Source organism: Pristiophorus japonicus, chromosome 14 (assembly GCF_044704955.1).
Source record: "Pristiophorus japonicus isolate sPriJap1 chromosome 14, sPriJap1.hap1, whole genome shotgun sequence".
Lineage (NCBI taxonomy): Eukaryota > Metazoa > Chordata > Chondrichthyes > Pristiophoridae > Pristiophorus > Pristiophorus japonicus.
The window spans coordinates 34836479-34980657 of record NC_091990.1 but is presented as its reverse complement, the minus strand read 5'-3'; positions in this window follow the sequence as shown (position 1 = coordinate 34980657).

The following is a 144179-nucleotide window of genomic DNA, read 5'->3' as shown; positions in this document are numbered from 1 at the left end:
AGTTACAGCCGGTAGCTTATGCCTCCAGGAGTCTGTCCCAGGCAGAAATGGGTTACGGGATGGTAGAAAAGGAGGCGCTCGCATGTGTATATGCTGTAAAGAAAATGCACCAGTCCCTGTTTGGCAGGAAATTTGAGCTGGAGACAGATCACAAACCCCCAACGTCCCTTTTGGCCGACAACAAGGCCATAAATGCAAACGCATCGGCCCGCATACAGAGGTGGGCACTCACGCTAGCCGTCTATGATTATAAAATTCGGCACAGACCGGGCACCGAAAACTGCGCCGATGCACTCAGCAGGCTCCCACTAGCCACTACTGAGGGGGCTACCGAGCATGCTGCTGAGATGGTCATGGCTGTTGAAGCTTTCGGAAGCGAAGGCTCACCCGTGACAGCCCGTCAGATTAAAGTCTGGACAAATAGAGACCCGCTATTGTCTCTAGTCAAGAAATGTGTCCTGAATGGGGACTGGGCAGCCACGTACAGGGCATGCCCTGAGGAACTTAAACCATTTCACAGGCGCAGGGATGAACTCTCGATTCAGGCTGATTGCCTACTGTGGGGAAACCACGTAGTCATGCCCCAGATGAGCAGAGAGGTGTTCATCAGAGAACTCCACAATGAGCACCCGGGCATTGTCATGATGAAGGCAATTGCCAGGTCACACGTTTGGTGGCCAGGGATAGACGCAGATCTCGAACTTTGTGTTCGCAGGTGCAACGCGTGTGCCCAGCTGGGCAATGCACCCAGGGAAGCCCCCCTTAGCCCCTAGCCATGGCCCGTCAAGCCATGGTCACGCATCCATGTGGACTACGCAGGTCCTTTCATGGGAAAAATGTTTTTGGTTGTAGTAGACGCCTACTCCAAATGAATCGAGTGTGTCATTTTAAATTCAAGCATAGCCTCTGCCATGGTAGAAAGTCTACGGGCAATGTTCACCGCCCACGGTCTTCCGGACATCTTGGTCAGCGACAATGGCCCGTGCTTCACAAGCACTGAATTCCAAGACTTCATGGCAGGCAATGGAATTAACCATGTCAGAACGGCACTGTACAAGCCGGCCTCAAACGGCCAGGCAGAACGAGCAGTGCAGATAATCAAACAGGGGATGCTCAGAATCCAAGGGGGTTTCCTACAAACCCGCTTATCACGCCTCCTATTGGTCTATAGATCCCGACCACACTCGCTCACAGGGGTTCCACCCGCAGAGCTGCTTATGAAAAGGACGCTCAAAACCCGGCTATCCCTTATACACCCGACCATGAAAGAAATTGTCGAGAGCAGGCGCCAGCCACAATATGATTACCATGACAGGAATGCGAGGGCGCGATGTATTGATGTAAATGATCCTGTTTTTGTCCTCAACTACGCTGCAGGGCCCAAATGGCTCGCAGGCACTATGATTGCCAAAGAGGGAAACAGGATTCTGGTAGTTAAGCTTACCAATGGACAAATCTGCCGCAAACACATGGATCAAACGAAAAGGAGGTTCAGCAACCCCATAGAAGAAGCAGAGGGAGAACACGATGTAGAGTTCACTCCACCACAGGTGACCGAACACCGGAACCAAAGGGAGGAGAGCCCAATCACTGTGGGCAGTCTGGATAGGCCTGAGGCACCGCAAACAGCAGACACTCAGGCCAGCGCCCAACAACCGGAGCCCCAACTCAAGCGCTCTACAAGAGAGCATAAACCACCAGAGAGACTCAACCTCTGATTCCAATAAGACTTTGAGGGGGGAGGTGATGTCATGTATTCAACCAGCATTGTAACCCATGTATAATCTGACCTAAGTTGTACACTGTGAGAACAATGACCACTAGGTAGGAGACACTCCTAACGTGGACCTTCAGGTATAAAAGGGGAAGCTCCACCCACCTTCATCACTTGAGTGCTAAGGAATAAAGGACAGGTCACAGACTGACCTTCTCTCAAGTATAGACCTCGTGTGCATTTATACTGTATAGTAAGGACGTATTACAGACTTGAATAGATGTGGCGGAGAACTGGTTTATCCATTCACCATCACATATGGCTCGAACACAAAAAGCATTATCGGATCCTACTCTTGTCTGCCAAAACTGCTCCCTATTCCAGGATTATTGTGGAATGCAAAGATAACCCCTGGCTGCTATTCTCTACTGCTAACTATCTTCTTAAACCCATCTCCCCTATCTCTACCACACTCACCTCCAACAAGTGTGAGGAGCTGATGGATTTCTTTGTCTCAAAGATTGAGACCATCTGATCAGCTGCCTCTGCTATTTCCCTTCCTTCCCCTAACCCACCTGCTCAAACTTCCTTTGAGGTTCCTCCCTACCCTAGCCCTAAACTTGCATCATTCTCTAGTTTCTCTCTGATCTCCCCTCTTGACCTCGCCAGGCTCATCTTGTCCATGGGACCCACTTCCTCCTCTCTTGACTCTATTCCCACTAAACTGCTGACCACCCAACTTCCTTTTCTGTCTCCCATGTTAGTTAACATTGTTAACAGTTCTCTCTCCTCAGGTACTGTCCCACTCTCCTTCAAATCAATGATTATCACCCCCCTGCTCAAAAAAACAATCCTTGACCCTACTGTGCTTGCTTGCTACCGCCCCATCTCCAACCTCCCTTTCCTCTCCAAAGTCCTTGAACGTGTTGTCGCCTCCCAAATCTGTGCCCATCCTTCCCGGAACTCCATGTTTGAATCCCTTCAATCTGGTTTCCGCCCCTGCCACAGTGCCGAAATGGCTCTCATCAACATCACAAATGACATCCTTTGTGACTGTGACAAAGGTAAACTATCCCTCCTTGCCCTGTCTGCAGCCTTTGACACAGTTGACCACTCCTTCCTCCTCCAACACCTCTCCACCATCGTCCAGCTGGATGGGACTGCACTCGCCTGGTTCCATTCTTATCTATCTAATTGTAGCCAGAAAATTTCCTGCAATGGCTTCTCTTCCCACTCCCACATCATTACCTCTGGTGTCCCCCAAGGATCTATCCTTGGCCCCCTCCTATTTCTCATCTATAGGCTGCCCCTTGGCGACATCATCCAAAAACACAGAGTTAGTTTCCACATGTACACTGATGACACCAAGCTCTACCTCTCCGCCACTTCTCTTGACCCCTCCATTGTCTCTAAATTGTCAGACTGTTTGTCCGACATCCAGTACTGGATGAGCAGAAATTTTCTCCAATGCAATATTGGGAAGACCGAAACCATTATCTTTGGCAACCCACGACAAACTGTGTTCCCTAGCATCAATCTGAGACTAAACCAGACTGTTCGCAACCTAGGCATCATATTTGACCCTGAAATGAGCTTCTGGCCACATATTCGCGGCATACCTAAAACCGCCTATTTCCACTTCCATAACAATGCCCACCTCCGCCCCTGCCCCAGATCACCTGCTGCTGAAAATCCTCATCCATTGCTTTGTTACCTCTAGACTTGACTACTGCAATTCACTCCTGGTTGGCCTCCCACATTCTACCCACGTAAACTTGAGATCATCCAAAACTCGGTAACCCGTGCCCTAACTCGCGCCAAGTCCCGCTCACCCATCACTCCTGTGCTCGCTGACCTACAGTGGCTCCCGGTTAAGCAATGCCTCGATTTCAAAATTCTCATCCTTGTTTACAAATCCCTCCATGGCCTCACCCCTCCCTATCTCTGTAATCTCTTTCATCCTCACAACCCCTCGAGATATCTGCCCTCCTCAAATTCTTCCCTCGAACATCCTTGATTATAACTGCTCAACCATTGGTGGTCGTGCCTTCAGCTACCTGGGCCCTAAGCTCTGGAACTCCCTCCCTATACCTCGCCACCTCTCTACTTCTCTTTCCTCCTTTAAGACGCCCCTTAAAACCTACCTTTTTGACCAAGGTTTTGGTCATCTGTCGTAATTTCTTCTTAAGTGGCTCGGTGTCAAATTTATTTGTTTTGTCTTAGAACACTGCTGTGACACACCTAAGGACTTTTTACTATGCTAAAGGCGCTATATAAATAAAAGTTATTGATGTTGTTCTTAAATGGTGTCGAAATAAATCCTTGAGACAACAATATTTGGTATAGAAGTCTGTGTCAAAACAGCCCTAACATTTGGGCTGTCGAAGGGTCTGCACCTGAAATGTTAACTTTTCTTTTCTCGCCACAATTGCTGATTCATCTATTGTGTGTTTTCAGCATTTTGTGATTTTGTTTCAGATTTCTAATATCTGCAGTATTTTTCTTTTTACTTAAAACAGCATCATTGTTCCCTATTGATATTGCTTTGACTCCTCTGTCATTGAGCAGAAAAATGATAGTTGGTGCTTGTCTGATGAAGCAAATGGATCCATCACTAGACATTTCCATCTTATGAATATTTCTTGAATTATTTCTAGGTGGATCCTCCACCCCTGAGACAGTTCAAAGATCCATGTGGCTGATCAGCAATGCCACTGGACAGATACGAGGGGAGACTAGAGAAATTTGAGCTTTTCAGTCTTGAAAGGTAACCTTATAAAGGTATACAAGAAAATAAACAGTATTAAAAAGGTAGGTGCGGAAATTACTTCAAAATAAACTGTGTAAGATAAGGCTACGGAGGTTCAAATCAAGAAAATATAAATTTAGGATTGATGCTGTGATATATGCAAGCACTCTAATAATAACTCCATGAGGTAAGCGTATAGTACTTGAACTGTAGTGACCTTAGTCCTTTATTGCAGCTCCGAGAGTGAGGACACCAAGAGGTGAGCTCCCTTTTATACTTGGTTACTTGCAGTGTACAGGTGACCCTTTGGTCTCCAGCAGCAGCACCCTTTGGTGGTACAGGTATAGTGTATACAGGGTGAAGGTACATTCAGTGGTCTAGTGTTATAGTACATAAATTAACATGTATACATAACAACAAGCCCCCCCCCCATAGCCTTTCTTAAATCCTTATTGCCTTGACATGGGGAGGTGATCAGTAGTGGATGGTGAGGGTTGTGTGGGGTGCTGGGTGTGATCCATGTGTTTGTGGCTGCACACATCCATTTTCCCCCCCATTACATAGACCATGTGGTTGGCACTGTTGGAGGATTCCGCAGTGGTGGAGCAAGTACATGTTGTTATGGGTAAGGTATATACATTGTTGAATGGGTAGGTGGTGGCGTTTAGTGGTGGGCAGGGCCACAGTGTGGTGTGGTCTCCTTGTCCTCCATTGGTGGTAGAAGTCTGGTCATCCCAGGTTCCACCGGGAAAGCTGGAGGGTACTGGCCTCTTGCTCCTGGTGCTGGCCCTGGTGGCCAGGGGGAGTAGAGCCGATTTAAGGCAGGTTGCCAGTGGTGGTGGCTGTGCTGCCCATTGACCGCTGTCCCTACAGTGGGTATGCTCCCACTGGGTGTGTGTGAACCCTTCCTGGGGTATCATATTGGTCCCGGAAGCGCAGGCTACATGATCAGGTAGCCTGCTGGACCTGGGTGTTTCCCACGGGGGGTTCCCTTTGGCATTGTCAGTATACATGTAGAACCCGATATCATTTCTCATTCTATCATTAGCATACATGATACATTGGCTCCGATCGCAACTAGCTACTTCGACATCGTTATACTTCTTTATATTTTCACATTTGTCACTTACAACTTTTTCTTGTGTGCTATCAGTATCTCTGTACAAGGTTACATTTGGATACCTGCCTTTGTTGGTTACATTTGTCATGTTAGCATTACTGGCATCACTGTTCAACAGTAGAAACTTTTTGAAGCATTCATTACATTTCTCCCATTAGCATTACCGGCATCACCATTCAACAGTACATTTATATACCTGCATTCATTATCTTTTATCTTTAATATCACCGGCATGACTGTGCCAAGAGTGGAACTGTCCCTTTAATTGTTCTGGATTGCCGGTCTCCTTTAAGAGGGCCTTGCAATCTTTACTGCAATCCGGTTCGCTGCTCGGTAACACGTGTTGCTCCCTCAACGCTGCCCCTCGTGGTCTGGTCGCGGCCATCTTGATTCCAGGTGCTTTGCCTCGTGGTGCGGGCACCATCTTCTTTCTCTCCAAGAGGTAGGCGGCGGTGATCCTTCTCTCCCCAGGTTCTGCCACGGACGCTAGGAATCTACCTTCTGCGCCGATCTTCTTCCCTCGGAGTCCTACCACTGGAGCCCGGAAGGTGAGGTCTGGTCGTTCAAGTTGGATCATCTCGCCGTTGAGTTGTGTAGTCTGTGTCATCACCGCGCAGTCGAGTCGGACGGTAGGATTTTCAGGTGCTGCGATGGATCCGAGTTTGGGGCCGCATAGGATGTCGATCGCCGGGGCCCGGAGACCTTCATCGCTCCGACAGATTTGGACTTGCTTCATCCATCTTCTTCCCAGCAGCGTTGGACCATCACCAGCAACAATCCACAAGGGAAGCTTGTGCATCGTGCCGCCATGGGATACCTGGACCTCCATGCTGCCAATGACTGGGATGGTGCCTTTTGTGTAGGTGAGCAGCTTTGCCTGGATTGGGGACATTTTGGGTCATTTGGCAGGAATCCCAGAGTTTCTCAAAGGCTGTCTGATTCATCAATGATTGGCTCGCCCCTGTGTCGCTCTCCATCAAGACTGGAACCCCGTTGATTTCTACTTCCATTTTCCACAGGGAACTCTCAGTGGAGCAGGTATATATTCCGTACTCCTCTTCCAGGGGCTGAGCAGCTTTGTCTTCATCAGCGCTGGAGCCTGGGTGATCGGCCAACTCTTCAGCGACTCGGTGAGTAAAACTTCTTCTGCACATTCGCTGAAGGTGACCTTTAGTGTTGCAGCCTTTGTATTGGCACTGGTGGGCCCTGTGGTTTCCTCCACAGCGCCAGCACGGTGCTAGCCGGTTGGCCCCATGTGGCGGACTCAAGGTTGTGGGACTTGGGGCAGCAGTCTTGCCTCTGAAAGTTGGCATTCGGTTCACTGTACTCGTCAGGTTAGAGTCCTGGGTGTGAATCATCATCCGTTTGGAGTCGCAGACCGAAATCATGAATGCCTGGCTCACTATGATTGCCTTCTGCAGGGTGACCGTAGTGTCCGCAGAAAGCAGTTTATGGAGGAGGCCCTCGTGGCCGATTCCAATAACGAAGATGTCCCTTAGTGCTTTGGTGAGGTGGTCGCCAAAATCACACGGTGCAACGAATTTTCTCAGATCTGCAGCATATTTAGCAATTTCTTGGCCTTCGGGCTGCCGGTGGATGTAGAACCCGGTGCCTGGCTGTGAGGATGCTCGCTTTGTGTTTGAGTTGGTCTTGTATTAAAGTTACGAGCTCCGCAATGGTCTTGGTTGTTGTCTTCGCTGGGGCCAGCAGGTCCCTGATGAGGCCGTGGACATTGGGCCCACAACTGCTGAGCAGGATGGCTCTGCTCTTGTTCGCTAGTGAGGCCGGCGAGTCCCCAGCCAGGTCATTTGCGATGAAAAAGTGTTCTAGCCTTTCCATAAAGGCATTCCAATCTTCCCCATCAGCAAATTGTTGGAAGTTGCTTAGGTTAGACATATTGTGCTTGGAAATTCGTAACTCATCACCAGTTGTAGTATGTGCAAGCACTCTAATAACGACTCCACGAGGTAAGGGTATAGTACATGAACTGTGGTGACCTTAGTCCTTTATTGCAGTTCCTAGAGTGAGGACACCAAAAGGTGAGCTCCCTTTTATACTTGGTTACCTGCAGTGTACCCTTAGTTCTCCAGCAGCAGCACCCTCTGGTGGTACAGATATAGTGTATACAGGGTGAAGGTACATTCAGTGGTCTAGTGTTACAGTACATACACTAACATGCATACATAACAGATGCCAAGAAGTTTTTAATCAAAAAAGGTGTGACAGAAGGATTGTGAGCAAGTCCCCAGTTAACTAAATCCATCGAACTTAGTGCAGGTTACAGGAACTAAAGGCTTGAGGGAACAGCTGCAACTTAACCAAGTAAAACTAAGAAGCATTGTCAGTACAGAATACTGGTAAGCTTCCCACTATTGGTCCAACCAGGACCCCCTGACTCATTTAAGCATGGGCTTGCAGTTTATGTATAGCTGAGTGGGTTGAATCAACTCAGTGACGGTTCTGTCTCTTCAGGGTAGTCAGTGAACTAGACTGGTGGCCAATTATTTGAATTGCAGATCTGTCTGTTAGGTATCAGATTACCAAGTCTACCATTGAGGATTGACTCCATTGCAATATCCCACTGCCACTGCTTACCTCTCTATTCCTCAGGAAGATAGTCATGGGCCAACAAGTTCCATAAGTGGGATTTTTGCCACAATTCTGGCAAAGCAGTGGAGTGGAAGCAGTTCTGAGGAAACTTCCAGCTATATATTTTGCAGTTTCCAAACAGAAAGTAAGACTCTGCCCAATAATGGTTCGGAACTCAAAGAGGTCAAGTTCAAGATTGTCACAATGCCTCAAATCATATTGGTGATATGTCTGGATGACTTACTAGGTGCCATAGACCTAATGGACACCTTTGTCCATAGTGTCACATTGGAGTGCCACAGAAAAGAATGTAAGCAAGTTTCCAGTTAACTAGTTGGTTAAACTGCAAGTCATGCCCCTAGATCGTAGCACTTGTCAAACTGCAAAACTTCCTGACATGAATCTTACACTTTCTTTTTACTAATGAGAATAGAGAGGAAACTCGGGTGGGTTCTATAACGGGTGGGTGATCTGCTCTGTCAGTTTACTGCCCAAGCAGTGAAAACGAAGATTACCTCCATTGTCTCCATTCAACAGCAAGAGTTTGGATGTGAGTAGCAGAGAAGATGATCTTTTTTAGTTGAGACATTGGGCTCAATTTTCCCCAAGCCCGTTTTGTGGCATATTGCCAGAGTTTCGCCCATTTTTCTAGGCCAGAAATGCGGCAGAAATATTTTGCCAAAGTTTCCCCGATGTATAATTCGAATTTGGCGCCATGCAGCGTGTCCAGTCACCTCGGGGGTTGGAGCCTGCTGTTTGCGCCGAAAAACGAAGCTGCACCTTCTGCGCCTGTGCGGAAAAAAGTTACGTTTTTGACGTCGTTCCAATGGACGCACATGCTCAGTAAAGCTCGTATTTGGCAATTGGCCATTTTTAAAGAGCCAGTCGTGTGTGTGAGAAGGAGTGCTGTGTGAGAGCATTGGGAAAATCGCAGCTGCAGCAATACAAGATGCAACATAGTGCAAGAACCAAGAATTTCTTCCAGGAAGAAGTGGAGGCACTAGTGACTGTGATTGAGAACAGATGGCAGGAGCTGGACACCAGCAGAGGTCACATAAAAGTTCCACCCAAAGAAATGAAGAAACGCTGGAACCAAGTTGCAGAAGATTACTGCACAGTGGTGACCACCACGAGATCTGAAGGCCAGTGTAAAAAGAAATGGCAGGACCTTGGTCAAGTAGTTATTGTAAGTAATATTTTCATCTATTCAATGGAACTGCAATTGTAAATGTGACCAGCTGTATATGTCCCATCCAGCAGAAAGACACCTTCCCGAAAAAGTTGCATTTTCATCTTTGCAGAGGAAGGTGGCACATAATAAAAGGGAAAGAACCCAAACAGGAGGAGACCTGGCAAAACTGCACCCACTGACACCCTTGGAAGAGAGGGTCGCTGCTTTGCTGGGTCCTGCCTGGAAAAAAGCAATCAGTACTGCACAAGCTGGGCCCACACTCGAGGGACAGGGTAAGTCCTGCAAATTCATTATGGCCCTTCAAATCAACCTGCTGCCTGGCCTGCGATGTGTGAGCCTACTCATGCCACCCATCCTGCTCCCTCCTCTGCTGCTAACCATTTGACTGTTCTGTTATATTTTGCAGAACTTGAGGCCAACCCTGACGATGCAGAGGATGATTCAGATGCAGATGAGCCTGAAGAAGAGAATATCTTCCAATCCATCCTGAGGGTGAGTGGGAGGGGATGGAGTTGGATGAAGCTCCCACTGTTGTACTGACTTTGGAGGAGGTGCCGCTCATGGAGGTGACAGCCCCTTCCGTGACTAGTGGTTTGAGTGTTGGTGGGACATTCCATGGTTTCACACCTTCCGAGGTTGCGGGTCCCAATGCTGTGGTATAGCGAGGCACACTCAGGGCCCCACCTTCTGAGGTTGCGGGTCCCATGGTGTGGTGCAGTGAGGCACACCCAGGGCCCCACCGTCCCAGGCTGTAGGTCCCAGTGTTGGGATGCGAGCCACACCATGGGGAGGAGGGGAAGGAGAGCTTGACCACGCTCTCCTGAGGTGCAGGATCTAACAGATGTGGTTCAGATTATGTCACTGAGTGCGGAGAGCATTGACCTTAACCGATCACTCCTGGACACCATCAGTGGGGTGAGTGATGAGGTAGCAGGACTGTAGGGAGAAGTAACAGCAACATGAGAAATGGGAACTATATCCGGGACCATCAGTGAGGAAATAGTGGCCATGAGGGAGGGAATGTCAGAGGTAGTGCAAACTATGTCACTGACCATGAGGGAGGGAATGTTGCAAGTCGTTGAGACAATATCAGGGCACATGAGGGACGGTATGTTGGAGTTAGCTGCTGCAATAAGGGAATACGCCCAGACCCCGCGTCCATTGACAGAATCAACTGTCACTCCCACTCCAATCCCCACACCAGTCTCTGAAGAGCCCAAAGCTGGTCCCTCCAACTTGCCGCCTGACGCTGACGCCCCCTCACCCTCAAGAGGTGCGCAGTACCCGAGATGTTAGAAAGAATAAGCTTGGTATCAAGCCCAGAAACACTGCGCCACCGCCTGTGGGCAGGGGTGGTGGAGTGTCCAAGACCAAGTGCAGCGAGTGGTCTTAGAATATGGGGGAGAGATGGGTGCAGCCTTCCTTTGCCACTGCTGCTGCTGTTGAGGTTGTTATTATTGTTACTGTTGTAACTGTTCTCAAATTAAAAGTTTTTTGTAAGTTATGTAAATTTACAAGTTTATATGTGATCTTAAAGTTTTTAAGTGATCTTAAAGAGTGATATTAAAGTAAAGCTTGATACAAGAATAATTTTATTAAAGTTAAGCACATTGTAAACTTTTGAATAAAATATATTATACATTAAAACTGAATCATGTTCCATTAACACAACACAACATTACGGAACAGCTCCAAACAGTAAACATGTCCGTGTGGAATAGTTGTCGCTGAGCCCTCAGGCATCGGTAAAGCATTCACAGATGAGCTGCTGGTGCAAGGCTCGAGCAATTGTTAAAGGAGCATGATGGCCCGCCCTCCTCCGCTGTTGTGCTCCGGCCTCAGGCACTTGCATGGCTTCCTCATCCTTGTCGTCCTCCTCCTCCTCCTCCTGTTTGTCACCTGCATCTTCCTCGTCATTATCATCAGCTACTCTAGTGGGTCTTCCACTATCAGATGCTGCTGCCTCATGATGGCTAAGTTATGCAGCATGCAGCACACAACAGTGAACTGACCAACAATCTCAGGGGACTACAGCAAGTAGCCTCCAGAATGGTCCAGGCATCGGAAACGCTGTTTTAATATGCCAATAGTCCTCTCAATGATGCTGCGCGTCGCAATGTGCGACATGTTGTATTCCCGGTCAGCTTCTGTCCGGGTCACGCCTAAGGGCGTCATGAGCCAGGTGGCGAGGCTACCCTTTGTCTCCCAGTAGCCAGCTCTGTTCTTCTGGCTGCTGCTGAAACATGGCAGATATAACGCTGTCGTATAAGATGAACGCATCATGGGTGTTGCCAGGGTATCTTGCATCGACTGATATGATATGGTGCATGTCGTCGCACATTAATGGAGTGAGGGCATTCTCATGGGTCGTGAATTCCCGTTTCTCGTCGCCAATGTAAAGTCCTTACGCTACGGTATGAAACCACACAAGGCACATTCTGGGGACAAAGTCACTCTGTGACCTTAACTCTTTATTCACAGGACTCCAAAAGCCCTGACCCTGCGTGGGACCTCCCTTTTTATACCTGTGTGATCAGCTAAGGAGTGTCTCCCACAAGTTCACCCCTTGTGGTCAAGGTGTGCATCAAGGTTGAGTGTATACAGTAATACAGTGGTGTTACATTGTGGTTACATACATGACAGTACCTGCATGCCAACTTTCAATGACTGATGTACCATGACACTCAAGTCTCGTTGCACTTCCCCTTTTCCTAATCTGCCGCCATTCAGATAATATTCTGCCTTCGTGTTTTTGCCCCCAAAGTGGATATCCTCACATTTATCCACATTATACTGCATCTGCCATGCATTTTCCCACTTACCTAACCTGTCCAAGTCACCCTGCAGCCTCTTAGCATCCTCTTCACAGCTCACACCGCCACCCAGTTTAGTGTCATCTGCAAACTTGGAGATATTACACACAATTCCTCCATCCAACTCATTAATGTATGTTGTAAATAGCTGGGGCCCCAGCACTGAGTCCTGCGGCACCCCACTAGTCACTGCCTGCCATTCTGAAAAGGGCCCGTTTATCCCGACTCTCTGCTTCCTGTCTGCCAACCAGTTCTCTATCTACGTCAATACTATGTGCTTTAATTTTGCACACCAATCTCTTGTGTGGGACCTTGTCAAAAGCCTTTTGAAAGTCCAAATACACCACATCCACTGGTTCTCCCTTGTCCACTCTACTAGTTACATCCTCCAAAAATTCCAGAAGATTTGTCAAGCATGATTTCCCTTTCATAAATCCATGTTGACTTGGACTGATCCTGTCACTGCTTTCTAAATGCGCTGTTATTTCATCTTTAACAATTGATTCCAACATTTTCCTGACGACTGATGTCAGGCTATAATTACCCGTTTTCTCTCTCCCTCCTTTTTAAAAAAATGGTGTTACATTAGCTACCCTCCAGTCCATGGGAACTAATCCAGAGTCAATAGACTGTTGGAAAATGATCACCAATGCTTCCACTATTTCAAGGGCCACTTCCTTAAGTACTCTGGGATGATCACCAATGCCTCTACTATTTCTTGGGCCACTTCCTTAAGTACTCTGGGATGCAGACTATCAGGCCCCGGGGATTTATTGGCGTTCAATCCCATCAATTTCCCTAACACAATTTCCTGCCTAATAAGGATATCCTTCAGTTCCTCCTTCTCACTAGACCCTCGGTCCCCTAGAACTTCTAGAAGGTTATTTGTATCTTCCTTCGTAAAGACAGAACCAAAGTATTCGTTCAACTGGTCTGCCATTTCTTTGTTCCCCATTATAAATTCACTTGAATCTGACTGCAAGAGACCTACGTTAGTCTTCACTAATCTTTTTCTCTTCGCATATTTATAGAAGCTTTTGCAGTCAGTTTTTATGTTCCCTGCAAGCTTCCTCTCATACTCTATTTTCCCCCTCCTAATTAATATAAGAACATAAGAATTAGGAACAGGAGTAGGCCATCTAGCCCCTTGAGCCTGCTCCGCCATTCAATAAGATCATGGCTGATCTGGCCGTGGACTCAGCTCCACTTACCCGCCCTCTCCCCGTAACCCTTAATTCCCTTATTGGTTAAAAATCTATCTATCTGTGACTTGAATACATTAAATGAGCTAGCCTCAATTGCTTCCTTGGGCAGAGAATTCCACAGATTCACAACCCTCTGGGAGAAGAAATTCCTTCTCAACTCGGTTTTAAATTGGCTCCCCCGTATTTTGAGGCTGTGCCCCCTAGTTCTAGTCTCCCCTACCAGTGGAAACAACCTCTCTGCCTCTATCCTGTCTATCCCTTTCATGATTTTAAATGTTTCTATAAGATCACCCCTCATCCTTCTGAACTCCAACGAGTAAAGACCCAGTCTACTCAATCTATCATCATAAGGTAACCCCCTCATCTCCGGAATCAGCCTAGTGAATCGTCTCTGTGCCCCCTCCAAAGCCAGTATATCCTTCCTTAAGTAAGGTGACCAAAACTGCACGCAGTACTCCAGGTGCGGCCTTACCAATACCCTATACAGTTGCAGCAGGATCTCCCTGCTTTTGTACTGCATCCCTCTCGCAATGAAGGCCAACATTCCATTCGCCTTCCTGATTGCCTGCTGCACCTGCAAACTAACTTTTTGGGATTCATGCACAAGGACCCCCAGGTCCCTCTGCACCTCAGCATGTTGTAATTTCTCCCCATTCAAATAATATTTTACTGTTTTTTTTCCCAAGGTGGATGACCTCACACTTTCCGACATTGTATTCCATCTGCCAAACCTTAGCCCATTCGCTTAACCTATCCAAATCTCTTTGCAGCCTCTCTGTGTCCTCTACACAACCCACTTTCCCACTAATCTTAGTGCCATCTGCAAATTTTGTTACACTACACTCTGTCCCCTCTTCCAGGTCATCTATGTATATTGTAAACAGTTGTGGTCCCAGCACCGATCCCTGTGGCACACCACTAACCACTGATTTCCAACCCAAAAAGGACCCATTTATCCCGACTCTCTGCTTTCTGTTAGCCAGCCAGTTCTCTATCCATGCTAATACATTTCCTCTGACTCCGCGTACCTCTATCTTCTGCAGTAACCTTTTGTGTGGCACCTTATCGAATGCCTTTTGGAAATCTAAATACACCACATCCATCGGTACACCTCTATCCACCATGCTCATTATATCCTCAAAGAATTCCAGTAAATTAGTTAAACATGATTTCCCCTTCATGAATCCATGCTGCGTCTGCTTGATTGCACTATTCCTATCTAGATGTCCCGCTATTTCTTCCTTAATGATAGTTCCAAGCATTTCCCCCACTACAGATGTTAAACTAACCGGCCTATAGTTACCTGGTTTTGTCTGCCCCCTTGTTTAAACAGAGGCGTTACATTAGCTGCTTTCCAATCCGCTGGTACCTCCCCAGAGTCCAGAGAATTTTGGTAGATTATAACGAATGCATCTGCTATAACTTCCGCCATCTCTTTTAATACCCTGGGATGCATTTCATTAGGACCAGGGGACTTGTCTACCTTGAGTCCCATTAGCCTGTCCAGCACTACCCCCCTAGTGATAGTGATTGTCTCAAGGTCCTCCCTTCCCACATTCCTGTGACCAGCAATTTTTGGCATGGTTTTTGTGTCTTCCACTATGAAGACCGAAGCAAAATAATTGTTTAAGGTCTCAGCCATTTCCACATTTCCCATTGTTAAATCCCCCTTTTCATCTTCTAAGGGACCAACATTTACTTTAGTCACTCTTTTCCGTTTTATATATCTGTAAAAGCTTTTACTATCTGTTTTTATGTTTTGCGCAAGTTTACCTTCGTAATCTATCTTTCCTTTCTTTATTGCTTTTTTAGTCATTCTTTGCTGTTTAAAATTTTCCCAATCCTCTAGTTTCCCACTAACCTTGGCCACCTTATACGCATTGGTCTTTGATTTGATACTCTCCTTTATTTCCTTGGTTATCCACGGCTGGTTATCCCTTCTCTTACTGCCCTTCTTTTTCACTGGAATATATTTTTGTTGCGCACTATGAAAGAGCTCCTTAAAAGTCCTCCACTGTTCCTCAATTGTGCCACCGTTTAGTCTGTGTTCCCAGTCTACTTTAGCCAACTCTGCCCTCATCCCACTGTAGTCCCCTTTGTTTAAGCATAGTACACTCGTTTCTGACACAACTTCCTCACCCTCAATCTGTATTACAAATTCAACCATACTGTGATCACTCATTCCGAGAGGATCTTTTACTAGGAGATCGTTTATTTTTCCTGTCTCATTTCACAGGACCAGATCTAAGATAGCTTGCTCCCTTGTAGGTTCTGTAACATACTGTTCTAAGAAACAATCCCGTATGCATTCTATGAATTCCTCCTCCAGGCTACCCCGTGCAATTTGAGTTGACCAATCGATATGTAGGTTAAAATCCCCCATGACCACTGCCGTTCCTTTTTCACATGCCTCCATTATTCCCTTGATTATTGCTCACCCCACCATGAAGTTATTATTTGGGGGCCTATAAACTACGCCCACCAGTGACTTTTTCCCCCTTACTATCTCTAATCTCCACCCACAATGATTCAACATTTTGTTCATTAGATCCAATATCGTCTCTCACAACTGCCCTGATAGCATCTTTTATTAACAGAGCTACCCCACCTCCTTTCCCTTCTTGTCTATCTTTCCGAATTGTCAGATACCCCTGTATGTTTAATTCCCAGTCTTGGCCACCCTGCAACCATGTTTCCGTAATGGCCACCAAATCATACCCATTTGTAATGATTTGTGCCATCAACTCATTTACTTTATTTCGAATGCTGCGTGCATTTAGGTAGAGTGTTTTAATACTAGTTTTTAAATCATGATTTTTAGTTTTGACCCCTCCTGCAGCCCCTTTATATTCAGTGGCCCTTTTTGTTTTTTGTCTTGGGTTTCTCTGCCCTCCACTTTTACCCATCTCCTTTCTGTCTTTTGCTTTTGTCTCCTTTTTGTTTCCCTCTGTCTCCCTGCATTGGTTCCCATCCCCCTGCCATATTAGTTTAACTCCCCCCCAACAGCACTAGCAAACACTTCTCCTAGGACGTTGGTTCCGGTCCTGCCCAGGTGCAGACCGTCCGGTCTGTAGTGGTCCCACCTCCCCCAGAACCTGTTCCAATGCCCCAGGAATTTGAATCCCTCCCTGCTGCACCACTGCTCAAGCCACGTATTCATCTGCGCTATCCTGCGATTCCTACCCTGACTAGCACGTGGCACTGGTAGCAATCCCGAGATTACTACTTTTGAGGTCCTACTTTTTAATTTAGCTCCTAGCTCCTTAAATTCGTCTCGTAGGACCTCATCCCTTTTTTTACCTATGTCGTTGGTACCAGTGTGCACCACGACAACTGGCTGTTCTCCCTCCCTTTTTAGAATGTCCTGCACCCGCTCCGAGACATCCTTGACACTTGCACCAGGGAGGCAACATACCATCCTGGAGTCTCGGTTGCGGCCGCAGAAACGCCTATCTATTCCCCTTACAATTGAATCCCCTATCACTATCGCTCTCCCACTCTTTTTCCTGCCCTCCTGTGCAACAGAGCCCACCACGGTGCCATGAACTTGGCTGCTGCTGCCCTCCCCTGATGAGTCATCCCCCTCAACAGTACTCAAAGCAGTGTATCTGTTTTGCAGGGGGATGAGCGCAGGGGACCCCTACACTACCTTCCTTGCACTGCTCTTCCTGCTGGTCTTCCATTCCCTAGCTGGCTGTGGACCCTTCACCTGCGGTAAGACCAACTCGCTACACGTGCTACTCACATCATTCTCAGCATCGTGGATGCTCCAGAGTGAATCCACCCTCAGCTCCAATTCCGCAACGTGGTCCGTCAGGAGCTGAAGGCGGATACACTTCCCGCACACGTAGTCGTCAGGAACACCGGAAGTATCCCTGAGTTCCCAATTAAACCCTTTGTCCTCCTCTGCTGAATTCTAAATTTCTCCCAGTCCTCAGGTTTGCTGCTTTTTTCTGGCCAATTTATATGCCTCTTCCTTAGATTTAACGCTATCCTTAATTTCCCTTGGAAACTTGAAAAACAAAATACGCCAAAAAAACGACGCAAATGACCGGGGAAAATTGAGCCTAAACAAACCAGAAGAATGGTGCAGAAACAGGCCATATGTGGCACCATCTATCTGCAATGTGCAAAGCGCATGGTTTCCCCATTACCAATCAACCAAACTTTACTCTGACAGTGTGCAAAAGATGCTTAGATGAAAATGACTGATATATCAATTCTCTATCCTTGATAAAGATAATTTGTAAACTTTCCTTACCTCATATATGCGTTGTTTATCATTGCAACAAATATACTGAAACACAGGACTGAAGTAAAGCCAATGTGAGTCCCAACGATAACGTAAGTCATAATAGAATCTCGATCTTCTAGATATTCCCTCTGCCATTGATCACCAACACTAACCCGAAACATAAAATAAAGTGATTCATGCCAAGTTCTCAGCTCTGGAGTTCCTAAATGTACACAGAAAAAAATATATATGTAAAAACATAAAGGTTTTATATGGAATCAGCAAAGGTAATAGAAATAGCATTGATAATAAATTATTTGATTTATGTTGACTTCTTTCATTTTGATAAGCACAAAAACAAAGATTACAAAATTTAAAAAAATTAAGAAAGTGCTTAAAGCACATTAGAGATAATTACATTTGACTGAGTCAATACTCACTGATAACCTATCACTCTAGATAAACATGCAAGACTCTCAAGTGATGCAGTGATCCAATCTTCAAGTCCTCTTCTCTGGGCTGCCTGGGGATGTCTATTGGGTATCAACAGCTCGCTGGTTTGATGATAATGAGGCAAAGGCCCATTATGCGCAGCTCAAGCCTATCCATTCAGGCACAGGGTTCTTCCCTGCCTGCCTTTTTTGGGTATGCTCGAATTTCTCGGCTATTATTTGTTTTGTCAAGCTTTTCATTTTCTGTTATTACTTCCACCAGTACTATAGTACTTTTTAACTTTTCCTGTTAAATATCAGATCTAACTTTCTGCGGCAAATTTAATTCAAGTTTAATGTGCAAATCCAGCAAGTTCTTAAAAATAACTCTGCATACCAACATTTACTAGTCCCTCAACTTAAAAAAAAAATTCTGCTCTTATATTCTTTCTACCATTTCACATTTCTCCACAATATACTCCATCTGCCACCTTGCCCACTCACTTAACCTGTCTATATCCCATTGCAGCATGTTGGCATTCTCCTCACAGCTTACTTTTCCACCTAGCTTTGTATTGTCAGTGAACTTGGAAACATTATACTCGGTCCCCTCATTTAAATAACTGATATAGATTATAAATAACTGCGATTGTAAATAGCACTGATCCTTGCGGCACTCCACTAGTTACAACCTACCAACCCAAAAATGACCCGTTTATTCCTACTCTCCATTTTCTGTCCATTAACCATTCCTCAATCTAAGCTAATATATAACCCTCAATCCCATGAGCCCTAATCTTGTGTAACAACCTCTTGAGTTGCACCGTATTGAATGCCTTTTAAAAATCCAAATATCTACCCTGCTAGTTACACCCTCAAAAAACTCATTATCATAGGCAGTCCCTTGTATCGAGGATGACTTGTTCCACGCCAAAAAGGGATGAGTAAGTTCACAGTTGTTTCAAGGAAGGACCTAATATTCCAGGTCCAAAACTACATCCTGAAGGGTGGAAGATGCTTGTGCGTGGATTTTTTTAACGTGTGGTGGCCATTGCACACCAGCCACCACACTTTTTTAAAATTTCAAAATATACTTTATTCATATAAAAATTTGCACAATACATTGGAAAGCAGTTCAGTACATTTGGATGCGGTCAGCAATTCCATACAATACATTTGGATGCTAACGGCAGTTCTGTTCAATACATTTGCTTGCTTTACATTTCGAGGTAAATTTCAGTACAATCCAGGATACATTGTAATACAGTCATCAAATTATTTTACTAGTGGCACTATACGGTAGACGGAATGGGTGAGAGTACAGTTACATTTCTTTGCAACATACATTACTAAACAGAACTTGCATTATACATGGCACTATATAGGTTTTTTCAGATCATGATGCTCTATGTATACAAAAAGTTTACAAGTACAGCCCGAGGGGAGTTTTATACTGATTCCAGCCCCCGGGTTTACTGTGGCGGAAGGGCTTTAAACTGTGGCTCTTCCCCACCGTGCCTTTGCGGCAACTGCACCAATTTTTAGTGCGTCCCTCAGCACGTACTCCTGGATCTTGGATTGCGCCAGTCTGCAACATTCAGACGTGGACATCTTCTTGGTCTGGAAGACCAGCAAGTTTCGGCAAGACCAAGGTGCGTCTTTCACCGAGTTGATGGCCCTCCAGCAGCAGGTGATGTCTGTCTCGGCATGTGTCCCTGGGAACAGTCCGTAGTGCAGAGTCCTGTGTTACAGAGCTGCTTGGGATGAACCTCGACAGCAACCACTGCTTCTCCTTCCAGACCTGCCTTGCAAAGGGGCAGTCCCAAAGGAGATGGATGACAGTCTCAACCGCACCAAAGCCAACTCGGGGGCAGCGTGCCGTGTCTCTGAAACCCTGGCTGTGCATGAAGGATCTGACGGGTAGAGTCCTTCTCACTGCCAACCAAGCTACGTCTTGGTGCTTGTGTGAAAGTTCTGCCGATGAGACATTCTGCCAAACGAGTTCAATAGTCTGCTCGGGGAACCGTCCGACAGGATCCATCATCGCCTTCTTTTGTAGGGCGTCCAGGACCTTGCATGTCGACCACTGCTTTATGGCCTTGTAGTCAAAAATGTTCACACCACACGAGCTTGACAGAGCTAGGTCGTGGCAAGGATTAACCAAGATGACTGGAGACCAGCTCTGCTGCACGGACCTAGTGTGCACACACATCGCAGTGTGGGTGGCTCGTGCTGCCCATAGGCCCACGCCTCTTCTGGGCCCCGAAAATTTGGCAGATGGAGTATAATGTGGGAAAATATGAGGTTATCCACTTTGGCAGTAAAAATAGAAAAGCAAATTATAATTTAAATGGAGAAAAATTTCAAAGTGCTGTACAGAGGGGCCTGGGGATCCTTGTGCATTAAACACAAAAAATTTGTATGCAGGTACAGCAAGTAATCAGAATGGCAAATAGAATGTTGGCCTTTATTGCAAGGGGTTGTAGTATAAAAGCAGAGAAGTCCTGCTACAACTGTACAGAGTATTGGTGAGGCCACACCTAGAGTACTGCATACAGTTTTGGTCTCCGTATTTAAGGAAGGATATACTTGCATTGGAGGCTGTTCAGAGAAGGTTCACTAGGTTGATTCCGGAGATGAGGGGGTTGACTTATGAAGATAGGTTGAGTAGGTTGGGCGTACACTCATTGGAGTTCAAAAGAATGGGAGGTGATCTTATCGAAACATATAAGGTAATGAGGGGGCTCGACAAGGTGGATGCAGGAAGGATAGTTCCACTCACAGGGGAAACTAAAACTAGGGGACATAGTCTCAGAATAAGGGGCTGCCCATTTAAAACTGAGATGAGAAGGAATTTCTTCTCTCTCAGATTTTGTAAATCTATGGAATTCTCTGCCCTAGAGAGCTGTGGAGAGACTTGGGCTAGAGTTTCCTCGTTTTTTGCATGCTTAACGGCCACTTAAGGTCAATTTTACCGCTGAAATGACATATAATGCACATATAGCCACAAAATGGAAACTGACGGGCATTTTTTGGAAACTTATCGCCGAGTGTTACTTCCCCCATGTGCATAACACCGGGAAAAAATAATACCGCCCGCCCACTTTTTTGGGGCAGAATCATCAGAATGGGCGAAATCAACGCCCATATCGGCCAGTATTAGTTTCCACATGGAATTAACACCGAGATTCAATAATACCGCCCGCCCACTTTTTTTGTCGTAAAGATCACATTTGCCGAAACTAGCGGCCATGAGATCGCCCAGTGTCACTTTCACCACCTCGCACACATATTGCCCACAATAACGCTCGCCCAAAAAAACGCCCAGAAAAAGTGGAACTAACTGGAACTAATCACAGCTTTATGAATACCATTTTCTACATCACACGTCGCATCATTTAAAAGGCTGCTGTGCTTCAACCTCGGGGAGTTCGGATGTACTCTGGAGGTCGTTGGAGGTGATGTGAACATCTATACAAACATCTAGACTATACTGTGACTGATTGGAATTTAATAGGTGTCTTTGTCGGGACATTCATTGTTTGTGACCAATCGGTGGAAAACTGAGAGCTATTGCTATGGGGCCTGTTCTTTCTCACCCTCTCTTGATGACCAATTGCATGCTGCAGACTCGAGATGGCCGAAGGTATGCTCCACAGTATTCTTCTTAGGCGGTTCCTTGAATTGAGGATGACTTGCTTCCACGCCAAAAAGGGATGAGTTCAATGAGTTCACAGGTGTTTCAATGAAGGACCTAATATTCCAAGTCCTGAACTGCATATTGAAGGGTGGAAGATGCCTGTGCGTGGATTTTTTTAACGTGTGGTGGCCGTTGCACACCAGCCAACACATGGGCTTGACAGAGCTTGGTCTTGATCCAGTGGCAAGGGTTAACCAGGACAACTGGAGACCAGCTCTGCTGCACGGACCTAGTACGCACACATATCGCAGTGTGGGCTGGCCCGTGCTGCCCCTGGGTCCACGCCTCTTCTGGGCCCTTTCTTCACCCTCCTTTCTTCACTCTACCACTGGTGGGAATTGTCTCGCTATCTGGAATTACCTCTCTAAACCCCTCTGTCTGCCTCCCCACCTTCCTCCTCTCCTTTAAGACACTTCTCAAAAGTGTCTTTGACTAACCTTTTGGTCACCCATCCTAATATCTTCTTTTTTGGCTTGGTGCCCATTTCCTTATGCCTCTGAAGCACCTTGAGATGTTTTTCTACTTTAAAAAGGTACAATATAAATGCAAAATAATGTTGCCACTCCTTTTATTTATTCTTGATATTGCACTTAATAGTATGTTCTAAAATTCTTTTGTGCTTCATATTTCTATTCAATTATAAATAAATGTTCTAATTGCTGACAAAACTCTAGTTTGTGTACTAATATCCACTATGTGAACATTGTGTGCAATGTACTATTATACCAAGTTTTATCAGTAAGCAGATTACTGGATGTAGCATAGAATCATAGAAATTTACAGCACAGAAGAAGACCATTCGGTCGATCGTGTCCATGCCGGCTGACAAAGATCTATCCAGCCTAATCCCACTTTCCAGCTCTTGGTCCGTAGCCTTGTAGGTTACAGCACTTCAAGTGGTGGGATATGGCACCACATATCTGGATGGACTTTTTATTGTACTCACACCACTTTTCACTGCAGTGTGTAAAGAGCCTAGTCACTCCTCAGTCTAGTCCTACTGTTCTACAACATTGGTTTCAAAGCTGATTAAATTGAGGAGTGCCATCAGCTGAACACTCATTAAGCAATACCTTTTCATCACCAGTGCACAGTGCCTCACTATGCTTCCACAGCCACAACATTATCTAATTCTCGTGCATTAAACACTGGCACAAATACAATTCAACAGTGGGTGATGATGGTTAATGCCTTGGTGAATGTTTTTGAGGTTATGGTGCAGCTGATTGCGATATTTTACACTCAATTGAGTATTTAGTACTTTATGTGCAAATAGGTACACTATTGTCATTACATGTTTTATTGTGTTTACGTACACTATCAATATGGTGGACATATAACATCATAAAATATCTGTATAATATGGTAAATACTATAAGTTCAGAATTCTCTTCCAACTTCCAAACACTCCATGCCATCCAAACACTCAAGATCTGTGATCACCTCTCAGTGTATAAGAACTTTCTGGTATGGGAGCACTCCTATTATTTACCTTAAACAGTGCAGGTCCGTGCAAGGTAATTTGGACCATGAAAATTATTTTCTGCAGTATCATCTCTCTCCTGTTATGACATATATAACCTAATTTGTGTAACTGAAAAAAAAATGTTTAGCTTACTTGGTCCATTTTTCTTTCCACAGCATTATGTGCCCAATGTAAGACGTGCCAGACTGATGAAGACCTGACGTTACACCCCCCGCAAGTACAGGGAGAAGCAGTCTCACCTCGACTTGCCCGACACCACCTGCCTTCGGAGACTGCGCTTACACAAAGAGGTTATCACTGAGGTATGCCAGCTCATAAGGGGAGATCTGCAGCCTGCCAGCACCATCAGTACCTCACTGTCCGACGAGGTCAAAATCACCGCGGCACTGTCGTTCAACACGTTGGGTTCTTTTCAGGCCTCAGCTGGCGACATTTGCGGTCTGTCTCAGCATGCCACACATTGCTGCATTAGACTGGTCACGGAAGCCCTGTACGCACGTAGGGGCGACTTGATCAGCTTCCCTATGACCAGCGAGGCTTAGACTGAGAGGGCTCTAGGATTCTCAAGAATTGCAAACTTCCCCAAGGTGCAGGGAGCAATACACTGTATGCACATCGCGATGCAGATGTTTTCAGGAACCGCAAGGGATTCCACTTCCTGAATGTCCAACTCGTTGACCACCAGCAAATTATAATGGCAGTGAATGCTAAATTTCCGGGCAGCATCCATGATGCTCACATCCTGCGTGAGAGCACTGTATCTGACTTGTTTAACAATCAGCCACAAGGTCAATGCTGGATGCTTGGTGACAAAGAATATGGCCTCGCCACCTGGCTTATGACCCCCCTGCGTGACACCCACACCGAAGCCGAGAGGCGATACAACGAGAGCCACAGAGCCACTTGCAATATTGTGGAGAAAACCATTGGAGTGCTTAAGCAGCACTTTTGATGCCAGGACCACTCAGGGGGTGAGCTCTAATGCCACCCTGAGCAGGTAGCTCAATTTGTGGTGGTGTGCTCCATGCTGCACAACTTGGCTATCAGGAGAGGACAAGAATTACCTGATGAGTCTGACAGTCCACCTCACCAGAGAGAGGAAGAGGAGGACGAGGAGGCGGGCGCTGACATCGGCCCACACAATCAGGCTGACATTGAAGCCATGCCCCCGCCCCCCTGTAGACCGCATGAAAGGGCCCATGGTGGTATGATAGCTACAAGAGCCTTATGTCAGGAGCTCATCAATGAGCGCTTTGCCTGAAAGAACGTTCGTGTTATTTACAAGGCTGACAACTGCTGGGTGTGCAGCTCATACATCAATGGTGGGCATCACTTTGGTGACAGTTAAAGTTTAAGTTGATTGAAGTTAAGTGTGATTATACTCTTTGAAGTTAAGGAATCACCAGCGTGTAACGGTGCAGCTATCTGAGCCAATGCGCAACAAGGTTTTGTCAAATAAAAAACATTTAAACCGAACAGTTGTCTCTGAAATCATCAGTATTTCTGTAAACACCAACCCCCCCCTGCTTCTCCTCCCCACCTCTACCCCTTCCCCTCCTGATTCCAAGCCGCCTGGCCAAGGGGCTCCTCAGGCGATGCTTCATTGGGGGAGGGGGGCGGATGACGGCCGAACCGCTGCTTGGACGGATACAGGAGAGGACGGTCCCGAGGTGGGTATGTGCTCCAAGCCAGAAGCAAGATGCTGCTTCTGGCTCTCATGTGTGGTTGGCAATGGGGGTGCGGCACCTTGGGGTGCAGTGCCACGCTCCGGGACCACTGGGAGCCCTCTGCCACCAGTGTTCCTGGATACCAGCTCCAGGGCCTCCATCATCTTTTCCATGTTATATATTATTTGTTGGACAAAAACCCGGTGCCAACTATGTTCTTGGTGTTTAGTAGGATTTTTGCTGCTGGTGAATCTCCCTCGTGCCTCCCAGAACAGCCAAACAAGCACACACCACAGCCACTCTCAGCTCCCTCTCTCTCTCTGTCTCCTTTTCTGACCATGTCATGATGACCCTTGAGCTTCTGAGTTGTGGGAATCGAGTGTTGCCATGCCATTGTTAAGGCCGGCGACATTTTATGGCAGAAGGTCAGCGAGATTTAACGCTACCGCCCATTTCATATCGCTCGCGGTAATGCCCAATTTCAAAAATGGAGACTAGGTGCTTTGAGAATGGGTGCGAAGCTGGCGATTTGAAAACCCCTTTTTACCACGCCCACGCTGGAAATAACGCCCATTTTTGGGCGATAAGCACAAAAGTGTAAAATCTAGCCCTGGGTCATTGAATATATTTAAGGCGGAGATAGGACAGATTTTTGAGAGATAAGGAAATAAAGGATTATGGGGAGCGGGCAGGGAAGTGGAGCTGAGTCCATGATGAGATCAGCCATGATCTTATTAAATGGCGGAGTAGGCTCGCGGAACCTAAAGGCCTACTGCTGCTCCTACTCCTTATGTTCTTATGAACTCACGCTTCTCCTGGGCCCAGATCACGTCGCTCCACGTTCACTCGCCGCTCCTGCTATTCCTGCCCACGCTCCAATCACCAACTTGGACCTTGATGACGTCCAATCCAGTAGCCCCCTTCACTGTCATTGCCCTCCTGCACCAGCTCGCACTGTACCTGTATGCTGTCACACTGCTCCAGGCTGCCACTCGCCACTCCTTTTAAGGCCCCAACCTGCTGCTGATGTTCCCACGCAGGTCGGGGCAGCCACACCGCTCCAGGCCGCCGGCTGCTCCAGGCCGCCGTTCCTTTTAAGGCCCCGATCTGCCACTGGTGTTCTCACTCAGAGGGTAGACATGTTGGAAGGTACCATGGTTTGGCGAATCAGAGCAGCAATGGACCCCAACTCCTTTCCAGCATGACTTCCTCACTGGGAGTTCAGGATTAGTGCATTTACAGTAATATTTACTATTAGCTGAATTAAATATGCAGTGCCACACAGACAATTGGGCAATATCCAATTGAAAGGCTTCAGTCAATTTCTATTTTCACTGCATTTAGTTGATAAGCTGTGATGTCCACCAAATGGCACCAATAGCATTTAGAGTCAATTGCCACTTGGGAATACAATAAATTGAGCTGCAAAACTTTCACGGGGCCACAAAAACCTTTGAGCTGTGTGATACACCCACCTTCATTCAAATTAGTTTGTTGATTCTTCAGAAAAGATAGATTTGCCATGGAGCGGGTGCAGCACAGATTCACCAGAATGATAACAGTGCTTAAAGGGTTAAATAATGAGGAATGGTTGTATAAATTTGTCTTGAATGATAGAGATGTTTAAAATGATAAAGGGATTTGATAGAGTTGATGCAGAGAAACGATTTTCTCTGGTGGGTGTGATGGGTGGGGGTGAGGGGGAAGATTTCAGAACAAGTGGGCATAACCTTAAAACTAGAGCTAGGCTGTGAGGAAGCAATTCTTCACATGAGGGCTATTGGAAATCTGAAACTCTCCCCCAAAACAAAATTAAAAGCTCTTCAATTGAATCCACGCAGCATTCGTAACTAGATGAGTTGACGGCACAAATAGATATAAATGAGTATGATCTGATAGCCATTAAAGAGACGTGATTGGTAACTGAATATTCAGAGGTATTTGACAATTCGGGATAAACAGAAAGAAAGATGTGGAGTAGCTCAGTTAAGAATGAGATCAGTGCATGAGATCGCTGCGACTGATGAAAAGAGGGAACCACCAACACCAGGCGAGGACATATCGGACTTTCTGACAACACTGCACCAGTCCCCTGGTCAAAACACTCCCACGGCAGAGGACGACCAGTATGCCAGCCCAGGTGAAGTAGACTTTTACATTGAAAATCTATGTATGCAGGAACCGGCCACTGGGCAGGTCTCCAACGAAAAGGACAGTTTATTTGAAATGTAAATGTTTTGAACTGTAACCTGTAACTTAAACATGGATTTAAAAATTGCATCTATTAACGTGCTTAGCGTAAAATCCACTACGCGATGTGTTCCACCTTGGGATACCTCGCCAAGGTCAAAGCAGACCTGCTGTTCTTGCAGTTGCAGGAGTGCGGGCTACCGCACTTCAGCAGTTACCGGCAGTGGTCATGACGGTGGGCCCATGGACCATCCATATGGTCAGGAGGCAACGACTGCCGGTCTTCCGGCCTAGGCATTCTGCTGCGGGGAGGCCATTTCACCATCACCGAAGTTAAGGAGGTGGTGGGTGGCCGCCTCCTCGTAGCAGATGTAATGTACAAAAATCCCCCTCTGAGGCTAATTAACGTGTATGCCTTGCTGGCCCTCTTCCAGCAGCTCCCACTGCTGCTGGCGACGTCCAGGCCGGTCATTCTGGGCGGTGACTTCAACTGCATCATCGATGCGGCTGGACGATCCAGCAGAGCTGACAGCAAGCTGGACACCACGTCCAGACTCCTGATGGACACGGTAAAAGACGCCAAGCTGTGCGACGTCTTCAGCAACCCTGCAGACGGAGCACCGCGCAGATACACCTCGTCGAGACCAGACGGTTCCGTCCGTTCCAGAATAGACTTCCTGTTTGTGTCCCACACGCTCATGGTCAGATCCACCGAGGTCATGCCGGTGTTCTTCTCTGACCATTGCCGCCTACTGGCCAACTGTCGCCCACAGGAAAACCAGAAAGTTGGCAGAGGGATATGGAAGCTGAACGTGTAACTGTTGACTCCGGAAAACGTGGAGAAACTCAAGAGGGATTACAAAGGTTGGAGAACCGTAAAATCCCTCTGCGATTCCCCGATGCACTGGTGGGAAACAATCAAGACAAACATCAAGAGGTTCTTCATCCTCAAAGGTGTTCAGGAGGCGAGAGGGAGACAGAGGGAATTGTCCCAACTCCAGAAGAGTATGCAAAACCTGCTCCTGTTGCAGCTGATGGGGGTCGATGTCTCGGAGGAACTCGAAGAGGTGAAGGGCCAGCAAGCCTCGCTCTTCACCTCAGAGTCCTCCAAAATCATTTTCCGCTCCAGAGTCCGCTCCGTCGAGCAGGATGAGACGTGTTTGCACTTCTTCTTCCAAAAGGTACACAAGGGGAGCTCTGTGATCACCAGCCTAAAGGAAGAAGACGGTTCTGTGATGTTTTCGCAGCCTGACATGCTGAGGATCAGCAAATCCTTCTATGCCAGGCTGTATGACGTCAAGCCCACAGACCGCGCGGCCTCCCAGTTGTTCCTGTCGTCTATCACGGAGGTCCTAGACGACAGCGAGCAGGAGAGTCTGGACCACCCGTTAACTCTGGATGAGATGACAAAGGCCGTCTGGTCCCTTGCGACGAGTAAAACTCCTGGAAGCAACGGCTTACCGGTCGAGTTGTATTCGGCTCTGTGGAACTGGATGGGCCCAGACCTGCTGGAAGTGTACGAGGGTATGCTTCTGGCTGGCAGTATGTCAGAATCAATGAGGAAAGGCATCATCACCCTCATCTACAAGCAGAAGGGGGGAGAGGGAGGAAATCAAAAACTGGCGGCTCATTTCGCTGCTCAATGTGGACTACAAGATCCTGTCAAAGGTCATCGCCAACAGGGTCAAGTCTGCTCTTGAGCTGGTGATTCACCCGGACCAGACTTGCGCTGTCCCCGACAGGAAGATCTCTGATAGCCTGGCGCTACTCAGGGATACGATTGCCTACGTGTGGGACAGGGGGGTGGACACCTGCTTAATCAGCTTAGACCAGGAGAAGGCCTTTGGCAGGATATCGCACACGTACCTGATGGACGTGCTCTCCAAAATGGGGTTTGGGGAGGGTATCTGCAATTGGATCCAACTGCTCTACAGAGACATCAGTAGCGCAGTTCTAATCAACGGGTGGGAAACTGAAAGCTTTCCGATCAGATCTGGAGTCAGGCAAGGCTGTCCTCTCTCGTCTGTCTTGTTTGTGTGTCGTATCGAGCCCTTTGCTGGGTCCATCAGGAAGAATGCGGGCATTAGAGGGGTGACAATCCCAGGCAGCGGAGGCGCTCAGGTCAAGGCCTCCCTGTACATGGACGACGTAGCCATCTTTTGCTCGGATCCGCAGTCGGTCCGCAGATTGCTTACAATCTGCAACCAGTTTGAACTGGCCTCGAGAGCGAAGGTCAATTGCAGCAAAAGCGAGGCCATGTTCTTTGGCAACTGGGCCGACCGATCCTTTATTTCCTTCACCGTTAAACCAGATTACCTGAAGGTGTTGGGAATATGGTTTGGAGCGGACGGGGCCGTGCGCCAAAAACTGGGAAGAGCGTATCGCCAAAGTGAAACAAAAACTGGGATGGTGGAAGCTGTGCTTCCTCTCCATGGCAGGAAAGATCCTGGTCATCAGGAGTGAGGTGCTCTCGGGGTTGCTGCACATGGCACAGGTCTGGCCCATCTCTCGCTCCTGTGCCGCGGCAGTCACCTGAGCCGTCTTCCACTTTGTCTGGAGGTCCAAAATGGACCGTGTTCGCAGAGACACAATGTATAAATCTCTGGACCGTGGAGGAAAGGATGTTCCGAACGTCCTTTGTGCGGCTGCATCAAGCTGTGCATAGCCCTGCGGTATGCAAACACCAAGTGTCACTACGTGCTGAGGTTCTACCTGTCCCCGGTGTTGCGAAGGATGGGCCTGGCCATGCTGCCGCGAAACGGCCCCACCAGCTGGACCATGCCTGTCCACCTGTCCTTCGTGGAAAAGTTTTTCACAAAAAACCTGTTTGACCACAAAGCCATAAAACAGTGGTCAGCACATAAGGTCCTGGACACCCTACGAAAGGAGAGAGTGGACCCTGTCGGGTGGTTCCCTGAGCAGACTGTCGAACTCGTTTGGCAGAACGTCTCATCGCCAGAGCTTTCACACAAGCACCAAGAAGCACCTTGGTTGGCAGTGAGGAGGGCCCTATGCATCAGAGCGTTCATGCACAGCCGGCGTCTCAGCAGCATGGCACGGTGCCCCCGAGTCGGCTGCGGGGCGGACGAGACTGTCACCCACCTCCTTCAAGATTGCGCTTTTGCAAGGCAGGTCTGGAAAGAGATGCAGTGGTTGCTGTCGAGGTTCATCCCGAGCAGCTCCGTAACACAGTATTCTGTGCTCTACGGGCTGTTCCCAGGGACACACACCAAGACAGACATCACCTGCTGCTGGAGGGCCATCAACTCGGTGAAAGACGCATTCTGGTCTTGCCGAAACTTGCTGGTCTTCCAGAGCAAGGAGATGTCCACGTCTGCGTGTTGCAGACTGGCGCAATCCAAGATCCAGGACTACGTGCTGAGGGACACACTAAAAATTGGTGCAGCCGCCGCAAAGGCACGGTGGGGAAGAGCCACAGTTTAAAGCCCTTCCACCACGGTAAACCCAGGGGATGGAATCAGTATAAAACTCCCCTCGGGCTGCAATGGTAAACCTCTTGTATACATAGAGCACCATGATCTGCAAACACCTATGTAGTGCCATGTATAATGCAAGTTCTGTTGCGTAATGCATGTTGGAAACAAATGTAACTGTACCCTCACTATGTACCGTATGGTGACACATGTAATGTAACTTGAAGAACGTACCACAATGTATCCTGGATTGTATGAATCGTACCTTGAAATGTAAAGAAATGTATTGAACGGAACTGCGGTCAGCATCCAAATGTAATGTATGGAATTGCTGACCGCATCCAAATGAACTGAACTGCTTTCGAATGTATTGTGCAAATTTTTATATGAATAAAGTATATTTTGAAAATAAAAAAAGAGATCAGTGCACGAGTGAGAAATGATATTGGCTCAGAAGATCAAGATGCAAAAAACTATAATGAATTTGTCAAACATGATTTCCCTTCCATAAAATCGTGTTGGTTTTGCCTAAACATATTATGACTTTCTCAGTGCCCTGTTACTATGTCCCTAGTAAGAGATTCAGCAATTTCCCTACTTTTGGTGTCAGGCTAACTAGCCCAGATTCCCTGTTTTCTCTCTCCCTCCTTTCTTGAATAGCGGGGTTATATTTGCTACCTTCCAATCCACGGGGCCATTCTAGAATCTAGGAAATTTTGGAAGATCAAAACCAATGCACCCACAATCTCTGCAGCCACCTCTGTTAAAACCCTAGGGTGCAGGTAATCAGATCCTGGAGATTTGTCAGCTTTTAGTCCTATTACTTTCTCCAGGATTTTTCTTCACTAATATTAATTACTTTAAGTTCCTCACTCTCATGAGGCCCTTTGTTCCCCACTATTTCTGGTATGTTTTTTGTGTCTTCTACTGTGATAGACAAAATATTTGCTTAATGTCTCTGCCATTTCCTTATTCTCTATTATAATTTCCCCCGTCTCTGCCTCTAAGGGACCCACAAATTCATATTCAAGTCTTTGAACTGAATTATTAGAGTAGCAAAACAACAGAGGAATGGCTGAAGATAATTAACCTTACCTCCAAATATTAACCAATAGGAGTAGACGTAAGCAATATAAAATTCGATGTACAGAAATAAGAACTTTGCAATTTCAGTCATCTTGCCAATCGTCACAATAAATGGGCCTATAACACTGGGGAAAAGGAGAACTGATAAATACAATTACAATACAACTAAAATTTTTAAAATACACTAAACATATCTATATCCCCACCAGCTGAATAATTTATGGTTAAAGAAAGAAAAAAGACTTGCATTTATATAGCACCTTTCACGACCACCGGATGTCTCAAAGCGCTTTACAGCTAATGACATACTTTTGGAGTGTAGTCACTGTTGTAAGGTGGGAAACCCAGCAGCCAATTTGCGCACAGCAAGCTCCCACAAACAGCAATGTGATAATGACCACATAATCTGTTTTAGTGATGTTGGTTAAGGGATAAATATTGGCCAGGACACTGGGATACCTCCCCTGCTCTTCTTTGAAATAGTGTCATGGGATCTTTTATGTCCACCTGAGAGAGCAGACGGGGCCTCAGTTTAATGTCTCATCCGAAAGACGGCAACTCCGACAGTGCAGCAGTCCCTCAATACTGCACTAGAGTGTCAACCTAGATTTTTGTCCTCAAGTTCCTGGAGTGGGACTTGAACCCACAACCTTCAGGTTCAGAGTTGAGTGTGCTACCCTCTGAGCCACAGCTGACAAAAATCTCCATAGAGTAAAAATTGAACAATAGACAGTTCATTTTATGAATTTACATTTCCTGCTGCAGAGTTTTGCTTGCCTGAAACTCATATTGGCAATTTGGGAGTGGAGGTCAACAGCAGGATTTTCTGTGCATCCATTTTAATGGACTGCTGATCTATGTGCCTGAGGTCCTAATATGTGCTCCTATCTGGCAAAGCGCTCTACCAGATTTGCAAATTTGTTCAATTTATCCTTATCAGCATTCCCTAACTTTTAAAAAAACAAGTGAAGGATGTTACTTTCAGGATGTTATTCTTTAAATGTTTCAACTTTCTAAGCCAAAGGGTTGAACTATTAATATAAAATGGTAAAAGAAATACTGCTACAACCAAAAAAGGTTGCCAGGTTTTGTCAAGTCAGAAACAGAATTGAAATGGGCAGGGAGGGGTATCATGGCTGGAATACTGATGATGATGATGATGACTGATATCTTTATGCTGCTGATAAAAATGCATAGTAAAGAAAAACAGCATAAGACGCAGAAGTGGTGGATTAAATTATTATCCCTGTATTTGTAGTGGATCTTGCTGCTGTCCCCATGTTACAGAAGACTCTTTTAAAAGGCACTATCAGATCTCCTGTGGCTGTGCTTCTGGCAAGTCAGAGGGCACTTCCATTGCACTGCGTCTGTTGAATGTTGGCATGGGGAAGAACAAAAAAAACCTGCCCGACAGTTTCTTCATGTCTTTCACAAGTCCAACTGAGCTGGTTCATGAGAGCTTGCCGATTGTTTTCCTTACTACAATGATGAGAAAGTTGATTGTTTTAACAGCAGATACCTGGTTATTGCATTTCCACAGGGTTATCCTGATCGTCCGCCATTCCTCCACGGTTTCTGTGGATCTCTGCTGAGTTACGGCAGATGATTGGGAGAACCTCGATGGAAATCCAATTCTTGGTACAGGTTCGACCTCCCGAATCCGGCAACCTCAGGACCGAGGCCAAGTCGGTTTTCGTGTTTTTCTGGGCTTCGGAACATCTTTCTGACGTCACGAATCCGGAAACACCCGAGCTCAGGCTCGGGTATTTCCGGATTTCAGAACGTCAGAAAAGGGTTGGGGGGGGGGGGGGTGGGGGGGGCGGGAGTGTTGGGGGTTGCTCGCCGAGGAGCTGTTCAGGTCGATGAGGTTGTTGGGCGGAACCAAGTCGCCGAGGAAGTGTTTGGGTGGGCCCGGCCGCCGAGAACCTGATCGTGTGGGGCCCGCCGACGAGGATGTGTTTGGGCGGGCCCCGCTGCTGAGGAAATGTTTGGGCAGGGCCCGCCACTGAGGACCTGATAGAAACATAGAAAATAGGTGCAGGAGTAGGCCATTTGGCCCTTCAAGCATGCATCACCATTCAATAAGATCATGGCTGATCATTCACCTCAGTACCCCTTTCCTGCTTTCTCTCCATACCCCTTGATCCCTTTAGCTGTCAGGGCCCTATCTAACTCCCCCTTGAATATATCTAACGAACTGGCATCAACAAATCTTTGTGGTAGAGAAGTCCACAGGTTAACAACTCTCTGAGTGAAGAAGTTTCTCCTCATCTCAGTCCTAAATGGCTTACCCCTTATCCGTAGACTGTAATCCCTGGTTCTGGACTTCCCCAACATCGGGAACATTCTTCCTGCATCTAACCTGTCCAGTCCCGTCAGAATTTTATATGTTTCTATGAGAACCCCTCTCATCCTTCTAAACTCCAGTGAAGGCAGGGCCAGTCGATCCAGTCTCTCCTCATTTGTCAGTTCAGCCATCCGGGAGTCAGTCTGGTGAACCTTTGCTGCACTTCCTCAATAGCAAGAACGTCCTTCCTCAGATTAGGAGACCAAAACTGAACACAATATTCCAGGTGAGGCCTCACCAAGGCCCTGTACAACTGCATTAAGACCTCCCTGCTCCTATACTCAAATGCCCTAGCTATGAAGGCCAACATGCCATTTACCTTCTTCACCGCCTGCTGTACCTGCATGCCAACTTTCAATGACTGATGTACCATGACACCCAGGTCTCGTTGAATCTCCCCTTTTCTTAATCTGCCGCCATTCAGATAATATTCTGCCTTCATGTTTTTGCCCCCAAAGTGGATAACCTCACATTTATCCACATTATACTGCATCTGCCATGCATTTGCCCACTCACCTAACCTGTCCAAGTCTCCCTGCAGACTCTTAGCATCCTCCTCACAGCTTACACCGCCACCGAGCTTAGTGTCATCTGCAACTTGGAGATATTACATTCAATTCCTTCATCTAAATCATTGATGTATATTGTAAATAGCTGGGGTCCCAGCACTGAGCCCTGTGGCACTCCACTAATCACTGCCTGCCATTCTGAGAAGGACCTGTTTATCCCTACTCTCTGCTTCCTGTTTGCCAACCAGTTCTCTATCCACGTCAATACCCTCAATACCATGTGCTTTAATTTTGCACACTAATCTCTTGTGTGGGGCCTTGTCAAAAGCCTTTTGAAAGTCCAAATACACCACATCCACTGGTTCTCCCTTGTCCATTCTACTAGTTACATCCTCAAAAAATTCCAGAAGATTTGTGAAGCATGATTTCCCTGTCATAAATCCAAGCTGAATTGGACCGATCCTGTCACTGCTTTCCAAATGCGCTGCTATTTCATCTTTAAAAATTGATTCCAACATTTTCCCCCCTACTGATGTCAGGCTAACCAGTCTATAATTACCCGTTTTCTTTCTCCCTCCTTTTTTAAAAAGTAGTGTTACATTAGCTACCCTCCAGTCCATAGGAACTGATCCAGAGTCGATAGACTGTTGGAAAATGATCACCATTGCATCCACTATTTCTCGGGCCACTTCATTAAGTACTCTGGGATGCAGACTATCAGGCCCTGGGGATTTATCGGCCTTCAATCCCATCAATTTCCCTAACACAATTTCCTGACTAATAAGGATTTCCTTTAGTTCCTCCTTCTCGCTAGACCCTCGGTCCCCTAGTATTTCCGGAAGGTTATTTGTGTCTTCCTTCGTGAAGACAGAACCAAAGTATTTGTTCAATTGGTCTGCCATTTCTTTGTTCCCCATTATAAATTCACCTGATTCTGACTGCAAGAGACCTACGTTTGTCTTCACTAATCTTTTTCTCTTCACATATCTATAGAAGCTTTTGCAGTCAGTTTTTATGTTCCCGGCAAGCTTCCTCTCATACTCTATTTTCCCCCTCCTAATTAAAACCTTTGTCTTCTTCTGCTGAATTCTAAATTTCTCCCAGTCCTCAGGTTTGCTGCTTTTTCTGGCCAATTTACATGCCTCTTCCTTGGATTTAACACTATCCCTAATTTCCCTTGTTAACCACGGTTGAGCCACCATCCCCGTTTTATTTTTACTCCAGACAGGGATGTACAATTGTTGAAGTTCATCCATGTGATCTTTAAATGTTTGCCATTGCCTATCCACCGTCAACCCTTTGAGTATCATTCGTCAGTCTATTCTAGCCAATTCACGTCTCATACCATCGAAGTTACCTTTCCTTAAGTTCAGGACTTTAGTCTCTGAATTAACTGTGTCACTCTCCATCTTAATAAAGAATTCTACCATATTATGGTCACTCTTTCCTAAGGGGCCTCACACAAGATTGCTAATTAGTCTTTTCTCATTACACAACACCCAGTCTAGGATGGCCAGCCATCTAGTTGGTTCCTTGACATATTGGTCTAGAAAACCATCCCTAATACACTCCAGGAAATCCTCCTCCACCGTATTGCTACTAGTTTGGTTAGCCGAATCTATATGTAGATTAAAGTCGCCCATGATAACTGCTGTACCTTTATTGCACGCATCCCTAATTTCTTGTTTGACGCTGTCCCCAACCTCACTACTACTGTTTGGTGGTCTGTACCCAACTCCCACTAGCGTTTTCTGCCCTTTGGTATTCCGCAGCTCTACCCATACAGATTCCACATCATCCAAGCTAATGTCCTTCCTTACTATTGCATTAATTTCCCCTTTAACCAGCAATTCTACCCCACCTCCTTTTCCTTTCTGTCTAACCTTCCTGAATGTTAAATGTTGATCAGGCGAGGCCTGCTGCCAAGGACCTGATCGGGCGGGGCCCCGCTGCCGAGGAAATGTTTGGGTGGGGTCCCGCCGCCGAGGATCTGATCGGGCTGGCCCCGCCACCGAGGAAATGTTCGGGTGGGGCCCCACCGCCGCGGAGGAGTTCCTTGTCTGTCCCGAGGTAGGTGGGGCCGGGCAGCTGAGGTAAAGGGGAGGGAGGGGGGCCAGGGCGGAGTCAGGTCAGGGCACGGTCGGGCTGCGCGATGCCGGGACGGGCGAAGTTGTGCTGGGGCGAAGTCACTTCGCCGAGCCGGGGGTGGTGGGGGATGCAGGAGGGAGTCTGGATATCGGAACATTTTCCGGATTCCGGGCAACCCCGCCACGGATCGACCCGGTGTCCGGATTCCGGAACTCCAGATTTTGGAGGTCGAACCTGTACACCAAAGAAATGCGAGAAAAAAATTAACAGACTCCTGTTCTTGGCACTTCAGTATATCAGGTTGATATTGTTCACCAAAAATGTAGAGTGTATTCAAGCACATGACTTCTGTTTTGTCCTAAAGTCCAATTTTCCATTGTAATAATTTAAAAAAATATATATTTACTGTCATACATGTAAGCAAGAGTGAAAGTGAGTAAGAGAGAGAGAGAAAGAAAATGATAAGACGGAAAGCTTGAGAGAGATTTATATATACATGTACACAGAACATAAAAATCAGGAACATAGAGACAATACAATAATTTGCATTTATATAACAACTTGTAATTATATAGCACCTTGAACGTAGTGAAACCTCCCAAGGCAGGGAGTTTCAGTGCTTGGGGTCTAGATAACAGAAGGCACGGCCACCGATGGTTGAGTGATTATAATCAGGGATGCTCAAGAGGACCGAATTAGAGGAGCGCAGACATCTCGGGGTGTTGTGGGGTTGGAGGAGATTACAGAGATAGAGAGGGGCGTGGTCATGGAGGGATTTGAAAATAAGGATGAGAATTTTGAAATCGAGGTGTTGCTTGACCGGAAGCCAATGTAGGTCAGCGAGCACAGGGGTGATAGGTGAGCGGGACTTGGTGTGAGTGAGGACATGGGCAGCCGAGTTTTGGATCAACTCTCGTTTATGTAGGACCTCAGGATGTCCAAAAGCGCTTTACAGCCAATTAAGTACTTTTGGACTGTAGTCGCTGTTGTAATGCAGGAAATGCTGGGAGCCAATTTGCGCATTATGCCTTTATGGTGCCTTTACTATAACAAAAAATCCCAAGGTGCTTCACAGAGGTGTAAGAAAGACTTGGATTTATATAGCGCTTTTCATGACCACCAGACATCTCAAAGCGCTTTACAGCCAATGAGGTACTTTTGGACTGTAGTCACTGTTGTAATGTGAGAAACGCAGCTGCCAATTTGTGCACAAGCAAACTCCCACAAACAGCAATGTGATAATGACCAGATAATCTGTATTTTTTTGATATGTTGATTGAGGGATAAATATTGGCCAGGACACCAGGGATAACTCCCCTGCTCTTTTTCGAAAAAGTGCCATGGGATCTTTTATGTCCACTTGATAGAGCAGACGGGGTATCCATTTAAAGTCTCATCTGAAAGACGGCACCTCTGACAGTAAGGAAAAAATGGATGCCGAACCAAAGGAGAGATCAAGAGATATTGTTCAAAGGGATGGATTTTAAAGAGGATCTTAAAGGAAGAAAGGGAGGTGCAGTGTTTTAGCGCGGGAATTCTAGACAAGGAGCCCTAGATGGCTAATGGCATGGCTGTTGATGTCAGATGAGCCAGAACAATGGAGGGGCAGAAACTGGTATATAGACTAGCAGCGGGATCACATTAACCAGCTGGGATGGGCTTAATTTCATCTCCTGTTGCTTTGAAATGCCAGGCAGGAAACAACAGGTTAAATTGATTAGTAGTCAAACAAGCAGGATGACCATTATCTGTTGAACAGAGCTATTAACTGCAGTTACCATGATTCAGGAGTCGGAACAGCTTCCTTGTTCTCTGGGTTTAAAAGCAGTGCCAGGTTTGCAGGAAAAGTTGCATTCAACACAAGGAGTCACACTGGAGGAGTGTGGAGTCAAGGCAAGGGAGGAAGACACAACTTGACAGGGTGATTAGCGAACAGGACACTGGGTTCTACCCAGAATAAGAGCGGGTAATATCAATTCTTGCTCTGTTCTGTTAACTATTGCTTAAATAGTTGCAAGCATTAATCATTTATTTGTTGAGAATAAAATAGGCACTATAAATCATATTGGTGTCAGTCTCAAACCATTCGGTTTTCCTCCGCAAATTACAAAACTACAAACTGGCGAGGCAGTTAGGAGACTGATGAATAATGTTCCCTCTTACTTTTTTTTGGGTGCGTGGCTCCTTAAATGGGCTACGCGGCCCAAAATTTTGGGCATGCATAAAATTTTACATTTGAAAAAGCCGGTTCTGGGCTACTTGGTACCGGCACAGTGAGGGAACATTGTGACGAATAGTGGTCTTGTTGTTCTCAAGTTAAGTTCCATGATTGACCTATTAAGCCAGTCAGTTTAGAAAGGGAACCAATCGGGGAGTATATGAGACTCGTGTCACGTATCAGTAATCTGAGTGTCTTGAGAGGACTTTGTGACCAAGAGGGTCTGTGTGATCAAGAAATGGAGAAGGTCTGTGTGGCCAACTCAAATGAGGTCAAGAAAGCTTTGCTTAAAAAATTGGAGAAGGTGACCGACATGATCTCTGTCATTATGAGTGACGATGGGAAAAACTTACAGAAAGGCCGTGTGCTTCATAGAATAGAATCATAGGGCTAGATTTTCCACTTTTTTTGCATCCTTAACACCCACTTAATGTCCATTTTTCCGCTGAAATGACGTATGACGTCCATATATCACACATTTAGCCACAAAATGGAAACTGACAGGCATTTTTCGGAAAATTATCGCCGAGCGTTACTTTCCCCATGTGTGTAACACCGGGAAAAATAATATCCCCGCCCACTTTTTTGGGGCGGAATCATCAGAATGGACGAAATCAACGCCCATAATATCGCCCAGCGTTAGTTTCCACACGGAATTAATGCCGAAATTCAATAATACCGACCGCCCACTTTTTTTTGTTGTAAAGATCACATTTGCCGAAACTAACAGTCATGAGATCGCCTAGTGTCACTTTCACCACCTTACACACATATCGCCCACAATATCGCTCGCCCAAAAAACTGCCCGGAAAAAGTGGAACTAACCGGAACTAATCATAGCATTATGGACACCATGTTCTACATCACATGTTGCATTCTTTAAAAGGCTGCTCTGCTTCAACCTCGGGGGAGTTCGGATGTACTCTGGAGGTCTTTGGAGATGATGTGAACATCTGTACAAACATCTTGACCATACTGTGACCAATTGGAATTTAATAGGTGTCGTCATCGGGACATTCATTGTTTGTGACCTATCAGTGAAAAACAGAGAGCTAGTGCAATAGGGCCTGTCCTTTCTCACCCTCTTTTGATGACCAATTACATGCTGCAGACTCGAGATGGCCGAAGGTACACTCCACAGCATTATGTGCCCAATGTAAGACGTGCCAGACTGATGGAGGACCAGACGTTACATCCCCCGCAAGTACAGGGACAAGTGGTCTTAACTTGACTTGCCCGACAACACCTGCCTTCAGAGTCTGCGCTTCCACAAAGAGGTTATCACTGAGGTATGCCAGCTCATAAGGGGAGATCTGCAGTCTGCCAGCACCATCAGTACTGCACTGTCCGTCGAGGTCAAAATCACCACGGCACTGTCGTTCTACGCATTGGGTTCTTTTCAGGCCTCAGCTGGCGACATTTGCAGTCTGTCTCAGCATGCCACACATTGCTGCATTAGATAGGTCACTGAAGCCCTGTACGCACGCAGGAGGGACTTGATCAGCTTCCCTATGACCAGGAAGGCACAGACTGAGAGGGCTCTAGGATTCTCCAGAATTGCAAACTTCCCCAAGGTGCAGGGAGCAATAGACTGTATGCACATCGCCATGAGGGCAGCTTTTTAGGATGCAGAGGTTTTCAGGAACCGCAAGGGATTCCACTCCCTGAATGTCCAACTCATTGTCAACCACCAGCAAATTGTAATGGCAGTGAATGCTAAATTTTCGGGCAGCATTCATGATGCTCACATCCTGCGTGAGAGCACTGTATCTGACTTGTTTAACAATCAGCCACACGGTCAATGCTGGATGCTTGGTGACAAAGGATATGGCCTCGCCACTTGACTGATGACCCCCCCTGCGTGACACCCACACCGAAGCCGAGAAGCGATACAATGAGAGCTACAGAGCCACTCACAATATTGTGGAGAAAACCATTGGAGTGCTGAAGCAGCGCTTTAGATGCCTGGACCATTCAGGTGACCTCCAATACTACCCTGAGCAGGTAGCTCAATTCGTGGTGGTGTGCTCCATGCTGCACTACTTGGCTATCAGGAGGGGACAAGAATTGCCTGAAGAGTCTGACAGTCCACCTCATCACAGAGAGGAAGAGGAGAATGAGGAGGCGGATGCTGACATTGGCCCAGACAATCAGGCTGCCGCTGAAGCCATGCCCCCGTCCCCTCTGTAGAGCATGTGAAAGGGCCCGTGGTGGCATAATAGCTGCAAGAGCCCTGCATCAGGAGCTCATCAATGAGTGCTTTGCCTGAAAGAACGTTGGTGTTATTTACAAGGCTGACACACTGCTGGGTGTGGAGGTCATACATCAATTTGGGCATCACCTTGCTGACAGTTAAAGTTTAAGTTGATTGAAGTTAAGTGTAATTATACTTCGATGTTAAGGAATCACCAGTGTGTAACGATGCAGCTAACTGAGCCAATGCGCAACAGGGTTTTGTTAAATAAAAAACATTTAAACCGAACATTTATCTGAAATCATCAGTATTTCTGTAAAATCCAACCCTCTCCCCCCGCCCCCCCGCTTCTTAATTCCCACTTCTACCCCTTCCCCACCCTGACTCCAAGTTCGCCTGGCCAAGGAGCTCCTCAGGCGATGCTTCATTGCCAGGTGGGGGCGGGGAGGCAGGATGAGGGCCGAACTGCTGCTTGGATGAATAGGGGAGGACGGTCCCGAGGTGGACCCGAGATGTTGCTCCTGGCTCTCATGTGTGGTTGGCAATGGGAGTGCGGCACTTTGGGGTGCATTGCCACGCTCCGGGACCACTGGGAGCTCTCTGCCACCAGTGTTCCTGGCTATCAGCTCCAGGGCCTCCACCATCCCATTCATGTTATATCTTATTTGTTGGACAAAAACTCGGTGCCAACTATGTTCTTAGCAGGCTTTTTGCTGCTGGTGAATCTCCCTCATGCCTCCCACACTGCCAAACAATTACGCACCACAGCCACTCTCAGCTTCTCTCTCTCTCTGTCTCCTCTTCTACGCATGTCATGATGACCCTTGACCTCCTGAATCGTGGGAATCAAGCATTGCCATGCCGTTGCTAAGGACAGTGACACTTTACGGCAGAAGGTCAGAGAGATTTAACGCTACCGCCCATTTCATATCGCTCGCGGTAACACCCAATTTCAAAAATGGAGACTAGGTGCTTTGAGAATGGGCGCGAAGCCGGCGATCTGAAAACCCATTTTTACCGTCCACACCGGAAATAACACCCATTTTTGGGCGATATGCACAAAAGTGTAAAATCTAGCCCATAGAATGGTTACAACGTGGAAGGCGGTCATTCGGCCCGTCGAGCCCGTTCCGCGCTTAGCTAATCCCACTCCCCTGCCCTTTCCCCGTAGACCTGCAATTTTTTTTCCCTTCAAAGATCATGAGATAGTGTGGAACCACGAAAAATCCTGTTGGAACGAGGTGGAGCAGATGCAGTCAATGATTGCTATTGCCTCTGAGGATTAAAAAAAATAGATTGTTGCAGGAGGGCCGAGTTAATTTCAGTAATTTTAATATCAGACCTTTTACAGAGTACAATGTTGTAAGAGAGCTATTTAAAAAACCCTGGTTTGGACACTTGAGGTGCAAAAGAGTTAGGAAAAAGAGAAAGAAATTAAAAGCCCACCACAAAAGTTAAAATTGCTGCGAGAGGCTATTGGATTTTGTGTTCAGTCTTTGAAAATGTGTGTGAATGTCTGAAAGTTAGTTAACGGTGATGTTATCAACTGATAACCTGTTCAGCAGGAAGTGCTGCTGATTTCTGTTTTGAACTGATTTGGAGCAATTGGCTAAAGTGTTTGATCAAATTATGTGAATAGTCCCTAGGTGTGAAATTTGGGATTATCAGGAAAAAAATGGCATTTTCAGCATTCGTAACCCATTACAGCAAACAACATTTTTAAGGTGCATAAAAGTGTGAATAATCATTGAATGTTAATTTCAATTATAGATTGTACCCTCAAGAATGGGATAGTTAAGGAGTTAAGGGGAAAAGTGTTTGAAAAATGGCTTTATACATTTTAAGTTAAAGACGCAGTATGGATTTATTTTGACTGAAATGCCACTGTTAAATACACAAGAGTTTTTTTTTAAAAGGAAAAAAAAAAAACACCTTCTGGAAACTGTTATTGTGGGATTGACTCCACCCCATCCCCTATGAGTTTCACAAGCAAGAAGTAATTAATAAGAACATAAGAAATAAGAGCAGTAGGAGGCCATACGGCCCTTCGAGCCTGCTCCGCTATTTAATACGATCATACCTGATCCGATCATGGACTCAGGTCCACTTCCCTGCCCACTCTCCATAACCCTTTATTCCCTTATCGTTATTGTTTAGGGAACGGAATCCTTACTTCTAGTTGCCAAATTGCATTGCTGGAGATAATTTGGGCCTGAAATTGGTGGACTCACCGTCTGCTGCCAACTCGGTGGTCTCCCTGGATTCTGGGCACATTCCCCTCCGAGCGAGTTTGGTGACATCCTCCCGCCGGCGGGGTGAGAAGACCGCTGGGTACCATCAGCTGGCGTGTGCGGCGAGCAACGCCCACCAGAGTCCTCCCGCCTACTGCGTTGCCAGTTTGGTCCGGGCGGTCCTCCACTCCAGCAGGGGAAAGGACCGCTGCGTGGAGTCAGGTCTTACCTCAACGCTAAGTATGAAGCCCTGCAAAAAAAATGTTAGTCCACTTCTTTTCTTTATTTCTTTTGCTGGGATTTAGGTGGATGGGGTCCCTGAACGATTTCTGGTGGGTTTTTTTTGTTTTGTAAATGTTTTATTTGATCAGTTCCTTCTCTCCCTGGGCCCGACTCTATCCTCAGCGGTACTGTGCCGAGGATTGCATTTGTCACCCAGAATGGGAGCTACTGCCCGCTGCTGCCCAGAATCGGCGTGCAAGGCCATTTTTGCCGCCAGGCGATCTTTCCCACATTTCTCCATGAAACTTCCGCCCAAGGTACCGTCAGGATCTTAGAGATGCTTTGGACGGTTCTTGGGCAGAACTTAGCTTTCACCAAATTCGGGCCCAATTATTTTGCTGTATCAGTTTTTTTAACAGGGTGACTATTTGCATTAGCTATTTGTGTGTCCTTCTGTTGCTGATACATTTTCTGCCGCTGGAGCCTGGATCTGGATTTGCTTCCAGCTTTTGCATCTTTTGGAATATTTTTGTGTCCTTCTGTGTGAGAGAAAACATCGGAGGTAGTGGAAGAAAGGTTGGGGGGTGGGGGGGAGAGAGAAAGCGACGACATGGGGGGGGAGGCGGGGGGAAAGGAGAGAGAAAGACAAGGGGGGGCGGGGGAAAGGAGAGAGAGAGACATGGAGGGGGGAGAGAGACACGGGTGGGGGAAAGAGAGACACGGGGGTGGGGGAAAGAGAGGCATGGGGGGTGGGAGAAGAGAGAGAGAGAGACACGAGGGGGGGGGGAGAGACACGGGGGGGGGGGGGGGTGGCGAGAGAGAGAGAGACCTGGGGGGGGAGGGGAGACATGGCGGGGGGGGTAAAGAGAGAGACACGGCGGGGGGGGGGGGGGGTGGAGGGATTCACAGGGGGGGGCGCAAGAGACACGGGGGGGGTGAAAGAGAGACATGGGGGGTGAGGGTGGAGGGAGATACGGGTGGTGGGTAAGAGACACACGGGGAGGGTTAGAGAGAGACACAGCGAGGGTGAGAGACACGGTGGTAGGGAGAGAGGGGGAGGCATAAACTTGGGCTGGGATGAGGTCAGGAACTTGGGCTGGAATGGGATCAGGAACTTGGGCTGGGATGGGGTCAGGAATTTGGGCTGGGATGGGGTCAGGAATTTGGGCTGGGATGGGGTCAGGAACTTGGGCTGGGTTGGGGTCAGGAACTTGGGCTGGGTTGGGGTCAGGAATTTGGGCTGGGATGGGGTCAGGAACTCGGGCTGGGATGGGGTCAGGAACTTGGGCTGGGATGGGGTCAGGAACTTTTGCTGGTTTGGAGAGGTCTATCCTCTCGGAGGTCTGAAGACAGGATGGCTCGAATTGCACTTTGCAAAGTCACTCAGAACTTGGGCTGGCCGGTTCCAATTACACATTCCAGAGAAACTTCTGGGTGTGGCTTATCCTCCAAGGGAATAATAAATCAACAATCAGGTCATGTGATTATGGAGAGCCAATCAGAGCATTGTTCTAGTGCAAATAACTGTATTTTTTAAAATAAGTTGGTCTCACGCCTTATGCGCTTCCAGCACTTCAATCTACTTTTGAGTATAAAGAGCAGTCAAAGAAAATCCTCCGAATCTGGAGGCTACTAACCAATCACTGGTATGACAGGATAAAAACAGAAAATGTTGGAAATACTCAGCAGGTCAGGTAGCATTGTGGAGAGAGGAACAGAGTTAACGTTTCAGGTCAATGACCCTTCGTCAGAACTGGAAAAAGTTAGAGATGTAACAGATTTTTAGTGCAGGGACAGGGAAAAGCGGGGGGGGGGGAGGAGGGAGGAAAGAACAAAAGGGAAGGTCTGTGATAGGATGTATGGCAGGAGAGATTAAAAGACAAAATGGATGATGATGCAAGGCAAAAGGAGATGGTAATGGGACAAGTTAAGAAACAAAAGATGACTATAGATGAGGTGTAAATGGGAATGGCAAAATCATCAACCGCTGCCTCATGTGAGAGAAAAAAATGGACGTAGTTATTTGCACTAGAAAAATGCTCTGATTGGATCTCTGTGATCACATGACCTGATTGTTGACTGGTCCCCTTGGAGGATAAGACATGCAGAAGGACGCTCAGAAAACTAGTGCAAACAATCACTCTGAAAAAAAATAGGGGCAGAGGTTATGATCTGAAATTGTTGAACTCGATGTTGAGACCAGATGGCTGTAAAGTGCCTTATCGAAAGATGAGGTACTGTTCTTCAAGCTTTGTTGGAACAGTGTAAGAGGCCAAGGATGGAGAGATTAGAGTGGGAGTGCGGCGGAGAATTAAAGCCACTTATTTTCCCTGGTACCAACTGGTTACAAGTATTTCTCCACCCTGGATATTGCTAATGGATTTTGGAATATTCCGGTTGAAAAAGATCAGTATAAATTTTCTTTTACTTTTTGAGGACCGAAGTTATACATGGACTTATCTGCCTCAGGCTTTCATAATGCTCCAACTGTTCTTCACAAGCAAATGGCAATGGTTATTAAGGTTTTTCTAAACCAGAATGCCTGCTGCAGTATGCAGATGATTTGCTGCTAGCTACAAAAACAAAGGAGGACCATCTCCAGTTGTTGGGTGCTTGAAATGTTAAAAGGGGCAGGACTAAAACTTAACCCTTGAAAGGCTCAACTGCCGCAGGAACAATTAATATTTCTTGACGTATCCAGCTCTACTGCTGGACAAATCCCAGATAAGTATAAAGTAGAAATTATTCAATGGCTATCCCATCTGTGTCTAAAACAGCCCTCCAAACATTTCTGGGCTTGGTGGGGTATCAAAGGGTTTTTATACCACATTTTGCTGATCTCACTAAACCATTGCATGAGTTGCTTAAATGGAAGGACGATGTGTAATTCACAATGGACGGAAGAGCACACTGAGGCTGTGCAACAGCTAAAGGAAGCTGTGATGCAAGCGACTTGCCTGATCACCCAGGACCAGAGTAAGCCCTTCCATTTGGAGGTAGGAGCAACTGATCAGAGCTTAGCGGTTGTCCTGTGCCAAGATGTGCAAGGTAAACTCTAACCCATTGCTTATGAGTCCTGAATATTGACTGAAGTGGAAAAAACTTACAACCCATGAGAAAGACACTTGTTTTTACGTACATTACTGGTCTGCAAGCATTGATACTCTGCTCTCAGCAGACTCTGCTGAATTTGCTCATGAAACACGGAGATACCGTTGTCTCCTCGGCTCATTAAGGAAAACCAATTACAGTGTTTGCAGTATTTCTCTCAGATCAAGTTATCCAGCACAAGTGTGTGCCACACTCAGCGTAACATGCTGTAAATCAGACCAGGGATCAATCAGGTCTGAGTGCCTATGCTAACAACACAATGTTGTCACTTCCTTTGTGTTGTAAAAATGATTCTGCCGGAAAATTGTTGGTACATGGCAATTTGTTTAGATCATTGTGGGAAGCATTGAGAGATAGGAAGCAACCAAGCTTCATTTGTAAAAGAAAAAGCCCACACCAAAGCAACCGATCCATCATCATCATCATAGGCAGTCCCTCGAATCGAGGATGAACTGCTTCCACGCCAAAAAGGGATGAGTTCACAGGTGTTTCAATGAAGGACTTAATATTCCAGATCCCGAACTACATGCTGAAAAGTGAAAGATGCCTGTGCGCGGATTTTTTAACGTGTGGTGGCCATTGCACACTACTACTACATGGGCTTGACAGAGCTAGGTCTTGGTCCAGTGGCAAGGGTTAACCAAGATAACTGGAGACCAGCTCTGCTGCACGGACCTAGTGCGCACACATATTGCAGTGTAGGCTGGCCTGTGCTGCCCCGAGGCCCTCGCCTCGTCTGGGCCCCGAACTCACGCCTTTCCTGGGCCCCAATCACGTCGTTCTGCCATCTCTTGCCGTTCCTGCGCCCCAACCTCTCTGCTCCTGCTGTACTTGCCCATGCTCCAATCAGCAACCTGGACCTTGGTGACATCCAGTCCAGTTGCCCTCTTCACAGCCGTTGCTCTCCAGCACATGCTGTACTTTGAAGCGGTATGCTCCTGTGAAGGCCCTGACCTGCTGATGGTCCTTGCAGGTCGGGGCTGCCGCAAAACCGATCCATAGCAATTGGTAACTCCCAAGCTGACAAACAACCATCAGGCTTCTGACATCGCCGGGTAATTGTTGACAAATTTACAAAATGGATGAAAGCATTCCCATGCAGAAATAATACAGCTATCACTGCAGTTAGCATTGTATTGAGTGAAGTGATCTGCAGGTGGGGAGTATCTATGCAGGTAGATAGTGATCAAGGATCATACTTTGAGAAAAATTTTCACTGAACTCTAAAAACTCATGGGCATTAAGCAGAAGTTGCATAATTCACATCACCCACAGTCCTCGGGTGTAGTAGAAAAGGGAAATCGGACCCTGAAAACTGTGTTAAAGAAATTTTGTGCAGATCATCCAACTCAATGGGCAAATATGTTGCCTATGGGGGAGAAATTCGGGTGTTTGCGCTAACTGGGCGCAAACTTGGTTCAGGTGGGCACCGCTACCGACTCTTGCAAAATTCCATGGGAGTTTAACGGCGGCAATAACCGGAAGAGCCCCGCTCCAACCGGTAACCCCCCGCTCCACTGCGCCGTGTGCAATGATCTGCTTTAGCCCCAAAGCAGAAATTTGCTAGTGCCCCCTAAAGCTGCCATAGGCTGTAGGCCGCTCGCCGGGCGATAATTAAAGGGGAGGTAGGAAATGTAAAAATAAATGGCCAATTTACCAGTTGAGGCCTTGTTCCTCCTCTATCGTGGAGTCCGTGCCGCGATCTTGCAGCCCGACACTACGCTTGTGTGCCAGGGGGTGCTACCATGACACCCCGTTCCCTGGTGGTCCAGGGATGACCCAGTTACCCGCCCGCAGGTCGGCAGCTTGGCCCTCCCCTTTAATGAAGGAGAGGGCTTTGTTTATGCGGAAGAGCTATGCGTCCCACAGCGTGGCACTGCACCCCTCGCAGAGTCCTTTCATCCTGTTCTCGCCCCCACAGAGCAAGTGGCGTGTGATATTTTGTGCTGCACTTGCTCTCGGGGTCGGTAAGCCGAATATATGTCGTGGGGCGGGACTTGTAAAATGTAAAAGGCAGACTAAGCATTATTTTGACAAAAAAGGCAAGCCATCGGAATATGAGGTTGGTGGCGTAGTGATGGTACTAAATGACAGTAAGAACACATTTGAACGAAAATGGAAAGGACCTTTACCTATTGTGGACAGCACAAGTCCAGCTATTTACCTAATCCAGTATATAGGTAAAGGTATCAAAAAGGTAACTAAATGGCACCATATCAATCAGCTTATGTGATCAATCAGAAGTAAAACTGGTAATTGTAACATGCTTGACTCTTTCAGCTGAGTAACCAGGATTATTCAGTTATTCAACCTTTGTGTGACATTGGTGGCCACCACCCTTCAAGTGTACAGTCACGATAAAATGGACTAAGCCAATGAAGCAAATGGGACACACCCACCAACTAGTTGGGTGGTTGGTAAACAGGTCACCAGCATGTGTGGCCTCACTGGATACCAGGCATTGGCATGCCACATCCAGCCTTTGCGTGAAGAATGGTACCGGACTGAAGAAGGAAATGGACTGTGCACATACTGTGTCTGCTCTAATGGTACTGATGCAGTGAAGTTCATCTACCATAATGGAATAAAATGGGGAGCGATCTGCGAAACAGGATCCCCACGGAATAATAACGGGTCAGCAGTGTTGGCTAAGTGTATCATAATAAAGGATGGCATGGTTGTGTGAATCAGGGAGCTGTACAAAATATGAAGCTAACACGTGGTGTTGTCAGAGTCACATGATACAGAGTGTACTAATATAAACATCTCGACCATTAACATCGATACCATACAAAAAACTTGCACACCTTTAGAAAATAAGACCAGAGGATCAGGATAATGAGTGCCCTGTATTTGAAAATGAATCATTTAATGGACCATTAAACCAGATGAGGTCTGACCAGGGCTCTGTACAACTGAATTATCATTTGCTCACTTTTGAATTCCAATCCTTTTGAGTAAAAGGCCAGCATTCCATTAGCCTTTTTGATCATTTTTTTGTACCTATGCACAAGGACAGCAGAGTTTTGGATGAGCTAAAGTTTATGGAGGATATTGTTCGGGAAGCCAGTCAGGGAGATAATTAGACTAAGCAAATCCGGAAATAACAATGGCGTGCCAGGGAATTTCAGCAGCAGATGGGCTGAGATAGAGGCAGAGGTGGGTAATGTTGGCTACAAGTGGTTAGTTAAGAGTAGAACCAAGTGAGGGCAGTCTGAGCTGGGCAATGCAGGAGAGGCATTGGAGAAGGATGGTGTGGTTAACAATATCAAAGTTTGCAGAAAAGAGGAAAAGGGATAATGTTCCATGGCTACAATCACAAATGTAATTCATGACTTTGGTTAGGTTTGTTTCAGTACTATGGAAGGTATGGAAAGCTAAGAGGAGGGGTTTGTGAGAAAGATGGTAACGGATCTGGGAGGCACCAATAAATTCAAGTCATTTGGAGAAGAATGGAAGGTTGGAGATGGGGCGGTAATTTGAAAGGACACAGAGATTAAGGGTGGGTTTTCTGAGGGAAGGGTTGATGATGGCAGTTTTAAAAGGAAAGGGGAAACAACACTTGGAGAGGGACCAATTACAACAGGCATGCAGGCCAAGAGGGGAAGCCGAGTAGTCAGGAGTTCAATGGGAACAGATTTAAGGGGGTAGGTGTCATTGGGCCTGAAATTCCGGCCTCACTGGGTCCGTATGGAGTGTGTATGGACCCGGGGAGACATTGCAAAAGCTGGTTTTAGGCACGGGATGCGCATGCGCCAAAATCCAGTTTTTCCGACTGTCTAGTTCTGGCTTGACAGATCCAACGCAACGGAGAAGGACATTTGCATGAACGAGATTGCGTTATTTGCACATCTCTTGCCCAGCAAATGTTTTTAAAACTCTTGCGCCTAGTAAAAGCAGGCTACCAGTGTAAAGAGTTTTAAAACATATAAAAATAAAATTTAAAAACTCATTTTTATGTTAAAAACTCTGCCCACTAAGGTAAGTTTATTTTAAAACCTAATTACAAAACTTTAAAAAAAAATCAAAAAAATATGGGGCAGAAATTCCGGCCTCGTGGGTTCGTACAGAATGTTTACGGACCCGGGAAGGCATCGCTGGAGCTTGACAGATCTTCCCTATCTCGGGAGCGAGGACATTTGCAAGGGCAAGATTGCAGGATTTACTCATATCTTGCCCAGCAAATGTCCTCAAAACTCTTGTGCCTGATAAAAGCAGATGCATAGCCTACTTTTATAGGCGTAAGAGTTTTAAAATACACAAAAATATTTTAAAATAAAATTATAAAAAAAACATGTTATTGTTTAAAAAAAACCCTCCTCACTACAGTAAGTTTATTTTAAACCATAATTAAAAAAACTTTTTTTTTTAAATTGGAAAAATATATATTTTTTTAAATTAATGTTAAATATGTGATGTGTTTCTTTTATTTTTTTTATTTGTGTTTGGGTGTTTTGGGGGGAGGGGTGTTTCTCATTCATAATAATAACTCCTACTTATGGAGTTCCCATTATTATGAATGAGAATACTTTACCTTGATTGGCTGTCCAGTGCTACGTGACTCCAGCTTCTCCCTGCGCATCTCCAAGAGGAGGCCTTAGACCGGGATCGCTGTAAGGCGCAGCAGCAAAAGGTAGATGTGGATTTTTTAAACTATTTTCAGGCGAGCGCCTGTGGGAAGCCCAGCACCGGGATTTCAGGATCATAATGACATTAGAGACAGACAGAATGACATCAGGCAGATGAAACATACACAATGTAAGCACGTTACACAAGATGCGAGCGAGATACACACAATAAACACCAGTTCTAAACATAATGATGGCGAGAAACACACACAAATACATGAATAATGAGACCAACAGACATATACGCTCATATTGAAAGGATGCAAGAGACAGGCAGAGAGAGGAGTGCATGTGAGAGACAGGCAGAAACAATGGTCAGAGAAAACACGGCATTATTTTACCTGAAAGCACGAAGATGCTTCAAATTCTTCAGCCATAATGGGATCAAGGAAATTGCAATAAGACGACGATGAAAGAGGACAATATTTTTTGTCAGACCAAGGGCAACAAAATAGGTGCAAACCACAATGAGCAAAAGAGACAAGACGATACAGTCATGTATGTTCCTATGAAAAGGATAAATTGAAGGTTATAGAAGTTAAAGTCATAATTATTAATTACAAGAGGTATACCTTATTTGTTATGTTGCAAAAGTCAGAAGATTTTATATTGTCCTATGTGAATATATTAATAGTTTTTAGAAACGATCAATACAGACTCTAATGGGTATCATAGTGCAGTGGTCATGGTACTGGATTAGTAACCCAGAGATGAGATCAAATCCCACCGTGGCAAATTGTGAAACTAAATGTAATACATCTGTGTGCAAGGATTGTAATTAAAAATGCAACTGGTTCACTAATCTCCTTCAGAAAACAGAGCCAGCAACCCCTATATATCTAGTCTCTACGCAACTCCATTCCCACATCATGTGGTTGACTTTTAATGACCGCTGAAGTGGCCGAGCAAGTCACCCAGTTATATAAAGTTCGAAAATAAAGAAATATATATGAACCAGAGAGCTGAATTCCAGAGGTGAGGTAAGAATGACTGCCCTTGACATCAAGGAGCCCAAGTAAAACTGAGGGCAATGGAGATCAGGGGAAAAACTCTCCAGTGGCTGGAGTCATACCATGTATGTATACCATACTACTCCAGGGAGCAGCGTGAGCTGGTGCAGGAGGACCACGGCAGCGAAAAGTGACGTCATCAAGGTCCAAGTCAGTGATTAGAGCATGGGCAGATACAGCAGGAGCGGCGAGAGACTGTGGGAGGATGTCATCAGGGCCCAGGGGAGGCGTGTTTTCGGGGCCAGGGGCCCAGGGGCAGCATGGGCCAGCCCACACTGCGATATGTGTGCGCACTAGGTCCATGCTGCAGAGCTGGTCTCCAGTCGTCTTGGGTAATCTTTGCCACTGGACCAAGACCTAGCTCTGTCAAGCGCATGTGGTGGCTGGTGTGCAACGGCCACCACAAGTTAAAACAATCCACGCACAGGCATCTTCTACTACACCCTTGAGGATGTAGTTCAGGTTCTTCATTGAAACACCTGTGAACTCATCCTTTTTTGGCGTAGAAGCAAGTCATCCTCGTTTCGAGGGACCGCCTATGACTGACTGACTGTATACCATGTAGAACTCCGTATGTTTTTCTGCTATTCCTAGTATAGATTGTGAGACAGGGTTGAGGGTGCAATGGGAATGGCTGTGATGGGGTATATACACGTTACAGTCTGTAACATTATAGTCGGGACAGGGCAGTCTGTCCCTTTCCTGTGAGATGGATCCTGGGATCTGAGGGTGTTAGATGTAAATGTGTGTGTCTGGAGCCAGTTCTGTGATCAGAGAGCACTTGGAACACAGTCTAAGGTTTGTGAGCACTGAGAGAGCATTCTGTAATCAAACAGAAATGGGAAGGGGTTTTGGAACATTTAGGGAGCCAGAGTCTGGCAGAATTGGAGGTTTCTACAACCTGTTAAATTGCAGGGAGCAAGGTCTAATAGCCTTATTGGGGGCAGGGGAGGTTACTGGGGCACAAATTGCTGTTGGTCCCTGTCATGTATCTCACACCACTGTATATGTAACTAGATATGACCTGTAACCACAAGCATACTTTACCACCAGGGGTGCACTTGCAGTAAACACTGCACACCTGTCCCATACAGCTATATAAAGGCAGGTCTCAGGCAAGTGCAGCATTCCAGAGCTGTGAAATAAAGGTGCAGGTCCTGAGTGACCTAGACTTCAGCATGTGCCTCGTGTGTGTCTGTACTGCGGGGTCAGGACTTTACAGTGGCGACGAGTTACGGGATCACAGAATCCACAGAATGGCTACCAACGGCTCAGATGAGAAATACAATGCTGGAGATAATTGGGAGGACTTTATAGAAAGGCTCCAGCAAAGCTTTGTAACCAAAGACTGGTTTGGCGACGATAAGGCAGACAAGAGAAGAGCCCATCTCTTGACCAGCTGTGGCTCGAAAACATACGCCTTAATGAAGGACCTGCTGGCACCCGAGAAACCAGCAAGCAAGCCGTTTGAAGAGTTGAGCACACTGGTAAGAGACCACCTGAAGCCAGCGAGCAGCCTACACATGGCCAGACACAGGTTCTACAACTACAGACGCTGTGTGGGCCAGAGCATACCCGACTTTGTGGCGGAACTTCGGAGGCTGGCTAGTTTATGTGAGTTCTCCGATGAACTAAGGAGAGAAGTACTGAGAGACTTTTTTATTGAAGGAATAGGCCATGCAGGCATATTCCGAAAGCTCATAGAGACCAAGAACTTGACCCTAGAGGCAGCAGCACTGGTCGCACAGACATTCTTGGCAGGAGAAGAAGAAACGAGGTTGATCTATTCTGCGGGTACAACAACTAATGAAACATCGGAACAAGGGTTCACAGCGTGAAATAAGCCGCTAGCCCCTCAAACAGACAAAGGCAGGAGAGCAGGCCTTCAACAGCAGGCAGTGGTGCCAGAAGCCATCAAGGGCCACAAGAATGGCCGCTCACACCTCATCAACCCACAATGCGAGCAATCAACTGCAAACTGAGAGAAGTTCAAGAGAGATCAGCCAGACGCAGCTCATCCTTCGGAAACAATGGAAGTGGTGGGGGAAGGCACTCATCAAGGGGGTGTCGATTTCAGCATGCCGTTTGCAGAAACTGCAACTATCCAGGGCATCTGGCCCGCATGTGCAGAAAAACAGCAGCTCAGCTGGTATACGAATCGGAAGGGTCAGAAAGCGGATCAGAAGACGGTGGGGACAGTGCCCGGTACACCGAGGTACAGCAGGTCAACATGATCAATGTCCAAGACGCTTCCAATAATGATGAGGGTCCTACTCAACAGGATACCCGTCAACATGGAACTGGACACGCTAGTCAATCTCTCATGAGCGTCCAACAATTTGAACAGCTGTGGCCACACAAAAACAACAGACCAAAACTCACAAGGATCGACACCAAACTAAGGACCTATACCAAAGAAATCGTCCCAGTCCTTGGCAGCGCCATGCTCTCAGTCACACACAAAGGGATGGTGAACCGACTTCCCCTGTGGATTGTCCCTGGAGATCTCCCAGCACTGTTGGGGAGAAGCTGGCTGACAAAACTAAATTGGAAATGGGATGATGTTCATGCCATGTCGTCAGAGGAACGGACCTCCTGCTCAACAGTTCTAAGTCGATTTGAACATCTCTTTCAGCCAGGTGTGGGCACCTTCAAAGGGGCTAAAGTTAAAATCTACATCACACAGGATGCTAGACTGGTCCATCACAAGGCTAGAGCTGTGCCTTGATGAGGGAAAAGACTGAACATGAACTGGACCGGCTTCTGTGGGAAGGCATTATCTCACCCGTGGAATTTAGCGACTGGGCAAGTCCCATCGTCCCAGTCATGAAGCCTGATGGATCTGTACAAATCTGTGGGGAGTACAAGTCTACCATAAACAGAGTCTCCCTACAGGACCAATACCCGCTGCCCAGAGCAGAGGACCTATTTGCCACATTGGCTGGAGGAAAACTTTTCTCAAAACTAGATCTCACATCTGCATATATGACGCAAGAACTGACCGAAGAGTCTAAGCTACTCACCACCATCAACACATAGCAAGGCCTTTTCATGTACAATAGATGCCCATTCGGCATCAGGTCGGCAGCTGCTGTATTCCAGCGCAACATGGAGAGTCTGCTCAAGTCCATCCCGGGGTTGGTTGTGTTTCAAGACGACATACTCATCACAGGCAGGGACACCGACTCCCATCTCTGCAATTTGGAGGAAGTACTAAATCGATTGGATCGAGTAGGCCGAAGAGTTAAGAAATCCAAATATCTGTTTCTCGCGCCCGAGGTTGAATTTTTGGGCAGAAGGATTGCCGCTGATGGAATCCGCCCAACAGAATCCAAAACCGAAGCAATTCGTCTGGCACCCAGGCCCTGGAATGTCTCGGAACTGCGCGCCTTTCTTGGGCTACTCAATTACTTTGGGAACTTTATGCAGAACTTGAGCACGCTGCTGGAGCCTCTCCACGTGCTACTCAGAAAGGGCTCCGATTGGTTTTGGGGGGACGCCCAAGAACGCGCCTTCAATAAGGCACGCAACCTTCTACGTTCCAACTGTGTTCTGACTTTTTTTGACCCAGGTAAAAAGCAAGATCTTACATGTGATGCATCAGCGTACAGGGTCGGGTGCGTTTTACAGCATGTCAATGGTGCGGGTAAATTACAATCCATTGCTTATGCCTCCAGGTCACTTTCGCAGGCGGAGCGCGGGTACGGTATGGTGGAGAAGGAGGCATTCGTGTGCGTGTACGGTGTCAAAAAGATGCACCAATACCTTTTCGGGGCCAAGTTCACGTTAGAAACCGACCACAAACCCCTCACGTCCCTGCTATCCGAGAGCAAGGCAATAAATGCCAACGCCTCGGCGCGCATTCAACGGTGGCACTCATGCTGGCGTCTTACGACTACACAATAAGGCACAGACAACTGTGCCGGTGCGCTTAGCAGGCTACCCCTGGCGACCATGGAAGGGTACGACGAACAGGACTGTGAGATGGTCATGGCAATCAATGCCTTTGAATCCACAGGTTCGCCCATGACGGCTCGCCAAATCAGAGCCTGGACGACCAGCAACCCCACGTTAGCCCTAGTAAAAAGATGTGTTTTAACTGGTGACTGAGCAGAGGCTCGCGATGCCTGCCCCGAGGAGATCGAACCTTTCCATAGGCGCATGCATGAACTATCACTACAGGCAGACTGCCTGATGTGGGGCAGCCGAGTAGTCATGCCTTTGCGAGGCAGAGAGGTGTTTGTCCGGGAGATCCACCGCGAGCACCCGGGGATCGTTCTCATGAAGGCCATAGCCAGATCCCACGTCTGGTGGGCTGGCATTGACGCGGACTTGGAGCTCTGCGTCAGACGGTGCACCATTTGTGCTCAGCTCAGCAATGCCCCCAGGGAGGCCCCCCTGAGCCCCTGGCCCTAGCCCACCAAACCATGGTCGCGGGTGCACGTAGACTGTGCGGGCCCATTCATGGGCAAAATGTTCCTCGTAGTCGTTGATGCATTTTCAAAGTGGATCGAATGCACCATTTTAAACTCGAGCACCACCTCCACCACTGTGGAGAGCCTTAAAACCATGTTTGCAACGCACAGAATTCCTGACATATTGGTCAGTGATAATGGGCTGTGCTTCATCAGCACAGAATTCCAAAATTTTATAGTTGACCATGGCATAAATCACGTTAAGACGGCACCGTTCAAACCGGCCTCCAATGGCTAGATGGAGTGAGCAGTGCAAATCATTAAACAAGGCATGCATAAAATCCAAGGTCCCACGCTGCAGAGCCGCCTGTCGCGACTGCTGCTGGCATACAGATCTCGTCCGCATTCGTTGACTGGGATTTCCCCCGCGCAACTATTGATGAAACGGACCTTAAAGACTAGGGTCTCGTTAATCCTCCCAGACATGCATGAAATTGTTGAGGCAACGCGCTGGAAGCTAACCGAGTACCATGACCAAAATTCAAGGGGGAGGTGGAATGAGATAGGGGACAAAGTGTTTGTGCTAAACTATGGCAGGGGTCCCAAATGGCTTGCAGGGACAGTAATAGGCAAGGAAGGAAACAGGTTACTGGTTGTACAAATGGACAATGGCAAAACCTGCCGGAGGCATGTAGACCAAGTAAAAAGTAGATTCACCAACAACACTGCAGAACCAGAGGCAGAAAACAATGTGGAACTCACACCACACCTGGTGGACAGACAGAGGGAACAACCTGAGGAAAGGACAGTCTCAACAGACAGCCCAGGTGAGATACCAGCAATCATACTGAATGAAACAGACAGCCGAAGCGAGATACCAGCAATCACACTGGAAGAAAAACAGGCACCAAGGCAAACAACTGAACCACAACTAAGACGCTCCACGCGAGAGCGTAGACCACCTGAGAGACTGAATCTATAAAGACAATAAGACCTTGGGGGAGGATGATGTCATGTATCTCACACCACTGTATATAACTGTATCTTACCATGCTATACATGACTGTAACTAGATATGACCTGTAACCACAAGCATACTTTACCATCAGGGGTGCACTTGCAGGAGACACTGCACACCTGTCCCACACAGGTATATAAAGGCAGGTCTCAGGCAAGTGAGGCATTCCAGAGCTGTGAAATAAAGGTGCAGGTCCTGAGTAACCTTGACTTCAGCATGTGCCTCGTGTGAGTCTATACTGCGGGGTCAGGACTTTACAGTCCCTTTTGAATCATGACCTCAAAACTCTCTGTGCCCTGAGGTGGAAAGTGTCATCAACTTTGCTTCCAATTTCCACCCCTCCGTTGCCTTTGCATGATCCATCTCCGACTCTTCCCTTCTTTTCCTTGACTTCTCTATATCCATTTTTGGGCTAGACTGTCAATCATTTATCTACTCTAAGTCCACTGACTCCCACAGCCACCTTCATTACACTTACAACTGTCCCACTTTCTGTAAGGACTCTATTCCATTCTCCCAGTTTCTCCGTCTCCATCAGAACTGTTGTGACGATGCTACCTTCCACACCAGTGATGCCAATATGTCTTCCTTTATCCTCAACTGAGGATTCCCCTCCACCGCGGCTGATTGGGCCCTCGACAGTGTCCGTCCCATTTCTCACTCCTTATCCTCCGTCCTAGAACTAAGAGAGGTTTCCCCTTGTCCTCCAGCCTCCACATTCAACGGATTATTCTCTGCCATTTCTGCCACCTCCAGCGTGATGTCACCACCAAATACATTGGGGGAGAAATTGGGCTGTGTAGCGCTAGATATTTTAGGTGCTATTTTCCTTATTTTCGAACTTTGTATAACTGATTGACTTGCCCGGCCAGTTCAGCGGACATTAGAAACATATAAATCTACAGCGCAGAAGAAGGCCATTTCAGCCCATCGTGTCCACGCCGGCCAACAAAGTGCCACACGTCCCTCGGTCAGCAACCCTGAAGGTTACATATAAACCTAATGGCTGAAAGGTAAAGAGCATCCAGCCCAACCAAGTCCACCCCTTGCACCGCAACATTCTACACTCCATCATCATCATCATAGGCAGTCCCTCGAAACGAGGATGAACTGCTTCCATGCCAAAAAGGGATGAGTTCACAGGTGTTTCAATGAAGGACCTAATATTCAAGGTCTCGAACTAAATCTTGAAGGGTGGAAGATGCCTGTGCACACCAGCCAGCACATGGGCTTGACAGAGCTAGGTCTTGGTCCAGTGACAAGGATTAACCAAGGCGACTGGAGACCAGCTCTGCTGCACAGACCTAGTGCGCACACATATCGCAGTGTGGGCTGGCCCGTGCTGCCCCTGGGCCCTCGCCTCTTCTGGGCGCTGAACTCACGCCTCTCCTGGACCCCGATCACATCCCTCTATAAACTCTTGCTGCTCCTTCACCCCGACCTCGCCGCTCCTCCTGTACCTGCCTGCACTGCAATCAGCCGTCGCCCTCCTGCAGCAGCACGCGCTGTTCCCTGCAGTAGCATGCCACCGCATGTGTCTCCCTCTAATGGCCCCGGCCTGCTGATGGTCTTGCAGGCCGGGACCACGCTGATTTCAGGGCCGGGCCGTCACACGTTGCTCCCTCTAATGGCCCCGGCCTGCTGATGGCCTTGCAGGCTGGAACCGTGCCGATTTCCGGGCCGGGTCGCTGCGCGCTGCTCCCTGTAACTGGCGCCATGCAATCTCCTGATGAAAACCCAGGCCAATTAGGGAAAAAAAATCTGCCGAAATTCCTCTCCGACCCATCCAGGCATTCGAAACTAGTCCAGATCATCCTGGCCGTATTCGATTCCCTGCAGTACTTACCATCGTATCTGCGCCAGCCAACAAGAGGTTATCCAGTCTAATCCCACTTACCAGCTCCAGGTCCATAACACTTATTGTATTCCTAACACAGATGAGACTGCACACAGGGAGGTTAATGTAACAGTGACCTCAGTCTTTATTAAGGCACTCCAGAGTGAGGAACAGGCCTTAGGGGCCGGTTTATATACAGTGCTCCCAAGGGATGCTGGGATCCTTTGGGACTTCAGGGGATGAGCTCCCTGGTGGCAGAACATGGGAGTGCATGCTTTACAGATACACATCACTCCCCCCCCCAAAGTCAAAGTGAAAACTATTTACAAGGTGAGGCGGTCAGGAGCCTTTCTTTCACTGGTGGACCACCTCGGTACAAATATCTGTTCTGGTGTGTTGTCTGTGCGCTCGCTGGGCTGGCGTGTTGTTGGCCCTGCAGGGCTGCTGGGTGAGCCTGGCCTTGCTGGTCTGTTGGGCATGATGGGTTCGATTTCCTGGTCCGGCGTGGTGTCGTTGATCCCTTGGGTGTGTGTCTGTGGGTTCGAAAAAGGTGGTGTCTGCTGTGGGTTGCTCAGGGCAGTCTGTGAACCGCAGCCTCGTTGGGTCCAGGTGCTTTCTGCAAATTTGTCCAATGTCTAGTTTGACTACAAACACCCTACTACTCCCTTCTTTAGCTATCACCGTGCCCACTTGGGACCATGTCCATAGTTTAGCACATACACAGCGTCATTCAGATCAATATCCCGTGACACAGTGGCACGACCATCGTTTACATTTTGCTGCTGCCGCCTGCTCTCTACCTGATCATGGAGGTTGGGGTGAACCAGCGAGAGTCTGGTTTTAAGTGTCCTTTTCATGAGTAGCTCAGCCGGGGGCACACCTGTGAGTGAGTGGGGTCTCATGCGGTAGCTAGGCAGTACTCGGGACAGGCGGGTTTGGAGTGAGCCTTCTGTGACTCGTTTAAGGCTCTGTTTGATTGTTTGTACTGCCCGCTCTGCCTGCCCATTGGAGGCTGGGTCAAACGGGGCTGAGGTGACATGTTTGATCCCATTGTGGGTCATGAATTCTTTAAATTCGGCACTGGTGAAACATGGCCCGTTGTCAATGACCAGTATGTCAGGCAGGCCGTGGGTGGCAAACATGGCCCTCAGGCTTTCAATGGTGGCGGTGGCGGTGCTTCCCGACATTATTTCACGTTCAATCCATTTTGAAAAAGCATCCACCACCACCAGCAACATTTTACCGAGAAACGGGTCCGCATAGTCGACATGGATCCTCGACCATGGTTTGGAGGGCCAGGACCACAAACTTAGTGGTGGCTCTCTGGGCGCGTTGCGCAACTGAGCACACACGCTGCATTGTCGTACACAGGACTCTAAGTCAGAGTCGATACCGGGCCTCCACACGTAGGATCTGGCTATCGCTTTCATCATTACTATACCCGGGTCTGTGCTGTGGAGATCCGAGATGAACGTCTCCCTGACCTTTTTGGGTAGCACTACACGGTTACCCCACAACAGGCAGTCTGCCTGAATGGACAGCTCGTCCTTTCGCCGCTGGAATGGCTTGATTGACTCTTGCATTTCAATGGGGATGCTGGCCCAGCTCCCATGCAGTACACAGTTTTTTTTACTAGGGACTTAGCTGGTCCAAGTTCTAAGCTGGCAGGCCGTGACAGGTGATTTATCATTTTCAAACGCTTCCATGACCATCAACAAGTCTGCGGGCTGCGCCACCATCAACAAGTTTGCAGGCTGCGCCATTTCCACGCCCGTGGTGGGCAATGTTAGCCGACTGAGAGCATCCGCACAGTTCTCGGTGCCTGGCCTGTGGCGGATGGTATAGTTATACGCTGATAGCCCACATACAAAGGTGGGCACACGCGCTGAGGCATTAGTATTTATCCCTTTGTTTTCAGCGAACAGGGATATGAGGGGCTTGTGATCGGTTTCCAGCTCAAATTTGAAGCCAAACAGGTACTGATGCATTTTCTTTAACCCGAACACACACGCTAATGCCTCTTTCTCAATCATGCTGTAGGCCCTCACGGCCTTAGACAAGCTCCTGGATGCATAGGCGACCAGTTGCAACATCCCCGCAATGTTGGCTTGTTGTAATACGCACCCGACCCCGTATGACGACGCATCACATGCTAGCATGAGTCTTTTACACGGGTTATACAATACAAGCAGCTTGTTGGAGCATAAAATGTTTCTGGCTTTCTCAAAAGCAGTTACTTGGTTTTTTCCCCATACCCAGTTCTCACCTTTACGCAATAACACATGTAGGGGCTCTAAGAGGGTGCTTAACCCCGGTAGGAAGTTACCAAAATAGTTGAGGAGTCCCAGGAATGATCTCGGCTCCGTGATGTTCTGTGGTCTGGGCACATTCCTGATAGCCTCTGTCTTGGCGTCTCTGGGCCGAATGCCATCCGCCGCGATCTTTCTCCCCAAAAACTCCACTTCTGTTGCCATGAAGATGCATTTCGACCTCTTCAACCGCAGCCCTACACGATCCAGTCGCTGGAGGACCTCCTCCAGGTTTTGTAGGTGCTCGACGGTGTCCCGACCTGTGACCAGTATGTCGTCCTGAAAAACCACTGTGCATGGTACCGACTTGAGTAGGCTCTCCATGTTTCACTGGAAGATCGCTGCAGCCGACCGAATTCCTAACGGGCATCTGTTGTAGATGAACAGTCCCTTGCGCGTGTTGATGCAGGTGAGGCCCTTCGAAGGCTCTTCTAGCTCCTGCATGTAGGCCAAAGTCAAGTCGAGCTTGGTGAACGTCTTGCCTCCTGACAGCGTCGCAAATAGGTCATCTGCCTTAGGTAGCGGGTATTGGTCCTGTAGCGAGAAACGATTCATAGTTACTTTATAATCGCCGCAAATCCTGACCGTGCCATCACTTTTGAGTACTGGAACAATCGGGCTGGGCCACTCGCTGAATTCCACTGGGGAGATGATGCCCTCACGTTGCAGCCTGTCCAGCTCGATTTCCACTCTCTCCCTCTTCATGTGAGGTACGCCTTGTGATGAATGGTTTGTGCCTCTGGGACCAAGTGGATCCGCACCTTCGCCCCGGAAAAGTTTCCAATGCCTGGCTCAAAAAGGGAAGGAAATTTGTTAAGAACCTGGGTACATGAGGCCTCATCAACATGTGATAGCACTCGGATGTCATCCCAGTTCCAGCGGATTTTGTCCAGCCACCTCCTTCCAAGCAGTGTGGGGCCATCGCCCGGGACAATCAGAGTGGCAGTTTGTGCACCCTGCCCTCATAGGTGACCTTGACCATGGCGCTGCCCAGGACAGTGATAAGCTCTTTGGTGTACGTTCTCAGTTTTGTATGGATGGGGCTCAGGGCTGGTCTGAGTGCCTTGTTGCACCACAGTCTCTCAAACATCTTTTTACTCATGATGGATTGGCTAGTGCCAGTGTCCAGTTCCATGGCTACGGGTAAGACATTCAATTTTACGCTTAGCATTATAGATGGACATTTCGTCGAAAATGTGTGCACCCCGTGTGTACTTCAGCATCTGCCTCCTCTCTCTGAGGCTCAAAATTGCTTTGATCCACCATGGACCGGTCTTCCTCTGCGACATGGTAGTTTGAGGTTTTGCAGAGTTTGCAGCTCGTCTGCAAGCTCGTTGGAGGTGCCCCATTGTTCCACAGCTCTTGCAAACCTACCCTTTGAAACAGAATGAATAGGCTGAATGGAAGCCTGCACAACGCCAACAAGGTGTGAATTGCCTTGCATTCATCCTTTGTTGGGGACTCTGAGACATCTGGGTCACCTGAGGCCTGCTGCAGTAGCAGACTCGTGGTTTCTGCCCTGTACATTTCTGCTCGCAAACACAGTTCCAATTAATTTATGAACATTGCTAGCACTTGTGTGCTGAGAGATTTGTTTGGTGTTTTCACTGGTGGACATAAACACCTGTGCTATCGCAATGGCCTTACTGAGGGCCGGTGTCTCTACAGTCAAAAGTTTTCGTAGGATGGTCTCGTGGCCAATGCCCAGTACAAAAAAGTCTCTGAGCATCTACTCCAGGTAGCCATCAAACTCACATTGTCCTGCAAGTCGCCTTAGCTCGGCGACATAGCTCGCCACTTCCTGACCTTCAGATCGCTGGTACGTATAGAACCGATATCTCGCCATCAGCACGCTCTCCCTCAGGTTAAGATGCTCCCGAACCAGTGTACGCAGCTCCTCATATGACTTATCTGTGGGTTTCACCGGAGCCTGAAGATTCTTCATGAGGCTGTAGGTCGGTGCCCCGCAGGCCGTGAGGAGGACCGCACTCCTTTTTGCAGCGCTTTTTTTCTCCGTCCAGCTCGTTGGCTACAAAGTACTGGTCTAGCCGTTCGACATAGGCTTCCCAGTCCTCACCCTCTGAGAACTTCTCCAGGATGCCCACAGTTTGCTGCATCTTTGCGTTTGATTCGTATTCTCGTCGCTAGTTATTGTGTTCCTATCACACAGGGAGGTTAAAGTAACAGTGACCTCAGTCTTTATTAAGACACTCCAGAGTGAGGAACAGGTCTTAGGGGCTCGGCTTATATACAATGCTCGCAAGGGATGCTGGGATCCTTTGGGACTTCAGGGGATACGCTCCCTGGTGGTGGAACATGGGAGTGCATGCTTTACAGATGCAAACAACCCTGCAAGTTACGGCACTTCAAGTGCCCATCCAAGCACCTTTTAATTGTGGTGAGGGTTTCTGTCTCTACCACCTTTCCAGGCAGTGAGTTCCAGACCCCCACAACCCTCTGCGTGAAGAAGCTTCACCTCAAATTTTCTCTGAACCTTCCATCAACCACCTTAAAACTATGCTCTCTCATAATTGACCCCTCCACCAAGGGAAATAGGCCTTTGCTATCCACTATATCCAGGTCCCTCAAAATTTTATATACCTCAATGAGGTCTCCTCTCAGCCTCCTCTGTTCCAATGAGAAAAAACCCAGCCTATTCAATCTGTCCTCACAGCTAAGATTCTCCATTCCAGGCAGCATTCTAGTAAATCTCCTCTGCACCCTCTCTAGTGCAATCGTATAATACCATGACCAGAATTGCATGCATTATTGCAGCTGTGGTGTAACCAGAGTATTATCCAATTTAAGCATAACCCCCCTGCTCTTGTATTCTATGCCTCGGCCAATAAAGGAAAGCATTCTGTATGCCATCTTAACCACCTCATCCACCTGGCCTGCTACTTTCAGGGATCTGTGGACAAGCACTCCAAGGTCCCTTTGTTCATTTACACTATTAAGTGGCCTACCGCTTAATGTGTATACCCTTTCCTTATTAGCCCTCCCCAAGTGCATTACCTCACACTTCTCCGAATTAAATTCCATTTGCCACTGTTTTGCCTACCTGACCAGTAGGTTGATATCCTCCTGCCGTCCATGACTTTCCTCTTCATTATCAACGACACAGCCAATTTTAGTGTCATCTGCAAACTTCTTAATCATACCCGCTATATTCAAATCTAGATCATTAAGAGTCAACCACATGGTAAAGGGGTGTGTGTGCATGCACTTAATGACCGCCGGCAGCATGCAGAGCAGGCAATTATCAAATTCCATTCTGCAGCCTATACCCTGTCTTAACCTCGCACAGATGAACATGTGTAAAACAAAATGAAGGATCACTCCCACGAGCACTATTTAAAGGGATCATGAACTACTTACAGGTTAATTGCTGGATTATTTATTCTGGCTGCTGGTGCAATTGTACAGCTTTTTGTAGCTTTCCTATACTTGACTAAAGTTTGAATCGTCTACAGGGAGTGGTCTGGCTGGTGCAGAAGTAATTTCTATTCATTTAATAAGTTGTGCTGAAACATGTTGCTTCCAGACATGGGTGGCCTTGTGGTGTTTCCTCTGGGAATTGAGCATGAATGGGAAATTGAAGAGAGGCGACGGAGAGCAGCGCAAGCTGCTATAAGAGGGAGGAGGAGGAGGGGCAAAAGGGCTCTCAGCAGGAGACCATATGTGTAGGGTATTCAGGGAGCAATTATCTTACCTCAACTTCAGCAAGGAGCAATGCATGAGACATCTTCACTTCACAAGAGGTTGTGACTGAAATCTGCCAACTGCTGCAGCCACAACTGCAACCTCAAAGCAGGGCAAGGACAGCATTGCCTGTGGCTGTCAAGGTCACCATGGCTCTTAACTTTTATGCACCTTGCTCCTTCCAGGCTGCTGCTCGAGTTATAAGTAAAATCTCGCAGTTTGCAGTACACTGAGGCTCTCTACACGCAGAGAGACAATTTCATCTCATTTCCTCTTGCCAGAGACAAGCAGGCGAAGAGAGCATAATGGTTTGCATGGATTGCAGGCTTCCCCATGGTGCAGGGTGCCATTGACTGCACGCACATTGCCTTGCATGTGTCTCATGTGAACTCTGCCATTTTCATGAACCAAAAGGGATTCCACTCCTTCAATATGCAGCTGGTGTGTGACCACAGATAGCTCATCATGCAGATGAATGCCCATTATTCTGGAAGTAGTCACAATTGTTTCATTCTGTGACAGTCCTCTATGCCACCTGTATTTGATCCAGTAAGGCAATTCAAAGGCTGGCTACTGGGCGACAAGGGTTATCCACTCATGACATGGCTCATGACTCTGGTCCGAGCCTATAATGAGAGCCATGCTGCTACAAGGAACATTATAAAGTGTATCATCGGCATCCTCAAGCAACACTTCCGCTGCCTGGACCATTGTGGAGGAGCCCTGCAATACTTAGCTGAGCAGGTATCAACATTTTTGGTAGTATGCTGCATGCTGCACAACCTCACCATTATGATGGAACAGCTGTTGCCACCACCTATCAGCTGAAAAGCCGTGGAGCACAAAGGAGGAGGAGGAGGAGAAAGTGCATCAGGAAGAAGTGGAAATACAACAGTAAGTTGAGAAACATCAAAAGGAATGGAGGTTACAATGTAGACAGTCCCTTTCTGTCCGGGCTCTACGTGATCAAATAATTCATGAGCGATACCAGTGACCTCAACCACACCTCCCCTTTCACCAACAGCCTCACGCTCATTACCTTTCCTCTATCAATAACCATCACATCGTCCTCTTTCTGACAACAGAAAAATAAAAACCACCAGAAAATGCATATTCAAATCCAATTTTATAAATTCAATCTTGACATAATGCAAAAATCAATTCAATCTTCTTGTGCATTCCCTTAGTGCCCATCTTCTGTGTGCCTTTGCCTCTCGTAGTGTTCTTATGAGGTGCTTCCCCAGTGATTGCAGCATGGGTGGTGGAAGGCTGCTCACCTTCAATTGAGAAGACTGCAGATAGCCTTGGAGAGTGACCTTGAGCAGTTTTGGGCCTAGGAGGCCTGGCTTCATACACTTCACCTTCATTGTCTTCTTCCTCTTTCTCCGCTGAATGGGAAGGTTCCAGTTCTTGGGTACCTAAAATGAAAGAAGGACAAGGGTTGAGTTGTGGAGAGCAGAGAGGAGAATGTAAGAAGTGGATGTTCAAGCCATCTGCAGCTTGTGAGTCAAAAAAGATTGTGTAATGAGGTAGAAGTGGAATGAGAAAAGGAGGATTAGATATGCAGATACCCTCATCACCGATCCCTTCAGCCTAGCCAGTGGCCACGGCCTCAGCGATGCCCCCTCCCCATGATGGCCAGCACTATCTCTCAGTGGGGGTTAAAACACACATGTGTGCTTGTCCTCCTCCAGTTCCTTCCTGGTGCCTGCCACCTTCTCCTGTAATAAAGAGGGAAGTGTGTCAGCGAGTGTCCTGCAATATCTTTGGGTGATGTGGCTGTCATGGTTGAATAGCTGCCAATGTGTGTGAGCTGTGAGTTGCGGGTGCGAGACTTCCAACAGTGTTAAGTGTTTGACAGTGAGGTAAAGCATATGAATTTTAGGGTTGAGTATTGATTTACAGAGATTGTTGGTAGGTGGATGATGGTGGTGTAGTGAATTGAGCAGTGGATGAGGCTAGTCGTGCAGTTGGTAGGATATCCATTTGAAGATGAACTCACTCGCCTTGATAATTCGTGTCAGATCATTACACTTCTTCCTGCACAACATCCATGTTCTTGGAACAACACTCTTGGCATTGAAGCCTAATTGTTCCCACTGTCTCCTGAGTATATGTCTGGAAGGTCTCCTGCCCCCCTGCGGATACAAGACATTTCCTCCCACTTTCCACCTCTTCCATCAAGACCTGCAGTACATTGTCTGAAAATCTTGGTGCTAGCTCTCTCGCATGTTCAGCCATTGCTCATAGTATCGCAGCTCAGATTGACTTTTGAAAAAACTCCCACCACTTCTTGCAGCCACAACGCACCTTCCCTTTAAGAGGTGCAGGCTGCCTTGAAGTAGAGCTAGCCACTCGCGGTACCAGGACTTCTGCTGATGCGTGCAGTCAATAAACAGCACGGGGAGTGCTGGCGGCACGCAGCAATCATTTAGAAAAGAGTAGGCAGCACCAATTTTATGTGCTGCCTGCCAAAGCAATGAACGAGCGTGGGTTAATCGCGCACTGCAATCTCCACATCCGTTTTCGGCATTAGCAAATTTCTCTCACGTCTTCTGCTCCCCTACCCTTTCAGTATTCCGTGCTTGATTTCTGCCATGACCCACTCTTTAATCACTCCAACACCCGCTCCCCTTCCCATGGCACCTTCCTGTGCAAGCAGAGGAAATGCAGCACTTACCCTTTCATCTCATCCCTTCCCACTGTCCAAGGCCCCAAACAATCCTTCCAGGGGAATCAGTGAAAACCAGGTCCTCAAAACTACCACCAAGCTCATGGTCTACAGGTCTGTAGTAATACACGCCCTCCTGTATGGCTCAGAGACATGGATCATATACAGTAGACACCTCAAGTCACTGGAGAAATATCACCAACGATGTCTCCGCAAAATCCTACAAATCCCCTGGAAGGACAGGTGCACCAACATCAGCGTCCTCATCCAGGCTAACATCCCCAGCATTGAAGCACTGACTTCACTCGATCAGCTCCGCTGGGCAGCACATAGTTCGCATGCCAGACACGAGACTCCCAAAGCAAGTGCTCTACGTGGAGCTCCTTCATGGCAAATGAGCCAAAGGTAGGCAGCGGAAACGTTACAAGGACACCCTTAAAGCCTCCTTGATAAAGTGCGACATCCCCACTGACACCTGGGAGTCCCTGACCAAAGACTGCCCTAAGTGGAGAAAGTACATCCGGGAGGGCGCTGAGCACCTCAAGTCTCAACACCGAGAGCGTGCAGAAATCAAGCGCATGCAACGGAAAGAGCGTGCGGCAAACCAATCCCACCCACCCCTTACCTCAACGACTATCTGTCCCACCTGTGACAGAGTCTGTGGCTCTCGTATTGAACTGTTCAGCCACCAAAGAACTCACTTCACGAGTGGAAGCAAGTCTTCCTCGATTCCGAGGGGCTCCCTATGATGATAATGTACTTCTTTCAATTTAGTATGCTGTATTCGCTGCTCATGATGCAGTCCCCTCTACATTGGGGACACCAAACGCAGATTGGCTTTGCTGAACACCTCCGTTCAGTCCACAAGCATAACCCTTAGCTTCAGTTTGCTTGCCGTTTTAATTCTCTGTCTAACTCCCACATTGTCATCTCTGTCCTCGGCCTCCTACAGAAGCTCGAGGGACAGCACCTCATCTTTCGATTAGACACTTTACAACCTTCCGGATTGAACACTGAAACATAGTATTGTGTTCCTAACACAGATGAGACTGCGCACAGGGAGGTTAAAGTAACAGTGACCTCAGTCTTTATTAAGACACTCCAGAGTGAGGAACAGGCCTTAGGGGCCGGCTTATATACAGTGCTCCCAAGGGATGCTGGGATCCCTTGGGACTACAGGGGATGCTCTCCCTGGTGGCAGCACATGGGAGTGCATGCTTTACAGATACAAAACATCACTCCCCTTCAAAGTCAAAGTGAAAATTATTTACAAGGTGAGGCGGTCAGGAGCCTTTCTTTCCCTGGTGGACCGCCTCGGTAGAAATGTCTGTTCTGGTGTGTTGGCTGTGCCCTCGCTGGGCTGGCATGTTGTTGGCCCTGCAGGGTTGCTGGGTGAGCCTGGCCTTGCTGGGCTGTTGGGCGTGATGGGTTCAATTTCCTGGTCCAGGGTGGTGTTGTTGATCCTTTCGGTGTGTGTTGTGGGCTCGAAAAAAGTGGTGTCTGCTGTGGGTTGCTCAGGGCAGTCTGTGAACCGCAGCCTCGTTTGGTCCAGGTGCTTTCTGCAAATTTGTCCATTGTCTAGTTTGACTACAAACACTCTACTCCCTTCTTTAGCTATCACCGTGCCCGCGATCCACTTGGGACCATGTCCATAGTTTAGCACATACACAGGGTCATTCAGATCAATTTCCCATGACACAGTGGCACGACCATCGTTTACATTTTGTTGCTGCCGCCTGCTCTCTACCTGAGATTGGGGTGAACCAGCGAGAGTCTGGTTTTACGTGTCCTTTTCATGAGTAGCTCAGCCGGGGGCACCCCTGTGAGCGAGTGGGGTCTCGTGTGGTAGCTGATCAGTACTTGGGACAGGCGGGTTTGGAGTGAGCCTTCTGTGACTCGTTTAAGGCTCTGTTTGATTGTTTGTACTGCCCGCTCCGCCTGCCTATTGGAGGCTGGTTTAAACGGGGCCGAACTGACATGTTTGATCCCATTGCGGGTCATGAATTCTTTAAATTCGGCACTGGTGAAACATGGCCCGTTGTTACTGACCCGTGTGTCACGCAGGCTGTGAGTGGCAAACATGGCCCTCAGCCTTTCAATGGTGGCGGTGGCAGTACTTCCCGACATTATTTCATATTCAATCCATTTTGAAAAAGTATCCACCACCACCAGGAACATTTTACTGAGAAACAGGCCCGCATAGTCGACATGGATCCTCGACCATGGTCTGGAAGGCCAGGACTGTCATGTATTCAACCAGCAATATAACCCATGTATAATCTGACCTCAGTTGTACACTGTGAGAACAATAACCATGAGATGGTGAACTTGTGGGAGACACTCCTAACCTGGACCTTCAGATATAAATGGGGAAGCTCCACCCACTTCCTGCACTTGAGTGCTAAGGAATAAAGGACAGGTCACAGACTGACCTTCTCTCAAGCATGGGCCTCGTGTGCATTTAAACTGTATAGTAAGGACGTATCAAGGACCACAAACTTAGTGGTGCCTCTCTGAGTGCGTTGCTCAACTGAGCACACACGCTGCATTGCCGTACACAGGACTCAAAGTCAAAGTCGATACTGGGCCACCACATGTGGGATCTGGCTATCGCTTTCATCATTACTATACCCGGGTCTGTGCTGTGGAGATCCGAGATGAACATCTCCCTGCCCTTTTTGGGTAGCACTACGCAGTTACTCCACAACAGGCAGTCTGCCTGAATGGACAGCTCGTCCTATCGCCACTGGAACGGCTTGATTAGCTCTTGCATTTCAACGGGGATGCTGGCCCAGCTCCCATGCAGTACACAGTTTTTTACTAGGGACAGCAGAGGATCTTGGCTGGTCCAAGTCCTAATCTGGCGGGCCGTGACAGGTTATTTATCATTTTTAAACGCTTCCATGACCATCAACAAGTCTGCGGGTTGCGCCACCATCAATGAGTTGGCAGGCTGCGCCATTTACACCCCCGTGATGGACAATGGTAGCCGACTGAGAGCATCCGCACAGTTCTTGGTGTCTGGCCTGTGGCGGATGGTACAGTTATACGCTGATAACGCAAGTGCCCACCTTTGTATGCGGGCTGAGGCATTAGTATTTATGCCCTTGTTTTCAGCGAACAGGGATATGAGGGGCTTGTGATCGGTTTCCAGCTCAAATTGGAGGCCAAACAGGTACTGATGCATTTTCTTTACCACGAACACACACGCTAATGCATCTTTCTCAATCATGCTGTAGGCCCTCTCGGCCTTAGACAAGCTCCTGGAGGCATAGGCGACAGATTGCAACTTCCCCGCAACGTTATCTTGTTGTAATACACACCCGACTCCGTACGACGACGCATCACATGCTAGCACAAGCATTTTACACGGGTTATACAATACAAGCAGCTTGTTGGAGCATAAAATGTTTATGGCTTTCTCAAAAGCAATTACTTGTTTTTTTCCTCATACCCAGTTCTCACCTTTACGCAATAACACATGTAGGGGCTCTAAGAGGGTGCTTAACCTCGGTAGGAGGTTACCAAAATAGTTGAGGAGACCCTGGAGCGACCGCAGCTCCGTGACGTTCTATGGCCTGGGCGCATTCCTGATAGCCTCTGTCTTGGCGTCTATGGGGCGAATGCCGTCCGCCACGATCTTTCTCCCCAAAAACTCCACTTCTGTTGCCATGAAGACGCATTTCGACCTCTTCAGCCATCCACTACACGATCCAATCGCTGGAGGACCTCCTCCAGGTTTTGTAGGTGCTCGACGGTGTCCTGACCCGTGACCAATATGTCGTTCTGAAAAACCACCGTGCGTGGTACCGACTTGAGTAGGCTCTCCATGTTTCTCTGGAAGAATTCCAAACGGGCATCTGTTGTAGATGAACAGTCTCTTGTGCGTGTTGATGCAGGTGAGGCCCTTCGAAGACTCCTCCAGCTCCTGCGTCATGTAGGCTGAAGTCAGGTCGAGCTTGGTGAATGTCTTGCCTCCTGCCAGCGTCGCAAATAGGTCGTCTGCCTTAGGTAGTGGGTATTGGTCCTGTAGCGAGAAACGATTAATAGTTACTTTGTAATCGCCGCAAATCCTGACCGTGCCATCACTTTTGAGTACTGGAACAATCGGGCTGGCCCACTCGCTGAATTCCATTGGGGAGATGGTGCCCTCACGTTGCAGCCTGTCCAGCTCGATTTCCACTCTCTCCCTCATCATGTGAGTTACCGCTCGCGCCTTGTGGTGAATGGGTCGTGCCTCTGGGACCAAGTGGATCCGCATCTTCGCCCCGGAAAAGTTTCCAATGCCTGGCTCAAAAAGGGAAGGAAATTTGTTCAGAACCTGGGTACATGAGGCATCATGGACATGTGATAGCGCTTGGATGTCATCCCAGTTCCAGCGGATTTTGTCCAGCCAACTCCTTCCAAGCAGTGTGGGGCCATCGTCCCGGACAATCCAGAGTGGCAGTTCGTGCACCGTGCCCTCGTAGGTGACCTTGACCATGGCGCTGCCCAGGACAGTGATGAGCTCTTTGGTGTACGTTCTCAGTTTCGTGTGGATGGGGCCCAGGGCTGGTCTGAGTGCCTTGTTGCACCACAGTCTCTCAAACATCTTTTTACTCATGATGGATTGGCTAGCGCCAGTGTCCAGTTCCATGGCTACGGGTAAGCCATTCAATTTTACATTTAGCATTATAGGTGGACATTTCGTCGAAAATGTGTGCACCCCGTGTACTTCAGCATCTGCCTCCTCTCTCTGAGGCTCGAAATTGCTTTGATCCACCAAGGACCAATCTTCCTCTGCCACGTGGTGGTTAGCAGGTTTTGCAGAGCTTGCAGCTCGTCGGAGATGCCCCCTTGTTCCACAGCTCTTGCAAAGATATCCTTTGAAGCGGCATGAGTAGGCTGAATGGAAGCCTCCACAACGCCAACAAGGTGTGAATTGTCTTGCATTCATCCTTTGTTGCGGACTCTGAGTCACCTGGGTCACCTGAGGCCTGCTGGCAGTTGCAGACTCGTGGTTTCTGCCCTGTACATTTCTGCTCGCAAACACAGTTCCAGTTAATTTATGAACATTGCTAGCACTTGTGTGCTGAGAGATTTGTTTGGTGTTATCACTGGTGGACATAAACGCCTGTGCTATCGCAATGGCCTTACTGAGGGTTGGTGTCTCTACAGGCAAAAGTTTTTGTAGGATGGTCTCGTGGCCAATGCCCAAAAGTCTCAGCATCTGCTCCAGGTAGCCATCAAACTCACATTGTCCTGCAAGTTGCCTTAGTTCAGCGACGTAGGTCGCCACTTCCTGACTTCAGATCGCTGGCACGTGTAGAACCGATACCTCGCCATCAGCACGCTCTCCCTCGGGTTAAGTTGCTCCTGAACCAGTGTACACAGCTCCGCATACGACTTATTTGTGGGTTTCACCGGAGCCAGAAGATTCTTCATGAGGCTGTAGGTGCCCCGCAGACCGTGTGGAGGACCGCTCTCCTTTTTGCAGAGCTTCCTTCTCCGTCCAGCTTGTTGGCTACAAAGTATTGGTCTAGCCGTCCGACATAGGCTTCCCAGTCCTCACCCTCCGGGATGAGGACTTCTCCAGGATGTCCACAGTTTGCTGCATCTTTGCGTTGGATTCGTATACTCGCGCCAGTTATTGTGTTCCTAACACAGATGAGACTATGCACAGGGAGGTTAAAGTAACAGTGACCTCAGTCTTTGTTAAGACATTCCAGAGTGAGGAACAGGTCTTAGCTTTTTACAGTGCTCCCAAGGGATGCTGGGATCCCTTAGGACTACAAGGGATGCTCTCCCTGGTGGCGGAACATGGGGGTGCATGCTTTACAGATACACAACACATAGAAACTAGGTGCAGGAGTAGGCCATTCGGCCCTTCGAGCCTGCACCACCATTCAATAAGATCATGGCTGATCATTCATCTCAGTACCCCTCTCCTGCTTTCTCTCCATACCCCTGGATCCCTTTAGCCGTGAGGGCTATATCTAACTCCCTCTTGAATATATCCAACGAACTGGCATCAACAACTCTCTGCCCAGGTGCAGACCGTCCGGTTTGTACTGGTCCCACCTCCCCCAGAACCGGTTCCAATGTCCCAGGAATTTGAATCCCTCCCTTCTGCACCACTCCTCAAACCACATATTCATCTTAGTTATCCTGCAATTCCTACTCTGACTAGCACGTGGCACTGGTAGCAATCCTGAGATGACTACCTTTGAGGTCCTATTTTTTAATTTAACTCCTAGCTCCCTAAATTCAGCTTGTAAGACCTCATCCCGTTTTTTACCTATATCGTTGGTACCTATACGCACCACGACAACTGGCTGTTCGCTTACATGACGCAGGAGCTGGCTGAACCGTCAAAGAAGTTGACGTGCAACAACACGCACAAAGGACTGTTCGTGTATCACAGATGCCCCTTTGGGATTTGCTCGCCGGTGGCCATCTTCCAGAGGAACATGGAGAGACTGCTGAAATCGGTTCCATGTGTGTTCCAGGATGACATCTTGATCACTTGCACAACCTGGAAGAGGTTCTAAAGCGACTGGACAGAGTGGGACTCAGGCTGAAACGCTCCAAGTGTGTTTTCCTAGCGCTAAAGGTCGAATTTCTGGGGAGAAAGATTGCGGTGGACAGCATCAGACCCACGGTCTCCAAGACGGAGGCCATCAAGAATGCACCCAGACCACAAAACTTGACGGAGCTGCGTTCGTTCCTGGGACACCTCAACTAACTTTGGTAACTTTCTACCGGGGTTGAGCACTTTGCTGGAACCTTTGCATTTGCTGCTAGGCAAGGGTGACGACTGGGTTTGGGGTAAATCTCAAGAAACAGTCTTTAACAAGGCCAGAACCTGCTATGCTCCAACAAATTACTTGTATTGAATGACCAATGTAAATGTTTGGTACCAGCATGTGATGTGTCGTCGTACAGGATTGGGTGTGTGTTACAGCAAACAAATGTGTCAGGCAAACTGCAACCAGTTACATACGGGTCCAGAGGTTTGTCCAAGGCTGAAAGAGCCTATAGTATGGTTGAGAAAGAAGCGCTGGCTTGTGTATACGGGGTTAAAAAAATGCACCAATATCTATTTGGTCTCTGGTTCGAGCTCAAAACCGACCACAAACCGCTCACACCAATGCTTCGTCCCGCATCCAAAGATGGATGCTAACGTTGTCTGCATATGACTATGTAATCCACCACAGACCAGGCACGGAGAACTGCGCTGACACCCTGTCGGTTGCCATTGCCCACTACCGGATGTGGAAATGGCGCAACCTGCAGACTTGCTTCTGGTAATGGACGCCTTTGAGAGCGAGGGGTCGCCCATCATGGCTCGCCAGATCAGTTCTGGACCAGCCAAGACCCCCTGTTATCACTAGTAAAAAGATTCATCCTCAATGGAAGCTGGTCGGGGGTTCCCAGGGAAATGCAAGAGGAAATTAAGCCTTTTCACCGACGCAAGGACGAACTGTCAGTCCAGTCGGATTGCCTCCTATGGGGGAATCGCGTGATTTTGCCCAAAAAGGGCAGGGAAATGTTTATACGCGACCTATACAGTCATAATGAAACATAGAAATTAGGTGCAGGAGCAGGCCATTCGGCTCTTCGAGCCTGCACCGTCATTCAATGAGACCATGGCTGATCATTCAACCTCAGTATCCCTTTCCTGCTTTCTCTCCATACCTCTTGATCCCTTTGGCTGTAAGGGCCATATCTAACTCCCTTTTGAATATATTTAACGAACTGGCCTCAACAACTTTCTGCGGTAGAGAATTCCACAGGGTAACCACTCTCTGAGTGAAGAAGTTTCTCCTCATCTCGGTCCTAAATGGCTTACCCCTTATTCTTAGACTGTGACCCCTGGTTCTGGAACTCCCCAGCAACAGGAACATTCTTCCTGCCTCTAACCTATCCAATCCCATCAGAATTTTATATGTTTCTATGAGATCCCCTCTCATTCTTCTAAACTCCAGTGGATACAAGCCCAGTTGATCCAGTCTCTCCTCATATGTCAGTCCTGCCATCCCAGGAATCAATCTGGCTATTGCCAGGTCGCACATCTGGTGGCCCGGCATCGACTCTGAATTAGAGTCATGCGTACACCAATGCGACACTTGCTCACAACCGAGCACACAGGGAGGCCCCACTGAGTCTGTGGTCATGGCCCTCCAAACCATGGTCCAGGGTCCACGTATACTTCGCTGGCCCCTTTCTAGGGAAGCTGTTTCTAGTAGCAGTGGACGCTTACTCAAAATGGATTGAATGTATAATATTATCATGTACGTCCACTGCCACCATTGAAAGCCTCAGGGCCATGTTCGCTCCCGTGGGTTACCCGACGTCCTTGTCAGTGACAATGGACCATGTTTCACCAGCTCGGAATTCAACGAATTCACGACCTGTAATGGCGTCAAGCATGTCAGGTCTGCCCCATTTAAACCCGCATCCAATGGTCAAGCAGAACGGGCAGTCCAAATCATCAAGCAAAGCTTGAGATGCGCAACGGACGGCTCCTTGCAGACCCGGTTATCCAGGGTCCTGCTCAATTACTGGATGCGCCCCCACTCGTTCACTGGGGTTCCCCCTGCAGAATTGTTAATGAAAAGAGCACTCAAAACCAGGCTCTCCTTAGTCTACCCGGACCTAATGATCACGTAGAAACTCGGCGGCACAGGCATAATGTGTACCATGATCGTGCAGCGGCCTCGCATATCATTGAAGTCAATGACCCGGTATTTGTTCTAAATTATGGTCATGGTCCCAAGTGGATTGCTGGCACTGTCTTAGCCAAGGAGGGGAATAGAGTGTTTGTTGTGAAATTGTTGAATGGGCAAACGTGCAGAAAGCACCTGGATCAGACCAAATTGCGATTCACAGACTACCAAGAACAGTTTGAGGAAGACCCTACCATCTATGATCCACCAACACACACCCAACCAGCAAGTGACCTCGCTTTCAACCACGAGAATGAACCCACCTTGCCCGGCTGTCCAACCAGACCAGCCGAGCTGCTGTGCTGTGATGACCCAACCAACTCACACATGCCAGGATGTCAATTCAGGGGGGAAGTGATGTTATGTATGTGAACCTCACCTGTGTATAAGACTTGCCACCAGAGGGCACACCTATTGGAGACTGATGGGTCACCTGTGTGTACCCTGGTGCAAGCAGGTATAAAAGGCAGGCCACCATGTTGCTGCCTCGCTTTGGAGTTGTATTAAACAGACCAAGGTCACAATGGTTTAAGTTTACAACACAGCCTCATGGAGTTATTCTAAACATAACACTCATGGTCCACAGAGCAGTAGTGATACCCGCCCTCCTATATGTACAACCTCAAAGCACTGGAGAACCACCACCAACACTGCCTCCGCAACATCTTGCAAATCCATTGGCAGGATAGGCGCACCAACGTCAGTGTTCTTGCTCAGGCCAACATCCCCAGCATCGAAGCATTGACCATGCTCGATCAGCTCCGTTGGATGGGCCACATTGACTGCATGCCCAATACGAGACTCCCAAAACAAGCACTTGACTCAGAGTTCCGACACAGCAAGTGGGCCCCAGGTGGGCAGAAGAAATGCTTCCAGGACACCCTCAAAGCCTCCTTGAAAAAGTGCAACATCCCTACCGACACCTGGGAATCCTTGGCTCAAGACCGCTCAAAGTGGAGGAGAAGCATCCGGGAAGGCGCCGGACACCTCAAGTCTCTTTGCCGGGAGCAAGCTGAAGCCAAGCGTAAACATCGGAAGAAGCGCCCGACAACCCAAGCACCCCACCCATCTGTGCCTTTCACCACCGTCTGCCCCACCTGTGACAGAGACTGTAGGTCCCACATTGGACTCATCAGTCACCTGAGAACTCATTTTTAGTGTGAAAGCAAGTCATCCTCGACTCCTAGGGACTGCCTAAGAAGAGAAGAGTAACAGGAGCTGGAATCTTACCAGCCCTGCGAGTGCGAGTTTGGAGGCGGGCCTGCTGTCAAAATGGCCGTGATTGACAGCGGGTTGGAAGTCTGTTTTGAACCCATCTCCACGTGAATTTCAAAGTGCCAGCCGTGTGTGCGGATTGCAGACCTGGCACTAAGCAAAGTAGCAGGCAATTGTGCTAGCTAACAAGCTATTTTACCAAATCCAAAGGATTTCCCCAAATTTTTTACGAGGTTCACATCCCTCGGGTATCACACCAGGTAAGTGTGTCGGGTTCTCAACAACTCTGTATTGGTTTGATTAGTGGACAGCTGCAGAATTGGTATAAAAGCTACCATTTCACAGCTGTTCCATTTCCAAAGAAGCTGGAGCCTTCAGGATTTGGAATACACTTTTCAGCTTTATGGAGGTTTGAAGTGTTTGGACTATACTCTCTATCCAGTGTCACCTACTTGGAGCAACCTGTCTCACCATTGACAGATTGCTTCTGTCATCACAATTTTAGCTGCCAGCTATTCCGTCAGCATCGGTGCCCTTGAAAAAAATCTCACTTTGGTCCTCAGAATCCCACCACGATCAGCCCCAACACCAACAGCACTAGGCACACCAGCATCGCCAACAACACCAACCTTCTCCGCAATGACCTGATGTTGCACAGGGTATCAGACATTGCTGCCCGGGACACTATGGGTGGTCTCAGCATGACAGATTAACTTCACTTGACGTTGCACACCCTGGCTGCCACATGATGCGCCAGGTTGGCACCACCCCACACCAACAACATAAAGCATCCCTACAATGCCCAAGCCATTCCTTTCACACTCATCACCATTGCAGGGAGTACCGTTATGTCTCACCATTCACTGAAACTCACAAATCTGTCCAAGACCCGAAAGTGTTGAAAATAAAGATTTTTTATGTTTGACACCATATTAACAGAAACTTTACATAAACATTGGATAAAACACCCATGTGGCTACTCTTGTGTTGTTTGTTGATATGATTGCACTAGGATGAGGGTGATTGTGAGAGGTGGCTTGTGAAATGTAGATTTGTAATGTAGATAGCGAGAGGGATGGATGGAGGAGCAAACTAAGTTGGTGTAAGGATATGCAGGAGTAGGGTAGGGAAGGCAGAGTGATGGGGATGTGATGAGTGGCACAGCAGGATGAGATTGAGTGTAGCTTTGCAGTAATGTTCCACTGAGATCACTGAAAGGTTTGCACCACTGCAGCCAGGTCCTCCTGATGACATCCCTGCTTGTGCCCTCCTTTACAACATGCAACCAGGCCTTTTTGGTGCCCTGGGGAGGTCTCTTCCGCCTAATGGAAGGGTAGAGAACCTCCCTGCGTGCTGTGACTCCCTCCATAAGCATCTGGAGGGACTCATGGGTGAGCCTGGGTGCAGCCATAAACCTTTGTGCAATGCTTTTCAGTGTTTGCTGCACCTCAATGCTGCAGAACACTCACAGCACAATTACCAAAATGTATGTAGGCATGGTCCCTTTAAGGAAACCGGCTGATGACGAGTCATCAGATGACGCCATCAGATCCATTTCCTATTAATTGGCCGGGAACCTCGCAGGGCGGGCTTAACAAGCCCCATCAATGTAAAATTACTTGAACAGAGGTATATAAAGAAATGAACGGGGTTCCAGTGCGCACCTGGAGTCGCCTGCCTCGCTCCCGACCCGGTAGGAAGAATCGTGGCCCTTATGTGTGGGTCTTATGTCAGTACATGGGGGTACATCTTACTGGCATTCATAAAAATCAATCTCACTGCTTTTCTGCTCACACATGTTAGCATAATAGTAGCAATCCTCTTTGAATATAACCAAGATTATCAAAAACAAGAGAAATGTAATTTTACATTATTATAACCTACCACCAATCCAGGAAATAGTAGTCCTTTATCTTGTCCACTGCAATAATTTCTTTCTTTAGATTGATCTCCTCCTGGAGTAAAATTGTATAAAACACATATGCTTAAAACAATCATAAATCGTGTTGTGCCTTCAAAGGAAACCTCTAACGTACCTGAAGATGTATAACAGAACAGTGACTGCAATGTAAAAGTATCTCATTAGGTGTAAAACATTTTGGGATGAACTGAGTACATGAAAGGTGCGATATAAATGCAAGTTTTGCCTTTCTTAGTTCTCAGCGGAGTTGGTAGTGGAAGTGCTATCATTTGCCTAAGCATCTGAAGTAAGGAGTAAGGAGCGAACACACAAGCAAAATCAGCCAGGGTCTTGATTACTATGAAGAAATCTTTGTTGGAATTGCATATGTGAGCATCAGACAAGGACAAGATCAGGCTTAGCTGTGATGACTCCAATTGTTGAATAGTCTGCTAAAACGTACCACGCAAAAAGCATCCAAAGTGCTGTAGGGCCACAGCTGCCAGTGGCACTATACCCCAGCAGAGTTACAATATTCAGGAAAATAGCCAGGGAAAAAAGTGATGGGTTGAAATTAGTAACTGTATATAATGAAGTGTTAATGCTGTTTCCTGGATATGCCAGCTCATTTATTACCCATCTCAACAGACTGGGTTCACCGTAAATATATCATGGACATCAGTGTAGCCTTTGCCCTTTCATAATGTACCATACTATTTTATTGTTCTTCAATATTAGCTATGGGGTTGGGCTTATATTAAAGAATAGTTAAATAGTGCAATATCTGATGAAATAGATAAGATAGCGTGTTTGCACATAATCCTTTTTACCTGCGCTCAAATGTAAATCAGACAGATGGGTTGAAATCTCTCATCGATGGGAGTAAAGATCTTATTTAAAAGTCTCAACCTGTCTTCTGCTGCAGCAAAGCAGCAACAGCAACTGGCATTTATGTAGCACCTTTAATGTAGAAAATCCTCTCAAGACGCTTTGCAGAGGTGTAAGGAAAAACAGATGCTGAGTCTAAGAAGACAAGTTTAGGAAGGTAGAGGTGGGTTTCAAGGAGGGTCTTAAAGGAGGAGAGTGAGCTAAAAATGCAAGGCTCTAAAAATGGGACCTTCAATGATTCACATAGTAAATACACCACCTGGTTTGGTATGTCATACATACCATACCATGAATATCAAAGATTCTATCCTTGATCCATGGCAAATTAACAGAACTCAACTGGAGCAGTGATATGGGTGTAATAATTGCCTTCACTGTTCCTGCGCTAAGGAAAGAACAAAAATAGCCAGGATCCCACCTCGTGATCACTACTCAGAGACTTGTACTAAAAAGTGCACATATGGACATCAGGGTCAGCTGTTATCCAACCCCTCCCTTGTGTATCAGTCTGCCAACGCTCACCGTCTCGGCTCACATGAAGAATGGCACTAGGATGAATTCCGACACCCCTGTAACCATATCCCAGCATGAGTTATGGGGAGGGGCGATGGGAAGACTAGGAAGATGCTAGTGTGGGACACTGTAAAACAAAAATCACTCTGGTATAATACAGGCGACATTAGTCCAAGACTTGAGTGGTTCAACTCTGAAATATTACATTCAAAGCATTATCATTTATAGGTAGAGACCCTAAACCATGGATCTCAAGGAAGGAGAAATGTTATCTCCAAATAATAATTTTAAAATGCTTTGGTTGTGGGGATGGAAATATACAGCTTTTCATTCTTGAGTAATTTTATTTTCATTTTAAAATTACTTGGCATATAACATTTGGAAGCATGGAGTTAAGTGCAGCTCAGCCTCTGCAATACAAGATAATTTGATAAATTTAACAGATCTAACAGTCTTGAGGGAAAACAAGTGTTAATCACTACAGGAAAGAATAAGTAGACATGGCACCTTCTTCATCAAATTAATTTTTTTACCTGAGGCCAGCGAGGACAGTAATAAGCTCGATCTTTTAATATCTCACTTTTCCTCCAATTCTTCCACTTTCGCATCCCATTCCTTAATGTTAAGAACTCATGAGTCTCTGCATATATTACATATAGCATCTCCCCAATGCAGAACACACTCACTAATACAAGCCACCAGTCCTAGAAAGGCATATTTAAAAATTATTCAATGTGTTCTAATACTGTCACTGATTATCTAAACCTCAACTGGCGAAAGCCAGACAAAAAGTTACAATGCAATTAGACAGCATTTCCTTGTTGTTCATCACCCACTTTTTGGAAACAGACACGCACCTAGAAATTCGGTTGCGCTCATTCTTGGGCGTGCAGGGGGTGCAGTGATCAATCATTGCACCTCAATGGTGAGGCTCGAGGGGCCTCCGATATTGGGTCACGGAGCCAGCGAGCTGTGGAGAGCAACAGACAGCTCGCTGGCGAAGCAAGATTGGGCCTCTGCTGGTGTTGCAGCGCCTCTCAGGTGAGTGAATAAGGGAGACAACCAGGAAGGTAGGGGCGATCGGGTTGGGAGATAGCAGTGGCCGGGAGGGAGGTAGTGGTGGCAATCAGGCAGAGGCAGAGAATTGGGGGCAAGGCCCGTCAATTTTTTGGACTTTACCAATACAGAGGATGGTGCACTTCCCGCTTGTAACAGGAGTGCTTGCACACCATATTGGAGGCTTCAGAGGTCATTCACCGCTTGAAAAACGGATGCTGCGACTTAATTTTTGGGCCCTAATCTTTGAATACAGTAAATAAAAGCAGAGACAGTGATGTTAGTAGATTATCTCTATTACAATATGCTCACCTTTAAACAAATCTATCTTTCTCCCATTATTTACCCCATTGGATTTTCAGCTTTACATTATGCAGTCAGTTGATTAGAAATACATTTCAAATTGGGCAAGCTGCTTTCTGAGTTCTCTAAGTTGGAATACAGAAATCCATCAATGTGCTGGCCAAAGTTAACAAAATAATCAGCTAACTATGGAATAAATTTTGGGAATTGTGGTCTTCTGGCTGAATACTTAGTACATAATATAAAAGTCATTTAGGCATTTTAAAAGACATTTTTATATATTTATGTAAAAAATATAGTTTAACAACATTGAGAAGATAGTTTACCTCAGGTAAAATATATTTTAACTTCCACTTGTTCATTACCAATACATAAGCCCAACTGAAGATGAACATGAAATCTATTATGATCAACAGTTGATTTGATTTACTGAAAAAATAAAAACAAGTTATCTTTACTTTCTCTACTGATGTTTAGCAACAAGAAATATTATCACTGCTCATGAAAAGGCTCTGCAAAGAGTGAGAAAATATAAGCTTATGGAAATAATTCAGAAGCAAAATGTCAAGAACTGTACAGGCATGCATAATTCATTGGTACATTGTACATAAATGCAGTAAGTTTGTCTAAACTATTGCCCATATGTAATCAAAGTGACTAAGGCAGATTGTGAAACATTTTACAATAGTATTAGGAGGGGCAGGCAAGTTAATTTTTAATGAAATTTTACTTAATCTTCAAATATAACCAGCTGCTACTGCTTCAGAGTAACAGAGAAAATCTTAAAGCTTCAAGGCATAGCAACAATTATGGAAGTGATATTGATAAAGTATTAGATTATCTCAATACAAACTAAATTTAGCAAGCCAAAAATCAAATGCAGAAAAGCATCATCTCATCATGGATTTTAAGTATATGTATATCAGTCAGTCATAGATGGTCCCTCAAAACAAGGATGATTTGCTTCCACGCCAAGAAAAAGGATGAGTTCACAGGTGTTTCGAAAGAAGAACCCAAACTACATCCTCATAGGTGGACACCACATCAGAAACTAGACATGATCAATGGAGAGAGGCGGGAGTCGAGAGAGGCAGCGGCCTATAAAAGGCTCAGCAGTCCGGGGAGCGTCGAGAGAGGCGGGAGTCGAGAGAGGCAGCGGCCTATAAAAGGCTCAGCAGTCCGGGGAGCATCGAGAGAGGCGGGAGTCGAGAGAGGCAGCGGCCTATAAAAGGCTCAGCAGTCCGGGGTGCGTCGAGAGAGGCGGGAGTCGAGAGAGGCAGCGGCCTATAAAAGGCTCAGCAGTCCGGGGAGCGTCGAGAGAGGCGGGAGTCGAGAGAGGCAGCGGCCTATAAAAGGCTCAGCAGTCCGGGTACCGGTGCAGCTCCAGCTGGGAGAGAAGGCAAAAAAGTAGAAAGAAATCAAAAGGTGACATCACAGCCAACGTGGTAAGTGATTGGCTGCTGATTGGTGAGTAGTTTTTCTTTTTCTTTATTAGTCAGTAACTTTTAACATTGTTGTCGCCAATTTAAGTGTATCTAAGGGTTAAGTCATGGCAGGACAGCTCGGTCACGTGATATGCTCCTCCTGTACCATGTGGGAACTCGGGGACAACACCAGTGTCCCTGACGACTACATGTGCGGGAAGTGTATCCACCTCCGGCTCCTGACGGTCCGCGTTGCGGAGTTGGAGCTGAGGGTGGATTCACTCTGGAGCATACACGATGCTGAGAATGACGTGAGTAGCACGTGGAGCGAGTTGGTCTTACCGCAGGAGAAGGGTCCACAGCCAGCGAGGGAATGGAAGACCAGCAGGAAGAGTAGTGCAAGGAAGGTAGTGCAGGGCTCCCCTGTGGTCATCCCACTGCAAAACAGATACACTGCTTTGAGTACTGTTGAGGGGGATGACTCATCAGGAGAGGGCAGCAGCAGCCAAGTTCATGGCACCGTGGGTGGCTCTGTTGCACAGGAGGGCAGGAAAAAGAGTGGGGGAGCGATAGTGATAGGGGATTCAATTGTAAGGGGAATAGATAGGCGTTTCTGCGGCCGCAACCGAGACTCCAGGATGGTATGTTGCCTCCCTGGTGCAAGGGTCAAGGATGTCTCGGAGCGGGTGCAGGACATTCTAAAAAGGGAGGGAGAACAGCCAGTTGTCGTGGTGCACGTTGGTACCAACGACATAGGTAAAAAAAGGGATGAGGTCCTACGAAATGAATTTAAGGAGCTAGGAGCTAAATTAAAAAGTAGGACCTCAAAAGTAGTAATCTCAGGATTGCTACCAGTGCCACGTGCTAGTCAGAGTAGGAATCGCAGGATAGCTCAGATGAATACGTGGCTTGAGCAATGGTGCAGCAGGGAGGGATTCAAATTCCTGGGACATTGGAACCGGTTCTGGGGGAGGTGGGACCAGTACAATCCGGAAGGTCTGCACCTGGGCAGAATCGGAACCAATGTCTTCGGGGGAGTGTTTGCTAGTGCTGTTGGGGAGGAGTTAAACTAATATGGCAGGGGGATGGGAACCAATGTAGGGAGACAGAGGGAAACAAAAAGGAGGCAAAAGCAAAGACAGAAAGGAGATGAGGAAAAGTGGAGGGCAGAGAAACCCAAGGCAAAGAACAAAAAGGACCATTGTACAGCAGAATTCTAAAAGGGCAGAGGGTGTTAAAAAAACAAGCCTAAAGGCTTTGTGTCTTAATGCAAGGAGTATCCGCAATAAGGTGGATGAATTAACTGTGCAAATAGATGTTAACAAATATGATGTGATTGGGATTACGGAGACGTGGCTCCAGGATGATCAGGGCTGGGAACTCAACATCCAGGGGTATTCAACATTCAGGAAGGATAGAATAAAAGGAAAAGGAGGTAGGGTAGCATTGCTGGTTAAGGAGGAGATTAAGGCAATAGTTAGGAAGGACATTAGCTTGGATGATGTGGAATCTATATGGGTAGAGCTACAGAACACCAAAGGGCAAAAAACGTTAGTGGGAGTTGTGTACAGACCTCCAAACAGTAGTAGTGATGTTCGGGAGGGCATCAAACAGGAAATTAGGGGTGCATGCAATAAAGGTGCAGCAGTTATAATGGGTGACTTTAATATGCACATAGATTGGGCTAACCAAACTGGAAGCAATACGGTGGAGGAGGATTTCCTGGAGTGCATAAGGGATGGTTTTTTAGACCAATATGTCGAGGAACCAACTAGGGGGGAGGCCATCTTAGACTGGGTGTTATGTAATGAGAGAGGATTAATTAGCAATCTCGTTGTGCGAGGCCCCTTGGGGAAGAGTGACCATAATATGGTGGAATTCTGCATTAGGATGGAGAATGAAACAGTTAATTCAGAGACCATGGTCCAGAACTTAAAGAAGGCTAACTTTGAAGGTATGAGGCGTGAATTGGCTGGGATGGATTGGCGAATGATACTTAAGGGGTTGACTGTGGATGGGCAATGGCAGACATTTAAAGACCGCATGGATGAACTACAACAATTGTACATTCCTGTCTGGCATAAAAATAAAAAAGGGAAGGTGGCTCAACCGTGGCTATCAAGGGAAATCAGGGATAGTATTAAAGCCAAGGAAGTGGCATACAAATTGGCCAGAAATAGCAGCGAACCTGGGGACTGGGATAAATTTAGAACTCAGCAGAGGAGGACAAAGGGTTTGATTAGGGCAGGGAAAATGGAGTATGAGAAGAAGCTTGCAGGGAACATTAAGACGGATTGCAAAACTTTCTATAGATATGTAAAGAGAAAAAGGTTAGTAAAGACAAACGTAGGTCCCCTGCAGTCAGAATCAGGGGAAGTCATAACGGGGAACAAAGAAATGGCGGACCAATTGAACAAGTACTTTGGTTCGGTATTCACGAAGGAGGACACAAACAACCTTCCGGTTATAAAAGGGGTCGGGGGGGGTCTAGTAAGGAGGAGGAACTGAGGGAAATCTTTATTAGCCGGGAAATTGTGTTGGGGAAATTGATGGGATTGAAGGCTGATAAATCCCCAGGGCCTGATGGACTGCATCCCAGAGTACTTAAGGAGGTGGCTTGGAAATAGTGGATGCATTGACAGTCATTTTCCAACATTCCATTGACTCTGGATCAGTTTCTATAGAGTGGAGGGTAGCCAATGTAACCCCACTTTTTAAAAAAGGAGGGAGAGAGAAAACAGGGAATTATAGACCGGTCAGCCTGACATCGGTAGTGGGTAAAATGATGGAATCAATTATTAAGGATGTCATAGCAGTGCATTTGGAAAGAGGTGACATGATAGGTCCAAGTCAGCATAGATTTGTGAAAGGGAAATCATGCTTGACAAATCTTCTGGAATTTTTTGAGGATGTTTCCAGTAGAGTGGACAAGGGAGAACCAGTTGATGTGGTATATTTGGACTTTCAGAAGGCGTTCGACAAGGTCCCACACAAGAGATTGATGTGCAAAGTTAGAGCACATGGGATTGGGGGTAGTGTGCTGACATGGATTGAGAACTGGTTGTCAGACAGGAAGCAAAGAGTAGGAGTAAATGGGTACTTTTCAGAATGGCAGGCAGTGACTAGTGGGGTACCGCAAGGTTCTGTGCTGGGGCCCCAGCTGTTTACACTGTACATTAATGATTTAGATGAGGGGATTAAATGTAGTATCTCCAAATTTGCGGATGACACTAAGTTGGGTGGCAGTGTGAGCTGCGAGGAGGATGCTGTGAGGCTGCAGAGCGACTTGGATAGGTTAGGTGAGTGGGCAAATGCATGGCAGATGAAGTATAATGTGGATAAATGTGAGGTTATCCACTTTGGTGGTAAAAACAGAGAGACAGACTATTATCTGAATGGTGACAGATTAGGAAAAGGGGAGGTGCAAAGAGACCTGGGTGTCGTGGTACATCAGTCATTGAAGGTTGGCATGCAGGTGCAGCAGGCGGTTAAGAAAGCAAATGGCATGTTGGCCTTCATAGCAAGGGGATTTGAGTACAGGGGCAGGGAGGTTTTGCTACAGTTGTACAGGGCATTGGTGAGGCCACACCTGGAGTATTGTGTACAGTTTTGGTCTCCTAACTTGAGGAAGGACATTCTTGCTATTGAGGGAGTGCAGCGAAGGTTCACCAGACTGATTCCCGGGATGGCGGGACTGACCTATCAAGAAAGACTGGATCAACTGGGCTTGTATTCACTGGAGTTCAGAAGAATGAGAGGGGACCTCATAGAAACATTTAAAATTCTGACGGGGTTAGACAGGTTAGATGCAGGAAGAATGTTCCCAATGTTGGGGAAGTCCAGAACCAGAGGTCACAGTCTAAGGATAAGGGGTAAGCCATTTAGGACCGAGATGCAGAGGAACTTCTTCACCCAGAGAGTGGTGAACCTGTGGAATTCTCTACCACAGAAAGTTGTTGAGGCCAATTCACTAAATATATTCAAAAAGGAGTTAGATGAGGTCCTTACTACTCGGGGGATCAAGGGGTATGGCGAGAAAGCAGGAATGGGGTACTGAAGTTGAATGTTCAGCCATGAACTCATTGAATGGCGGTGCAGGCTAGAAGGGCCGAATGGCCTACTCCTGCACCTATTTTCTATGTTTCTATGTAACACAAAAGGGCATTGGTTTTGGTTTCTGACATGCAGTGTTCCTGCATTCTGTAGCTATGCCTGTGTTTATCTTGCAGGTTTCAGAACAGAATGAAGTTTCCCTCATTGAAATGTTGCTGCTCAATTCCATTCAGGAGACCAAGACCACAAATCAGGGCTTTTAGTGATGCAAGATACTGAGTGCAACACCTTTCCACAATATGTTGCCCTCAGTACAATCTCAAAAAAAGGCACAGAAAACACAAGTCATCTGTGCTACTTGTGTACCTCTTGGTGAGTTCTTGCACTGGAGAACTGTATGGAGGATCTCGTACCTACATGAATGGAATAATTAACTGCCCCGGATTGATTAGTTAATTAAATCTGAGTTATCAGATGTCAGCTGTGGCTCAGTGGTACATTTTCACTTCTGAGTCAGAAGGCTGTGAGCTCAAGTCCCACTCCAGAGACTTGAGCACATATCTAGGCGGACGCTCAAGTGCAATACTGAGGGAGCGCTGCACTGTTGGAGGCGCAGTCCTTCAGATGAGACTGAGGCCCCATCTGTCCTCTGAAGTGGACGTAAATGATCACATGGCACTAGTCTGAACAAGAGAAGTTCTGTCTGGTGCCCTGTCCAATATTCATCCCTCAAAAACAAATCACAAACAGATTGGACCAGATTTTGTTGTACTGTACTAATAACAGTGAGGCTCTCAGCGATCAGTGGGTAAAACTGACAACTTCTGACGTCAGCTTATGCGCAGTTCTTCAAGGGAAATGGGAAGTTGCTGTCAGTGATATTCTGCTCCTCCAACGGCGGCGTTGTTGCAGTCTTTGATGATGGAATCTGCACAGCGATCACTGTCATGGCATCAACTTAGGCTAATTATATACTATTCTCGTTGTAAAGATAGTTGAAAAAGTTAGGTCTTGTTCAATGAGGAGTAACTGAGTTTTTAACAACATAGTAAGCAATGTTCCCTTGAAGCAGGACTCTGGAGCTCCCTCACCGCCAGCTCACCGGCTTTTAAATGCAAAAACCGCACTTGCCTGGATTTTTGAATGGTCTGCACAGCCTGTTAAAGGAACTGCGCAGCCCCCAAAATATTAGAGGGAGTGTTGTGTAGCTGTAAAGCATGCACTCCCATGTTCCGCCACCAGGGAGCTCATCCGCTGAAGTCCCAAGGGATCCCAGCATCCCTTGGGAGCACTGTATATAAGCCGGCCCCTAAGGCCTGTTCCTCACTCTGGAGTGTCTTATTAAAGACTGAGGTCACTGTTACTTTAACCTCCCTGTGTGCAGCCTCATCTGTGTTAGGAACACAATAACTGGCGACGAGAATTCGAATCCAACGCAAAGATGCAGCAAACTGTGGGCATCCTGGAGAGGTTCTCGGAGGGTGAGGACTGGGAAGCTTATGTTGAACGGCTAGACCAGTACTTTGTAGCCAACGAGCTGGACGGAGAAGGAAGCGCTGCAAAAAGGAGAGCGGTCCTCCTCACAGTCTGCGGGGCACCGACCTACAGCCTCATGCAGAATCTTCTGGCTCCAGTGAAACCCACAGATAAGTCGTATGAGGAGCTGTGTATACTGGTTCGGGAGCATCTTAACCCGAGGGAGAGCGTGCTGATGGCGAGGTATCGGTTCTACACATGCCAGCGATCTGAAGGTCAGGAAGTGGCGAGCTATGTCGCCGAGCTAAGGTGACTTGCAGGACAATATGAGTTTGATGGCTATCTGGAGCAAATGCTCAGAGACTTTTTTGTACTGGGCATTGGCCACGAGACCATCCTACGAAAACTTTTGACTGTAGAGACACCGACCCTCAGTATGGCCATTTGAATAGTACAGGCGTTTATGTCCACCAGTGATAACACCAAACAAATATCTCAGTACACAAGTGCTAGCAATGTTCAGAAATTAACTGGAACTGTGTTTGCGAGCAGAAATGTACAGGGCAGAACCCACGAGTTTGCAACTGCCAGCAGGCCTCAGGTGACCCAGATGACTCAGAGTCCCCAACAAAGGATGAATGCAAGGCAATTCACGCCTTGTTGGAGTTGTGGAGGCTTCCATTCAGCCTATTCATGCCGCTTCAAAGGGTATGTTTGCAAGAGCTGTGGGACAATGGGGCAGCTCCCACGAGCTTGCAAACGAGCTGCCAAGCTCTGCAAAACCTGCTAACCACCACGTGGCAGAGGAAGATCGGTCCATGGTGGATCAAAGCAATTTCGAGCCTGAGAGGAGGCAGATGCTGAAGTACACGGGGTGCACACATTTTCGACGAAATGTCCACCTTTAATACTAAACGTAAAATTGAATGGTTTACCCAAAGCTATGGAACTGGACACTGGCGCTAGCCAATCCATCATGAGTAAAAAGACGTTTGAGAGACTATAGTGCAACAAGGCATTCAGACCAGCCCTGAGCCCCATCCACATGAAACTGAGAACGTACACCAAAGAACTTATCACTGTCCTGGACAGTGCCATGGTCAAGGTCAGCTACGAGGGCATGGTGCACAAACTGCCACTCTGGATTGTCTCGGGCGATGGCCCCACACTGCTTGGAAGGAGCTGGCTGGGCAAAATCCGCTGGAACTGGGATGACATCCGAGCACTATCACATGTTGATGAGGCCTCATGTACCCAGGTTCTTAACAAATTTCCTTCCCTTTTTGAGCCAGGCATTGGAAACTTTTCTGGGACGAAGGTGAGGATCCACTTGGTCCCAGAGGCATGACCCATTCACCACAAGGCGCGAGCGGTACCTCACATGGAGGGGGAGAGTGGAAATCGAGCTGCACAGGCTGCAACGTGAGGGCATCATCTCCCCAGTGGAATTCAGCGAGTGGGCCAGCCCGATTGTTCCAGTACTCAAAAGTGATGGCACAGTCAGGATTTGCGGTGATTATAAAGTAACTATTAATCGTTTCTCGCTACAAGGCCAATTATCCGCTACCTAAGGCAGATGACCTATTTGCGACGCTGGCAGGAGGCAAGACGTTCACCAAGCTCGACCTGACTTCGGCCTACATGACGCAGGAGCTGGAGGAGTCTTCAAAGGGCCTCACCTGCATCAACACGCACAAGGGACTGTTCATCTGCAATAGATGCCCATTTCGAATTTGGTTGGCTGCAGTGATCTTCCAGAGAAACATGGAGAGCCTACTCAAGTCGGTACCACACACAGTGGTCTTTCAGGACGACATATTGGACACGGGTCGGGACATCGCCGAGCACCTACAAAACCTGGAGGAGGTCCTCCAGCGACTGGATCGCCTGGGGCTGTGGCTGAATAGGTCGAAATGCGTTTTCATGGCAACAGAAGTGGAGTTTTTGGGGAGAAAGATCGCGGCGGACGGCATTCAGTCCACAGACGCCAAGACAGAGGCTATCAGGAACGCGCCCAGGCCACAGAATGTCACGGAGCTGCGGTCGTTCCTGGGACTCCTCAACTATTTTGGTAACTTCCTACCTGGGTTAAGCATCCTTTTAGAGCCCCTACATGTATTATTGTGCAAAATTGAGAACTGGGTATGGGGAAAAAAAACAAGTAATTGCTTTTGAGAAAGCCAGAAACATTTTATGCTCCAACAAGCTGCTTGTATTGTATAATCCGTGTAAAAGACTTCTGCTAGCGTGTGACGCATCGTCGTACGGGGTTGTGTGTGTATTACAACAAGCTAACGTTGCGAGGAAGTTGCAACCTGTCGTCTTAGTTTCCAGGAGCTTGTCTAAGGCCGAGAGGGCCTACAGCATGATTGAGAAAGAGGCATTAGTGTGTGTGTTTGGGTTAAAGAAAATGCATCAGTACCTGTTTGGCCTCAAATTTGAGCTGGAAACCGATCACAAGCCCCTTACATCCCTGTTCGCTGAAAACAAGGGGATAAATACTAATGCCTCAGCCCGCATACAAAGGTGGCACTCGCGCTATCAGCGTATAACTATACCATCCGCCACAGGCCAGGCACCGAGAACTGTGTGGATGCTCTCAGTCGGCTACCATTGCCCACCACAGGGTGGAAATGGCGCAGCCTGCAAACTTGTTGATGGTGGCGCAGCCCACAGACTTGTTGATGGTCATGGAAGCGTTTGAAAATGATAAATCACCTGTCACTGCCCGCCAGATTAGGACTTGGACCAGCCAAGATCCTCTGCTGTCCTTAGTAAAAAAACTGTGTACTGCATGGGAGCTGGACCAGCATTCCTGTTGAAATGCAAGAGCCAATCAAGCCGTTCCAGCGGCGAAAGGACGAGCTGTCCATTCAAGCAGACTGCCTGTTGTGGGGTAACCGCGTAGTGCTACCAAAAAAAGGCAGGGAGACGTTCATCTCGGATCTCCACCGCACACACCCGGGTATAGTAATGATGAAAGTGATAGCCAGATCCCACGTGTGGTGGCCCAGTATCGACTCTGACTTAGAGTCCTGTGTACGGCAATGCAGCGTGTGTGCTCAGTTGAGCAACGCGCCCAGAGAGGTGTAAAGTCCTGTCCCTGCAGTACAGATTCACACGAGGCACATACTGAAGTCAAGGTCACTCAGGACCTGCACCTTTATTACACAGCTCTTGAATACCACACTTGCCTGAGACCTATCCTTATATACCTGTCTGGGACAGGTATCCAGTGTCTCCTGCAAGTGCACCCCTGATGGTAAGGTAAGCTTGTGGTTACAGGTCATCTCTGGTTACAGTCATGTATAGCATGGTAAGATACAGTTATGTGAGATACATGACATCACCCTCCCCCAAGGTCTTATTGTCTTTATAGGTTCAGTCTCTCAGGTGGTCTACGCTCTCGCGTGGAGCGTCTTAGTTGTGGTTCAGTTGTTTGCCTTGGTGCCTGTTGTTCTTTTGGGGTGATTGCTGGTATCTCACCTGGGCTGTCTGTTTCGTTCAGTATGATTGTTGGTGTCTCGCCTGGGCTGCTGTTGGGATTGCCCTTTCCTCAGGTTGCTCCCTCTGTCTGTCCACCAGGTGAGTTCCACATTGTAGTCTGTTTCTGGTTCAGCAGTGTTGTGGGTAAATCTACTTTTGACTTGGTCTACATGCCTCCGGCAGTTTGGCCATTGTCCATAACCAGTAGCCTGTTTCCTTCCTTGCCTGTTACTGTCCCTGCAAGCCATTTGGGGCCCCTGCCATAGTTTAGCACAAACACTTTGTCCCCTATCTCATTCCACCTCCCCCTCGAATTTCGGTCGTGGTACTCGGTTAGCTTACGGCGCTTTGCCTCGACGATTTCATGCATGTCTGGAAGGATTAATGAGAGCCTTGTCTTTAAGGTCCATTTCATTAATAGTTGCGCGGGGGGAACTCCAGTCAATGAATGCGGACGAGATCTGTATGCCAGCAGCAGTCGCAACAGGCGGCCCTGCAGCGTGAGACCTTGGATTTTGAGCATGCCTTGTTTAATGATCTGCACTGCTCGCTCCGCCTGGCCGCTGAAGGCCGGCTTGAACGGTGCCGTCTTAATGTGATTTATGCCGTGGTCACTTCTAAAATCTTGGAATTCTGCGCTGGTGAAGCATGGACCATTATCACTGACCAATATGTCAGGAATGCCGTGCGTTGCGAACATAGTTCTAAGGCTCTCCACAGTGGTGGAGGTGGTGCTCGAGTTTAAAATGGTGCATTCGATCCACTTAGAAAAGGCATCTACAACTACTAAGAACATTTTGCCCATGAATGGGCCCGCATAGTCTACGTGCACCCGCGACCACGGTTTGCTGGGCCAGGGCCAGGGGCTCAGGGGGGCCTCGCTGGGGGCATTACTGAGTTGGGCACAAATGGTGCACCGTTGGACGCAGAGCTCCAAGTCCGCGTCAATGCCAGGCCACCAGACGTGGGATCTGGCTTTGGCCTTCATGAGAACGATCCCCAGGTGCTCGCGGTGGAGCTCCCGGGCAAAGGCCTCTCTGCCTCGCAGAGGCATAACCACTCGGCTGCCCCAAATCAGGCAGTCTGCTTGAACTGACAGCTCATGCATGCGCCTATGGAAAGGTTTGATCTCCTCGGGGCAGGCATCGCGAGCCTCTGCCCAGTCACCGGTTAGGACACAACTTTTTACTAGGGATAACGTGAGGTCGCTGATCATCCAGGCTCTGATTTGGCGAGCCGTCATGGGCGAACCTGTGGACTCAAAGGCATTGATTGCCATGACTATCTCACAGTCCTGTTCGTCAAACCCTTCTGTGGTTGCCAGGGGTAGACTGCTAAGCGCTTCGGCACAGTTGTCTGTGCCTGGTCTGTGCCTTATGATGTAATTGTAAGACGCCAGCATGAGTGCCCACCGTTGAATTCACGCCGAGGCGTTTATTGCCTTGCTTTCGGATAGTAGGGACGTGATGGGCTTGTGGTCAGTTTCTAACGCGAACTTGGCCCCGAAAAGCTATTGGTGCATCTTTTTGACACCGTACACGCACGCGAGCGCCTCCTTCTCCACCATTCCATACCCGTGCTCCGCCCGCGAAAGTGACCTGGAGGCATAAGCTATGGGTTGTAATTTACCCGCACTATTGACATGCTGTAAAACGCACCCGACCCTGTACGCTGATGCATCACATGTAAGAACAAGCTTTTTACCTGGATCAAAGAAAGCCAAAACACTGTTGGAACGCAGAAGGTTGCATGCCTTATTGAAGGCACGTTCCTGGGCGTCCCCCCAAAACCAATCGCACCCCTTTCTGAGTAGCACGTGGAGAGGCTCCAGCAGCGTGCTTAAGTTCTGCATAAAGTTCCCAAAGTAATTGAGTAGCCCAAGAAAGGCGCGCATTCCGGGGCCTGGGTGCCAGGCGAATTGGTTCTGTTTTGGACTCTGTTGGGCGGATTCCATCAGCGGCAATCCTTCTGCCCAAAAATTCAACCTCGGGCGCGAGAAACAGGCAGTTGGATTTCTTAACTCTTAGGCCTACCCGATCCAACCGCTTTAGAACTTCCTCCAAATTGCGGAGATGGGAGTCGGTGTCCCTGCCCGTGATAAGTATGTTGTCTTGAAGTACAACCGTCCCCGGGATGGACTTGAGCAGGCTCTCCATGTTGCGCTGGAATATAGCAGCTGCCGACCTGATGCTGAATGGGCATCAATTGTACATGAAAAGGTGTTGGTGGTAAGTAGCTTCGACTCATCAGTCAACTCTTGCGTCATATACGCAGATGTTAGATCTAGTTTTGAGAAAAGTTTTCCTCCAGCCAATGTGGCAAATAAGTCCTCCGCTCTGGGCAGCGGGTATTGGTCCTATAGGGAGACTCTGCTTATGGTAGATTTGTAGCCCCCACAGATTCGTATGGATCCATCGGGCTTCATGACTGGGACGATGGGACTTGCCCAGTCGTTAAATTCCACGGGTGAGATAATGCCTTCCCGCAGAAGCCTGTCCAGTTCATGTTCAATCTTTTCCCTCATCAAATAGGCACAGCTCTAGCCTTGTGATGGACTGGTCTAGCATCCTATGTGATGTAGATTTTAACTTTAGCCCCTTTGAAGGTGTCCACACCTGGCTGGAAGAGATGTTCAAATCGACTTAGAACTGTTGAGCAGGAGGTCCGTTCCTCTGATGACATGGCGTGAACATCATCCCATTTCCAGTTTAGTTCTGCCAGCCAGCTTCTCCCCATCAGTGCTGGGAGATCTCAGGGGACAATCCACAGGGGAAGTCGGTTCACTGTCCCTTTGTGTGTGACTGAGTGCATGGCGCTGCCGAGGACTGGGACGATTTCTTTGGTATAGGTCCTTAGTTTGGTGTCGACCCTTGTGAGTTTTGGTCTGTCTCTTTTGTGCGACCACAGCTGTTCAAATTGTTGAGCGCTCATGAGAGACTGACTCGCTCCCATATCCAGCTCCATGTTGACACGTATCACGTTCAGTAGGACCCTCATCATTATTGGAGGCGTCTTGTTGTAGGAACAGTGGCCATTGATCGTGTTGACCCGCTGTACATCGGTGTCCCGGGTACTGTCCCCACCGCCTTCTGTTCCACTTTCCGACACTTCCGATTCGTATACCAGCCGAGCTGCCGTTTTTCTGCACATGCGGGCCAGATGCCCTGTTTAGTCACAGTTTCTGCACACAGCATGCTGAAAGCGACACCCCTTGATGAGTGCCTTCCTCCACATCTCCAGCACAGACCGCTTCCATTGTTTCCAAAGAATGAGCTGCGTCTGGCTGATCTCTCTTGAGCTTCTCTCAGTTTGTAGTTGATTGCTCGCATTGTGGGTTGATGAGGTGTGAACGGCCGTTCATGTGGCCCTTGATGGCTTCTGGTGCCACTGCCTGTTGTTGAGGGCCTGCTCTCCTGCCTTTGTCTGTGTGTGGGGGTAGCAGCTTGTTTCACGCTGTGAACCCCTTGTTCCGATGTTTCGTTAGTTGTCGTATCCGCAGTGTAGATCAACCTCGTTTCTTCTTCTCCTGCCAAGAATGTCTGTGCAACCAGTGCTGCTGCCTCTAGGGTCAAGTTCTTGGTTTCTATGAGCTTTCGGAATATGCCTGTGTGGCCTATTCCTTCAATAAAAAAGTCTCTCAGTACTTCTCTCCTTAGTTCATCGGAGAACTCACATAAACTAGCCAGCCTCCGAAGTTCCACCACAAAGTCGGGTATGGTCTGGCCCACACAGTGTCTGTAGTTGTAGAACCTGTGTCTGGCCATGTATAGGCTACTCGCTGGCTTCAGGTGGTCTCTTACCAGTGTGCTCAACTCTTCAAATGACTTGCTTGCTGGTTTCTCGGTTACCAGCAGGTCCTTCATTAAGACGTATGTTTTCGAGCCACAGCTGGTCAAGAGATGGACTCTTCTCTTGTCTGCCTTATCGTCGCCCAACCAGTCTTTGGTTACAAAGCTTTGCTGGAGCCTTTCTGTAAAGTCCTCCCAATTGTCTCCAGCATTGTATTTTTCATCTGAGCCGTTGTTCGCCATTCTGTGGATTCTGTAATCCCGTAACGCGTCGCCACTGTAAAGTCCTGTACCTGCAGTACAGATTCACACGAGGCACATGCTGAAGACAAGGTCACTCAGGACCTGCACCTTTATTACACAGCTCTCGAATGCCAGACTTGCCTGAGACCTGTCCTTATATACCTGTCTGGGACAGGTATCCAGTGTCTCCTGCACTCCTGGTGGTAAGGTAAGCTTGTGGTTACAGGTCATCTCTGGTTACAGTCATGTAAAGCATGGGAAGATACAGTTATGTACAGTAGTTTGAGATACATGACAAGAGGCACCACTAAGTTTGTGTCCTGGCACTCCTGACCATGATCGAGGATCCATGTCGACTATGCGGGCCCATTTCTCGGTAAAATGTTCCTGGTGGTGGTGGATGCTTTTTCAAAATAGATTGAACGTGAAATAATGTCGGGAAGCACCGCCACCACCACCATTGTAAGCCTGAGGGCCATATTTGCCACCCACGGCCTGCCTGACATACTGGTCAGTGACAACGGGCCATGTTTCATCAGTGCCGAATTTAAAGAATTCATGACCCGCAATGGGATCAAACATGTCACCTTGGCCCAGTTTAAACCAGCCTCCAATGGGCAGGCAGAGCGGGCAGTACAAACCATCAAACAGAGCCTTAAACGAGTCACAGAAGTCTCACTCCAAACCCGCCTGTCCCGAGTACTGCTCAGCTACCGCATGAGACCCCACTCGGTAACAGGAATGCCCCCGGCTGAGCTACTCATGAAAAGGACACCCAAAACCAGACTCTCACTGGTTCACCCCAACCTGCATGATCAGGTAGAGAGCAGGTGGCAGCAACAAAATGTAAACGTTGGTCGCGCCACTGTCTCACGGGAATTTATCTGAATGACCCTGTGTATGTGCTAAACTATGGACATGGTCTCAAATGGATCGTGAGCACGGTGATAGCTAAAGAAGGGAATAGGGTGTTTGTAGTCAAACTAGACAATGGACAAATTTGCAGAAAGCACCTGGACCAAACGAGGCTGCGGTTCACAGACTGCCCTGAACAACCCACAGCAGACACCACCTTTTTCAAGCGCACAACACACACCCAAAGGATCAACGACACCGCGCCTGACCAGAAAATCAAACCCACCACGCCCAACAGCCCAGCTAGGCCAGGCTCACCTAGCAGCCCTGCAGGGCCAACAACACGCCAGCCCAGCGAGGATACAGCCAACACACCAGAACAGACATTTGTACTGAGGCTGTCCATCAGGGAAAGAAAGGCTCTTGACTGCCTTACCTTGTTAATAGTTTTCACTTTGACTTTGTGGGGGAGTGATGTTGTGTATCTGAAAAGCAGCATTCCCACGTTCTGCCACCAGGGAGCTCATCCCCTGAAGTCCCAAGGGATCCCAGCATCCCTTGGGAGCACTGTATATAAGCCGGCCCCTAAGGCCTTTTCCTCACTCTGAAGGTCACTGTTACTTTAACCTCCCTGTGTGCAGTCTCATCTGTGTTAGGAACACACTGATATTAAGTGATAATTACTGCTGAACAACCTCTGTGGCCCTGAAAAAATTATTTTATAAGTGCGTAGTCTCATTTCCTCGGAAAAAAATAAGGGCTCAATTTTTCCCAGTTATCTGCAGCGTTTTTTTGACGTGCACTGCTTTTTTGGGCCTAATTTAAAATATCCAAGATTTTGCAAGGTTTGTGCGCCAGCGTAACTCAGTTAGTGACGATTTTTTAAAGGTTTTTTTTGCGTCATAGGGGCGTAACTTGATGTCTGCGCCAGTTTTTCACATTTATGCAAGTTTGGCCATCTTATATTTTCCTAGGACGGTGTATTTGACCACTCCCAAAAAACCTTCTGGGCACTTAAGAAAAACCAGCGCACATTAAAAAATCAGCGCAGAAAGACGCCATTGTTTTTATGCAAAGTTTTGGAGGGAGTCAAGAACACATTAAATATGCATCATGAAGCTTATTTTTTTCAAAATTAAAACGGAGAAAATGGAAGTCTAATGCAATTCTTTAATTTTGGATTTTTTTCAAAGTGCCATGCCACCACCGAACGTCTCCTCACCGAGCTCGAGGGTCAGAGCGTCAGCCGGCAGAATCGGTCCCTCGCCCGGACACAGGTGCTCTGCTTCAAAAGTTGGCAGTTGATGCGAGATACCCTGGGAGCACCCATGATGCGTTCATCCTACGCTAGAGCTCTATATCTACCATGTTTCAGCAGCAGCCAGAAGGGCAGAGCTGGCTGCTCGGAGACAAAGGGTATGGCCACGCTACCTGGCTCATGACGCTCCTACGTGTAAACCAGACGGAAGCAGACCGGGAATACAACATGTCGCACATTGCGATGCGCAGCACAATAGAGAGGATCAGTGGCATCTTGAAATAGCGTTTCCGATGCCTGGACCATTGCCGAGGCTACTTGCAATACTCCCCTGAGATTGTCAGTCAGTTCACTGTTGTGTGCTGCATGCTGCATAACTTAGCCATCATAAGGCAGCAGCAGGTGGTAGTAGAAGACCCACTTGAGGTGAGAGTGGCTGATGATGAGGCGGAACATGCAGGTAACGAGGAGGAGGACGAGGAAGCCATGCAACTACCTGAACCCGGAGCATGACAGCGGCGGAGGGCGGGACGTTGTGTCCCTAAGTGAATGGGCAAAAATTTGGCAGATGGAGTATAATGTTGGAAAGTGTGAGGTCATGCACTTTGGCAGAAAAAAATAAAAGAGCAAGTTATTATTTAAATGGAGAAAGAGTGCAAAGTGCCACAGTACAGCGGGACCTGGGGGTACTTGTGCATGAAACACAGAAGGATAGTATGCAGGTACAGCAAGTGATCAGGAAGGCCAATGGAATCTCGGCCTTTATTGCAAAGGGGATGGAGTATAAAAGCAGGAAAATCTTGTTACAGCTGTACAGGGTATTGGTAAGGCCACACCTGGAATACTGCGTGCAGTTTTCGTTTCCATATTTACGAAAGGATATACTTGCTTTGGAGGCAGTTCAGAGAAGGTTCACTAGGTTGATTCCGGGAATGAAGGGGTTGACATGAGGAAAGGTTGAGTAGGTTGGGCCTCTTTGGAATTCAGAAGAATGAGAGGTGATCTTATCGAAACGTATATGAGGAGGCTTGACAAGGTGGATGCAGAGAGGATGTTTCCACTGATGGGGGAGACTAGAGGGATGATCTTAGAATAAGGGGCTGCCCATTAAAAACAGAGATGAGAGGAAATGTCTTCTCTCAGAGGGTTGCAAATCTGTGGAATTTGTTGCCTCAGAGAGCTGTGGAAGCTGGGACATTGAATAAATTTAAGACAGAAATAGACAGTTTCTTAAACGATAAGGGGATAATGGGGAGCGGGCGGAGAAGTGGAGCTGAGTCCATGATCAGATCAGCCATGATCTTATTTAATGGCGGAGCAGGCTTGAGATAGCCTACTCCTGTTCCTATTTCTTATGTTCTTATAACGATTGCTCGAGCCTTGCACCAGTAGCTCAACCATGAACACTTGGCTGCCTGAAGGCTCAGGAACGGAGTTTGTGGCAGGAACCGAAAACAATAGCTTCGGTCTTCCCAATATTCAATTGGAAAAAATTTCTGCTCATCCAGAACTGGATGTTGAACAAGCAGTCTGACAATTTAAGAGACCATGGAGTGGTCGAGAGCAGTGGTAGTAATAGTGAGGTAGAGCTGGGTGTTATCTGCGTACATGTGGAAACTGATGCTGTGTGCTGTGTTTCCAGATGATGTTGCCAAGGGGCAATGTGTAGATGAGAAATAGGAGGGGGCCAAGGATAGATTCTTGAGGGACACCAGAGGTAACGATGTGGTGCAGGAAGAGAAACTTTTGCAGGTGATTCTTTGGCTATGATTAGATAGATAAGAATGGAACCAGGCAAGTGCAGTCCCACCCAGCTGGATGACAGTGGAGAGTTGTTGGAGAAGGATAGAGTTGTCAACTGTATCAAAGGCTGCAGACAAGTCAAGAAGGACGAGGAGGGATAGTTTGCCTTTGTCACAGTCACAAAGGATGTCACAGATCCTCTGTAGAGGGTGTTGAATAGAAATAGGCGCTGGATGAGGGGAATTCTCTGCTGACAAGCCCACTAAAAGCCTACGGCAACTGTATATGAGGTGAATGGCGAAAGCCGTTCCTTTGCCGCTCACATCAAAATCCAGGTCGTTATCTGGTTATTACATTGCTATTTGTGGGACCTTTTTGTGCACAAATTAGCTGCTCCCTTTCCTATATTACAATGGTGACTACATTTGAAAAGTACTTAATTGAAGGTGAAGTGCTTCAGGACATCCTGAGGTCATGAAAGGCGCTAAATAAATGCAATTCAATTTTTTTTTATATCACCTACCACTTAAAAACATTTTAACACTTAGATATTTGGCAATCCAGTATTTCTTATTTGCAATGTAATTAGAAGTAATCTTGAATATTTAGAATTCCCTTGTATTTTGTGAATTCTGTACTGCAGTTATTAAAGTTTATAAATTACTCACAATCCATACTTTTGCCACTTTAAATCAATCAATTTCTTCAGTACTGGGTGTTCCACAACAGCATAGCACTTATTTATTAGCACAACCTCCAGCTATATAGAAGAGCAGAAAAGTAAATACACAACAATAATGAACTCTTTAACATAGTCATGCATTAAAAATAGTGGCCTGGAGTTTCCACTCGATTGCACTGGGTTTTTCGGCGCAATTCACCTGATATCGGTGTAATCAGCGGTAAAGATCGTGGAATTTTAAGCATAAATTGTATTCAGTGCAACTCGAGTTTCCGCGATCTTATGCACTAGTTTTAAAAACAGTGTTCGAATCAGGCCACGCCCCCAGGGTGAATTATTCACCATTGGGAGTTTCCGCTAATTGCGCATGTTTGTGGACCTTCGAGGAGGCTCCAAAACTTAAGCTGGATGTTTTGGGCGCAAGGACACCAATAGGTATGCTTTGAAAGGTTTTGAATTATTTTATTAAAAATTAATTACGAGTGTACCTCAATCTAACTAGAAAATAGTTCTGTATAACTTTTAAAAGTGTTTTTCAGTCATTTAAAATCGGGTCACTCACAGGTGTTGGATTGACACTGATTTATTGTGATAAAGTCATTTTCAGCTGTTTTAATCAAACTTTACCAAGTTAAATATATCAAAGAATATTTTTTATTGCAATTTAAAAAAAATTACATTTCAAAACGCTGCCCAATTGTGTTGATTCATGGCAGAATTTGCATTCAATGATATGCAAATGAATTTGAGCGGAAACTTTGGGGAAAAAACATTTTCAAAATGGCCGCACTTTGCACCAGAATCACCAATTGTGCCCAAAGCAGAAACTCTACCCCAGTATTTTCAAAAGTAGACTAATGCAAAACTTTCAATTGTAGCCTGAATTTCCTCTTGTCAGGAGGATATCACAAATGATAAATGTACCAGCCAGTTTCTTGGTTTCTTTTGTACTACTGATGGCAACTACCAGATCCAAATATTCAAAAGACAACCAATCAGTATTTAGCCCGGAAAATAAATCTGAAAATTGAGACAGCGAAAGGTTTAGTTGAGTGATTGACTGAAGCTGTAACAAAGTTAAGTTTATTCTCACATCTCTCCACCATTGAAGGTGGTGCCTGCAGTTGCCAAGGCCCTAAACTCTGGAATTCCCTCCTTAAATCTCTCAGCCTCTCTACCTCTCTCTCTCTTCCTTTAAGACGCTCCTTAAAACCTACCTCTTTGACCAAGTTTTTGGTCATCTGTCTTAATATCTCCTTATGTGGCTCCGTGTCAAATTGTGTCTGATACCACTTCTGTGAAGTGCCTTGGGATGTTTTATTATGTTAAAGGCGCTATATAAATGTAAGTTGCTGTCGTTATCCCTTCCATTTTTATTCAATTACTACCAATTGTGACAGCACAAAAAATTTATGCTGATCTCCAATGATTCATGAAACTGCTCACTCTGGGCCAGTGGTTGAAATTCAGTTGATGAGCTGTCAAGAGATTTCCAGACCTATATGTGTTGCTATAAGAAGAAATTATATTTCATTGTTTTCCAGTAACCCATTAGGTCAAGGAATAATTTTATCTGCAACACCTACAAAGAACATAATTATGAATTTAAACTACAGTATTCCCCATGTGTCAGCTGTTGCTCAATGGGTAGCACACTCGCCTCTGAGTCAGAAGGTTGAGGATTCATGTCCCACTCCAAAGGCCAAATCTAGGCTGACACTTCAGTGCTGTACTGAGGGAATGCTGCACTGTTGGAGGTGCCGTCTTTCGGATGAGACATTAAACCAACGCCCCATCTGCTCTCTCAGATGGATGTAAAAGATCCCATGGCACTATTTCGAAGAACAGGGGAATTATCCCTGGTGTCCTGGTCAATATTTATCTCTCAATCAACATAACAAAAACAGATTATCTGTTCATTATCACATTGTTGTTCGTGGGAGCTTGCTGTGCACAAATTGGCTGCAGTGTTTCCTACATAACAACAGTGACTATACTCCAAAAAGTAGTTAATTGGCTGTAAAGCGCTTTGAGACGTCCGGTGATTGTGAAAGACGCTATATAAATGCAAGTATTTCTTTCTTTCATACTGTTTTTTTTAAAAAAACAAGTGCCTCATTGAAGCCCATGGGATTAAAGGGCAGTGACAAGGTGGATACAAAATTGTCTGCAAGACACAAAACAGAGCGTAGAAGTCAACGGTTGTTTTTCAGACTGCAGACAAGTATTCAGTGGTGTTCCCCAGGGGTATTAGGACCATTGCTCTTTTTGATATGTATTAATGACCTGGACTTGGGTATACAGGGCATAATTTCAAAGTTTGCAGATGACACAAAGCTTGGAAATGTAGTAAACAATGAGGAGGATAACAGCAGACTTCATGAGGGCATAGACAGACTGGTGAAATGTGCAGACACATGCGGGCTTATCAGAGGTTAAAAAGCAAAAAATCTGAAACAGGAACCCGCCCACTTCTGGTTTTACTTGAGGCGGGGCGAGGGGCGGGCAACCAATCCGCTTGCGGGAAGCAGGTTGGCTATTTAAATATTATAATGAGGCTGCCTGCATTTATTTTAACAGTCATTCTATTTTTAACTCAATTCGGCCAAGTTTCCCAGGCCTCGGGAAACCTGGCAGCTGCAAGGAGATAAGAAGAGCTTAATCCATAAGGTAAGTGCTTGTGCACCAGGAGGAGCAGAAGTGTTTATTCCAGGCCCAAAAAAGTACCCAGTAATCCCCCACCATCGGATCCCCTGACCACCAACGCCCCCCCCTCCTCCCCACCGCCAATCACCATTGGACTACTTGCCCAACCATCACCACCGGACTTCCCCTCCTGCAGTCGGGACTTTTCCCCCACAATATGTACACGCAGCCGCAATCGGGAACCCCCACCTCACCTCTCGCAATCAGAACCCCCTGCACAATCTCTCTCACTCGCCAATACACCTACTTGCTCTCTTAGGCTTTGGCCTTGTGAAGCAGGCTTCCCACCAGAAAGGCGTCTAGCCTGTCAATCAGGCAGCCTGTGGGCGGGAATCCGACATAAAAATATTTAAAGAGGCCCTGCAATTAAAAACTGCAGGATATTCGGGAAACCCTTTCTTTTGGTTTCCCAACCTCAACAGCCTCATCCCATGGAACTCACCTCCAGGCTAAAATCCTGGCTATAGAGTACAAAAGCAAGGAAATTATGCTGAACCTTTATAAATCACTAGTATTGTGTATTGTGTCCAATTCTGGGCACTACACTTTAGAAAGGACGTCATGCCTTGGAGAGGGTGCAAAGGAGATGATACAAAAGTCTGAAATGTAGGCAATTTGTAACAGACTTCAGGAGGGCATAGATAGACTGGTGAAGAGGACATAGACAGACTGGTGAAATGGGCAGACACATGGTAGATGAAATGTAATGTGAAGTGATACATTTTGGTAGGAAGATTGAGGAGACACAATATGAACTAAATGGTACAATTTTGAAAGGGGTGCAGGAACAGAGCTCTGCGGGTGTACGTACACAAATCTTTGAAGATGGCAATACAAGTTGAGAAGACTGTTATAAAAGCATGTTTTTTTTAAATGGAGGAGTAGAACTTTTATAAAACACTGGTTTGGCCTCAGCTGGAGTATTGTGTTCAATTCTGGGGACCCCACTTTAGGAAGGATGTCAAGGCCTTGGAGAGGGTGCAAAAGAGATTTATTAGAATGGTATCAAGGGTGAGGGACTTTAGTTAAATGGAGAGACTGGAGAATATGGGGTGGTTCAAAATCATGAATGGTTTTGATAGAGTTGATAGGGAGAAACTGTTTCCAGTGGCAGAAGGGTCAGTAACCAAAAAACACTGATTTAAAATAATTGGAAAGAACCAGAGGCAACATGATGAAACATTTCTTTACACAGTGAGTTATGATGATCTGGAATGTGATGGAAGCAGTTTCAATAGTAACTTTGAAAAGGAAATTGGATTTCTACAAAAAATGGAAAAAATTTGCAGGTCTATGGGGATAAGCAGGATGGAACTAATTGGTAACTCCTTCAGAGAGCCACCATCGGCAAAATGGGCCAAATGGCCTCCTTGTGTGTTGCATAATTCTATGATTACAACTGCAAGTAACAAATTTGTTAACATTCATTAAAAGAAAACTTGGGGCTGACATTGCTTTGTTTGACTATTTTCACAAAACATGAGCAAAATCACAGCAGCTTGAGGCATTTCTAAAGACAAATTGAGAAATATAATTTTTATAAACACCAACTAAAAAAGTAGCATTTGCAATAATGATCTTTTCAGCCTTCGGAATCAGCTAACAAACATTTGAGCCGTTAAATGTTTCCAAAATAGAGAATCCAGTTATAGTGCACAATTCCTTTATGGCTGCAGTGAAAATGTTTATTTAGCAATGAGGCCTAATACATGCTAGTTTACCAATAATGGCCTGATGGAAGCACAGTTTTGGTAGGAGAAGCCAACTCAAATGGGTGCAAAAAAGGTATGAAGCTTGGAAATATGTTATAGATGGGATAAACACTGTCTGTCTAGAAGTAGGTCTAATAACTTAGAACAGAAAGGCAATACATGAATAGAAACACAGGGTATATATATATATATCTGACAGAAAATTGCTGCTGTTAAATATATATAGGCAAAAATCAATGTGCAAACTGAGAAATGTTAACAAGAATAAAGTGAGGTATTAATAAAAAAAGCGATCTTACCAGGGTTTTGTACGACACTGCTGTATTTTCTTGAAGGCACATGGAAAATACATAAATAAAATTTTCAGCCATACAAGTAGGAACAATTCAATTGAAGCAGCATTAGACTCAGTGGTAGCATTCCTGCTTCTATGTCAAAAGGTTGAGAGATCAAGCCCCATTCCAAAACTCAAGCACATAATCAAGGTTAACACTCCATTGTAACGCTGAGGGAGTGCTGTATTGTCAGTGCCATCTTTCAGATTGAGATGTTATACCGAAGCCCAATCCCTGATCAGAGTGGTGCAAAAGCTCCCAGCGCACAACTTGAAGAGGAATTTCCTTGCTGTGAACAGAGGTGTCCCCGAGGGTCAGAGCTGGGATCACTGCTCTTCGCAGTATACATATATTTGACAGGTACAGTGGGCATAGTATCATAATTGGCAGATGGCACAAAAATAGGGACTGGGGCTAACTGTGAAGTGGGTATAGGAAAAGGCAAGGGAATAGGATCGTGACTAATTACTTATCTCTTTTAGAGAGTTGGCACTGGCACAATGGACTGAATGGCTTCCTTCTGTGCTGTAAAATTCTATGATTTTATTCTACAAGCAAAACTGCTATCATGAAGTTATGAATATATTTACTATGCATTTGGTATTACTGGAGCATTATCGTACTTTCCTTACTTATCTAAAGCTTGGAAATTACTCTCAATCTTTTGCTTTCAAATGAGCCAATGGAAAACAACAATATTCTTTCAAATCTTTCAATAGTAATATTTTTGTACAATGTAATATTGAATAGGAATATTATTTATTCAATGTCATTGGACTAAGATTATAATCCAATTTGTGATTGAATAATTCACAGTAAGGTTTTTTCCACTCATGAATATACAACTGTATTCATCAACATCCTACATGATCCCCAAAATGATCAATCACCAAATTATTTCACCTACCAGGTATATGTACAATTCAGTATTGCAAACTCAGCTGTAATTGAACATGTAGGTGTGTATGTACATCATCGTTATCCTGTTTACTCATACATTCATATAGAATCATAGAATGATACAATATAGAAGGAGGCCGTTTGGCTCACTGTGTCTGTGCTAGCTCTTTGAAAGAGCTATCCAATTAGTCACATTCCCCCTGCTCTTTCCCAATAGCAAGTATTTTCAAGTATTTGTCCAATTCCCTTTTGAAAGTTATTATTGAATCTCCTTCCACCACTCTTTCAGGCAGTGCATTCCAGAGCATAACAATTCATTGAGGGCCCAAATTTCAGTTGAGGATTAGAACGGCGCACCTCTGAGAGATCCGCCGATTTCCTGGAATAAAAGGCGCGCCTGTTTCTTACCTTGCTATTCTCGACTTTCATGAGGCCTCCTGTGGCCTCGGCGCAGTGTAACAGCAACAGCGGGGGGGGGGGGGGGTGGAGCTACAGCCCTGCGCCTTAAAGACTGCCAGCAGCTGCGCGCGTGCGCAGTGGAGTCTGCGTGCATGTGCAGTAGCTCCTGGCTCCCAGATTCTGTGTGCGTGTGCTGCAGGCTGTGTGGGAGGGGCCCGAAGCATGCCGCCCCTAGCCCTGGCCGAATGGGCTCCTGGAGCGGGTGACCGGCTATGCGGAGGAGAAGGAGATCCTGAGCTCGGACCTGGAGACGGCAAACAAGAAAGGGAGAAGGAGCTGGCAAGTGACCATCAAGAAGGAAGATGTCGATTGCTCTCACTGACTCGGAGATGTTCGGAAGGGCAGGGGTAGCAGGACAGCAAAGAGATTGGGGGCAAGACATGAGTAGCATGGGACCTGGGCAGGCTCATCTGTTTAATGTTGCTCCCTCCCCCACCCTCTCCCTCCCCCCCCCTCCCCCCCTCCCGGCTGCGCTCAGGACCTTCTCCCTGACAGAGTGGCCTGCCATTGCTTGCTGCCTGCGTGTATGGGCTGCGTGTGTTTGCTGCTCTGTGCGCTCCTGGAGGGCTCCCGGTGCTCCCGAACGGGTAGGTGAGGTCGGAACTTTTAATTTATTATTTATTGATTTATTATTTTTTATTCATTGATTTATTGATTGATTTATTATTGATGATGGTTCTTTATTTTTTTAAAGTGAAGGTGTTTAGTGCTCTCTCTTCCCTCCCCCCCATCCTTCCCCACACCCCCCATCTCTGGCTAGCTGCGCTGATTTCTTAACTCTACACAAGGTTTTTCGTGGCATACAAAAGTGGACACTTACTCCGTTCTAAGTTAGGGTGGAGTAACTTTTCGCAGTCTAAACTTGCAAAACAGGGCTAAGTGACTGGACACGCCCCCTTTTGGAAAAAAAACTGAACTAAAATGAAACTAAACTAACTCACTGAAACTGGAGCAAACTAAATATGGAGAATTGCAATTTCTAGGATACTGCAAAAAAAACTAGTTGCTCCAAAAAAATAGGAGCAAATCCAGTTGAAACTTGGACCTTGCGTCTCTGGCTCTTTTGCCAATTACCTTAAGTCTGTGTCCTCTAGTTGCCGACCATTCCGCCACTGGAAACATTTCTCCTTATTTACTCTATCCAACCCATTCATATTTTTGAACACCTCTATCGACTCTTCCCTTATCCCTCTCTGCTCCAAAGAGAACAATTCCAGTTTCTCTAGTCTCTCCACATAACTGGTCTTTCGACCCTGATACCATTCTAGTAAATCTCCTCTGCACCATTTCTAAGGCCTTGACATCCTTCCTAAAGTGTGTGCCCAGAATTGCCAAGAACTGCAGTCCTGCGACAGTTGGAGCTGGTGCTCTCCACTCTCTCTCCTGCGACAGTTGGAACTGGTGCTCTCCACTCTCCCGTCCTGTGACAGTTGGTGCTGGTGCTCTCCACTCTCCCGTCCTGTGACAGTTTGAACTGGTGCTCTCCACTCTCTGTCCTGTGACAGTGGGAACTGGTGCTCTCCACTCTCTCTCCTGCGATGGTTGGAACTGGTGCTCTCCACTCTCTCTCCTGTGACAGTGGGGGCTGGTGCTCTCCACTCTCCCATCCAGTGACAGTTTGAACTGGTGCTCTCCACTCTCTCTCCTGTGACAGTGGGAACTGGTGCTCTCCACTCTCTCCCCTGCGACGGTTGGAACTGGTGCTCTCCACTCTCTCTCCTGTGACGGTGGGGGTTGGTGCTCTCCACTCTCCCGTCCTGTGACAGTTGGAACTGGTGCTCTCCACTCTCCCGTCCTGCGACAGTTGGTGCTGGTGCTCTCCACTCTCCCGTCCTGTGACAGTTTGAACTGGTGCTCTCCAGGCTCCCGTTGGTGTGGAAGGGAGGGCTTTAGTTTCCTGAACAATTGGGACCGCTTCTGGGGAAGGTGGGACCTGTACAAGTCGGACAGGTTACACCTCAACAGAGATGGGACCAATGTTCTCGCGGGTGGTTTTGATAGTACGGTTGGGAGGACTTTAAACTAGCTTGGCAGGGGCATGGGAACCCAGGAGAGGGCACTGAACTAGTTAGAGTGGATGAGAGCTCAGATGAACAGAACCCCAAGAAAGAGTGCAAAAGGCAGGAGGCAACAGAGCAGAGTAGCACTGGGGTAAGTGTAAACCACAAGGTGATAGGAAGGGACAATATGTATGAATATAAAGGGGCTGCAGGAGGGGTTAAAACTAAAAATCATGGTTTAAAAACTAGTATTAAAACACTCTACCTAAACGCACGCAGCATTCGAAATAAAGTAAATGAGTTGACGGCACAAATCATTACAAATGGGTATGATTTGGTGGCCATTACAGAAACGTGGTTGCAGGGTGGCCAAGACTGGGAATTAAACATACAGGGATATCTGACAATTCGGAAAGATAGACAAGAAGGGAAAGGAGGTGGGGTAGCTCTGTTAATAAAGGATGATATCAGGGCAGTTGTGAGAGACGATATTGGCTCTAATGAACAAAATGTTGAATCATTGTGGGTGGATTTTAGAGATAGTAAGGGGAAAAAGTCACTGGTGGGCGTAGTTTATAGGCCCCCAAATAATAACTTCACGGTGGGGCGGACAATAATCAAGGGAATAATGGAGGCATGTGAAAAAGGAATGGCAGTAATCATGGGGGATTTTAACCTACATATCGATTGGTCAAATCAAATCGCACGGGGTAGCCTTGAGGAGGAATTCATAGAATGCATACGGGATTGTTTCTTAGAACAGTATGTTACAGAACCTACAAGGGAGCAAGCTATCTTAGATCTGATCCTGTGTAATGAGACAGGAATAATAAACGATCTCCTAGTAAAAGATCTCTCGGAATGAGTGATCACAGTATGGTTGAATTTGTAATACAGATTAAGGGTGAGGAAGTAGTGTCTCAAACGAGCATACTATGCTTAAACAAAGGGGACTACAGTGGGATGAGGGCAGAGTTGGCTAAAGTAGACTGGGAACACAGATTAAACGGTGGCACAATTGAGGAACAGTGGAGGACTTTTAAGGAGCTCTTTCATAGTGCTCAACAAAAATATATTCCAGTGAAAAAGAAGGGCGGTAAGAGAAGGGATAACCAGCCGTGGATAACCAAGGAAATAAAGTAGAGTATCAAATTAAAAACCAATGCGTATAAGGTGGCCAAGGTTAGTGGGAAAATAGTAGATTGGGAAAATTTTAAACGACAGCAAAGAATGACTAAGAACGCAATAAAGAAGGAAAGATAGATTACGAATGTAAACTTGCGCAAAACATAAAAACAGATAGTAAAAGCTTTTACCGATATATAAAACGGAAAAGAGTGACTGAAGTAAATGTTGGTCCCTTAGAAGATGAGAAAGGGGATTTAATAATGGGAAATGTGGAAATGGCTGAGACCTTAAACAATTATTTTGCTTCGGTCTTCACAGTGGAAGACACAAAAACCATGCCAAAATTGCTGGTCACGGGAATGTGGGAAGGGAGGACCTTAAAACAATCACTATCACTAGGGGGGAAGTGCTGGACAGGCTAATGGGACTCAAGGTAGACAAGTCCCCTGGTCCTGATGAAATACATCCCAGGGTATTAAAAGAGATGGCGGAAGTTATAACAGATGCATTCGTTATAAACTACCAAAATTCTCTGGACTCTGGGGCGGTGCCATCGGATTGGAAAGCAGCTAATGTAACGCCTCTGTTTAAAAAAGGGGCCAGACAAAAGGCAGGTAACTATAGGCCGGTTAGTTTAACATCTGTAGTGGGGAAAATGCTTGAAGCTATCATTAAGGAAGAAATAGCGGGACATCTAGATAGGAATAGTGCAATCAAGCAGACGCAACATGGATTCATGAAGGGGAAATCATATTTAACTAATTTACTGGAATTCTTTGAGGATATAACGAGCATGGTGGATAGAGGTGTACCGATGGATGTGGTGTATTTAGATTTCCAAAAGACATTCGATAAGGTGCCACACAAAAGGTTGCTGCAGAAGATAGAGGTACGCGGAGTCAGAGGAAATGTATTAGCATGGATAGAGAATTGGCTGGCTAACAGAAAGCAGAGAGTCCGGATAAATGGGTCCTTTTCAGGTTGGAAATCGGTGGTTAGTGGTTGCCACAGGGATCGGTGCTGGGACCACAACTGTTTACAATATACATAGATGAGCTGAAGAGGGGACAGAATGTAGTGTAACAAAATTTGCAGATGGCACAAAGATTAGTGGGAAAGCGGGTTCTGTAGAGGACACAGAGAGGCTGCAAAGAGATTTAGATAGGTTAAGCAAATGGACTAAGGTTTGGCAGATGGAATACAATGTCGGAAAATGTGAGGTCATCCACCTTGGGAATAAAAACAGTAAAAGGGAATATTATTTGAATGGGAAGAAATTACAACATGCTGCAGTGCAGAAGGACCTTGTGCGTGAATCCCAAAAAGTTAGTTTGCAGGTGCAGCAGGTAATCAGGATGGCGAATGGAATGTTGGCCTTCATTGCGAGAGGGATGGAGTACAATAGCAGGGAGGTCCTGCTGCAACTGTACAGGGTATTGGTGAAGCCGCACCTGGAGTACTGTGTGCAGTTTTGGTCACCTTACTTAAGGAAGGATATACTAGCTTTGGAAGGGGTACAGAGACGATTCACTAGGCTGATTCCGGAGATGAGGGGGTTACCTTATGATGATAGATTGAGTAGACTGGGTCTTTACTCGTTGGAGTTCAGAAGGATGAGGGGTGATCTTATAGAAACATTTAAAATAATGAAGGGGATAGACAGGATAGAGGCAGAGAGGTTGTTTCCACTGGTTGGGGAGACTAGAACTAGGGGGCACAGCCTCAAAATACGGGGGAGCCAATTTAAAACCGAGTTGAGAAGGAATTTCTTCTCCCAGAGGGTTGTGAATCTGTGGAATTCTCTACCCAAGGAAGCAGTTGAGGCTAGCTCATTGAATGTATTCAAATCACAGATAGATAGATTTTTAACCAATAAGGGAATTAAGGGTTATGGGGAGCGGGCGGGTAAATGGAGCTGAGTCCACGGCCAGATCAGCCGTGATCTTGTTGGGTGGCGGAGCAGGCTCAAGGGGCTAGATGGCCTATTCCTGTTCCTAATTCTTATGTTCTTATGTTCTATGGAGGAACAAGAACTGGAAGACAGAGAAGGCAGTGATGCTGAAGACACAATGCCCCATTACTCGATTTCACACTCGCAGCCACCAGCTCAGATACTGACACTCCGTGTACTTTAGAGGATAGCTTAGATGTGGGATGTGCACATGGTGAGACACTGGGTATGAGTGGCCTGCAGCCAGGGCAGGGGACAAAGTTATAGCAGGTGCCAGCTCCCTGGAGGGTGATGCCGCACATGAGTTCTGCTGCAGAGGACTCAAATGAGCACTTCGAAGAGGCAGGCTACAGATGGCATCTGGCGCGGCCTGCACCAGAAGTGTACGCACGTGGCGCGGATGGCATTTTGGACCCGAATTGGCACCCATAGCGCCCAAATTTTGTGGCCCATGTCTTAGAAAGCTAAGGATCACATAATGCTTTTTTAACAGCCTTCTCCACTTGTCCTGCCACCTTCAAAACCTTGTGTACTTACACCCCCAGGTGTCTCTGTTCCTGCACTCCCTTCAAAATTGTATTGCGTTTCCTCATTCTTCCTACTAAAATGTATCACTTCACACTTCTCTGCGTTAAATTTTATCTGCCATGTATTTGCCCATTTCACCAGTCTATATCCTCCTGAAGACTGTCCTTCTCACCGTTTACTTCATTTCCGAGTTGGGTGTCATCTGTAAACTTTGAAATTATGCCCTATATACCCAAGTCCTGATCATTAATATGTATCAAAAAGCGCCAGGGTCCCAACACTGACACCTGGGGGACACCACATCGTACTTCCCTCTAGTGTGAAAAACAACCGTTCAACACTACTCTCTGCATTCAATCCCTTAGCTAATTTCGTATCCAAGCAGCCACAAGTCTATTATGTGATACTTTATCAAATGCCTTTTGAAAGTCCATATACACAACATTAATACCCTCATCCACCCTCTCCATTAGTTCATCAAAGAACTCAATCAAGTTACTAAAATACGATTTGCCTATAACAAATCCGTGCTGGTTTTCATGCATTAGCCCATATTTTGCCAATTCATTTTGTCCCGGATTAATGTCTCTAAAAGTTTCCCCAACGCCAACGTTCGGCTGACTGGCCTGTAATTTCCGTGCATATACCTCTCCCCTTTTTGAACAGGAGAGTAACATTTGCAATCCTCCAGTCCTCTGGCATCACTCCCAGTATATATTAAGATAATTGAAGTCCCCCATTATAACTACTCTAAAGTTCTTGCATCTTTCAACAGTTTGCCTGCAAATTTGCTCTTCTATCTCCTTCCCACTATTTGGTTGCCTGTAATATAAACCAAGCAGCGTAATAGTTCCTCTGTTGTTTCTTAATTCTAACGAAATAGATTTTGTATTTGAACCCTCAAGTACATCAAGTGCTGTAATAGTAACCTACCTCCTTTTTTTACTTCATCATCTTTCCTCAATACATTGTAGGCAGGAATATTAATTGCCCATTCCTCCTTGTTTTGAGCCAGGTGCAAGGAGCCTGCAGCTCACCAACCTTATTTACCACTGAAGGGCTGCAAAATTCGTGGGAGAACCACCCAGTGTTTGGACTCAATGGAAAGGAAATTTAATTTGGAACTATCTATCAGAAAGTTTGAGATTCTAAAGTGCACATGGAAAAAACTATGAACTTTAATCGTATTTGGGATTTTACAAAGCAGATTGAGTTTGTGTGAGCAGGGCTAAGAACTAAAGGAACTATCCTTCAAAGAAGCCAGTTTTGAGTATTGATGCTGTCTGGGGTATTGAAACTAAAGCAAATTGTCTGGAGAATTGTGGATACTCGAAAATCCTTCTCCCCAGGAGACATTAACATAACAACAATTAACCCAGAGATAGCTAACCATCACCTTGATCTGGAAAACCATTCCAGCCCATACATAATGACAATGGAACATCCAGCCTGCATGAAAACCCCAAGCACAGACAGACACTGCAAATACCAAAGCTAATATTTCCATCAAGAAACAGATTTAGAAGATCGACACATCCCTAACATTTAATGAGCCCGCCAAAATAGGACAAAGAAATATCAAGCCCGCCAAAATTAAACAAAGAATCGGGGCTGATTTGGCGTGAAGATTAGAACAGCTCCAAAAGTATAACTGGGCCCTGGTTTAACAAAGGACATGCAATGCTTATGCTTTTGCTTCAGAAGACACTGCTAGGGACGCTTAGCAGAAAGTATGCACACAGCAGCAGAGCATGGAGGATCAAGAAGGGAGAAAGATCACCGCAGCAATTTTAACTAGCTTCTCCAGCCTCGACGTCCTGAAATCGGAAAAGGAAGGAAGAACATCACCATCATGGCAGCAACCGACCACAGCCAACGTGGTACCACTAAAAACATCGCGATCGACCAACTTCGAAACAAAACTCCGCAAGGAAGAAACCGAAGAAGCCGAAGAATCGAAAGTTTCCATTCTATAACCTAGGCCTGACTACCAACAGGTGAAAACGTTACCGAAAGAGACTTTGAACCTATTTCTAACGAAGGAAAGTGGGTACTTACCCCATAAGTCCAAAACGTGCCCTATCGCATCAGCGTACACCACCCAACTGAAGATTGCACAGTAAGAAGTCTTCTACGACGTTCGGGGTACGGCATGCAGAACCTACAGAATTCAGCAAACCCCGAAATCGCGAACCACCGCCAACTACCAGTAAAGGATTGGTGAGCATAGTCCCTGTTTGCCCTGGAGTTTAATCTAGTCAGTGTTAGGCATTGGGAGGTGGGAGATGTATTATTCACTGTAACCCCTTTGAATGTGTGATGTACTGTTCTTTACTTGAGTGATTATAAGTTTGACATTGTATTTTCTTGCCTTTAATAAAATCAAAGTTCTTTTGCACCAAACCAGTTGTCTCTTGCACTTCATCACATCCCCCAAATAAATCCAGAGTCGAGAACCCAGGGAGTGGGAGCGATTTGAACCGCTCAGAAGGTCAGAGGTGAACCTGACCCCACACACCACCCCCTACACCACGCTCCGGGCATTTACACACATGTACTCCAAAACCATATTAGACTGCCTCGCATTTCTCCCATCTTATCCCTCATATTTCTGAATTACTCTTTATTCTAATGCTGTTTGTGTACAGAGGGTTGGGAGAGACATTGTATCTCCTCTCTAATGCTTCATCCTGGTGCCTCTACCCCTGTCAAAATTAGGTTAATCCCTCCCCCACAGCACAAATTAATCTCTCTGCAAGGACATTTGTCTCAGCCCTGTTGAGGTGCAACACATCCATCTTGTACAGGTTCCTGCTGGCTCAGAACTGGTCTCAATGCCCCAGGAATCTGAAGTATTCCCTCCTGCACCATTTCTCCAGCCACACATTAATCTGTCTTATTGTACTATTCCTGCACTCACCAGCACGTGTCATTCAATTTAACAATTGGAACCCTAACAGTGTGATTCCTTATTAGGACTGCCTATGATGATGATGATGATGATGATGACTGATAATTCCTTCAAATTATCCCCAAAGTGATTGACCAAGGAATATAAAAATGTACTATGTTTAATTCATGTTCGCGAATTTTGTTACAATTATTCCATGGTAACTCACCCTTTTCAGAAGTAGGTGATAAGTATTTGAGGTAATAGTGCTGTTTCTTTCCAGTTTCATCAATAATATGCAGCTGGTCTAATGCATATTTTGCCTAAAATTTAAAACAAAATGATCAGTCTTTCATTAACACTATCACAACTGTTTCTCAATGCAATATGCTCTTTTTAATACTATTTTGAATATACTGCTGTTTTTGATTGGCTCCAAAATAGCAATGTATAAAGTCTCCCAATATATTCGGCTTCCCCATGTGATGAGTTTTTGGCTGTTTCACTTTGGATCAGAAGGGGTGTGGCCACTCAAAAGAATCAGAGCAGAATCCAGAAGAGCACAGACTTAACTGACAACATGTCTGATCCTGGCTTGGGGATTAGGTGAAGTAGGTGCCCGTCAGCAAACAATATACAGGAGAAACTACAGTAGATTGCTGTCAGTGAGGTGTCGCCTTGTCGAAAAAGGATTTGGATTAAAGAGGCCTCATTGTGGTTCCATTATAGGGAGTAGTCTTTTTGCGGTATCAGAAAAAGCAAACCAAAAGAAATAGCACTGAATCACAGCAGCTGCTGAGGCAGCCAGGCAAGTTGTGAAATGGACTAATAGCAGAGTGGACAAGGGATGGGAGATAAGACACAAGGGGATTCTGGGATATTTTAGTCCCTGTGCAAACCTCTGGAAACTAGTGCAAACCAAAGGTAGGTGTCTATAAAACACAGGAAAATTGTTACATCTAACAATTCTATAACCACAGAGTTATGGAGGATCCATATGGTAAGACACTCCAAACTATAATTACAATAATGCTATTGTCGAACTAAGGAAACACAGACAATATCAAATGGAGGTTTCTACACAAATACAAATTTGCTGTCCTACAACTATATGTCCACCTGTTTGGTACTGACAGTTGGCGAGGAGTTGTGAATCTTTGGAATTCTCTACCCCAGAGAGCTGTGGATGCCAAGTCGCTGAGTATATTCAAGACAGAGATCGATGGATTTTTGGATACTAAGGGAATCAAAGGATATGGGCATAGTGCAGGAAGGTGAAGTTGAGGTAGAAGATCAGTCATGATCTTATTGAATGATGGAGCAGCTCTAAGGGCCAAATGGCCTACTCCTGCTCCTATTTCTTATGTTGCTATGACTTGTACCAGGTCATAGTTCTGTAGACACTAGTGGCTCTCTGCTACCTTGTTCAAGAACTCAGTTTTCATATACATGAGCCTGGTTAGTGAGTACTGCTATGCTATTGAACTGTAGGAGCAATCATACTTGACCTTAATGCTATCCTCAACGAATGCCCACACACACACTTAGGAATCTGCAGTAGTAATCTTGAACCAATCTTTCCCTCCTTGGCCAAATGATGCTGGGGCTGATTTTCCTGGCGTCCCCTGTCCCATAGCTGGACAGAATGTCTATCCCCAGGCGTGCTCGTATTTCCTGTCATGAGTCATTAATATGGCCTGTGGGCACTCTCGGCACAAACATGCACCCTGGCCAGATCTCCACTTGAAATATCGGTACACATTTGAGTGCAGCCTCTTAGATCTGCAGGTTTACCAGATCAGGGCCTTCTGGCTGTTGATGAACCCGATTACCTCTAAACATCCTGGAGATGGGGGAAGGAGTATGTGGGAAAAAAACAAAAATTTCAATTTACCTGCCAGTCCTCAGGTAAGTTGAAATTTTACTTCTTTCCACTTTCATGCTCCCAGGATTCCTGCAGACCCTCTAGCCCAGCCAATGAGGTACCTAGTGAGTGGAATCCCAGGAAAATGAAGTGAGGCCTGGGGAAATTGCTGCCACAACATTTGCTTCTGTGCAGGTGAGGACCCAGACTCGTTGTTTCCACCCACTTGCTTGATCTTTGTGCCTGGGGAAATGACATTCCACAGCGGTCAACAAAACCAACCCACTGGTGCCAGTTGTATCACCAGCTGATATGTAACTCCTATCCTAGTGACTAAATGTACCAGATTCTCTGAATGGTGTATACATAGATTATATTTTATTGTAATAGGGCCTATGATCAGATTCTTACCACAGTAGGTATTTTGATGATCATTTCCATGAGACATGAGTATCCTGAGTTGTCTTCCACTGTGGCACTAGCTCCCAACTTCAGTAACATCATAGCTGCCCTACTATAACCTTCATCAGTAAAGATAAATCTTAAGTCATTCAGAATTCAAATTCATTCACAACCAAATGATAGTCTAGTAAGCACCATCAAATTTGCAATTTATGGTGTGTTCACCTTACATGTGTAACAATAAAAAAATTTTACATAAGCACTTTAAAATTGTAATATTCTCCCAGGATTAATTCCTGGGAGTGTTCCAACTATTTTGGTAGAATGTTAATTCAAGTGCCCCCTTTAGTAAGGGCACAAAAGCCCCTGGGAGTGTTACAATAATTGTAGGCCTCTTCACAAGCTTGTAAGTATAGTTTGTAAGATAATGCAGATGTAAGATGACAGGAAAATTTTATTGGCTAACTCATGGAGAACAATGAACTTCTATTTTATATCAACAACTTCCAGGTATCAAGACAACAAACATAATGTTGACTGTAGTTGGGAGATTTAGCGCTTCTACTACAAAGAGAAGGATTGTCAAATTATCTCTGTGTCTTTTTCTATTTCACTCAACCAAGCCCTCATTCTCTCAAACCCCTTTCACACCCAACCTCTCACCTTGCGTTCCCAACTACCTTCTCAACCCCTTCTCCCACCACCTCTCCCCCCGCCTCCCCCCCATTCCCCCAACCTCTGGCCCCTTCATGTCTCAACCATTCTCCCTCTTAACCACCTCTGCTCTATCTCAATCTTCACCCCTCTTTTTCTCTTAGCCCCTCCTTCTCTCTACCCTCTCATTCTCCCAACTTTCATACCCTCTCTTTATCTCAACCTCACTATCTCAATTCCTTTTCTCTGAACCCCCTCTTTCTCAAACAGCTCAACTCCACTTTGTGTCTCGGCCCCACTCTCTCACTTCCCTTCTCCCCCTCCTACATACTCCCCACCCCGCCTTTACCCTCACACTCTCTCTGTTCTTACAATATTTCCCTCTCGTTTCTACCATCTCTCTATTACATGTAATTAGTAAACTGTCTTTTTTTTTCTCACTTCCACACAGGCATTGACATAGCCGCTTGAAAACAAACTTTATATAAATTTTAACTCTTTATAAATTTTAAGCTTTTGAAATGTGGGCCTGGTTTTAAAGGAGGGAGGGACAGATACGGTGTACATGACAGCCACAACCGTGCAGACTCTGGACGCAATTGGTGGGGAGGAAGGGCATTCTGGATGCGTCTGGGTGAGAGGAGGGGGGGCGGGGGGGGAGCTGAAGGGAAGCTGAAGGTAAGGGAGGCCCAAGGCTTTCTCGTGAGTAGTCGATATCATGACCCAGCGAGAAGGAAGCAGACTCACAGTGGGTAAGTCACTGTCATCATTTTAAATGTTCTCTGCCCGGTTTCTGCCAGGTGGTCTTGTTTTTTAAAATGTTCAAAGAAAAGGGACTGAGCAAATGTTGAAGAACTATGAATAAATATAGCATCAATATAACTAATTAAATGGTTCTGATTCATTCTGGGAAATTAGGAATACTGCACATATTTGGACTACTGAATTCCAATTCAGCTCTCAGAATCACAAATCTGAGCAAAAACTCCAAGCCCAGGACTATGGGATAGACTATGGTCTTCAAGATTAAACTTTAATGAAGTCATTAAAAGGCACAAAAGACACTACTTGACTTTAATCAATTGTTAAATACGTAATTTTGTGGATTTTTACTTTTTAGAAAAATATATATTTTGGGCATTAGAAATTTCAGTTACTAAGAAAAAATATGGCAGGTAAGAAAAACATTGAGAAAATATGAAAGCCTGGTGGCTAGATTAAATATGCCACTGGAAGATTGCATAATTTGTGTGGCAAATTTACATTGGCAAAACTCATAATAAATGTGGACATAGGATTTATATTGGAAAAGGCTAACAGAAAAAGTATGACAAAAATAGAAAGTCAAGTAGTGTGGACAGGAAATGCATTCAGATGTAAAATTTATAATACATTATATAGTTTTCCATTCTGGCCCAAAGCTATTGGGGATGAACATTTGAAGAGGGCTACATAAATCCTGGGGCACACCTGCCCAGAACCACCACCACTGACCCTGCCAAAGTTCCTGGGGTTAAGGAGAGCTCCTTTTATTTGACTATGAATGCAGGCATTCACACCACTAGGGGCACACCCATTTAATATGCCACAAACTGAGAGTGGTCAGTTGTGGAGAATGATGGGTCCCCCTCTTAAAAAACTTTAACCTACACCCTTTATAAAGGATTAAAACATTTGTTTTTCCATAATCCCCGTCTGGACCCCATGTGGGGCCCACTTTCGCCTATGACAGCTTGATACACCTAGTCTGTCATCCCTCTGGCCCCCTCTATGGCACTGACATTGCAAGAGGGGAGGGGGTGGGAATGGAGGCTCAATCTTTACAAGGCCCGCAAGATCCATGACATAAAGCTGGGATCTAGTATATCTGGGGTACCAACCTAACTCCTCCTCTTCTGGTGGAGTCCTGCCAGTGTTACTGAGGGACTGTGTTAAAAAGGCTATGGATTTTAGCTGCATTGAGTTTACATTTATGATCACATACACAGTTGGAACTACCACTCACATATATAACTAATTTTGTCAGTTCTTAATACAGCTAATATGTGAAAGAATATTAATCTTACCTAAGGAAGGAAAAGCAGCTCTGGAGCCAAAGATCTGCAGGTCACAATCTTAGTGAAATTGAACATGCTAATGCCCTCCCAACACGGGTCCTGCTAGAGTTTGAGGGGTCAGTTGAAAGGGGGGGGGCACCTAATTACCATGTGACAAGTGGGCATAAGAACTCCTCAAGATCTTTGGCACCTACCTGGTTACGTCATCAGAAATTCTGTTGTCTGCCACTCCCCCCACTAATCCAGCCATAACCTTCTGAGCAAGGAAACCAACCGACAAAATGTTTTTTTTATAATTCTTCAAGGGTCCAGATCACTTCCTTGACCTGGATCGCACCAGTGAGTCCATATCCACCTTTGTGGGGGCTGGTACACCTCCACTCACTTGGCATACTGGCCTTCACTGATGTGCCAGGAAATGCCAAAGTAGCGTCCCTGCCTCTGGCTCTGCCTCCTGGCTGTCATAAGCCTTTTGAGGGAAGGACAGAAGTTCTGCCCTATACAAGGCAAAACTTGAAATACTTGAAGAATTATAAGCTAAGCTTTATCAAAGCCTCCTTGATAAAGTGAACTGAACGTCAAGGGGAAATGGCTAGGTTCTCGTTTGTTGGAGATAGTCATTGTCTGGCACTTGTGTAGCATAAATGTTACTTGCCACTTATCAGCCCAAGGTTGGGTATTGTCCAGGGCTTCCTGCATATGGGCATGGACTGCTTCATTATCTGAGGAATTGCAAATGGAAGGGAACACTGTGCAATCATCAGCGAACAGAGCCATTCAGACCCTATGATGGAGGAAAGGTCAGTAATGAAGCTGCCGAAGATAGTTGGAACTGGGACGCTACATTTAGGGAATGGTAGCATAGTGGTTAAGTTATGGGACTAGTAATCCAGAGGCCTGGAACTAATAATCAGGAGACACAAGTTCAAATCCCACCATGGGAGCTGTGGAATTTAAATACAGTTAATTAAATAAATCTGGAATAAAAAAAACTAGTATCAGTAATGGTGACCATGAAACTACCAGATTGTCGTAAAAACCCATCTGGTTCACTAATGTCCTTGAGGGAATGAAATCTGCTGTCCTTAGCTGGTGAGGCCTATATGTGACAGCTCCGTTGGGCGGGCCACATCATCCGCATGCCCGACACAAGACTCCCAAAGCAAGCATTCCATTCGGAACTCCTACACGGCAGGCGAGCCCCAGCTAGGCAGAGGAACGTTTCAAGGACACCCTCAAAGCCTCCTTGATAAAAGTGCAACATCCCTACCGGCACCTGGGAATCCCTGGCCCAAGACCGCCCTGAGTGGAGGAAGAGCATCCGGGAGGGCGCTGAGCACCTCGAGTCTCGTCGCCGAGAGCATGCAGAAAACAAGCGCAGGCAGCGGAAGGAGCGTGCGGCAAATCAGCCACCCCACCCACCCTTTCCGCTAACGACTGTCTGTCCCACCTGTGACAGAGACTGTAATTCTCGCATTGGACTGTACAGTCACCTGAGAACTCACTTTTAGAGTAGAAGCAAGTCTTCCTCGATTTCGAGGGACTGCCTTTGATGATGATATGTGACTCCAGACCTACAGCAATGTGGTTGACTCTAAACTGCCCTCTGAAATGGTCTAGCAAGCCACTCAATTGTAACAAACTGCTACAAGAAAGAATAATAAGAATAAAACCGGACGGACCACCCGGCATCGATCTCGGCACTAGCTTCGGTCACGACAATGGCATCACCCAGCCCAGTCGACTAACATCTGGGAACTTGTGCCAAAATTTGGAGAGCTGACCCACAGACTAGTCAAGCAACAGCCTGACAGTCATACTCTCAGAATCGTACCTTTCAGCCAATGTCCCAGACTCCTCCATCACCATCGCTGGGTATGTCCTGTCCCACTGGCACCTGAGGTGGCGGCACAGTGGGAGGGAGTGGCCCTGGGAGTCCTCAACATTGACTCTGGACCCCCTGATTACCACTGACCGCTCTCCCTCAGCTGATGAATCAGTACTCATGTTGAACAGCATTTGAAAGAAGCACTGAGGGTAGCAAGGGCACAGAATGTACTCTGGGTGAGAGACTTCAATGACCCTCACTTAGAGTGGCTCGGTAGCACCACTACTGACCTAGCTGCCTGACTGGGCCTGCAGCAGGTGGTGAGAGAACCAATACGAGGGAAAAACCTACTTGACCTTGTCCTCACCAAGCTACATGTTGCAGATGCATCTGTCCATGACACCATTGGTAGCAGTGATCACCGTACAATCATTGTGGAGATGAAGTCCCATCTTCACACTGAGGACACCCTCATCGGGTTGTGCGGCACTACTACCGTGCTAAATGGAATAGATTCAGAACAGATCTAGCAGTTCAAAACTGGGCATCCATGAGGCGCTGTAGGCCATCAGCAGCAGCAAAATTGTATTCCATCACAATCTGTAACTTCATGGCCTGGCATATCCCTCACTCTACCATTACTATCATGCCAGGGGACCAATCCTGGTTCAGGAGCAGCATCAGGTGCATCTAAAAATGAGGTGCCAACCTGGGGAAGCTGCAATACAGGACTACATGCATGCTAAGTAGCGGAAGCAGCATGCTATAAACAGAGCTAGACGATCCCAGAATCAACGAGATCAAAGCTCTGCAGTCCTGTCACATCCAGTCATGAATGGTAGTGAACAATTAAACAACTAATGGGAGGAGGAGGCTCCATGAATATCCCCATCCTAAATGATGGCAAAGCCCAGCATGCAAATGCAAAAGACAAGGCTGAAGCGTTTGCAACCATCTTCAGCCAGAAGTGCCGAGTGGATGATGCATATTGGCCTCCTCCTGAGGTCCCCACCATCACAGAGGCCAGTTTTCAGCAAATTTGATTCACTCCACGTGATATCAAGGAGCAGCTGAGCACACTGGATATAGCAAAGGTAATGGAACTTGACAATATCCCGGTTGTCGTGCTGAAAACTTGTGTTCCAGAACTAGCCACGCCTCTAGCCAAGCTGTTTGAATACAGCTACAACACTGGCATCTACCCGACAATGTGGAAAACTGCCCAGGTATGTCCTGTTCACAAAAAGCAGGACAAATCCAATCCGGCCAATTACCACCCCATCAGTCTACTCTCAATCATCAGCAAAGTGATGGAAGGTGTCGCGACAGTGCTAGCAAACGGTACTTACGCACCAATAACCTGCTCACCGATGCTCAGTTTGGGTTCTGCTAGGACCACTTGGCTCCAGATCTTACTATAGCTTTGGTTCAAACATGGATAAAAGGGCTGAATTCCAGTGACGAGGTGAGAGTGACTGCCCTTGACATCAAGGCAGTATTTGCCCGTGTGTGGCATCAAGGAGCCCTAATAAAATTGAAGTCAATGGGAATCAGAGGAAAAACTCTCCACTGGCTAGAGTCATAGGGCCCAAGTTTCGGCCTCAGTTGCTCCTGATTTTTTGGAGCAACTGGTGTAGAACGGAGTATCTTAGAAATTAAAATACTCGGCATTTCGTTTGCTCCAGTTCTGGTCAGTTAGAACAGTTTCACTTTGGAACAGAATTTTTTTTTCAAAAGGGGGCGTGTCCGGCCACTTACGCCTGTTTTCAAAGTTTCGGCAGTGAAAACTTACTCCAAACTAACTTAGAATGGAGTAAGTGAAGATTTTTGTACGCTCGAAAAAACCTTGTCTACACTTTAGAAAATCAGGCGTAGGTTACAAATCAGGCGAAGGAATGGGGGGTGGGGGGGGTTTAAAGGGAAGTTTACAAACATTAAACACTTCAGTTTTGCAAATAAAGAGCCATCATCAATAATAAATGAAAAAAAAAATCAACCAATAAATCAATCAAAAAACATTAATAAGAAATAATTTTTTTTTTAATCAATAAATCAAATATTTTCTACTTACCGACTGCAGCACCGGGAGCCCTCCAACAGCGTGCTGGGATGCCACCCTCCAGTGTGTCTCTGTCAGTGTCTCTATCTCTCTGTCTGTCTGTGTGTGTCTCTCACTCTCTGTCTGTCAGTGTCTGTATTTCTGATAGCGAGGGGAGGAGGAGGAGGGGAGTAGAGGGAGAGAGGGGGCGCAGGGAGGGAGGCAGAGGGGGAGGGAGGGAAGGGGGAGGGATGGGAGAGAAGGGGGAGGGAAGGGGGTGAAGGGGAGAGAAGGGGGGGGAAGAGAAGGGGAAGGGGGGAGAGGAGAAGGGGAAAGGGGGGGGAGCGGAGAAGGGGAAAGGGGGAGAGGAGAAGGGGAAAGGGGGGAGAGGAGAAGGGGAAAGGGGGGAGAGGAGAAGGGGAAAGAGAAGGGGGGAAAGGAGAAGGGGGAAAGGAGAAAGGGGGGAAAATGAGAAGGGGGGAAAGAAGAAGGGGGGAAAGGAGAAGGGGGAAGGAGAAGGGGGGAAGGAGAAGGGGGGAAAAGGAGAAGGGGGAAAAGGAGATGGGGGAAAAGGAGAAAGGGGGGAAAGGAGAGTGGGGGGAAAGGAGAGGGAGTGGGGGGGGAAAGGAGAAGAGGGGGGGTGAGGCTGAACAGGCCGGGCTCGGCCGGGCCCAAGACTTCGGGCAGGGCCCGTCCCCAGCACCAGATTTACAGATTGGGTCGGGTCGGGTCCGGGGTCGGGAGCGCGGGTCGGGTCGGGGGGAACGCGGGTCGGGGTCGGGAGCGCGGGTCGGGTCGGGGGGACGGAGGGAGGTCGGTTCGGTTCGGAGGGAGAGGGAGGTCAGGTCGGGTGGAGTGGGGGGGGAGCGCGGGTCGGGTTGGGTCGGGTCGGAGGGAGGGAGAGGGAGGTCAGGTCTGGTGGGGGCGGGAGCGCAGGTTGGGTCCGGGTGGGGGGGTCGGGTCGGGGGGGGCTGGTGAGAGGGAGGTCGGTTCGGGTCGGGGGGGAGGGAAGGAGGGAGAGGGAGGTCAGGTCGGGTGGGGGGAGCACGGGTCCGGTCCGGTCCGGTCCGGGGGTGGGGGGAGCGGGAGTCGGGTCGGTGTCGGGGTCGGGGGCCGGGGAGTGGGGAGCGGGAGTTGAGTCGGGTCGGGAGGAAGCAGGAGCTGGACGTGGGAGGCACCTTATGCACACAGCCCCAGTGAGGCCATTCGGCCAGGGCTAGGGGCTGCGTGCTTCGGGCCCCTCCCACACAGTTTTGGGCGCCTGGAGCTACTGCACATGCGCGCCCACTGTAGCGCGCATGTGCAGAGGTCCCGCACTGTTTTCAGCGCAGGGACCTAGCTCCGCCCCCAACTGCTCGTGCTGCGCCGCGCCTGACTCAAGAGGACCAGCAGGGAGCCGGAGAATCTGTAAGTTTTTTTTAGGCGCACTTTGTGGCGCGAAAAACGGGCGTCCAGGTCGGGGCTGCGCCGTTCTAGGCACAGGACGGGAACATCGGGTCCTTCATTGAAACATCTGTGAACTCTTGTGGAAGCAAGTCATCCTCGTTCGAGGGACCGCCTATGAATGAATGACCTAGCACCAAGGAAGATGGTTGTGGTTGTTGGAGGTCAATCATCCCAGCCGCAGGACATCGCTGCAGGAGTTCCTCAGGGCAATGTCCGAGGCCCAATCATCTTCAGCTGCTTCATCAGTGACCTTCCCTCCATCATTAGGTCAGAAATGGGGATGTTTGTTGATGATTGCTTGGTGTTCAGTTCCATTCGCTATTCCTCAGAAAATGAAGCATTCCATGCCCACATGCAGCAAGATCTGGATGACATTCAGACTTGGGCTGATAAGTGGCAAGTAACATTAATGCCACACAAGTGTCAGGTAATTACCATCTCCAACAAACGAGAGTCTAACCACCTCCCTTTGATATTCAACAGCTTTACCATCGCCGAGTCCCCCACCCATCAACATCCCGGGGCCACCATTGACCAGAAACTTAACTGGATTAGCCACATAAATACCGTGGCAACAAGAGCAGGTCAGAGACTGTGTATTCTCCGGCGAGTGTCTCACCTCTTGACTCCCCAAAGCCTTTCCACCATCTACAAGGCACATGTCAGGAGTGTGATGGAATACTCTCCACTTGCCTGGATGAGTGCAGCTTCAGCAACATTCAAGAAGCTCGACACTGTAGTGTATGGTGAAAGAGTCAGACTGAACACTGTGAGCTCAAAGTGAAGTGTGACCTTAGTCTTTTATTGCAGGTCTCCAGTGCCTCTCCAACCTGTGAAGCCTCCTTAAATACTTGTGCTCCCAAGGGATTGTGGGATCCCTTGGGACTCCAGGGGATGAGCCCTCTGGTGGCTGTACAGAGTAAATACAAGTCCACATATATAACAACATTCCCCCCCCAAAGTCAATAGTGTAACTATTTACAATGTGAGTCGATCTGTGGCCCTTCTTACCTGGTTGATCGTCTCGGTGTGAAAGCTGGTGTTGTTGAATCATTTGTTGGGCCCTCGCTGGGCTGCTGTGCAGCTGGCCTTGCTGGGCTGCCTGGTGTGTTGGGCCCTGCAGGGCTGCTGTGAATGATCGGTTTTGCTTCGTGGTCAACTGTGGTGCCGGTTGCCACTGATGTGTATGTTGGGCGATCAAAAAAGGTAGGGTCCAAGGTGGGTTGCTCAGGATAGTCCGTGAATCTGAGTTTGATTTGGTCCAAATGTTTCAGGTGAATGAGTCCATTTGAAAGTTTGACCCGAAACACCCTGCTCCCCTCTTTGGCCACGACAGTGCCGGGAAGCCACTTGGGACCTTGTACATAATTTAATACAAATACAGGATCATTGATTTCAATCTCGCGTGACACATTTGCGCTATCATGGTATGCACTTTGTTGAAGCCGCTGCTCTCTACCTGTTGTAGATCAGGGTGAGAGCCTTGTCTTAAGTGCTCTTTTCATGAGCAGTTCAGCAGGTGGGATCCCAGTGAGTGAGTGTGGGCTCGTGTGGTAACTAACCAGGACTCTGGATAGGAGAGTCTGCAGTGAGCCTTCAGTTACCCTCTTCAAGCTTTGCTTGATAGTTTGCACTGCTCTCTCTACCTGACAATTGGATGCTGGTTTAAATTGGGCAGATGTGACATGTTTGATCCCGTTACGGGTCATGAATTCTTTGAACTCAGCACTGGTAAAACATGGCCTGTTGTCGCTCACCAGAACATCGGGTAAGCCGTGTGTGGCAAGCATAGCCCGCAGGCTTTCAGTAGTGGCAGCGGACGTGCTAGCCGACATTATCTCACATTTAATCCACTTGGAATACGCGTCTACAACCATAAGGAACATTTTACTCAAGAACGGGCCTGCATAGTCAACGTGTACACTAGGCCACAGTTTGGAGGGCCAAGATCATAAACTTAGCGGCGCCTCCCTGGATACATTGCTTAACTGCGAGCATGTATTACATCTGTGAACGCAGGGACTCGAAGTCCGCATCGATACCGGGCCACCACACGTGGGATCTGACTATCGCTTTCATCATTACGATGCCTGGGTGGGCACTGTGGAGGTTATTGATGAAGGTGTCTCTGCCCTTCTTGGGGACCACTACTCGATTGCCCCACAGAAGGCAGTCTGCCTGTATAGTCATTTCATCTTTACGCCACTGGAACGGCTTTATTTCTTCCTGCATTTCCACTGGGACACTGGACCAGCTCCCGTGAAGCACACAGCTTTTGACTAGAGATAATAAGGGGTCCTGGCTTGTCCAGGTTTTGATCTGCCGGGCAGTGACGGGTGACTGTTCACTCTCAAATGCTTACATAACCATGACTAAATCTGCGGGCTGCACCATGTCCACCCCCGTGGTGGGCAATGGCAGCCTACGGAGAACATCGGCAGTTTTCTGAGCCTGGCCTGTGGTGAATGGCGTAGTCGTATGTGGACAACGTGAGCGCCCATCTCTGGATGCAGGCCGATGCGTTGGTATTTATCCCTTTACTCTCGGAAAACAGGGATATAAGTGGCTCTGGTCAGTTTCCAATTCGAATTTTAGCCCAAACAGATATTGATGCATTTTCTTTAACACATAGACCCACGCTAACGCTTCTTTTTCAATCATGCTGTAGGCTCTCTCAGCCTTAGACAGACTCCTGGATGCATAAGCAACTGGTTGCAGTTTCCCAAAATCATTAGCTTGTTGCAATACACACAAGACACCATATGACGACGCATCACATACTAGTACCAAACACTTACATGGATCATACAACACAAGCAATTTGTTTGAGCATAACAATTTTCTCGCTTTTACAAAGGCATTTTCTTGGCTTTTGCCCCAAACCCATTCGCCCCCTTTTCACAGTAAGACATGTAGTGGTTCTAGCAGTGTGCTGAGACCCGGTAAGAAGTTATCAAAGTAGTTCAAGAGTCCCAGAAACGACCGCAGCTCCGTCACATTCTGTGGCCTCGGTGCGTTCTCGATTGCCTCCGTCTTCGCGTTAGTGGGCCTGATGCTGTCCGCCGCAATCCTCCTTCCCAAGAAGTCCACTTCAGGCACCAGGAAAACGCAGTTTGAGCGTTTTAACCTGAGCCCCACGCGGTTGAGTCGACTAAGAACCTCCTCCAGGTTCTGCAGGTGCTCGACTGTGTTCCGACCTGTGACTAAGATGTCGTCCTGGAAGACCACAGTGTGCGTGAGCGACTTCAGTAAACTTCCTATGTTTCTCTGGAATATCACCGCCACTGATTGGATTACAAATGGGCATCTGTTATAAACAAAAAGACCCTTGTGCGTGTTGATGTAGGTGAGGGCCTTCAATGATTCCTCCAGTTCCTGCGTCATGTAGGCTGAAGTCAGATCCAGCTTCGTGAACGTCTTTCCTCCTGCAAAGAGGTCGTCGGCCTTTGGTGGTGGGTATTGGTCCTGCAGGGAGAAACGATTGATAGTTACTTTGTAATCGCTACAGATTCTGACGGTGCTGTCTCCCTTGAGGACTGGGACAATAGGACTGGTCCACTTGCTGAACTCAATCGGTGCAATGATGCCCTCTCTTTGCAGCCGGTCTAGCTCGATCTCTACACTTTCTCTCATCATGTACGGTACTGCTCTCACTTTGTGCTGGATGGGTCGCGCCCCCGGAATTAGGTGGATCTTCACTTCTGTTTCTTAGAATTTCCCGATGCCTGGTTCGAACAGCGAAGGAAATTTGTTTAAAACCTGGGCACACGAAGTGTTGTCAGCGGGCGATAGCGCTCAGACGTCGTCCCAGTTCCAGCGTATCTTTCCCAGCCAGCTCCTGCCGAGCAGCGTGGGACCATCGCCCGGTACCACCCAGAGTGGCAGCTTGTGCACCGCTCCATTGTAGGAGATCTTTACGGTAGCATTGCTGATTACAGGAATCAGTTCTTTCGTGTAAGTTCTCAGTTTCATGCGAAGTGGAGTTAAGACTGGCCTCGAGGCCTTGTTGTGCCACAACCTTTTGAAAGTCTTTTTGCCCATGATGGACAGGCTCGTGCCCGTGTACAGCTCCATTGACACCGAGAGTCCATTTAGTTCAACATTCAGCATTATCGGGGGACAATTCGTGGTGAATGTGTGCACCCCATGTACCTCTGCCTCCTCTATCTGAGGCTCTGGTTTGTCGTGATCCTCCGTGGATCTGTCCTCCTCTGCAACATGGTAGTTTGCAGGTTTAACAGGCTTAGCAGCTCGCCTGCACACTCGTTGGAGGTGTCCCATTGTTCCACAGCCCTTGCAAACGTACTCTTTGAATCAGCATGAATGGAAATGATGATCACCCCCGCAGTGCCAACAAGGTGTTAATGGCCTTGATGGTGGACTCAGACATCTGCGGACGTGTAGCTGCAGGTATGTGTGACCTGCCCTGTATGTTACGATTCAAAAACAACATCACTTTGTTCACAGTACTTGTAGCGCACTTGTGTGCTGAGAGATTTGGTTCGTATTGTCACTGGTGGCAATGAACACCTGGGCTTTCGCTATGGTCTTACTAAAGGTTGGGGTCTCTACAGTCAAATGTTTGCGAAGTATGGTTTCGTGGCCAATGCCAAGTACGAAAAAGACTCTGAGCATGTGCTCCAAATATCCTTCAAATTTGCAATGTCCTCCAAGACGTCTTAGCTTAGCGACATAACTCGCCACTTCCTCACCTTCAGACCTTTTGTAGGTGTAGAACCGGTACCTCGCCATCAGAACGCTTTCCTTCGGGTTCAAATGCTCTCGGACCAGTGTGCACAAATCGTCGTACGGTTTCTCCGTGGGTTTCGCTGGAGTGAGCAGATTCTTCATGAGGCCATACGTTGGTACCCCACAGATGGTGAGGAGGATTGCCCTTCGTTTGGTAGCGCTCTCTTCCCCATCTAGCTTGTTGGCCACGAAGTATTGGTCGACTCGCTCCACAAAAGTTTCCCAATCATCTCCCTCCGAAAATTTCTCCAGGATGCTCACTGTTCTCTGCATCTTTGGGTTCGCTATCTGTATCTCGTCGCCAGTTTTAGTGTATGGAGAAAGAGTCAAACTGAACACTGTGAGCTCAAAGTGAAGTGTGACCGTAGTCTTTTATTGCAGGGCTCCAGAGTGCCTCTCCAACCTGCGAAGCCTCCTTAAATACCTGTCCTCCCAAGGGATTGTGGGATCCCTTGGGACTCCAGGGGATGAGCCCTCTGGTGGCTGTACAGAGTAAATACAAGTCCACATATATAACAGATACCATCCAGGACAAAGCAACCCGCTTGATTGACACCCCATCCACCACCTTCAACATTCATTCCCCTCCACCACCATCGCACCGTGGCTGCAGTGTATACCATCTATAAGATGCACTGCAGCAACTCACCATGGATTCTTTGGCAGCACCTCCCAAACCTGCGACCTCTTTACAGGCACATGGGAGCACCATCCCCTGCAACTTCCCCTCCAAGTTACACACCATCCAGACTTGGAACTATATCGCTGTTCCTTCATCATCGCAGGTCAAAGTCCTGGAACTCCCTCCCTAACAGCACAATGGGAGTATCGCAAGGACTGCAGCAGTTCAAGAAAGCACCTCACCACCACCTTCTCAAGGACAATAAGGGATGGGCAATAAATGCTGGCTTTGCCAGTGACGCCCACATTTCGAAACAAATTTTTAAAAAACCTGCAGCGATGTACTAGAGCGGAGAATGGTGCCTCTAACAACCAACAACCATCTTCCTAATGTGTGTGACACAAACACTCAACTTCAATTTTCAATTATGAAAGAACACAAATACACACTGGTTCAAAAATTCATCCCTCTTTCACTCACCATATGCAGCAGCGAAGAAGAGTGGTGTTCTATTTTTGAAGTCCTTGCAGTGAATAGTTGCGTGGTGATCATATAAGCATACAATAGCTTCCAAGGCATCATGTTTTGCTGCACAGTGCATTGGTGTCTGCAAGTCACCCACTGAAACTTGCTCTATGTTTGCTAAAAGAAATGTAATTATTACACGTTAATTATTATATCTTTCCAAGCTGACTAAAAATAACATAAGTATATCAGGACTCTTAATTTGCAGCAGGTTCAATGGCACCGTTTTGTCTGTCAGCTATGGCTCAGTTGGTAGCATCCTCGCATCTGAGTCAGAAGATTTTGAGTTCACAGTCCCACTCCAGAGACTTGAGCACAAAAATCTAGGTTGACACTCCAGTGCAGTACTGAGGGAGTGCTGCACTGTTGGAGGTGCCGTCTTTCGGATGAGACTTTAAACCGAGGCCCCATCTGCTCTCTCAGGTGGACATTAAAGATGCCGAGGCACTATTTCGAAGAAAAGCAGAGGAGTTATCCCCGGTGTCCTGGCCAATATTTATCCCTCAATCAACATCAATAGAAGAAAAACAAATTATCTGGTCATTATCACATTGTGGGAGCTTGCTGTGAGCAAATTGGCTGCTACATTTCCTACATTGCAACAGTGACTACACTTCAAAAAGTACTTCATTGGCTATAAAGCGCTTTGGGACATCCAGTGGTCGTAAAAGGCACTATATAAATGCAAGTCTTTCTTTTTCTTTCTTTTCTTTGTTTTAAGCAGAACATTGAGAAGAGGGGCATTATCTAAATTAGGCCAGATTCCAGTGTCTCATACTGCCAGCCACTACCATTACTTCAGCACTACTCTCTGAGGCCAAAGCAACCTGTCTCCATGATGCCCACTATCCTCCACAACAGAACATATCAAGAATCACCAGCAGTTCCCATGGTACAGCTTATGCATCCAACTTCAATTTATGAAAATCAGGCTTTAAGATATTGGGAGCATGTTAATTCCAGAATAGGCATTTCTTAATGAAGTAATTTGCTAAAATATTATTGGAAGGGAAGCCACTGTTAGATAAATCCCTATCCTTGCTTATGCAGTTCAATAGTGTTGTTAGTAAAAGAAAAGATACAATGAAGCATAACTTTTTCTGAAGCTATATTGATTACCCTTTCTCCGTCTCCTCTGGTCTTTGCCCTGTATGCCAGCTTTCAGGCCTGTGCCAAAGCCATTCCCTAACCAGGTGGGCAAAGCATGAGCATACCACTCGGTGACTGGCAGTTCAACTTTTCCTCTTAACAGTTACTAGGTGAACTTTTCAGTGTCACATCGGAGAAAGCTATACAAAGTGTTTGCTCCCAGACGGCCCCTAATCAGTTAACCTAAAGCATAAAGTATAATAACAAAGGATGTCTGACATACCAATACAATACATTTCCTTTAGAATATTCAAGAATTACAAGACATTTATTGGAATATACCCACTTTTTCAACATTCATTTACTTCAATTTGTAAAATACTAACAAGTTAATAGCTTTTACATTTGTCTTTGTGTCAGAAGATTTTCAACAAACAAAAATGCAGATGGTTATAATGTTGTTAGTGAAGTGCAACACATATGTATTTGTAGGCATTTTGATTGTTTTCCCCAAAACATTTTTTTCAAATAAATCCATATTCTATCACCTTCTTTCTGGATAAGGAATTCAATCATTTCCACACTGTTTGCAGCAGCTGCCACATGAAGAGGTGTCCTGCCGAAAATATCTCTGTGGTTCACATCAGCACCTCTCTCCACAAGAAACATCGCAACATTCACTTGCCAGTTTCGAGCCACCTGCGCCAATTTCATAAATATGGCACAACATCAGGGCTCAGTGTCAATTTCATACAGTAATTTAAAAACCCCAAGTTTTCTTAATTTAATTATGAAGAACTGGACAAAATTACCATCAACCTGCAATGAAATAACACCTTTCAATTGTGTTTACTCAGCTGTGCAATTTCATATATTTATCATTGATGAGATTATCTTGCTTCATTAGTTGTATCTAGGTTATGCCTCCCACCCCCTCAGAGCAGCAGGGACTTTGAATCCAATGTGTTGTTGAACAGGGAGTCAATGAGTTTGGGAGGACAGAAGTAATAGGAGAGTGGGACTTGGAGCAGGATAGAATGTAGTGGTAGAGATCTGCAAAAATTGGCATTCATAAAGTTTGAGCTCAGGATGTTCGGGATGTTGAGCCTGGAGGTGATGATGAAAGTTTCAGCACAGTTGGGGTAAGATACGAATGGAAGTGGAGGTATCAGGGAAGGGCAAATACATAGTATTGACGAAACAATATGGGATTAGAGGCTCAGGTCAGGGTGAAATGTGGCACCGAGGTTGTGCACCATTTTAATCAGTCTTATTGTGCAGCCAGGGTAGGGGATGGCATTGATTACTAGAATAAATAGATTTTGGTGGGAGCCAATTAGGATGGCTTTGGTTGCAGAAAATGTTGACTCAGCTACGGCTTGGTAATTACGGAGTCAAAAGTGGTGGCAGCGACAAGGTTGACCTGGATATCGTCAGCATACATACAAAAGTTACCCCATGTTACTGAGGAGCAGTGTGAAGAAGAAGAATAGGATGACGCCAAGAAAAAATGCTGGAGAATTCTCACAGTGATTGCATGGGCAAAAGGAGAAGTTGTTGCAGGAAATGTGCTAGCTCCATTAAGAAGGTCTGAGTGAAACTAAGCGAGGAGGTGGGCCATTGAGAAGAACAGAGCTGGACCATGTTGAACATCAAAAAGGATTGCACAGCATGATCCCAGTCAAAGAATGTCAGTGACATTGACCAAGGTGATAAGAGTGCTGTGAGCAAGATGGAAACTGGACTGAAGATCTGAAACAGGAAATTAAGACAGAGGTAAGTATGGAGGAAAGTGACAAAGACATGCTGAGGGCCATGAAAGAGAAAAGGGATGTTGGAGGATGGAGGGGTCAATGATCCAATATATTTCCAGGACTCCTTTATAAAAATAAGAATTAAATAGAAAATAGTATTAAAGATTTGTACTGGAGACCCAGATTTTATATAGTTACGTGATCAGGTTGGATAAATGATCTATTGGTTGAACTATATCTAATCGAGTATGTTACTCCAAACTGTATACTCTAGGAAAGCAATTTAGGCACGGATTACTGAACTAACATTGAAACATTCTTTTAATGATATTAGTTATGATTCAGGTAAGTGCCCCAAGTCAATTTGAAGATTAGGTGGTCCAATAATCCACTAATAGATAAGCAAGATTAAGTACATTTTACCTCATGCAGAACAGTGTGTCCCTGCCTGTCCTCGTAATTTATGTTAGCGCCATATTGTAGAAGTCCTTCCAGATAGTTTAGGTTAATCTAACAAAACAGGGACATGTCAAGACAGAGAAATTCAAACTTAGTTAATAACTGACAAAAACAAGAGGGTAAATTTTCATCTTTGCTGCGTTATATTTTCATCCCAGCTGCAGCAAAGAGGAAATCTGTTATATTATGTCTCTGCCCCCACAGTGGTGCCCTGGACTTTTCTGTGGTTCCCTTGGTGGAAGTTCTGCAATGGGAGCCCCAAACAGCAGGTGGGGCATGACCACCGCAGCCCAAAGGGTCCAGGAGCCTCTCGATGATGGTATCTGCCCAAAGGTAAGTTGATGTACCTTCCTACTCTTTTTACCTGAGGATCTTTGGGCCTCGGAGCCTTCTGCTACTGGAGAGCAGTAGACCTTGATGCCGGCAGCCAGCTGCAGACCTCTCATGTTTATAGCTGTGCTCCTATTCCCATGAACCGTTCTCCCCCACCCAACCCAACTTTCAGTGCAAGGCCCTACTCCCACAACAGGTGCAGTGCATCTCTGGTACATCTAAATGCTGCATGGTGAGGGTGGGAGCTAAGAGGGAAAAGGGGGAAATCTGGACCTCAGTACTGTTCTGGAAACATGTCAAAACAATTATAAATCAAGCATTTTTGGGGGAGACAGAAGAATTATAGACACACGGTAAGTGGAATTATGGAGTTTATCCTACAAATTGAAACAATCGTTCACTGATAGTTACTCAGAAATACGAGAACGATAGTACATGTAAACCTCACGAATCCGGCAACTTCGGGACCAAGGCCATGCCGGTTTTCATGTTTTTCCAGACTTTGGAATGTGTTTCTGATGTCCTAAGTCCGGAAATGCCCGAACCCAGGTTTGGGTATTTCCGGATTTCGGAACGCCCAAAGCGCGTCCCGAGTCCGGAAATGCCTGGGCCCAGGTTGCAATCTTTCCGGTTTTTGGATGTCATCTTGTAGTTCTTCTCTTCGCAGGCTTTATAGTCCTCACTTCTTTGCAACGCATGGTAAGCCTCCCTCTCTTATTTTTGTAATGCAGACCCCTGTAACTACTTAATGTGAGCTTCCCGGCCTGTATCTTTTACTACCATCTTCAAATTTGAAAAGGAATGTACAGTACTCAAAGCATAAAATATAATAAAGGTTTTTATTTGTAAAACAGTTAAGTTATGAAATATAAAACAGTAAATGAAGGCTTTTATTTGTTAAAGAGTAAAAATAAACAGGTACAGTTACAACTGGCTGCAGGTTGTGCTTGAGGTAGAGGGCTCAGCTATGATGTCTGGGGCTGATGATGGACCAGCAATACGATTATCAAATGTGGAAATTACTGGTGTAGTTGCCGCTGTAGGTCTTGGGCCTTCTGATGCGACATCTTTTGAAAAATATTTAATATTGTTGTTTATTTAAATAATTTGGGCTTTTCTTTCACTAATCGTTCCCGAATTCTGTAGACCTGCAGTATTTCTTCTTCACTTATGAAGCTTCGTTGCTGTAAGGTGTGAATTAATTCTTGACAAAGATTGATTGTTTTGTCAATCGGCACTTTTTGACTTGATCACAGGAATTATTATCCTCACTGCTTTCATCCTTTTCTTCTGGATGCAAAACCCTCTGCATGATTTCTTCATCTGTCCCTGCATGCATAATGGGAGCATCGTTGTCTATGTCCATGACTTCTGCGACATCGTCCTCATTCAATTCCTGTGCAGCTTCGCAAGTCAGCCCTCTGCATAATCTAAAAGTTGAGCAATCATTGCTTTCTCCCTGGACACACGAAAGCTTTGAAAGTCCTGAGGAGCATCAGCATCACCGTCAGCAAATATAATTGATGGCCAAATGTTATGCCAAGCATTTACCAAGTTGTCTGCAGTTACCAAGTCCCATGCATCCACAGTTGCCCATATGGCATCCTTGATAGAGAAACCTTTTGAGAATGCTTTTATTCCCATGCTTGTGTTCACAGCATTAAGCAAATACCTCATAAGCTCGTTTTTGTAGAGACACTTCATCGATCCCAAAATTCCTTGGTCCACTGGCTGTATCAGTGATGTAACATTTGGAGGTAATTAGATTCCATGGACATTATCCTTTACCAAAAGCTCAGCATCGGGATGTGCTGAGCAATTGTCTAGCAGCAAGTATATTTTGCAGTTTTCCTCAAGGACAGGTTCTGTGCAATTAGCACGCGCCTGAGGGACAAAATTCTTTTCAAACTGTAATGTATGTATGCCTGGGTTTACCTGCCACCAGGGGGAGCGACCGTCGGAAGTCATTGGGCCACAGGCACACATGTGCAGCCCTTGTATATAAAGAAAGCCTCCATGTTTAATCCTCACTTTGAAACCTAATAAAGTAGTCAGGTTGCACCTGATTGAGTTCACGGTACTAAGCCTACTGAGTTATTGCATACGCAACATTTGGCGACGAGGCACAATACGAACTTTCACGCACAAAGAAAATGAGCAGCGTTGGAATCCTGGAGCGATTCGTGGAGGGAGAAGACTGGAAGGATTTTACGGATCGCCTCGACCGGTACTTCGTGACCAACAAGATGGATGAAGACGCTGATGCAGTTAGGCGCAGGGCAGTTTTCCTCACGGTTTGTTGTCCAAAAATCTATGGCCTCAAAGAATCTGCTCTCACCTGCATGTCCAACGGAAAAGACCTATGAGGAATTGTGTGCTCTGATTCGGGACCATCTCAAACCTAAAGAAGGCATCGTTATTTCGAGATATCGCTTTTACAAGCATGTTCATTCTGAGGGCCAGGATGACAAAATCATAAGCGGATAATGTCAGCGCCCACCTCTGGATGCAGGATGAAGCATTGGTATTGATAACTTTGTTTTCAGAGAACAGTGAAATGAGCGGCTTGTGATTGGTCTTCGGTTTGAACTGAAGACCAAACAGGTACTGATGCATTTTTTTAACCCCATACAAACAGGCTAGTGCTTCCTTCTCTACCATGCTGTAGGCTCTTTCTACTTTAGACAAACTTTTTGAAGCATACGCGACTGGTTAAAGTTTACCCAACTCATTAGCTTGTTGGAATACGCAACCAATTCACATGTGACGAAGCATCACAGGCCAATACTAAACGTTTACATGTCATAATATACCAGCAGCTTGTTAGAATAAAGCAGATTAGTGGCTTTCTCAAAAGCTCTGTCTTGAGACGCACCCCACACCCACTTGTCGCCTTTTCTTTGCAGCATGTGCAGTGGTTCTAATAATATGCTCAATTTAGGTAGGAAGTTACCGAAGTAGTTGAGTAGAACAGGAACGAATGAAGCTCCATCACATTCTGTGGCTTGGGTGCATTCTTGATGGCTTTGGTTTTCGCGTCCGTGGACCTGATGCCGTCAGCAGCAATTTTCCTCCCCAGGAATTCGACCGCTGGTGCCATGAAGACGCACTTTGAGCGTTTCAGTTTGAGTCCCACTTTGTCCAAACGATGTAGAACCTCTTCCAGGTTGTTCAGATGTTCCTCGGAATCACGACCTGTGATCAGGATGTCATCTTGGAACACGACGGTTCTGGGAACGGACTTCAGTAGACTCTCCATGTTCCTCTGAAATATTGCTGCAGCCGAGCGAATTCCGAAAGGGCACCTGTGATAAACAAACAGTCCTTTATGCGTGTTAATGCATCCTTGGTACGTTGCAGCATTTCGCCGATGGTGATGATTGGGACGCCTTTGTGGAAAGCGCTCGGATGTCGTCCCAGTTCCAGCAGATTTTTCCCAGCCAGCTTCTGCCAAACAGTGTGGGGCCATCCCCTGGCACAATCCACAGTGGGAGTTCGTGCACTGCTCCATCATAGGAGACTTTGACTTCTGCACTGCAAATTACAGGGATCAGTTCCTTGGTGTAAGTTCTTAGCTTGGTGTGAATGGGGATGAGCTTGGGCCTGTGTGCCTTGTTGCACCACAGCCTGTCGAAGGCCTTTTTGCTCATTAGGGACTGACTCGCACTCGTGTCCAGTTCCATGGATACTGGAATTCCGTTCAGTTCAACTTTCAACATTATTGGTGGACATTTTGTGGTGAAGGTGTGTACCCCATACACTTCTGCCTCCTCGGTTCAAGTCTCCAATTCAGCCTGATCCACAGTGGATTGATCTTCCTCTGCAGTGTGGTGGTTTGCACGGTTTGCAGCTCGCCTGCACACTCACTGGAGGCATCCCATTGTTCTGCAGCCGTTGCACGCATAGTGCTTGAAGCGGCATTGATGGGCCCGATGATCATCTCCACAAAGCCAACAGGTTGTTAACTGCCTCGCATTAATGATTGATGGCGGACTCTGGGTTATCTGAGGTCGTGCAGAAGCCAGCATGCATGTTCTGCCATGTATATTCTTGCTCGAAAATGACGTTACTTTATGCACAGTACTGGCCGAAACCTCTTTATGCTGCGAAATTTATTTGGTGTTGTCGCTGGTGGACATAAATGCCTGGGCTATCGTTATGGCTTTGCTCAGATTCGGAGTTTCAACAGTCAATAGTTTGCGAAGGATTACCTCATGGCCAATGCCAAGCACAAAAAGGTCTCTCAGCATTTGTTCCAGGAATCCATCAAATTCGCAATGTCCACTTCCTGGCCCTCCGACCGTTGACACGTGTCGAACCGATACCTCACCATCAAAATTCTTCATAGGATTTAGTTGTTGGTTTTACCGGAGCTAGAAGATTCTTCATGAGGCCATAGGTTGTTGCCCCACAGAGGGTAAGGAGGATCGCTCTTCGTTTGGTAGCGTTCTCGTCCCCTTCCAGCTCGTTGGCCACGAAGTACTGGTCGAGTCTCTCTACGAAGGCCTCCCAATCTTCCCCTCTGAGCGCTTCTCCAGGATACCAACTGTTCTTTGCATTTTCACGCGGTTGTTCGTTACCTTGTCGCCAATTGATATGCTCATAATAAAGGATGAAACTGAGTACTGTGAGTAATGAGTAAGTGTGACCTTAGCTCCTTTAATTAAACTCCAGGGTGTTGGTACAGCATGGGAGGCCTGCTTATATACAGTGCTCCCAAGGGATGCTGGGATCCCTTGGGACTCCAACAGGTAGGCCCTCTGGTGGTGGTGTGACACAGGTTACCAAGGGTTAAATACATAACAGGGACAGTTCCACATTTTCAAACAATGTAAGAGCAACTGTGAGTTAGATGTAAAATGTGCAATTGATGATCAGAATTGTGTGCATGCAATAAGCAAAGAAGAGTCTCAATGTAATAGCAACTGTAAGCTAGATGTAAGATGTGAAATTGATGATCAGCGTTGTGTACATGCAATAAGCAAAGAAAAGGTGTGCGATCGCGATCGGAGCTACAGGTTATTTACAAGGAGTAATGAAACATTTTGCGATGTAGGATTTCAACTGCACTGAGTCAATGCAGCGGGCAGACACCCATCGGGAGCACACAGATCCAATGAGTTACCCAATGTAGTAACCTGTGTCCCTGGGACCAGAGTGATGCACCACTGAGTGCGGCCACAAACAGCCAATACATACGAGCTGCAGAGCAAGCGATCTCAAGAGGGCAATGGCACCGGAATCGATACCCTGCCCCTGATCGGCTCCACCTCTCAGGCCCCTGATGGCACCAACCGCCACGAGCCTGAAAGAGCAAACTGTACTAAGGCACAGCCCCCAAACCCCATCGCCACCAAAGCTATGCTCGGGAACGAAAGGTCACCGGCAACAGTTCTCCCAAAGGAGACCGGGACCAGCCAGGATCCCAAACCAAACAACACCCAGGCAAGCGAGACAGCAGTTCCTTGTGCACTGCTAGACGACAGCTCCTCAGGGAGCAACAGCGACCCAGGGTGCAAAGAAAGGACAGGGAGGTCACAGACATCTGTGAACCTGCCCAACGCTAGGAGCAATGGCAACAGCCCCAAGAGCAGGCAACTTGAGCCAACCGGGTTCCCACTGCCAGCACTGGGCACCGCGCAGCCACCAGACTGCCCGGACACCATCCAGCAGTTCTAGAACTAGTTTGTCCTTACGCGCCGGTTACCGATCCCCAGTATGTATCAATAATGTATCTCCCCAGTCGAATGTACTTGCCTCACAACTGAACCACAAATGCAATGCAAACTTTTTTTCCGGACCTGAATGTATATGAATGTAATGAACCTCCAGCATAATCTATATGTGGGGGGCGGGGAAGAGAATGGAGTGGTTATGGACACACACAAACAGAAACCACCAGCACTCTACTGCCAACGAAATACCAACTACTCACCCAAGATAGAAACGATCCGCCAAGGGTCAACCAGATAGTGCTAAGCCCAGAGCACAATTAATGCAGAGACGATTTTACTAAAGGCTTGGGGGAGAGTGATGTCATGTATCCTGCATGGTTACTGCTTGCACTATTACAAGGTGTGCCACCAGAGGGCACCGCAGTGGGAGACTTGCAGGTTACCTGTACAGGTGTGCCTGGCCAAGTATAAAAGGCAGGCCACCATGTGTGATCCTCACTCTGGAATTATCAATAAAGAACCAAGGTCACTACAGTTCAAGTACAACACATTGCTTCGTGGAGTCATTATCAGAGCATCTAAAGACATAACATATACGGAACTGCCCGAGCTTTATGATGGATGGATCTTGCATCCGAGTCCACGTGGATCTGCACTTTGGCTTCCGTGAAGTTGCCGATGCCTGGTTCGAACAGCGAGGGGAACTTGCTCAGTACTTGGGCACATGTATCTTTCTCCAATGACAACGCCTTTATGTTGAAAAAATCAAAAAATCATAACACCCTATGTTATGTATTTAACCCTTGGTAACCTGTTTCACACCACCACCAGAGAGCATACCTGTTGGAGTCCCAAGGGATCCCAGTATCCCTTGGGAGCACTGTATATAAGCAGGCCTCCCATGCTGTACCAACACTCTGGAGTTTAATTAAAGGAGCTAAGGTCACACTTACTCATTGTCTACAGTATTCAGTTGCATCACTTTATTTTGAGCTTAACAACACTAACCATGGTCAATAGCACAAAGCAGATATCCTCGCAGAGTGGCCAACTCCACGGCAAGTACTGTGCACCAGATTGTGTCGTCGGTTGGCAGAGCTGCACCTGGCAGGGCCTATCTGACTGTGTTTGCGAAACCTGTAGTTGCTCGAAGTCCGCCATTGGACACGAATCCGATTTCACCCTGTTGGTATTGTGGGGGCAATCATCGGCCTCATCAGTGACATTTCAGGCAGTAGAGGCAGTAGGTGTAGAGGCTGTGCGAAAATGGGGCACCTTCAGCGGATGTGTCCGCAGCTCAGCAAGCGTGCTGCGACACACCACGTGGATGATGATGACCAATCCGTAGTGGATTCAGCAATGCAACCCGAGATACCCAAGGAGGAAATGTATAGTGTACATTCGTTCCTGATGAAGAGCCAACCGATAATGATTGAAGTAAAATTGAACGGTGCCGGGATCTATGGAATTAGACATGGGTACGAATCAGTCAATTATGAGCCAGAGGATTTTCGAAAAGCCATGGGACACCAAGGCCGTGAAACCCAAGCTGAGTCCAGTAAATACAAAATTGCATACCTACACCAAAGAGCTCATACCAGTGATTGGCAGTGCAGCAATCAAGGTGTCGTACGATGGGCGGTTTATGATCTATCGCTGTGGATCGTTCCAGGTAATGGTCCAATGCTGTTCGGCAGGAGTTGGCTCGAAAAAATAAAGTGGAACTAGAACGATATTAAAGCTTTGTCAGTGGTGGATGACGCTTCGTGTGCTCAAGTGCTGAGCAAATTTCCCTCACTGTTTGAACCGGGCATCGGCAACTTCACGGGAGCCAAGGTGCAGATCCACCTGGACTTGGACCCGTCCACCACAAAGCCCAGGCGGTCCCGTACATGATGAGGGAAAAGGACGAAATCGAACTGGACAGATTCCAACGTGAAGGGGTCATTTCACCGGTCGAATTTAATGAATGGTCTAGTCCCATTGTTCCTGTGCTGAAGCGTGATGGCACCATCAGGAATTATGGAGACTACAAGGTTATGATCAACCGAGTTTCGAAACAGGATCAGTACCCGTTACCAAAGGCTGATGACCTGTTTGCAACGCTAGCCGGGGGAAAGTTGTTCACCAAATTGGATCTGATGTCGGCCTATATGACACAGGAGCTTGTCGAATCGTCGAAGAAACTTACGTGCATCAATACGCATAAAGGTCTGTTCATTTACAACAGGTGTCCTTTTGGAATTTGCTCAGCTGCAGCCATATTTCAGAGAAACATGGAGAGTTTACTAAAGTCCATCCCTAGAACCATGGTGTTCCAAGATGACATTCTTGTCACAGGTCGTGATACTGCCGAACACGTGC